Source organism: Carcharhinus amblyrhynchos, chromosome 6 (assembly GCF_965287045.1).
Source record: "Carcharhinus amblyrhynchos chromosome 6, sCarAmb.v2.hapA, whole genome shotgun sequence".
Classification (NCBI taxonomy): Eukaryota; Metazoa; Chordata; class Chondrichthyes; order Carcharhiniformes; family Carcharhinidae; genus Carcharhinus; species Carcharhinus amblyrhynchos.
The window spans coordinates 9,335,220-9,479,398 of record NC_137329.1 but is presented as its reverse complement, the minus strand read 5'-3'; the positions used below and the strand labels follow the sequence as shown (position 1 = coordinate 9,479,398).

Genomic DNA, 144,179 nt, shown 5'->3' with positions numbered 1-144,179 from the left:
GCTCTCCCTCAGGTGAGACATTAAAACAAGGTCTCATCTGCTCTTTTAGGTGAAGGTAAACGATCCTATTTGAAGAATTGTGCCTGGTGTCCGCAGTTTCGCTCAAAGGCATCTGCGTGTCTTGCTGAGGTGAGAGTGACTGCCATCAGGGCGATATTTGACCACGAGCATGAGCAAAAGTGGAGCCAATGATAATCAGGGGGTTGCTCTCCGTGCATTAGGATCATAGCTCATGTGAAGGAAAATGGTTGTGGTCGTTGTAGGTCAGTCTTCTCAGCTTCAGGAAATCACTGCAGGAGTTCCTCAGGGTAGGCCCAGCCTTCTTCAGAAACTTCATCAATCCATCTTGAGGTCCAAAATGGTGATGTTTGCTGATGATTGCACAATGCTCAGCACCATGTGCAACTCCTCAGGTACTGAAGAAGTTCATGTCTAAGTGTAGTAAGACCTGGGTAATACCCAGGTTTGGGCTGACAAATGGCAAGTAACATTCGCTCCACACAAGTACCAGGCAATGACCAACTCTAACAAGAGAGAACCTAACCATCACCCCTTGATATTCAATGGCGTTACCATTGCTGAATCCCCCACACCCTGAGGATCACCATTGGCCAGAAGTTGCACTGGGCCAGGCAGATATACACTGTGGTCATAACAGAAGGTCAGTGGCTACAAATTCACCTCCTGGCTCCGTAAACCTCTCTGCTGTTTAAAAGGCACAAATCAGACACTCAACACCATCCAGGACAAAGCGGCCAGTTTGATTGGCATCACCCACCACCTTCAATACTCATTCCCTCTACCACTGATGTACAGTAACAGCAATGTGTACCATCTGCCAGATACTCTGCAGCAACTCAATAGAAGCCCGCACACTAGCCCATCACTGCTGTACACTGATTTGTGGATAACCTGAATCGATTAGTAACAGTATCTTAACATATATTCAGATGAATTGGAACGTGGATTTAAACTTCATAAGATCCACTGAATGCATTCATAAAGGTGGCTGAAAGTTAAAAATATACTGTGCCTTAGGGACTAAGAAAACAAAATAGTATCAGGAAATGACACACCCCTGATGTCAAAGACGCACATCAGCAGCAGGTGGAATGTAACAATACTAGCTTCATTCACTGTGTGTGTACCCACACCACATGGAGTGTAATGGCTCATCACCACCTTCTCATGGGCAACCAGAGATGGACGTTAGGTGTTGGCCAACCAGACCTGCATCACATGGAAGAGGAATAGAAGAAAACCTAAAGTGTAATTCTGTCTTTACATTTTTCACCTACAATTTAAAATGGTGGTCAGTCTTTAACACCACAATCTAAGAAGTAAATGATGGTGGGTTTAGCTTGAAGAGCAAAGACTCTTCTCAAGCAAACGTTTTACAGAGTGTAGACCGAGTAGTCGTGTGGGAAAGTGATGTCGCAGCTACAAAAGGGGTCATGAACTTCTACAGATGCGCCATAGAGAGCATTCTTTCCGGTTGTATCACAGTGTGGCGTGGCTCCTGTTCTGCCCAAGACCTCAAGGAACTACAAAGGATCATCTACTTTTTCTTTCTCTGTCTGGAAAATAACAGACTCAAATTTTTGACAGCCGAGACACCTGTGAAGTTTAATATGGTATAAGCCTGTACCCTTTTCAACTTGGGAACAATACACACCTCCAAATGTGAAGCCCAGTCGATTATTCAAACCAGCCTGCCATCCATTGACACTGCCTACACTTCCCACTGCTTCAGAAAAACAGCCAGCATAATTAAGGACCCCATGCACCCTGGATATACTTTCTTGCACCTTTTTCCGTTGGGGAACAGATACAAAAATCTGAAACCACACACCAACCGACTCAAGAACAGTTTCTTTCCTGCTGCTGTCAGACTTTTGACTCAACCTACATTGCATCATTCTGCACTCTCTCTTTCCCAATGGATGGTATCCTTCATCTGTATAGTGCACAAGAAATAATACTTTTCACTGCATACTAATACATGTGACAATAATAAATCGAATCAAATCAGATGTGGTGGGAGCATGAGAGTTATTTCAGGGCCGAGCATAAGTGTTGTATATACCTGTTGAACTCAGGAATAAACGTTTTTGGGATTCCGTGTTGCTGGTGATTTAGTGAACCAACAACTTTCTACATGATGTCAGGAGTTGGCAGTATGGCAGAAGAAATTCATCGCATTGACCCACTCATCTTTGACGAAAATATTGAGTTCCAGATGGTGTGATGTATTTACTGAGGTGCTACACCCTGAGAAATTGAAAATGGCTGTAAGAAGTCTCACAACACCAGTTTAAAGTCCATTTATTTGGCAGCACAAGCTTTCAGACCTTCGCTCCTACTTCAGGCATGTGAGGAGTTGTATTTAAAAACAGAGCATATACAGACACAAACTCAATTTACAAAACTCAATTTAATGGTTGGAATGTGAGTCTTTACAGGTAATCAAGTCTTAAAGGTATAGACAATGTGAGTGGAGAGAGGGCCAAGCACAGGTTGAAGAGGTGTGTACTGTCTCCAAGATGAAAAGGGTACAGGTTTTTACCCTACCAAACCTCATGAGCCCCTAGGCTGTCAAAAAGTTGAGTCTATTGTTTCCCAGCCAGAGAAAGAAAAAGTAGACCACAAAATAATCCTGAAACAATTTGAGAACTTCTGCCTCCCAGTAACATTATTCTTGATAGACATCTGTTCAATTCGATGAATCAAAGAGGAGATGAGTCAATACAATCTTACATATCACCCTAAAAATATTGACAAATGCATGTTTGGAACTCTCACTGAGGACCTAATCAATGATCGAGTCATTTGTGGAATATATCATGATTTAGTTGCTAAGCAGGTACTGCGAGAGAAAGACTTAACGTTATAAACAATCATCAATACCTGTATGTTAAATGAACAGAGAAAAGAAGCGGAGATTTTAGATGGGAAACTGAGGTATTCGCACATAGAAAGTGGTGAGAGTCTGGAATGAGCTGCCAGAGGTAGCAGTAGAGGCGGGTATAGTTTTGTCTTTTAAAAAGCTTTCAGACAGTTACATGAGTAAGATGGGTATAGAGGGATATGGGCCAAACATGGACAATTGGGACTAGCTTAGTGGTTAGAAAAAAGGGGTCAGCATGGTCAAGTTAGCCGAAGAGCTTGTTTCCATGCTGTTAACCTCTATGACTCTATAATTAATAGTACAGGGGCTGCCACGCTAAAACTGCAGTGACCGGTACTCACCAAACAGAACAGTTCGTTTTGCTGATGGTAAAAGATGTAACAAATGTGGAACCATTTTGCTAAATGCTGCAGATCCAAACCACAGCAGCCCCCCTCTGCCACTAACAACACAGCAGCTGTTCGATCCTCGGGGGGTAGGAAGGTCAATAAGGTGAATGGAGTGGAGTTCAACTGGAGCACTGAAGCTAAAGAGCCTCCAGCAACACTCTACTGCAACAGTGTTGACAACGTCACAGTAAAGGGTGAGATCTTCACCACGTTTAACATAATTAATAGCAACACCAGACTTAAGGTCAAGATTGACACTATAATGAAGAATAATGTACTATCTAGCCAAAGGTTATGGGAAGCAGACTCATATTCCAGCACCTAGATGCATCTCGTGGCTTATGGTGGACAGACAGTCTACACCAAAGGTATAGCAAATGTCTACTGCACACAGGGAAATTTCAAGTTCCACTAGTTGACCAGAATGTAAAACCACTACCACTGCTTCAGGACAGCATTGCACTGGGCTCATTCAACTTGGTACAGAAGTGCATGGTCTACAATATCACACTTTGCAGCACTTCTTTGGTATGACAAATTACCTTTCTAAGTTTATCCCGTGTTATAGTGAAGACACTGGACCTTTTCATCAACCTGTCCACCAGGATGTCAAATGCTACAGGTAAGAGCACTGCACAGCAGTCTGAAACAGAATCGAACCGGCATTTTCAGCCCCGCCAGTATTACAATACTCTGATGTTCGGACACCAGTATTCATATCAGCAGATCCTCCCAGCACGAGCTTGCTACAGTCTACATCCAGAATGGTACCTTTGCTTAAAGAGCCCTCACTGATACCGAGACTCATTGCACACAGACCAAAAAGGAACTTCTTGCTTCAGTCTTTACCTGTCAGAAATTTCATGACTTCATATACAGTCACCCTGCAACTGTAGAAACAGATCACCAGCCACTTATGACTATCTTAAAGAATATTTTTCACAATGCATCTACAGAGCTGCAAAGCATGATGCTGAAATTACAATGCATTCTCAGCATTGTCTACAAATGTGGCAAGGAACTGGACTTGGTTGATGCCCTCTCCAGAACCTTCTTGCCTATGGCAGACCAGGCAGATTGTGACAATGACATAGACATCATGGCAGTAGCGGCACTGTCCTCTTGTAGAATTCAGGAGATCGAACAGATGTACCCAGGTGCATCTCATGGCTTATGGTGGACAAACAGTCCACTCAAAGTACAGCAAACATCGACTGCACACAGGGAAATTCCAAGTTCCACTCGTTGACCAGAATGTAAAGTCGCTACCATCGCTTCAGGGCAGCGTTGCATTGAGGCTCATTTAACTCAATCCAGAAGTGTATGCTCTACAATACCATGCTTTACAGAAATTTCTTGGGATGACAAATTTTCGTTCAAAGTTTATCCCGTGTTATGGTGAGGACATTGGACCTCTTCATCAACCTCTCCACCAGGATGTCAAATGCTGCGGGCAAGAGCACCACACCTTATAGATGGACGTCATGTACAGGCACGACACAACATCATCATGAGGGCTTGGCTTTTAATCCTCAAGGGAGCTTCCCCACAAGATTTACACATTCTTTGCCACCAGAGATGGACTAACTACAAGATAGACTAATACTGCATGGCCAGTGATTCAACATTAAAAGTGACCTCCAGATGTACTATACATAACAAATTCATCAGGAGCATCCCGGGGTTGGAAGCAACCAGATACAGGGCCAAGGAATCACTGGACTGGCCCCCCATGTATGCAAGAATGGAGAGGGAAATCTCCAGATGCACACTGTGCAATGCACTCAAGCTGCATCAAGCATGAGGTCCCGGACCCCCCATGATCATTCACAGCAGCTGACATCTTCAAATGGAATGATCAACAACGTTTAATCTTAATTGATTTGTATTCCAGGTGGTTTGAATTTGATTACCTGCCAAACATGATGAGTAACACATGCTCAAGAGACACTTTGCCACACACAGCACCACTTAGAGATTCATGACGAATAGCGCTCGCCAATTTTCACATCTTCCACACACACGGGACTTTGAGCATATCACGTGCAACCCCTTGTATCCACAGTCAAATGGTCTGGTGGAATGGGCATTTCGCTCAGCCAAGCATCTTTGAGAGAAATGTGATTGCACAGATTACTGTGCTGTACTCCACAGCCTGAGAAATCTCCCACGACAGGGGCTGCCCTCGTCAACGCGACTTTTGTCCCGACGCACAATTCCTCCTGCTAAGGCTGTGCGGCAACTCAAACTTGAATCCAACATAGAAACATAGAATCCCACAGTGTAGAAGGAGACCATTTGGCCTATTAAGTATGCATGGACAATTACCCCATCCTATTCTTGTAACTCCATATATTTATCTTGCTAATCCTTCGAACACCAAGGGGCAATTTAGCATGACCAATCAACCTAACCTGCACACCTTTGGATTGTAGGAGGAAACCGGAGTACCTGGAGGAAACCCATACAGACATGGGGAGAACGTGCAAACATCACACAGACAGTCATCTGAGGCCAGAATTGAACCTGGATCCCTGGCGCTGTGAGGGAGCAGTGCTAATCATTGTGTCAATGTGCCACCCTCCTGACAATGCAGATTGAGAGACCACTATGATCAAGATTCCCATAGGCCAGGTCAAACAGTTAGGATTCAGACTGCACATGGCCATGACCAGTTAGCAGTGATACAGAGTAACACCCCAAAACGAAAGTTATGTGGCAGCCTCAGAAGATGCCACTATGTACACAATCAGTGTCACCTTCTGCAAGTTGTAGAATCAGCACCAACAGATAAAACAGCCCTCAGTAATGAACAGTACAGAGTGAACCAGGCTTTGGACATTGTTGGGCATTGCTCGGACTTGTTGCCCCAGGTTCTCCCCTGCAGCCACTACCCTTGCAGTGTTGGCCTCTGTTGCCAGCACCATCTCCTGTGACAGATGCCCGGTGGAGTCCTCCAGATGGCCTTGCAGTTGGAGGAAGGTTTCAGACATCCCCTCCTGATAAGCAAGGCTTTGCTTCTGTATCTGCAGCGATGCTGGAATGAGCAACATTGGCCTTGAGGGCAGTTGGTTTGAATCCATTAAAATTAATTGCTGTAAGTTTGCCCTTCAGGGGGCTGTAACATCTTCACATTCTCTTTGCATCTCTTCATACGTCGTAGGTCTTGAAATAAAGGCTTAATACTATAGAAATTTTGCCATTTAGATAGAATTGGTTTGCTACGTGAATCCACCAGTTAATTGGAATTAGCGGTGCTGGAATGCTCAACATCTGTCTTCAGGTCCGCTCGTTCCTGGGAGCCAGCAGCCCTCCAGATATCAGCTCACCTGGAAGTTGCTTCCTCCCCCTGATGTGCAGCAGCAGCTGTGTGGTGCTCACCAGAACGTGTCCCAGAAGCCTGAGCACTAACATTTCCGACCGAGATGAGTGTATTTGCGAAGCCGGATAGTATTGGTCACAGCAGTGCCAAGCATTCAGTGTAACTCCCGGAGCTCTGGTCTGGGGCACTCTGAGGGGTTGCGCCATCAGGTGGCCCAGTTTCGTAAGATGGTGATCCTGGAAGAGAAAGGACATGGGTTAGCTTTTGGGAACCTCAATGATGTGGGGAATGTTAAACTTGATTAAGATATGGATGAATGTGCTTTGCACTCATTTCCTTGGGTCACCCTGACCTCGCAGTTGGACACTGACCGCTCCTGGCCCTTCCCTGTGATTTCCAGTGATCTTTCTTCAAAGGGGGTAAGGACCCTCAGCATGGATACACCCCCGGCCCATCTTTCCCACTCCTGTTCTCCGCAGTCTTATCCTTTGCACAGAGGAAAATAAGATTTTGAGAGGGTGGCCGGGTGGGTTTTCACATCAGTGCCGTGTGTGGGATTGGGGATATACTTGTGAGGAATCATGATGCATGTCGGGGGGGGGGGGGGGGGGGGGGGAGAGGGGGAGACTCATGGGGATCATTGGGGAAGTGGGGGAGGGGAAAATGGGGTTTCAGAGGGAGGTGCTGGTAGGCCGCCTGTTTGAAGGTCGGACGTGCTTATTGTAACATGGCTGCGTTAGGGTCAGGAATGATGCCGGGGAGGACAAGTGGGAATTTTACAGCTCTGAGGAGGTTGTTAATTTTCTTCCTGCACCAAATGGCTGTCCTCCGGGTCAAACTATTGACAGTCTCAGCCACCACATCAGCGGGTAGCCTCCTGCCTGCCCTGGGGAACAGGGTGACCCTCCTCACCTCGATGGCATCCAACATCTGGTCAATGCCCGCATCTAGAAAGCATGGGGCTCCTTCTGGCCACTTTCCCTGGTGATTGTGACTATGGGGTGTGTGTAGGAAGCACTTTTAAACTGTCCCTGATTGTTGCTCAGTCGGGTGATTCCCGACTCTAGTGAATCAACTGCCGACGGAGTTGGAGAATCCGTGCGTTTCACGTAAGGGCTGGACTAGCCCATTGGGATAGACAGGTGGCTTGTGAACACCACTGCCAGGAGAAGCTCAAATCATTCCCGCTTTCCCCACCGGTGAAAACACTTAGTCTGAAAACGGGAGAATTGCACCCCCCTCCCCATTTGCCAGTTAAATGTTAAGGCCACACAATTGTTGAAATAGTTTTTCTTGAATGTCTGTAAAATGTTTTTTGTAATTACCTTGTCTAATCATGTTCTGTGGCCCTATCCTCTCCATAGACATCTCAGTTGGAGAATGTGACACACCTACAATGCCCAGAGAGTGAAATCGTTGTGGGGGAACTATCTCACAGGAGATCAACTTGGCATGGATCAACTCGGGATGGAAGATTGTCTGAAAGAGAGGGATAGCTGTGATGAAAAGTATCGAAGTGAGAAATGGGAGTGAGGGTGAACAAACTTATCAAGGATGCCCTTTCTGTGGGCAGTACGGGTGTCAATTAAAATAAATGGGAGGCTGCAAAGGAGTTTCCTTCAGTATGTGTAATCTTAATTGTTCCAATAATCCACTGCTATTTCAGCACAAAGGGAAGTAATGGATAATGTTGCAAACCTACACGGCAGGATCAAAACAGTAGGAACTGGAATGACAACTATTACTCATACATACACACCTTTACGTCCATAATCAGCTTTCAGGATTGTCTCAGACTTTCCAAGGGTAAGATATTTTATTCAAGTAATTGATGACCGGCAGAATGAAACTGTGCTGCTGCCCACCAGATACAGGACAAAGTGTCTGTTCATTCAATGGATGTTTGTCTCTTTTCCCAAACAGGTTGCCTTCTGTTCTCAGCGGCCCGATGCTGTGGGCCCAGTCCTCACTCTCATCAAAGTTGGAGCTGTTTGACTGGTAAGCAGTCTAGAGCACGATTGACTATGAAGTTGGAGGACAGGAATATCTGCATGTTTCTTTAATTAGAATTGCCCGCCCACCCTGCTCAACCATGTTTTGGAATGTGCCATACATCGCCCGCTTAACAACAGCGTGGCTAACTGACTTGCGATCATGAACAGTTTGCAAGTCTTACACAACCTCTCGGCTAGAAAGCCAGACCTTCGAACAAACAACAGCTCACTCTCGGTGGGGGGTGGGAATACCTCACAACAAGGAAATTGCGAGGCACTTCGGAAATGGACATGTTAACGCAGGGCTGTCCCGCTATGGTATCAGCATCCACCAATATGTAACATCTAAAATTAGGAACTTGCCCTGACCACAAAGCCTCCCACAGGGGGTCAACAGTCAGAAGTTCCCACTGGGCTGATTCACCAAAATGAGAGCCCCGAGGACATACAGGTCTGTTGAATTTATTTCGTATCATTATGCTGATATACACTGTATGTTTTTTGGAGTCTACATTTACCTGTATCTCCCACCACCAGTCAAGTCAAAAGCCCGAATTGTGTCCCTATTGCCTGTGATAACTGTAGATGGTCCTGTGATAGGAGCTTCCCGGCACATTTTGAAATTGAGTGATATTTGTAGGTCTCACAAAGCCAAGTAACAACTGAGTGTGTTTTTGAGCTGAGTGTTCTGCAACTCGATACAGCAACAAAACTCTATTGAAATTGCACTGAAATCCAGTATTTGCATGCATTTCTTGTCAATGCCATATTTTTGTCATATTCCCGTAGTCATATTTCTAATGCAAGTTGCTCATGTGGAAGTTTCACACGTAATTATATCTTCCACTCCAGGAGCCCACATTGGACTGTGAGTACCCTTGGTCCCACCTGGCAGTCCACTCTCATCTATGAGCTCTCCCGGCACCGTGCAGCAGTCCTCCTTGGGCTGTGATTATTCCCAGCTTCTCAATTGTCTACTGCACAAAGTGCAGAGGCACCTTTCCGAGAAATTAGCTATATCCAGACACATTAAAGTCAGCTGCAGAGCATCTGGGTCAGGCGCCTGGGCTGGGAGACCCCTCTGCCTCAAGCTGCCTCTCATCCCTTCCATGCCCTCTCTCTTCTTGTCCTGTCTTTGTCAGTCCTCACTTACCCTCTCTTCTGACACCTCCTCTCCACTTGACTGACCTTACCTTGCTGGTGTCCTTGGCCGCAGCTACTTGATAAGAGATCACAGAATGCAGACAGACGCAGAATGTCAAACCTTTCCCTCCCTTTAAAGTTGTGATGGTGGAGCTCTTTATACAGTAAACAGTACAAGGCACAAATACAAGTCAGGGGAGACGAATATCTGCATGTTTGTATAATTATAATTGCATTCCTGCTGTGTGAAATGCATGTGTCATGTATCGTCTACAGGTCAATAACAACGTGCCTCACATTGCATAATTGCTTCTGGTACACGTTTTGCTTGTTGCCTGAGTCGTGCTAAGTAGCACCCTGACGAGCAAGCCAGGCGTTTTCACCAACAAGTCAGAACATTTTCCTGTGCTGCTGCTTTCCACACAGCACAGAACTGTGGAACTTCTGCCAGATTTGTCCTCTGCAGTGCCGCTATCAGCATTTTTACATTACTGCCAACCTGCCACAGCTCATTTGCTGCATTCTTAATTTTTTATATTTCACAATCATATTTCAGTAACGTTTGTGACAGATAAATAAGGTCCTTTGTTACAAGGATTACTTTCAACAGGTTAATTCAGAGACCTGGAATAATTACCTACTGACAAGAATTCAAATCCCACAATGGCAACATTAAATAAATTTGCAATAAAAACTTGTATTAGTAATGTTAATAGAATCTTCAAACCATAGACCTTTCCTTGTGAAAACAAGGAAATTATTGTATCTAACTATTGAAACTGTTGTATTGTAAGGGATATCTTATACGGGATTGGCTGTCTTTACTTATAACGGCTGAGATACAACTTCAGACCAATAGTAATCTGGGTGACTCTTAATTGCCCTCTGAAATAGCCCAGCAAGACACTTCTTTGTTTCAAATCAATATTGTTGACCCAGTGGTGATGTGTACATCAGGATAATATGAACAGAGGAAATGATATGAGAGGTGTGCAGCAGTTTTCCCCAGCATGGACAGACACACAGAATGTAAGAATAAACCCTTTTGTTTGATAGTCCTTCGTCATCAATCTATACAATCCAGCAACCTCAACACGGTGTCAGGAGTTGGTTGAGATGGCACAGGGACTTTCCTACATTGATGTACTTGTCTTGACATTCTGGAGAACTGGACCAAATCTGAAAAAGAATGGCACATCTACTGTGCCAGTCTCTCTGTTAATCAAAGTGGTACAAGCATACATACTGTTAAACTTAGTGAGCCCCGTGCAATGAAACAGACGATAGTCAATGAACTATATCAGATGACAACACTGGGTGTTATAGTCCCCATTGACAAGGTCACAGAGCGGGTTTCAGCGATGGCAGCTGCCGTAGAGAGAGGTAGCATGTCAAGATCTGCACTGACCCAGTTCACCTAAACAAGGCACCTCATCATCCTATGAAGATGGTTGTGAACAGATTATAGACAACATGCCCAGTGCTAAGGTTTTCAGTGTCTTGGATGCAAGAGTGCGGCTCTTGGAAAATTGTGCAGGATGAAGAATCCTTGAAGCTCACTATGTTCACATCTCTGGCAGGTATCATTTCCTCCACGAGCCTTATGGGATCACCACTGGCAGCGAGGTCTTCCAATGGTGCATGAAGCAACACTTTGCAGGACAACCTTGTGAAATCATCATCAATGACATTCTAAGGTCTTACAATGGAAAAACATGATGCGTGTTTGTGTTTGATCCTCAATAGAATCAGGATCACACAGTCAAAGCTCAGTGCCACTAAATACAGATTCAGGGTCAACCAGGTGCCCTACATAGGTCATCCGCTCACACCAATGATGTAAAGCCAGATCGAGACAATGGCTAAATGATAGATGTCCATTCCTGTGGACAAGCACACCTTGCAGTACTTCCTTGATATGACAAATTATTTATCCAAAGTTATTCCCTACCGCAGTGAGGTGACTGGACCCCTCCATCAGTTCCTCCACCAAGATGCTGAATATCTTTGTTAGGAACACCACACAGCTGTATTTAACAAACTCAAACAGGCACTCTCAATCTCTCCAGTCATTATGCCCAAGTTGTGAGGGCTTGTCAGAAATTCCATAATTTAATCTTTGGCTGTCTTGACAACCTTGAAACTGATCACCAGCTGCTCATAACTATTCTCAAAAAGCCTCCATACTATGTCAGCGTGACTGTAATATATGATATTCAATTTACAATGCCAGAACCTCAGTGTGCTGTACAAGTGCGTTGAAGAACTGTACCTCACTGATGCCATCTTCAGGGCTTACCCACCCACCACTGACCAGACATTTTATGAAGAAGACATTGACATCATGGCGATGCTGTACTGTGGGTGGATCTCACATGCAGGCAGCTCCATAACATCATTATGAAAGGCTCACTCAGGTCATCAAAAGAGCTCATGAGCTCCCCATGAGCTCCACACCTTCTTCACTGTGAGAGAGGAGTCAACCATTCAAGACAGGTTGATATTGCTTAGCCAGCAATTTGTTATCCCCACCTCTCTGCAGAGATACTATACCCAGCAACTCCACCAAGGGCACCCAGTGTTGGAAGCAGCAAGGCATAAGGCAAAGGAATCCTGTAGTGGCTTACAGTGTAAATCCCTCAATCAAGCCTGATCAAACCAAAGAACCTCTGTATCTCCATGGGGTCCCAGACCTTCCACGATTACTCACAGAGGCAGTCGTATTCGAATGGAATGGAAAACAGCACTTGGTCCTCATTACTCGTACTGTCAACTATTTGTCCGATTTGTAAAGCAACAGAGTTATCAGCAAACTGAAGAGACACTTTGCCACACATGGTACTTCCCCAGTGGATAATGCTGGGCATCGCTCAGTAGTTCGTCTCCAGGGAGTTCAAGGACTTTGCACAAATATGAGACTTTGAGTACATCACAAGTAAACCCCTCTTCCTGTAATTGAACAGGCTGATAGAACGGGCTAAGCATCTCATTGAGAAATGTGTCCAAGGTAACAGAGACTTTTGTCCTGCACTAGTCAATTTGTGAAACATGCGAAGACAGTGCTTGCTCTCATCAGCACAGAAAGCGTTCTCCAAGTGTACCAGAACCATAATCTCTGTTTCCAAGGCTCATCTGCAACCAAGACAAACGTGGATGCGATGCTCATGAAGTGGGAACAGAGAAGTAAAAAGTACTATAAACTACAATGCCTGCAGAATCTGGACTCCACTACCACAGCAAAGGGTCAGGACCCAGTCCATGGACAGGCATGACTGACTGGCAGTGGTATACAGCCATGCCTCATCACCAAACAGCTATGTGGTTGCTTCGGATGAGGCTCTTCATGTCAGGAGCCAGCCTCACCTGTTACAGGTCCCCAAACCAGTCCCACTAACCACTACAGAATCCAACACATCGAGTTTGAAGTCTGTGCCCAGTTAACAGAGACCCTTGCTCCAGTTAATTGATAGACACAAAAGCTTTATTTTTAAGTCAAAATGTGTCTTTATTAGGAAAATATAACAAAACTTTATATACTTATGACTGCAACAAGACTGACTCTCTTGCACTGTATCACAATTAAATACTTCTATGCTCCTATAAATCTGTTATAAGCATACAAACATAGATTTTAACTATTTATACACAGCTAATGGACCTGTAGAGATGTACTTATCCACTCGTGTTGATCAGGTATGGAGACAGATCAGACTGCATCAAGCTTACAGCTCCAAACTTCCTTCTTATGCCCTGTGGTTCTTCTCTTTTGATTTTGATCTTTAAAACATCAGTATTTATTCTTGAGACTAGTGGGTTTTAGCTTGTTGTTGTTTGACCTTTTGTAGATTCCTAGGAGAAATCTAATGTTGGTTTTATATTTTCAAAATATTTATCCAGGTCTTGTTTGAGTTCCTCAGTAACTTTCATGGTGATTTCTTCCCATTTGGTTTGTCTACCCAGCTCAGTCTTATCTTTTCTTTGGCTTTGGGACTTTAGTTGGGTGGTGGTAACATTAATAAATCTTCCTATCCTCACCTCTGTTTTCCAAACCTTAATCCAATTACTATAGCAACACAACATCTATTATTTTCTTTCAGAAATCAAACATTCCAGAGGATCATAGTCTTTAAAATACTGGGGTGAATTTTCCCATTCTGTCCGCCATGGGAATAGCAGGTGAGGGGCAGGCCATGGAAAAGTCCGTTGACCTCTGGCAGGATTTTCCAGTTTCAGGGCAAATGCAGCTGGAAAATCCTGCCCCATTTCATTTATTCATTTAATCCCTTTGTCACAGCTATCGCTGTGAATCTAAATTCCCAACGGTCACAGCTCAAGATCTTTATCTCCTGCTAGCATACACATGCTGAATTCCTTTAGGGCTCAGCTAACCCAATATACAAGTAAGAAGTAGTTCAAGTGATTTTTATTCTTTAACTTGGCCTTTCTTTCCTCGCTCATGAGTAGCGTAATTTGTACAAATAGTGTATTTTATCCCTGTTCTCAGTTTTTGACCTCCACAACCCCTGGTAACTAAATGATAGAACATAACGTAAGAACATAAGAACATAAGAACATAAGAAATAGGAGCAGGAGTAGGCCATCTAGCCCTTCGAGCCTGCCCCGCCATTCAATAAGATCATGGCTGATCTGTCGTGGCTCAGTTCCACATTCCCGTCCTCTCCCCATAACCCTTAATCCCCTCTCTTATCAAAAACCCATCAACCCGCGTCTTAAAAATATTTAGCGAGGTAGCCTCCACCACTTCAACGGGCAGAGAATTCCAGAGATTCACCACCCTTTGAGTGAAGAAGTTCCTCCTCAACTCCGTTCTAAACCGCCCCCCCTTTATCTTGAGGCTGTGCCCCCTAGTCCTACTATCCTTTCTGAGCGGGAAGAGCCTCTCCACCTCTATCCCATCCATCCCATTCATCATCTTATACGTCTCAATGAGATCTCCCCTCATTCTTCTAAACTCTAACGAGTACAAGCCTAATTTATTCAGCCTCTCCTCACAGCTCAACTCCGGCATCAGCCTAGTAAACCTCCTCTGCACTCCCTCCAAGGCCAAAATATCCTTGCGTAAGTATGGCGACCAAAACTGCACACAGTACGCCAGCTGCGGCCTCACCAATGCCCTATACAGCTGCAGCAAGACCTCCCTACTTTTATATTCAATCCCCCTCGCTATGAAGGCCAGCATCCCATTTGCCTTCCTGACCACCTGCTGCACCTGCAAGCTGGGTTTTTGCGACTCATGCACAAGGACCCCGAGGTCCCTCTGCACCGTCGCCTGCTGCAGTTTTTCGCCACGTAAGTAATAATCCTTCCTACCATTATTCCTACCAAAGTGGACCACCTCGCACTTGCCAACATTAAATTCCATTTGCCAGTTCCTGGCCCATTCGCCCAGCCTATCTAGATCCTTCTGTAGACTCTCCACACCCTCCGCACAATTTGCCGTTCCACCAATCTTGGTGTCATCAGCAAATTTCGACACCCTACACTCGGTTCCCTCCTCCAGATCATCTATATAAATGATAAATAGCTGAGGCCCCAGCACCGACCCCTGGGGCACTCCACTAGTCACCATCCGCCAATCCGAATAACACCCATTGACCCCCACTCTCTGCCTCCTATTTGACAACCAATCCTCTATCCACGCTAACACCCTACCCCCAACTCCATGTCCCCTGACCTTCTGCAATAACCTCTTGTGAGGTACCTTGTCAAACGCCTTCTGAAAATCAAGAAAGACCACATCCACCGGATCTCCTCTATCCACCGCCCTACACACATCCTCATAGAACTCCAGTAAATTTGTCAGACACGACTTCCCTTTAATGAAACCGTGCTGCGTCTGCTCTATCAAGCAATTCCTCTCAAGATGCCTCGCTATTTTCTCCTTGATGACGGATTCTAACATTTTACCTACAACAGACGTTAAACTAACCGGCCTATAATTCCCTGCCTTTTGCCTGGCACCCTTCTTAAACAACGGCGTAACATTAGCCATTTTCCAATCTTCTGGCACTTCCCCGGAATCCAGCGACATCTGGAAAATAACTACCAAGGCATCCACTATCACCTCCGCCATTTCTTTCAGAACCCTCGGATGCATTCCATCCGGTCCTGGCGACTTGTCCACAATCAGCCCCTCCAGTCTGTCGAGCATTGCCTCTCTAGTAACAGTAATGTCACTAAGACACTCCAGTCCTACCACCTTTTCATCTCTAACACCCGGCAAATTATTCACGTCCTCCTCCGTGAAGACAGAAACAAAAAAGTTATTCAGGACCTCAGCCATATCCCCATCCCCTACCACTAGGTCCCCTTTCTCATCCTCTAAAGGACCAACGTTCACCCTAGCCAGCCTCTTCCTTTCTATATATTTATAAAAACTCTTGCTATCCTTTTTTATATTAAGCGCTAGCCCAGCTTCATAGTTTCTCCTACCCTTTATCAACTTCTTTGTCAATCTTTGTTGACATTTAAACCTCTCCCAATCCTCTTCTCGCCCACTACTCTTAGCTACTCTAAACGCCTCCGCTTTTACTTTAACACTTTCCTTCTCCTCTTTCGTTATCCACGGCTTATTACCTCTCCTCCTACTGTCCTTTTTGACCATCGGAATAAATTTCTGCTGAGCACCAAGAAAGATCTCCTTAAAGATCCTCCACTACTCCTCAGCAGACCTTCCTTCCAACTCCCTTCTAACCACTCCCTCAGAATTCTTAAAGCGGTAAATACAAAAAGCCCGCAAAAACACTTTTAAATGATTTAAATAGTAAATCCTATCATCTATTGCAACTTCATTGACACTCCCCAGATTTAATACCATCTTTCCACTTTACTCATGAACACTTAAGCGCCATTATCCCTTCACACAAAATCATTAATTCCCAGTTTATTAGCATTTAGGTGCATAGAATTAAAATAACAGATTTTACATATTCACGTATGCATTTAAATACTTTTAAACAATAAAGGTAGCACAAAAAAACAAATATTACTTTCATAAAAAATTATCCCGTATTCAAATGGTGACATCAAACTGAGGATATGATTGATTTAACAATAAATGAAATCTTTTACTTTTTTCTTGAAACTCAAAAGCCCATACAGACTATCTTTTTATTACCCTTTATTTGTCAAAATTAAAATTTATTTATCTCCTTAAAATTTCGGTAATTTGCCATTTATATGAGTAGCAATTCAATGCACTCAATTTCTTCCATCAATTAAACATCAGAAACAGTAATGCCTTCAATTAAGGATAACTAATCAAAAGGTAACAAGGAAAATTTGAATGAGTTAAACTTTTCTACAAAGGCAAAGCCCTTAGTTCTCAGTCATCATCATCTTGTGATAAACAATCTTGAAGTCTTGAAGCTGTTAGACTTGTTTGTTAACTGTGATTCACAATCCACCTATTTAAGAAACAAAACACAAAAGATACATTCAGCTTGGAGCCAAATGAGTTAATTGGGTCTATAAATATCCATCAATTTAAAAACAAAATTTAAATTTAAAATAGAATTAAAATATACAAATTCTCAATCAACAAATTAGATGTACAGAATCCAACAGAAAATAGTAAAATCTCTGCCAGCTTGAAAACAAATAAGGTGAACACAAGTTTTCAAAGTGATGGCATCATCACCACATCTTGAAAAATACAAAGGATAAGGGAAGGAGCACATGGTCCACTGCCAAGCTTTAAATCCTTTGTGTCACAGTTTGAACCCAGGCGGATTCCAAACTTAAGCTGCTTATTTTCAAATTCCAATTAATACACTTCGGTTTTAAATTTTTGATTTACTTTCAGAGAATTGTGTGCAAAGTAATTTCCAAAATACCTTACGGCTGGACCTCTACCACCTTGCCTGTCCAGTATCCGTGCAGGTGAGGATCTGACAATGGAAATCTCTGTTAACATCGGGCAGGAATTTCTGATTTCACCCGAGTGAGGCTGTAAAATCTCACCCTGTGGCCCTGATTTTACTGGTACAGGTCACCCCGAAATCAGGTTTATCTGGCCTGTCCTAACTGCTGCTGGTTATTTGGCCAGGCCTGGCCTCTCTTCTTTCTTTGGCAGACTGCTCAACCTCCCTCCCTCCCTCGATAGTCATTTGCCAACATCATCCCCTCGGCCCTCACAAAGGGCCTCACTGGTGCTGGTAAAATCAGGGCCTAAATCTCTTGAGTAATTGTTGAGGGCAATTATACCCAAGATTAAGGATTCGAACATTTATTTGGTTTCAAATTACACTTTTAGTTTATCTCGCAGCTCCCATTTGATTTTAAACTCAGTATCAAAACTACTATAGTAAAATCACAATTAAATTGGAAAACATTAAATCATTAAAGCTAACAATACAACTAAGAAAATCCACATAAATTATTCCTTAGACATACACACATTCGCTCATGAAAGCTTCTCAATACTCAAATTCTCCACAGCATTTTGCTTTCATTCAGTCTTAATAATTTAAACTGGAATGAATGTAAAACATTCAAAGAAAACAAAGGTAATAGATTAAGACTGTAGTCTTCAATTTTCTTTCTTCAAAAACTGTAATTAAAACTCAAAGAAAAGGGTAAATTCTTAAGTTTTTTTTTAATACTTAAGTTTAACACTCTTCCACAGCTAGATAATCTTTGTTTGGGACCAGATCAGAAACTCCAAGTGTATGATGAAGTTTGTCTGGATCCCAACGTTTTTTGATTTGTGCGAACATAAGGTGTTTCACTTTTTCTGTGATTCTATTAACCCAGTAGGAAGTTATATTTAATAAATTTAGAACAATTTAGAATAAATGTTATTTAACAACACAGCTAAAATATAACAATTAGCATAACTTTTACCATTTGAAATACTGAACATGATAGCTATAATTCTTAACAGCTAGCGATCTCTATTGTTCCAATTTAAGCAATATCCCCACAGACATAAATCCCCTTCAGAATCAGTTAGGACAAATTAATATCAGCTCATGTGGATGCTAGGTTTCTAGCCTTTTATCCTCACTATACAGAGGTATAGAAGGGTGCTTGTCTTCTGACTGTCATACAGCAGCCTCAAGAGAAAAATCTATCTTTCTATCTATCTATCTATCTATCTATCTATCTTTAGCAGAACTTCAGAGAAAGAGACATATTTTCTGGCAGGCCTCAGTCTCAAATCCCTAGAGAGAGAAAGAGAGACATAGAGAGCTATTTCATCTCTCTAGAGACCTCAAGTATTGCTCTTGCTCTTCCCTCTACTTTCTCAGCAAATATGGCCTCCTTCTCAGCAAAAAGCACCTTGTTCTCAGCAAACCCTCCCCACCTTGTGAACATTGGATGACCCCTTTTCTCAATATCTTGTACAAATGGGATCTGATATATGACTGTGGCTGATACTGATACATATCAGGAAGATGGAGAGTTAAAAGTCTGGATAACAGGGGACACCTGAGGTGATGGTGGGGATGTGGAAAGAGAAATCAGTGATAGGGATGTTCTTGTTGCAAAGCAACTGCCAGAAGTGGAAACAAGAAAGAGAGTTTCACCAAGCTGGTTCATGATAGTGGAAGATAGGTAAGGATATGGAAATTTAATTTGTTTTTATTCTTTCATGGGATGTAGGTGTTGTTGCCAAAGCAGCATTTATTGCCCATACTCAATTGCCTTTCAGGAGGTAGCAGTGAGCTGTTTTGTTGAACCTCTGCAAACATGTGGTGTAGGTACATCCACAGTGTTGTGAGGAAGGGAATTTCAAAATTTTGACTCATTGAGTGAAGGAAGTCAACATAGTGACATTGACAAAATGGCAACATAGTTCCATGTATGACTTGGAGTTGAACTTTAGGTGATAGTGTTCCCACTTGTTTGCTTCCATTGTCCTTATAGGCAGTGAAGAACATGGGTTAGGTGTTGAAGAAACCTTGGTGAGTTTCTGCAATGCATTCTGTAGATGATACACATTGCTACCACCATGCGTCAGTGGTAGAATGAGTGAATATTCAAGGTGTTAGATTGGGGGCCAGTCTCGCAAGCTGTTTGATGGTGTTGAATTTCTTGAGCGTTGTAGGAGTCGCACTCATGCAGGTAGGTAGAGAGCATTCCATCACACCCATGACCATTGCCGTGTGAATGATGGACAGGCTTTGGGTAAGCACAGATGTGAATTATTCACCACAGAATTCCCGGCTTCTGACCTGTTATTGTAGCCACAATATTTATATGGCTGGTCTAGTTCAGTTTCTGGTCAATAGTAACCACCAAGATGTCGATAGTGGGGGATTCAGTGGTGGGAATGTCATTGAATATTATATGAAATTGTCTCTTATTGGACACAGTCATTGCCTGGCATTTGTGTGGTCTGAATGTTCCTTGCTCCATGTCTGAATGCTATCCTGGTTCTATGGAAATATTTGGCATTATACAGGGCATTATGAACAGAGCAAAACAAGACAAATGGTAACAATGATGGAAATTTAGCAGCAGTTGTGCCAGAATTCAAAATTGAATGTACCAAAGTATTAAACTTCCAACAAGTATGAAGATGTTAAAAAGCAGTATCAATTAAGACAATATCCCAGATATTCACATCCTGACATAATGCTGGCTGGTTAACGGGATTCCCAGTGCGTCCAATGTTGACTGCTGTTGGATGAAAAGGTAGCTCACATCCAACTGTCCTGTTATTAGCTCTATTGTGGAAGTGTGCCATTTAGATTCCACTGGAATTCTGATAGAATTGGACTGACTTCTGAAGGTATCCATGATGTGGAGCTGCCAGCGTTGGACTGGGGTTGGCACAGTAAGTAGTCTCACAACACCAGGTTAAAGTCCAACAGGTTTATTTGGTAGCACAAGCTTTCGGAGAGCTGCTCCTTCATCAGGTGAGTGGTATACAAATACGACTCACTTGATGAAGGAGCAGCGCTCTGAAAACTCGTGCTACCAAATAAACCTGTTGGACTTTAACCTGGTGTTGTGAGACTACTTACTGTTCTGAAGATATGGTTGACACCAGTTCAGTGGTATTGTGAACCACAGGAGGAACCATGATTTCAAATCAAGAACTGTATAAAAAGAAACTGCTAAGTCACCTTAATGAAATGTTGTGTGATATTCCATGTATGTTTTTGATTTAGTAACTGATGATAGTTTTTTTTGTTTTGAAGATGTAACTGACCATTGAATCGAATAGCATTGTGAAATATGGACAAGTCTTCAGATGTATTAGAGTAGTCTGTCCACTGCACAAAATATTATTCCGCATTGCACAGTAGTGAAATTTAAATTTGTCTGTGTCAGCTATTTTCTTGGCTGTTTCAAGCTAATACAGAGGATTGAACTTTCACCATGTTTTAATTTTAGCTTAGCTATCTGTTTGGTTGTTTCAAAGCTTTGGCAGAAGGCTGAACTACTGTTTGTCTTCAAAGGTTTTAATGTATTCACTCTAGAGGTTTTATTGACACAGTTGTTCAACTGAAACTTATTATGGATGCTTGACTGAAATCTGAGTGCCAAAGTTCCAGAGTATCAAACTAGTCAGTTCAAGCTCATTTATGGATGGACATTAATTGCTGGCCTAGCCTATGATGTCTACTTCCATGAAAGAATAAAAAAGTACACAATAGCTTTTACATTATCCACCCAAATGGAATCACCCTTATTTAGCTTGGTTGGCTATTGTTTCTTGTTGTGGCATTGTAATGTAGCAAAAATATCTGTAGCAATGGCTTCACTTCACATATCGGCATCTGGTTACTTCTACACTTGCTCAAAGTTCAATCCTAGGACACATCCTCATTATCCATACTGTCCTTTGCACCTGAGGCCATTTTCTACATACTTGCACTAATTCCCCACCACCACTCTCAACTCCTCCACTGTCTCTGTATTGTCTCTTTGCCCGACCTGACTTTCCTCTTATCTGAGGAGACATGGCGCTTCTCCATCTCTTCCTGGTCCAGCTGTTAACTCCACAACAGAACCAGGTTGTGCAGAGTGCAGCAGACCACTGTGGCACGGGACACCCTCTGATAGCTGTATTGAAGGGCTGCCCCAATTGGTCCAGGCACCAGATTTTGAGGAGGTCAAATGCCTGGTTGACCAGCTCATGTGTAGATGCATGAGCCCATTGTAGTGAATCTCAGCAGGTGTTTGTGGCCTCCTGTTATGGTGTCAGACCAGAATCCCAACAATTATTCTATTTTGGCATAAATATGAGGAAAGGATGCTTTATTCCAGGAATAACTTCACTGATGAATTAGGGACCATCTATTAAATTAAGCTTTATTCATGACACAGTTTAAGCATAAATCTAACAGATGAAGCAGTTTAACTCTTAACCATTGAACAATCCTTAAACATGAAAAGAAACAACTCAATTCCTAACTTGTCACTATTTCAATTCCAAGTAAGCAACAGACTCCCCATAGACTTAGAGATCACTTTGAATACTGTTAGCAAATTCAGGCATACTTGCTTTACATTGTAGTAGTAGCCTTGAAGGTTCCTGAAAGACTTTTCAGAGATAGAAAGTAGTATGAAGGTTTCTGTCTATAAACAGACCACTCCAGCAAGTGAACACAAGAAGTTGCATTCTCTGCTACAAACCTAGCTCCTCCTACTTCTAGTATCACGTGGCTACATGACTCTGTAAATGTAACTAATTTTCCACAGCTTTAATCAAAACCCACAGGGGTGTGTTCTCATTTATAAAGAAGAGTGCATTAATGCTTCTACTAAATAAGGCTAAAATAAGTAATTATCCTGCTTTCCAGCATCTGCTGTATTCTCTCCAGACACACCAACTGTTTTGAGAAAAGAAGCATGGAACTTTAAACAAGCTACAGAAACATAAAATATAGCAATAGCACAGTATCATCATACTCTGCACTGGCATCATCGCTCATCTCCTGAGTGGGTTCTGTCTTTTGACAATTTGTCCATGAGGAGCCATCCCTCCAGCTGCTGCTTTCCATCAAAAATAGCTGCGAGCATCCCAAAATATAACCATCATGGATGTTTCCTGTTAAATGGGCACACACCAGCGTAAAGTGCATCGTCTGGTCACAGATCATCTGGATTTTGAGAGAGTGATATTCCTTGTGGCTCACAAATGGTGTCCTATGCTGTCACGGGGAATGCAGAGCCTCATGCGTGCAGTTGATGACACCCTACACCTGTGGCCTTCCTGCTGTGCAGGGAAAACCCACAGCTCTGCAATTCTGGCATGCTTGACCCTGGTACAAGTTGATGTACATGTAGGCCATTGCAAATAGTGCATCTGTGACCTCCTTATGAACTTTGCACACAGACTGGGAGGTGCCACACAGGTACCCAGGAAGCCTTGAAAACAGCTACTGGAATAGAAGTTCAGAGCAGCAGTGACTTTCAGGGTCACAGGTAATGGGTAACCCTCCAGTCCATGTGCTGCTCACTCTTACGTCACTTGGCACAGGTGGTCCACCATCCCCCCCATGACAGATGCAGCCTTCCCCAGCACTAGATGGCAGGCAAATCATAGAATCCTTACAATGTAGAATGAGGGCATTCGGCCCATTGAGCCTGCATTGACAACAGTCCCAGATGTCTCTGGAGTGTGGGAGAAAATTGGAGCACCCGGACAAAATCCATGCAGGGAGAATGTGCAAACTCCACACAAACAGTGACCCAAGCCAGGAATCAAATCCAAATCCCTGGAGCTGTGAGACAGCAGTGCTAACCACTGTGTCACTGTGCCTCTCTATAAGCTGCTCTTCACCTTGAGAGGGAGAGCTGACCGGTGGTGATTTTAACCTGAGGATCACCACACCTCAAGCAAAATTGAGAAGGCAGTACCTCCATGAATAACTTCAGCCGGTACGAGAATTGAACCTGTGCTGTTGGCACCACTCTATATCACTAATCAGCTGTCCAGCCAACTCAACTAAAACCTACCCTGATAAAGGGCACGGGGATGTAGGAAGTGTAAAATTCCATGGTGGTATACACATGGCTGGTAGCGTCGCCTCCAAAGCTCCGCCGTCTGTGGCCCTGCTCCCAGAAGATCAATGGGCCCTGCTGTTCAGCGTGCTGGACCTCACCACATGCAGTGGCTCATCGATCTCACTTCTACTGCTCGATACTAGTCAAAAGGTTTGCCAACTCAACTGGCTCCATGATTCTCCCAAATCAAAATTGGGAAAGGAAGAGAACATCAAAGTGAGCAATGATGAGTCCTGGCCATGTCCTGACCCACATCTCTCTCAGGATCTGGGACATCCACCCATGCACATCCCCCTGTGTGAACACCTTTCCAATGAGCCTCATTCCCTCCGGTCACACAGTAGCCATTTAGAATCTGACAGTGCAGAAGGAGGCCATTCAGCCCATCATGTTTGCAGCCACCACAATCCCATCCTGGCCCTATCCCCATAACTCCTAGTCCCCTGACACTAAGGGGCAATGTAGCACGGCCAATCCGCCTAACCTGCACATCTTTTGAACACCCAGAGGAAACCCACACAGACATGGGGAGAACACGCAAACTCCACACAGACTGTGACCTAAGGCTGGAATTGAACCTGGGTCTCTGGCGCTGTGAGGCAGCAGTGTTAACCACTGTGCCACTGTGCCACCCTTTCCCAGCAGATAACCCTCTCAAATCCACCTGAATGAAATGCTTCGACACTTGAAAGCCTCGGCAGGCCATGTTACTCCCACAAGGGTGAGGGCTTAGGTCACTTGAGTGCGTGCATTCAATGGATCTACGTTCTAACGTCACAGGAGAGTGGGATGCTGCCAATCCTCTGGAATGGGGTGCCTGATGAGCAAGCATTCCACTTTCACCGAAAAGCCTTCCACTGGGGGCCACAGAGAATTTTGCCTCATGGTTGGGGAATTTTCCAAACCCTCACAAAAGTGAATGAAGGGTTGACTGGCCCACTGCATCCATCATGGCAGAAGTACGAACTAACAGATATTCCTAATGTTGCCATCTTGCTGTGTTTTTCTCACAAGAGAGAGACAATGATATGTACAGACCTGTACTCAAATAGTAGAGTTCCTAATTTCTCTATATTCCTTAACCAGGTTACATTCCCTGCCTCAGCCAATATTTTCTTTCCATTCCAAATACAGCTTGAAAAAGAAACAGCCAGTACTTGCCTACAGTTCCCATAGATGTGTTGCTACTTGGTACAGCTATTACTGAATCAGGTTCACAGCGGAGCAGCAGGAATTTGGCAAGTTTAACTATCTAGAGAATTGCAATTATAATCCTACTCATGAATAAAACAATGCATGAAATGGAACTCTTAAGTGTTATTACATTAAGTCATGTAACAATTAGAAGTAATGCAGCGTTCTTTTATGTTTAGTGAAGCGAAACTTCAAGTTTCATTTTTCTAAACAAAAAATCACCCGAATTCCAGTGGATGAGGTTAATATATTGATTCAGAATGTCCCGGTTTCCCAGTATCGCATTTAGAGCGTACCCCAATGATGCGCTGGGGAATCCCTCTTCGAAGTTCCCACGGAAATGTTTACCTGGCAGTTGCCCAGAAAGGCTAACTTCCTCTGGACAATTGCACTGGGCTGGGAACCATCTGACAAAGTGATTTAAATCACAAACTTTGGTTAGTTCTGCCAGTTCTACCCCGATAGCTACTCTGAAAGAGTTAGAAAGGGGGGGGAAGAAAAAACACTTCTGACTTCAGGGTAATCATCTAAACTCCCAGATTTATCCTGGCATGGGGCACCCCACGCTGCTTTCCCAAGGGACATCTCCATGGCACTTCAAACTACCCCTCCACTTTTTCCGACCCCTCCTCTACTCTGGCTACTCCAAGCGCCCCTCCCCCACCACCCCCAGTTTGGCTCTTACACCCCCTCTGGCTCCAACATAACCCCTGCACTCCCACCCACACCGCCTCCCCCCCCCCCCCCCCCCCCAACCACCCCCACGCCCCGACCTCGCTCAGTGGTTAACGCTCCTGCCTCACAGCACCAGGGACCCAGGTTCGATTCATTCTCCCCGTGTGTGCATGGGTTTCCGCTGGGTGCTCCACTTTCCTCCCACAGTCTGAAAGGTGTGCTGGTTAGGTGTATTGACCATGCTAAATTCTCCCTCAGTGTACGCGAACAGGCGCCAGGGTGTGGAGACTGGGAGATTTTCACATTTCATTGCAGTGTTAATGGAAGCCTTCTTGTGATACTAATAAATAAACTTCAAACTATGTGGCGAAGCCCCCTGGTTTCAACACTGCTCTTGGCCTCCCCATCCCAATCCTCTGGCTCCGACATCACCCCTCTAGCTCTGAGACCTCGTTTGCTCCCACACCCATCTCCAGCTCTGACCCCGCTCCCTCCTGCTTTGACACCCCCTCCTGCTCTGACCACCACCTCCCCTCCTCCTCCTCCAGCGCACCCCTTTGTCCTGACCCACACCCTCCTTCAGCTCTAACCTTCCTCCCCGCTTTCTGCTATGAAAACCCCCTCCATCCTCAACAACCCTCTCCCGGCTCCCACCCCCTTAACTCCAACACACCCCCCTCAGCTCTGCCCCCCTCCCCCACTCCAAACCCCCTCTGGCTCCGACATCTCCCTCCTCTGTGACCTCTTCCCCCCCACTCTGCTCTGGCACTCCCTCTTCCGGCTCCATCTCCAAACCGCCTCCCCCCCCAACCCACTTCACTCCAACTTGACCCCCAGTTCTGCTTGAACCCCCTCAACTGCTCTGAACTGCCCCCTCAGCTTCGATCCCCCTCTGGCTCCGGCCGCCCCCTTCTGCTCTGAATCGCCTCCAGCTTTGACCCACCCCTTGCTCCAACCCTACTCCTGCTCTGTTCCAACATCCCGCCTGGCTCTGAGCCTTCCCGTCACCTCCTGCCCCAACCCACCCTCTGCTCTGACATCCACCTCAGCCTTCCCTCCTCCAGGCTGGGACAGGCCCCCTCCCTCTTCCTAGTCTCTCCTTCCTGGTAAGTCCTTTACCAGTGAAACTTACCTTCTCTGTTGTCCCTTTAAACACCCCCTTTACAGCTGCTCCTGCACCCCAGTTATTCCACATCAATGCTGTCAGGAACACTGCATAGCTCCTGACTCACCCAGCCTGAGGGAGGAATCTTGGACAACACGAGAGCATCAGAATCCCAATGTGGGTAAGTCTGCTGAGAGTGGTAATCTGACGAAGATTGCCACTCTGTGAAAGTTATGGTTCATTACTTTGCACTCCAGACGGAGCACTTCATTTACAGAAAACAAGCCACATACTGCAATTATTACTTAAATCCACTGTAATTTAAGCGATTTGCAAGTGAAATGCTGTAACCTGTTCACAAACAAATCACTAATGCAGAAAAGTGTGAGGTGATTCACTTTGGAAACAGTAACAGGAGTACAGAATATAGGGCTAATGGAAGGACTCTTGGTAGTGTCGACGAGCAGAGAGATCTCGGTGTACATGTGCATAGATCCCTGAAAGTTGGCACCCAGGTTGATAAGGTTGTTAAGAAGGCGTACAGTGTGTTAGCTTTTATTGGTAGAGGGATTGAATTTCAGAGCCGTGAGATCATGTTGCAACTGTACAAAACTCTGGTGCGGCTGCACTTGGAGTATTGTGTACAGTTCTGGTCGCCGCATTATAAGAAAGATGTGGAAGCACTGGAAAGGGTGCAGAGGAGGTTTACCAGGATGTTGCCTGGTATGGTGGGAAGATCTTATGAGGAAAGGCTGAGGTAGTTGAGGTTGTTTTCATTAGAGAGAAGAAGGTTAAGAGGTGACCTAATTGAGGCATACAAGATAATCAGAGGATTAGATGGGGTGGACGGTGAGAGCCTTTTTCCTCGGATGGTGATGGCTAACATGAGGGGACATAGCTTTAAATTGAGGGGTGATAATTATAGGATGGATGTCAGAGGTAGGTTCTTTACTCAGAGGGTAGTAAGGTCGTGGAATGCCCTGCCTGCAGCAGTTGTGGACTCACCAACTTTAAGGGCGTTCAAATGGTCAGTGGATAGGCATACGGATAACATTGGAATAGTTTAAGTTAGAGGGCCATTAGATTGGTTCCACTGGTCGGCGCAACATTGAGGGCCGAAGGGCCTATACTGCGCTGTAGTGTTCTATGTTCTATAAGAACATAAGAACATAAGAAATAGGAGCAGGAGTAGGCCATCTAGCTCTTCGAGCCTGCCCCGCCATTCAATAAGATCATGGCTGATCTGTCGTGGCTCAGTTCCACTTTCCCGCCCTCTCCCCATAACCCTTAATCCCCTTGCCTATCAAAAACCTATCAACCCGCGTCTTAAATATATTTAGCGAGGCAGCCTCCACCACTTCAACGGGCAGAGAATTCCAGAGATTCACCACCCTTTGAGTGAAGAAGTTCCCCCTCAACTCTGTTCTAAACCGCACCCCCTTTATCTTGAGGCTGTGCCCTCTAGTCCTACTATCCTTTCTGAGCGGGAAGAGCCTCTCCACCTCTATCCTATCCATCCCATTCATCATCTTATATGTCTCAATGAGATCTCCCCCCATTCTTCTAAAGTCTAACGAGTACAAGCCTAGTTTATTCAGCCTCTCCTCATAGCTCAACCCCCTCAACTCCGGTATCAGCCTAGTAAACCTCCTCTGCTATGTTCTAATTGTTTTTGCTTTTGTACATCTGTTATATATGGATACATTAAGAAATGGGCTTGTATCAAGAATTAGTCTGCCTAATCTGGGGTAGCACGTTAGCACTGCTGCCTTATAGTGTTAGGGAGCCAGGTTCAATTCCAGTTTCAGGTCACTGTCTGTGTGCAGTTTGCATATTGTCCCTGTGTCTGCGTGGGTTTCCTCTGGGTGCTTCGGTATCTTCCAACAGTCCAAATGTGCGGATTAAGTTGATTGGTCATGCTAAATTGATCCTAGTCTCGGGAGTAGCAGGGTACACAGGTGGGGCTACGGGAATAGAGCCTGGTTGGGATTGTTGTTGGCGCAGAATCGATGGGCTGAATGGCCTCCTGCACTTTCAGGATTCTATGATTCTACTCACAATGTGCAGTAAGAAAGCACTGATATTTATGGAACACCTTTCACGTCCTTCAGATATCTCAAAGTGCTCTGCCATCAATTAATAATTTCTGATGTGCAGTTGATTTTGTTATGCCAGCGGATATCAACAAATCTGTAAACAACGCAGTGTCACATAAAGAAAATGATAAATGGTCAAATAATTGTCAAGAAACAATTATACAAACTGGCTTCCAATTATCAGCACTCCAATCACTAAATATGACATCAATTCTTGAGAGTCAATTCTGGTATTCGTCAAATTTCATCAATGACTTAACCATTAAAAACCCAGTTACAAAAAAAAACCTTTAATTTATATAGTGTAGTCAAGAAGGCACATGGCATGCTTGCCTTCGTTGGCCGGGGCATTAAGTTTAAAAATTGGCAAGTCACGTTGCAGCTTTATAGAACTTTAGTTCAGTCGCACTTGGAATATAGGGCCTGATTTTACTATTTTCATTCTAAATGCTGAATCTAGGTATAATTCAGATCCGACTTGGAAAACTGCTTTCAGGCACTCCCATTAGTACTTAACCTGAAAAAAAAATTGCGAGTCTGAAGCGTGCTGTGTAGGTGGGGTTTAGCGTGCCCGAAATGATCAGAGCTCTGAACTGCGCATGCGCAGTTAAAAAAAACTCATCATATCTTAGGTACAGAGGAGACGTCAGGGGTAAGTTTTTCACTCAGAGGGTGGTGAGTGAGTGGAATCGGCTGCTGTCGGTGGTGGTGGAGGCGAACTCACTGGGGTCTTTTAAGATCCTTCTGGATGAGCACATGGGGTTTAATGGGATTGAGGGTTATCGGTAGGCCTGGTAGGTATGGATATGATCAGCGCAACTTGTGGGCCGAAGGGTCTGTTTGTGCTGCAGTTTTTCTATGTTCTATGTTCTATCACTCTCAGGCCACTAAAAGTGGATAAAGCAGCCCGGGAGTGAAAGGTGGGAGTGATGGCCCGCACAGACATCGTCCCATCCCCACAACATAACTGTCCCCTTTATCACCCGCTCCCCCCACTACCCAGATCGATTGCAACCATCTGCCCCTTTCCCCGCCAACCGATCGCCCACAGAGTGGCAGCAGAGCCCCTGTGCCCCTGCCAACCACCCCCCCCCCACAAAAATCCATCTGGTCTCACCCCCTCCCCCTCCCCCTCCTCCAGAGAATGACCGGACCCCCCCCCACCCTCCCACCCACCTCCCCCAGAGAATGATCGGGCCTCCCCATCGGCACCCCTCCTCCCCCCCCACCCCCCTCAGAGAAAATTCAAGCCTCCCCCCCTCCTTCACCAGTCAATGATCGGGCCTCCCTCATTCCTCCACCTCCCCCTCCTCCTCCTCCTCCCCACCAGTGATACATCTGACCCGCCTTCCACCCCCATCCCACCAGATGACAATCTGGCCTCCCTCTGCCCTCCCCCCCACCAGAGAATGATCTGACCTCCCCTCCCCACTACCAATCTGAGTTAGAGAGCCTCCGGAAGCTCCGAACTCAACCCTTCAGAAGCTGGAGCGTCTGAAACAAATTTTTTGATGAGCATGTCTGTTTTGCGCCAAAACTGGAAGCGCGGATGCAATGGTAAAGGGGGAAATGCTGATGAAGTTGGGCAGACAGTTCACTAATTAAATCTAAATGCTTGCAAATACATTTAAATTACTGTTGCGCCCGTGTCGAGCATGAATCAGCTCGCGGCCATTCCTGGCCCCCAATAAGTGGGCATCTATGTGGATGTGGGCGTGGATTGAGTTAATGGTCTCACGCCCGACTTTACCATATTTTCACGCCATAGTGGTAAAATTGGGCCTGTTGTGTTCAATTCTGGTCGCCACACTACCAGAAGGATGTGGAGACTTTGGAGAGGGTACAGAAAAGATTTACCAGGATGTTGCCTGATATGAAGGACATTAGCTATGAGGAGAGATTGGAGAAACTTGGTTTGTTCTCACTGGAACAATGGTGGTTGAGGGGAGACCTAACAGAAGTCTATAAGATTATGACGGGCATGGAGAAAGAGGATAGTCAGAAGCTTTTTCCCAGGATGGAAGAGTCAATTACTAAGGGACATAGGTTTAGGATGCGAGGGACAAGGTTTAAAGCAGATGTGCAAGGCAAGTTTCTTACACAGAGGGTATTGGTTGCCTGGAACTCGCTGCTGGGGGAGATAGTGGAAGCAATACAATAGTGAGTTTTAAGGGGTGTCTGGACAAATATATGAATAGGATGGGAATAGAGGAGATGGTCCCCAGAAGGGTAGAGAGTTTTAGTTCAGTTGGGCAGCAGGCTTGGAGGGCCGAAGGGCCTGTTCCTGTGCTGTAATTTTCTTTGTTCTTTGTTGCCTTTAATGTAGTGGCTTCATGGGGACATTATTGGAGAGAGCATCATGAGTTGAAATAGAGCTTGAAATCACTGCAGATATGTGAAATTGTTCAGTGCAGAGGTCCAGTAAGAAATCTCACAACACCAGGTTAAAGACCACCAGGTTTATTTGGAATCATGAGCTTTCGGACCGCTGCTCCTTCATCAGGTGAGTCTCACCTGATGGACTTTAACCTGTACCCACCCCACTCTTAACGTTGGCAAGTCCATCTCAAGCCTACATTGACAACAATCCCACCCAGGCCCTGTTCCTGTAACCTCACATATTTATCCTGTTAATCCGCCTGACACTAAAGGGCAATTTATCGTTTCTCCTTTAAAAAGCAATGATAATAAAAGTTTTGTAGTTTTTACCATATGTAGCTACAACATTTCTATTGTAATTGTTTTAAAAACCTATGATTAGCATACCATGCCATTGTTTGTCTTCCGGATTCACAATATACTTCAGGCTACATCTTATCGTGGAATGATCAGTTCTTATATTTCAGACACTGATGCTAAACTATTCAAGATCACTCCTGTAATCTGATATTTTCAATGTGGGATACTTGGAAACCAATTTGCTTTATAGTAGCATTAACCGAAATTAAATGGGCAAGATAATAAAAACAGCAAAATGCCAGACTCATGCACAGTGCATTTGCGTTCATTCTTTTTATGCACTTTTCAGTCAATGGGAATTATGCAAACATGTTTGCAGGCATATGCTAAATGAAAACAAAAGATTGTTGTAAACCTGGGGAAGCTAGATGTAGATGGGAACGAAGGGTAGCTTATGTGGACACAAATGCATATGAGACCACAGAGATTGATACGAGTAGTTTGAAAAACAGCATCTTGAGAAAATATGTTATCTACATTTACATTTAGTAGCACAGAACTTGTGTGCTACTGAAAACAGACACACGTTGTCGAAGCTTTTCGCTTTGCACACACCAGGATAATTCACAAGAATACCCATTCGTAAGAGATACAATTTACACTGCATGACAAGAGAGCACTGACTGGTTAGCCAGCGCCCTCCAATGGGCAATATCTTTCGCAATCTCTATTGCTACGTCTCAACCCGCATCCACAGCTTCTGTACAGTTTGTTCCATGCTAACTATTCACAGCGCATGCTTTCAGCCACAAGGCTCTTTGAGGACCTGCAGCGTAGCACTAGCTGGGCGGCATGGTAGCACAGTGGTTAGCACTTCTCTTCACAGTGCCAGGGACCCAAGTTCGAATCCTGGCTTGGGTCACTGTCTGGGTGGAGTTTGTACATTCTCTCTGTGTCTGCATGGGTTTCCTCTGGATGTTTCAGTTTCCCCCCACAGTCTGAACGGCATGCTGGTTAGGTGCTTTGGCCATGCTAAATTCTCCCTCAGTGTACCTGAACAGGCACTGGAATGTGGTGACCAGGGAATTTTTACAGGTTTTTTTTTATTCGTTCGTGAGACATAGGCAATAAATGTTGGCTGGCCAGCATTTATTGCCCATCCCTAGCTGCGCTTGAGAAGGTGGTGGTGAGCTGCCTTCTTGAATCGCAGCAGTTCATGTTCTGTGGGTTGACCCACAATGTCGTTAGGCAGGGAATTTAAGGATTTTGACTCAGCAACTGTGAAGGAACGGTGGATATATTTCCAAGTCAGAATGGTAAGTGACTTGGAGGGAACTTCCAGATGGTAGTGTTGCCATTTATCTGCTGTTCTTATCCTTCTAAATGGAAGTGCTCGTGGATTTGGAAGGTGCTGTCTAAAGACCGTTGGTGAATTGTTGCAGTGTATCTTATAGATAGTAGACACAGCTGCTACTGAGCGTTGGTGGTGGAGGGATTGGATGTTTGTAGCTGTGGTGCCAATCAAGTGGGCTGCTTTGTCCTAGATGGTATCAAGTTTCTTGAGTATTGTTGGAGCTGCACCAATCCAGGCAAATGAGGAGTATTTCATCACATTCCTGACTTGTGCCTTGTGGATGGTGGATAGGCTCTGGGGAGTCAGGAGGTGAGTTACCTGCTGCAGTATTCCTGGTCTCTGACCTGCTCTTATGGCCACTGTGTTTATGTGGTGAGTCCAGTTGAGTTTCTGGTCATAGGTAACCCCAAGGATATTGACAGTAGGGGATTCAGTGATGGCTACACCACTGAATGTAAAGGGGCGTTGGTTAGAATTATTGATGATGGTCATTGCCTGGCATTTGTGTGGCTCGAATATTACTTGCCACTTGTCAGCCCAAGCCTGGATATTGTCCAGATCTTGTTGCATTTGAACATGGACTGGAGTCACAAATGGTGCTGAACATTGTGCAATCATCGGTGAACATCCCCACTTCAGACTTTATGATGGAGGGAAGGTCATTGATGAAGCGGTTGAAGATTGTTGAGCCTACGACACTATCCTGAGGGACTCGTGCAGAGATGTCCTGGATCTGAGATGACTGACCCACTACAACCACAACCACCTTCCTATGTGCCAGGTATGACTCCAACCAGGGAGAGTTTGCTCCCTGATACCCATTGATTCCAGTTTTGCTGGGGCTCGTTGATGCCACACTCGGTCAAATGTGGCCTTGATGTCAAGGGCTGTCAGTCTCACCTCACTTCTGGAATTCAGCTCTTCTGTCCATGTTTGAGCCAAGACTATAATGAGGTCAGGAACTGAGTGATCCTGGAAAAACCCAAACTGGATGTCAGTGTTATAACTGTATTGGAAGAGCTGGGCTAGGGGAGCGGCAAGTTCTGGAGCACATGTCTTCAGTACTATTGCCGGAATGTGATCAGGGCCCATTGTCTTTGCGGTATCCAATGCCTTCAATCATTTCTTGATATCACATGGAGTGAATCAAATTGACTGGAGGCTGGCATCTGAGATGCTGGGGATCACTGGAGGAAGCCGAGATGGATCATTCACTCAGCACTTCTGGCTGAAGGTTGCTGCAAATACTTCAGCCTTAATTTTTGCACTGATGTGCTGGGCTCCTGCATTATTGAGGATGGGGATATTAGCTGAGTCTCCTCCTCCAGTGAGTTGTTTAATTGTCCACCACCATTCTTGACTGGATGTGAAAGGACTGCAGAACATAGATCTGATCCATCGGTTGTGGGATAGTTTAGCTCTATCACTTGCTGTTTTTGCCATTTGACATGCAAGTAGTCCTGTTTGGTAGCTTCACCAGGCTGACACTATTTTTAGGTGTGCCTGGTGCTGCTCCTGGCATGCTCCTCCTGCACTTTCTATTGAACCAGGGTTGATCCCTGGCTTGATGGTGATGGTTGAGTGGGGGATATGCCAGACCATGAGATTGCAGATTGTGCTGGAGTCCAATTCCACTGCTGTTGATGGCCCACAGGGCCTCATGGATGCCCAGTCTTGAGCTGTTAGATCGGTTTGAAGTCTGTCCCATTTAGCACAGTGATTGTGCCACACAACATGATGGAGGTTATTCTCAATGTAATACAATACACTGGTTTCACTTTATTCCTGTGTAGCATTGTTACTTGTTGAGCTAAATGAGCATGAGAGCTACAGGAACTGTCACACCTCATGTTTGGCATGCATTCGCGGTGACAGGTGAGTTCGGGGCATGTTTTATGTGAAAGAAACAATAATGCATTTTCCATTCTCTGTTTAGTCAATGTCCCTGTTAGTATCCAGTGCTGTATTCACCACTCTGTGAATGTGGCTGAACCTGCAGGCTACCTGGCTCTTCCTTCTATGCAGTACAAGGAGCATTAGCCAAGATTATTATCAGCAGGGGAAGTTGAAATCATAGAATCCCTACAGTGCAGAAGGAGGCCATTCAGCCCACCGAGTCTGTACTGACCACAATCCCACCCAAGCCTTATCCCCATAATCTCATGCATTTACCTTAGCTATTCCCCTGGCACTAAGGGGCATGGCGAACTCATCTAACCCACCCAATGATAAACTGAACATTTTTGTATATTCTTTAAAAATAACTTTGTTAGAATTTGAAAATTAAATTGCATACCCAGGTAGGGAAGCTGTAGCACTTCATGAAAGGAATGCAGCTACTTTCCTTTTGCCCTCCTGAAATGCAGTTTTTAAAACATATATTTTTCAGAGGATGTGGGTGTCACCGGCAATGCCAGCATGACCATCTCTGATTGCCCTGAAGCTGAGGATAGTTGAGCGATAGCCACTTTGCTGTGGCTCTGGAGTCACATGTAAGCCAGACAAATAAGGGTGACAAATTTTCTTCCCTAAACGAGATCAATAAACCAGACATCCTTCTTTTTACAACAATTGATAGTTGTCTTGTTCCTGAACTAACACTGCAGATTTTTAAATTGAATTTAAGTCCTACCAGTTTAACCCATATCCCCAAATCATGAGGATGGGCCTCTGGGTTACCACTACAGTGACATTGCTGCTATGCTGCCTTCTGTCCCTGGTAATTTCATTATAAATGAAGCTATTATAAGGGCTTTGGAATAATAAATATTCTACTTTTATATGAAGGAGTTTAAAATTTTAGACTCAGGCAATTAATGGGCCAAATTTTCCTGGAAGAACATTGTTTTAATAAGTCATTTTAATAAAACACAAATTGTCTATCAATTTTAGGAGATATAGTGATCAAACATGTGTTCTAAATCTCCACAATTTGTTACCCGATTTATATTGGATCAACATTTGCTGCATACAAATAGCATCTTACATTTCGCCTCCTCTTCATTTTTAAGACATAGATGGATTTGCATGTTAAACTCACCACAGTAAAGTTTGGAGTTTAAAAGTAGCCTTTTAGCAACATCATAACGGTTAATGCAATGGCAGTTCATTTCTCCAACCCTAAAAAAGGAACAAATTAAACTGTACAATCTCATTCTTTCATGTAGTTGATTTTTGAAATGTCCAATTTTACATTTTTAATGTTTATTTTCCTTTCTACTGCTTCTTCTCAATCAAAGCTCTTCCACACTTTTATTTCTCTTTCTTTTCTTGATTTGACACTGACTTGCCGTTCATTCCTGTCATTCCTCCATTTCTATCTGAACTCTTAATTTTTCTTCTGCTTCATGAAAGAACACAAGAAGTACAAGCAGGAGAAGACCATTTGGTCCATCTAGTCTGCCCTGCCATTCAATACTCTTATGGCTTCAACTCCTCATATCCCTTAATTCCCAGAGAGACCAAACATCTGTCTGACACCAAAAAATATTAGTATTATAAAGTGCAGAAGAGGCACTTTGGCTCATTGAGTTTGCACAGGCACATGAGGAACACTTCAGATACTACCTAATCCCATTTACTAGCACTTGGCCCATACCCTTGAATGTAGTGGCACGCCAAGTGTTCATCCAGATATTTTCTAAAGAATGTGAGGCAACTTGCCTCTATCACTCTCCCTAGCAGTGCATTGGAGACCGTCACCACCCTCTGGGTAAAAACATTTTCCTCACATCCCCCCTAAACCTTTTATCCCTCATCTTGAACCAATGTCCTCCTGTGACTGACCCTGCAACTAAAGAGAACAGCTGCTCCTTAGTTAATTTGTCACGCCTTTCATAATCTTGAACACCTCAATCAGGTCGCCCCTTAGTCTTCTCTGCTCCAATGAAAACAACCCAAGCCTATTAAACCTCTCTTCATATCTTAAATGTTCCATCCTGGTGGATCTGCTTCGTATCCCCTCCAGTGCAATCACATCCTTCCTATAATGTGGCAATCAGAAGTCCTAGAGTACTCCAGCCGTGGCCTCAGCAAAGCTCTATAGAACTCCAACATGACTTCTCTGCTTTTGTAATCCATGTCTCGATTTGATAAAGGCAAGTGTCCCATTTGCCTTTTTCACCACCCTACTGACATACCTATCAATCTTCAGACAAAAACACCAAGATCTCTATGTTCCACAGAACTTCCTAATGTCAAGCTATTCATAGAATGCTTCTGTGACAAATTGTTCTTTCCAATGTGTATCATTTCACACTTCTGAGGGTTAAACTCTATCTGCTACTTATCTGCCCATTTGACCATTCCGTCTACATCATCTTGTAGTCCAAGACACTTAGCATCACTGTTAACCACCTAACCAATCTTTGTGTCATCCACAAACTTACCAACCTTACCCCCACATAATCATCTCTGTCACCTATATAAGTGATGAATAATAGGAGACCTAGCACAGACCTATGTGGACACTAGCTTCCAGTCACTAAAGCAGCTTTCTGTCACCACCTTCTGCCTCCTACAACTAAGCCAATTTTGAATCCACTTTATCAAATTACCCTGTATGCCATGTGCATTTGCCTTCTTAATATGTCTCCCATGTGGGATCTTGTCAAAGGCTTTGCTAAAATCTGTATAAATGGCATCATAGGCATTATCCTCATCTACACACCTGGTCTCGTCAAAAAATTCAATCAAGTTTGTTAGGCATGACCTCCCTCTGATGAAGCCATGCTGACTTTCCTGATCAAGCTTTCCCTGTCCAAATGGAGACAGATGCTGTCCTTCAGAATTTTTGCCAATAGTTTCCCAACCACTGACATGAGACTCACCAGTTCCCTTGTTTATCTCTACAACCCGTCTTAAATAGCAGAACTATATTAGCTATTCTCCAATCCTCTGGCATCTTCCCTGTGGTGAGAATGGAATTATCAATTTGGGTCAAAGTCCCTGCAATCTCCTCCCTGGCCTCCCACAGCAACCTAGGACACAGTTCATCTGGACCTGGAGAAATTTCCACTTTTAAGGCTGCTAACACCTCTTTTCCATTGTCAATTTGCTGAGGAACCTCACAGTCTCTCTCCCTGAATTCCATATCATTGTGGTCATTTTCTTGGGTGAATATGGATGTGAAGTATTCATTCAGCACTCTACCAATGTCCTCTGGTTCCATCCACAGATTCCCTCCTTGGTCCCTAATGGGCCTTACTCTTTCCCTGGTTAGCATCTTCCCATTGATATACTTACCTGAGGTCCCTATCTGCTTTAAGAAGACAACCATCATGTGGATAGGGCCTGGGTAGGATTGTTGTTGGTGCAGGCTCGATTGGGCAAATGGTCTCTTTCTGTATTGTTGAATGTATGATTCTATGGTCATCCCGGTACCAAAGAAAAGTCAAGCGGTGTGCCTTAATGACTATTGTCCAGTGGCTGTGACATCCATCATTATGAAGTGCTTCGGGAGGTTAATCATGGCACAAATCAAATCTTGCCTAACAGACTGCCTGGATCCACTACAGTTTGCCTATTGCTGCAGCAGGTCCAGAGTAGATGCCATCTCCCTGGCTCTGTACTTAATGCTGGAACACCTAGATAGCAAAGACCACTGTCAGTCTCCTATTCATAGACTACAGCTCAGCCTTCAACACCATCATTCCTATGAGACTCATCTCCAAACTCTGTGGCCTGTGGCTCCACTCCTCCCTCTGCAACTAGATCCTAGGCTTCCTAAACCACAGATCGCTGCCATTAAGGATAGGCAACAATACCTCCTTCATGGTCATCCTCAACACTGGTGCTCCACAAGGTTGTGTCCTCAACCACTTACTATACTCCTTATACATCTATGATTGTGGACAAATTCCCCTCCTCGATTTTTAAATTTGCTGATGACACCACCATTGTGGGTCAGATCTCAAACAATGACGAGACACAGTACAGGAAATCGATAGAGAATCTGATGAACTGGTGTGATGGCAATAATCTCTCCATCAATGTCAAAAAAATGAAGGAGAAAGTCATCAACTTCAGGAAGCATGGTGGAGGGCATGTCATTGTCTATATCAATGGGGATGAAGTAGAAATAGTCGAGAGCTTCACGTTTTTAGATGTCCGGATCACCAATAACCTGTCCTGGTCTCTCCATGCAGATACTACACTTAAGAAAGCCCACCAACACCTCTACTTTCTCAGGAGACTAAGGAAAATTGGTATGTCCACTACAGCTCTTATCAACTTCTACAGAAGCACCATAGAAAGCATTCTTTCTGGTTGTATCACAGCTTAGTATGCCCCCTGCTCCATCCAAGCCCAGAAGAAGCTCCAAAGGGTCGTAGATGAAGCCAAGTCCATCACTCAAACCAGCCTCCCATCCATTGACTCTGTCTACACTTTCCGCTGCATTAGAAAAGCATCCAGCATAATTAAGGACCCCACACACACTGGAAATACTCTTTCCCACCTTCTTCCATTGGGAAAAAGATACAAAAGTCTTAAGTCACGTACCAAATGACTCAAGAACAGCTTCTTCCCTGCTGGACCTACCTTGCATTAAGTTGGTCTTTTCTACATCATAGCTATGACTGTAACACAACGTTCTGTGGTTTCTCCTTTCTTTCCCTATGAATGGTATGCTTTGCCTATATAGCATGCAACAAGCAATACTTTTCTAATACATGTAATAATAAGTAAGTTTAAGTTAAATTTATTTATCAGTCGCAAGTAGGTTTACATTAACTCTGCAATGAACTTACCATGAAAATCCCCCAGTCGCCACACTCCGGCACCTGTTCGGGTACACTGAGAGAGAATTTAGCATGGCCAATGCACCTAACCAGCACGTCTTTGGACTGTGGGAGGAAACTGGAGAACCCAGGCAAAACCGACATAGACACAGGGCGCATGTGCAGACTCTGCTCAGACAGCGACCCAAGCTGGGAATCAAACCCGGGTCCCTGGCGCTGTGAGGCAGCAGTGCTAACCACTGTGCCATCCAAATCAAATCAAAATCTGTCAGTGAAATGCTCCCCTGTCACCATCTCAATGCCTGTCTGGCTTCATTCCCCAGAGTTAGTGCTGTCTAAGTATATTTGTGTTTAATATTCCAAATTGATACAAAATCACATGAGAAAAAAAATCCACTCTTTAAAACTAGTATTTTGACCAACCCACTCAATGGTTGCATGCTTTCTGACTCATTAACCCCTAGGTGAGAATCATTACATTTATTTCAGCTGAATAGGGTGAGTTATTGGTTTGATTTGATTTATTATTGTCACATGTATCATTGTACAGTGAAATATTCTTTTTTGTGCAATATACAAAGCATACCATTCATAGAGAAGGAGAGAGTGGAGAATATAGTGTTACTGTCATAGCTAGGGTGTAGAAAAAGATCAACTTAATGCAAGATGAGTCCATTCAAAAATCTGACAGCAGCGGGGAAGGAGATGTTCTTCAGTCAGTTGGTACATGACTTCAGATTTTTGTATCTTTTTCCCAATGGAAAAAAAAGTGGAAGAGAGAATGTCCGGAGTGCGCGTGAGGTCCTTAATTATGCTTTGCCCAGGCAGCGTGAAATGTGGACAGAGTCAATGAATGGGAGGCTGGTTTGCGTGATGGATTGGACTACCTTTTGTACTTCCTTGCGGTCTTGGGCAGAGCAGGAGCCATACCAGACTGAATGCTTTCTATGGTATATCTGATAAAACAAATGTGGAGAATATTAGAATTGGTGTTTTGGTTGTATTTTTTAAATTGCAGTTCACACCCTTGAACAATTAGAATCCCGTTTCCATTTTAACTCACTTGGCCATTGTGCTGTGGATTTTAAAACCTGTGGCTGTTACCTGGTCGGCGAAGTTTGCGCCAGCAGTGCACAGTTCTATCTGGCACTGAGGGAACGGAATCTGTATTTGTTACAGTTTGGGTTTCATCTTGGCACTACAAATAGACACATATTATTTGCGTCACGTTATGTAAGTACCGGGCTAATTTTAAAGTTACATTATCGAAATTTCCAGCTGCAATTTGTAACGCGGCCGCTAAGTGAGGCTGTAAGGCTGTTGTGTACGAGGTGAATCAGTTAAAAAGCACTTGGTTTTGCCCTTCACAATACACAGCACGATTGGAGTGGAAAGCAGTAACAGTGGAGGCTGATAGAAATGTAGCAATAACTAAAGCGTGAGACTGTATTAATAAATAGAGGTGTTTTGGCTCAGAGCGGACAAATCTAGAAAGGAAATACTGCGTGTAGAGGGGGGGAAAAGTCAATATGAAATTGGTTCCAGCAAGCTTCATCCGACTCATTTTATCATCAAACCTCGATTTGAGAGAAATTATCAAAAAAGAATCTGCCATCGTTTCAGTAACACACTAGACTAGAAATGCACGGATGATGCTGCCTGCTTTATTTGTCTCTCCCTCTCTCTCTCTCACGGTTGCTTGCACAGAAATACAACTCTCTGCTGAAATCATTGTCTTTTGAGATTTAACTGGAGATACAGCAACAACCGGTTGGTTTCGGATGCACTTGATCAAGTGGTCAGAGCGGGGCGGCTAGTTCTGATTCTGTTAATCGTGGCACAGTGCTTATAGCAGTCCCTGTCACCCACACCCCCTCCCCAGCCCAGCAGACGGGAGAGTGACTAACAGAATCCATAAACGCCATGGTTTGCAGACAGAACTTCAATCTCCCTTCTGTTTATCCAGAGCGAATGGTGGTAAGTGTATGGTCGGCCTTCTTACTCTGTGTGGTCCACTGTCCCTGTCTTGATCCACCTGTGCGAAAGGTGGTATATATATGTATATATATTCTTTTATTGGATTCAAACGCGTTGGCTGCAATAGGTTTGTCTATGTCGGTGAAGCAAACCTTTGGGAACATACTGTAACTGAGGTTGTGAGACAGTCTGCAATTGCCGCTCCGTTTGCTGTAGCCACAGACAGGCTAATCAATCTTGTTGGTGCCCTGAATTTCACACGCACACACACACACACCATTACATTTGCCTCGCTGGCTTTAGTTAGTTTCTAATCAGCAATTAAAGACTGCCTCTGTTATTTTGTTTGGCTGTCTGACCTTATGGGGCTGCCGGGTTAAGTTTTATGCATCTCCACATTGGCTGTAAGTACTGTGAGCAGTCTAAATATCGCAACCCACCCCCCTCCCCCCCCCCCCCCCCCACTTCTCACACACGTTACTTGCTTTGATGCTGTAGAGAGGGTTGAGGCCAGAATGCTGGGTGCAACATCATTGCAAAGGCCGGGGGTTTGTTTGGGGAGAGAGGGGGGAGTGAGGGGCACACCAGATTACCCCCCCATCAACACTCCTGCAGAAGTCTTAACCTCTTAACATTGAGCAATTCAATCTGTTCTTCCATTTCTTAGTAATCAGCTGGAGAAAGGGGCAGGCATCGGTTGGACTTAATATATAAATGTTTTGATATATAACATATCAATCAGATTACAAGGTAAATATAACTGATCAGATATATATCAATCATCAGATATATAAATCATCAGATATATAAATCATCAGATATGTATAATATATCAATGATAAGATAAATACAATACATAAATTATCAGATATATCGTATATAAATAAGATTATAAGGTAAATTATCAGAAATATATAAATGATCAGATATATATCAATCATCAGATATATAAATCATCAAATATGTATATCAATGATCAGACAGACGTAATATATAAATTATCTGATATATAATCAGATATATAATATAAATGATCAGAAATATATAAATGATCAGATATAATCAATTATCAGATAAATATAAATATTCAGATAGATATATAATTTATCACTGATGTGTATGTAACAGTGGGCTGGGTTGAGTTGGGGGATGTTCTGTTTCTCTCCTGCATCAATGTATGGCGTGAACACAAGACAGTGAGGATTTGGAGAGGGTGCCAATCAGAGTGGGCAGTGCCTGATGTTTGGGTGGGAAGATTGCTGTTTCTATTGATGTGACAATGCCATGGTTCTGGCGGCAACTTTTTTGATTGTATCTTTTTTGTTTGCAGAGCCTGTGAATGGGGGGTCCTGGAAATTACTGATCGGCTCCCAGAGAGAGAGGACTCAGGGAGTTGACTGGAGCAGAGGAGTGGGAGACACAGAGAGGGGGCTGTTTGGCTGCCCTAGCTGGAGGCTGGCTTCATTGGGAAAGGAAGATGGAGGCGGCGATGGTGAGCGTGGAGGGCGGCGGCTGCAACAGCCACCCGCCTTACGGCTACGCCCAGCGGCGGGAACGGCTGGCCAACTCCCGGGCCGCCGCCGCCGTGGCCGCCGCCGCTGCCGCCGCCGCCGCCGCCAGCAGCATCCAACACGCGGCGGGAGCGGGGGCGGGAGCGGGGGGTCGCGATTCCGCCCACAGCGGCGGGATGAGGAGCGGGCGGCGTCGCCCGGGCAACGGCGGCTCCCGCCTCCCGCCGGACGAGGAAGAGGCGGAGCGGGGGGAGGCGGCTGCGGCGGCGGGGCTGGAGAAGGAGGAGGAAGGGGAGGCGGAGCGGGAGGACGGTCAGGGCCGCCGGCGGTATCCCCGCTCCCACCACCATCAGCAGCAACACCGCGGCGGCGGCATGGACGGAGAGGAGACATCATCGGCGGGAGAGCCGCCGCGGGACGGAGAGAGCGGCGGCGAGTACGGAAGGAGCGGCGGCGGCTGCTGCGAGCGGGTGGTCATCAATGTGTCCGGCCTGCGGTTCGAGACTCAGGCCAGGACCTTGGGTCAGTTCCCGGACACCCTGCTGGGGGACCCGGGCCGGAGGATGTGCTACTTCGACCCGCTCAGGAACGAGTACTTCTTCGACCGCAACCGGCCCAGTTTCGACGCGATCTTGTACTACTACCAGAGCGGCGGGCGCCTCAAGCGGCCCGTCAACGTGCCCTTCGACATCTTCAGCGAGGAGATCAAGTTCTACCAGCTGGGGGACGAGGCCATGCTCAAGTTCCGCGAGGAGGAGGGCTTCGTCAAGGAGGCGGACAAGCCGCTGCCACAGGATGAGTTCAAGCGCCAGGTCTGGCTGCTCTTCGAGTACCCGGAGAGTTCCAGCCCCGCCCGCGGCATCGCCATCGTCTCCGTGCTGGTCATCCTCATCTCCATCGTCATCTTCTGCCTGGAGACCCTGCCCGAGTTCCGCGACGACCGCGACTTCGGCGCGCCCGCCGCCAACGCCAGCCGGCGAGGCGGCAGAGTCGGCGAGTCCGGCGGGCATCTCGCCGCCACCTTCAGCGACCCCTTCTTCATCGTGGAGACGGTGTGCATCGTCTGGTTCTCCTTCGAGCTGCTGGTGCGCTTCTTCGCCTGCCCCGGCAAGGCGGCCTTCTTCAGGGACATCATGAACATGATCGACATCGTCTCCATCCTGCCCTACTTCATCACCCTGGGCACCGAGCTGGCCCACCAGGAGGCCAACGGGCAGCAGGCCATGTCCTTCGCCATCCTCCGCACCATCCGCCTGGTGCGGGTCTTCCGCATCTTCAAGCTGTCCCGCCACTCCAAGGGGCTGCAGATCCTGGGACACACCCTGCGGGCCAGCATGCGGGAGCTGGGACTCCTCATCTTCTTCCTCTTCATCGGGGTCATCCTCTTCTCCAGCGCCGTCTACTTCGCCGAGGCCGACGACCCCAAGTCGCAGTTCACCAGCATCCCGGACGCCTTCTGGTGGGCGGTGGTCACCATGACCACGGTGGGCTACGGCGACATGAAGCCCATCACGGTGGGCGGCAAGATCGTGGGCTCCCTGTGCGCCATCGCCGGCGTGCTGACCATCGCCCTGCCCGTGCCCGTCATCGTCTCCAACTTCAACTACTTCTACCACCGGGAGACCGAGAGCGAGGAGCAGTCCCAGCTCACCCCGGCGGCCAGCTGCCCCTACCTGCCGGCCAACCTGCTCAAGAAGTTCCGAGCCTCCTCCTCCTCCTCCTCCTCCTCCCTGGGCAACAAGTCCGACTACCTGGAGGTGGAGGAAGGCTTGAAGGAATCCCTCTGCCTGAAATCCAGAGGCAACGGCACCGAGACACTCAAACACAACTCCCTGCCCCTCAAAGCAGTGGAGACCGACGTGTGATGGGGGCTGGGGGGGGAGAGAACCGGCTTTCTCGTGCTCCTCATTTTTATTTTTTTAAATAATTCCCTTCCTCCTCTCCCCCATATCCCTCTCCCCCCTTTTCCCCCCCAAGTGTGCTGGGCCAAGCACAGTGCTTTCAGAGACTTAACTATTGCGGTGACATGACAATAAGGGGGGGAGGATAAGTGAGTTTATCCCTTTAAATCAAAAAGGGGGAAAAAAAATGGGGTGGATGGGGGGGTGAATAACCCCATGAAGGATAATCGGGCTGATAGCAGGGGTTCGGAAGACGGTGGCGGTACCCTTGGTCTAGAAAAGTCTTGCACTGTTATCCACTTTCCAGACACAAGGACTGGACTGGACTACTTGTTTCTACACTTAACTGGCCAGCCAAAGGCGAAGCCAGTTCCTATGGACTCAGACGCAGTCCACAGACTTCCCAGTTTTGCACCGGGAACCTTATTCATTTTCTTTTAGTTGCACTGCACTTTCCCGAGTAACTCATCCACACAACAACAACAACAAATACATCGTCGATAATGCCCTTATTTTTAGATGGCCAAGTTGGTTTCGACATTGGGGTGATGTCCGGAATACTGTTCCAACTAATGTTTCTAATTGATTCTAATTTCTCTCTCTCTTTTGGGATATTTAGCCTCCCATGTTTTTTCTTTTCTCCCTGTGAGACTGTTGGCATTTCCTCCCAATTAACTTATCATAATACAGCGTTTATTTAAAGAGCCAAAATTAAAATGTAATTTTTTTTTATATGTGCAGTTCGATTTTAGGTATTTTGCCTTAATCTGGCAATCAGCAGCTATTAAATATTCCAAAATGACACATCTGGGTTTTTTTTTGAAAGAAGAAAGGTGTTTCTGAATTTATATTAAAAAAAACTTCAATCGATCAAGTATCAACCAACCAGGAACTACTGAGAAACAGGTGGAATCCGTTAGAGGTGTTCGTGATGATACCATGAAATTCAGTGGGACGCTTCCACAAAGGATGTGGACAACAAGGAAATATTCATTAATCTGAGGCCGTGCGACTGACTGTCAGGGGGGAGAGGAAGGAGCGAAGTTCAGTTTCTACACAGCACTGTTGACAAGCTAAGTCTGGATTTTGTCTCAAAACTTTCTCAAGAATCATATAGGTCGAACTTTGACACGAGTCACAGAGGCAGAGAGCTTCCGCGTTTGACTGCAGTCGAATTCAACTATTTTAACCTAAGGATAACATTTGCTGATTCCGCCTGCCGTTTAAACAACGCAGCCAGACAACTGAACTCTGTAAAGTGTTGCGACAAACAAACCCACCCCCCGTTACACGAACTTACTTTATTGTTATTTTTATTTTGGACATTTGTTCTGCCTCTTCGTGAAAACTGTGAATTTTTTTGGAAACTTAAATCCTTACCTCCTCCCACCCTCCCCCCACTTCCCCCCGGATTACAGCAGAAGATTGTCTCAGAGACAATAATCGCTCGACAATCATCGTTCGGGGGTTGACTTAATGCCACACTGGCAAAACAAAAGTCAGAAACTGGTCAGCCGGAGAATGGAGCGAACGGAGCAAAACACACAACGAGGTCAAAGCTAAAAACTTCAACTTGCACTTTCTGTTAAACTTCCCCTTTTGTTTTTTGCGGCTTCGAACATCAACCCAAAAATTCTGCCGGAAACACCGACCCCCACCCCCCCGTCCCCCCACCACCTCTTCTGTTAAAGGGAGATAAAAGTTTAGCGGGAGTATCTAGTGAATTATTGTTACGTTTCCGCGTTTAAGCGAACTGAAATTGATCCAGTTGCACTCTGCGAACAAAGATATTGGTCCAGGAAATGGGAATTCGTGTGTGTGTGCCTATAGACTGGAGGATGGCCAGAAGCGTTTTCTTCCTGGAGCCTCAGAATATTTAAAGAAATGTGAGCGCACATTGAGCAACGACCCCACCCCCCCCCCCCTTCCCCCTGAAAGGCATGTGTTGTAGGAAAAATGTATTCCCTCCCAGGGAGTTTGGAGGAAGATGTCCCAGGTGATGGAGCAACGCTCTCGCAGGTGAACCTAGAAGGTATGGAATGGGGTTTCACTGTTCATCTTTCGGGGGTCTTTGGGCTGACGAGTAGCGGGTAATTGTGGTTTCGTTTCACGCCGGTGGGGTGGGGTTGGGGGGTTCGGAACAAAAGGGACAGAGATTTTGTGTTGCCAGTGGAAAATTGACCCAGTCCGTGACACTTCCTGACTTGACGTTCCTTGGTGTACAGTGGGTTCAAGAATCAGCCAAGCCATTAGCTAGGCAGGACTGCATTGTGCTTGCCACATTAACAACTCAATAACTCCAAGGATATCCAACATCCCTCCCAACCAACCAGGTTGCAGCTTCCCACATTTGGCCATAGAATCCCTACAGTACAGAAGGAGGCCGTTTGGTCCATCAACTCCGTACCGACCACAATCCCACCCAGGCCCTATTCCCATAACCCTGCACGTAACCCTGCGAATCCTCCTGACACTTAGGGGCAATTTAGCATGGCTAATCAACCTAACCCACACATCTTTCGGGCTGTGGGAGAAAACCAGAGCATCCAGAGGAAACCCATGCAAACATGGGGAGAAAGTGCAAACGCCATGCAAACTCCATGCAAATAGTGACCCAAGGCTGGGTCCCTGGCGCTGTGAGGCTGCACTGCTAACCACTGTGCCACCGTGGTCAAATGATTTAATCAAATCTATCCACCTGTTTGAACTGAAACATTTTGAGAGACTCGGGGAGTACAGATGAAAATAAGAAATTAGCAAATGATATTTTGTGTATGTTGATTGAGCTACTGGCTAGTGGATTTATCCCACAATAGAATAAATAAGAATAGCAGAATCTATTGTTGCTGATCTAAATTGGACTTGCAGTTAATGTACAACCACAAACTTAACTCATCAAGCCATGAGATGTGAGAGCAAACTCATTTTCCTATTTTCTGTTACACTCCTTTCACATCTGGAACTCTGCTGAAGTGCTTTACTCTTCCATTGGTTGGATATAACATTGCAATTCATTTAGAAACAAATCCTGTTGGTCAGAAAGCTTGTGAAATGCATGACCTGCAAGCTATGGGAAAGCATAAAGCCATTCAATTTAAGATGCTGGTGTTTTTAGATGGTGTTGTTGGAACGCATGATGCTTTAATCTATTCCAGACTTCATGCAAAGTTTTAAACCATGGTAATTTGAAAGATTACGTAGAAAGGCTAGTAATTGCACACATTAGAACAGTGTTTCTGGAAATCTATGCATTGACTAATTTGGTAACTTACTTGCTTTCCATAGGGTATGGCAATTAAAGTTGTAAAAGTTTTTAAAAATTTAAATAAGTTTTTATTTATTAGTGCCACTAGTAGGCTTACATTAACATTGCAATGAAGTTACTGTGGAAATCCCCGAGTCGCCACACTCCAACGCTGGTTCAGATACACTGAGGGGGAGTTTGCACATTCTCCTCATGTCTGCGTGGATTTCCTCCAGGTACTCCAGTTTCCTCCCACAGTCCAAAGATGTGCAGGTTAGGTTGATTGGCCATGGTAACTTGACCCTAGTGGGTGATTAGCAGGTAAGTGTGTGGGGTAACAGGAATAGGGCCTGGGTGGGATTGTGGTCAGTGTGGACTCAATGGGCCAAATGGCCTCCTGCACTGTAGAGATTCTATGAATGCACGACTTTTGGACTATGAGAGGAAACTGGAGTACCCGGAGGAAACCCATGCAGACACGGGGAGAACGTGCAGACTCTGCACAAACAGTGACCTAAGCGGGGTATCTAACCCAGATCCTTGGCACTATGAGGCAGCAGCGCTGACCACTGTGTCACTGTGCTGAAAAAATGGCATGCTCCTAAGGACCTGCATATGGCTATTTCGCTTTCTCTCAAATTGTTGTATGTGTGCTGCTGTTATTGGCACACCTCTAACTTCCGTTCATCTAATGCAGGCAGGATTTCAGGATTTGAACCGGGACTCCAATATCAATGGGATCTCCTATGTGTTTATTTTCTCCCTAAATTGGCCAGTTTAATGATCAGAGGGCACGCTCACCATCTGATTAACAGTGGGTCGGCTGGCAGGCTGGAACAGACTGAATTGTATGTGAGGGAGAAAGAGGGTGCCTCCACTCTTAAAGTGCCCTCCTGACCGTTTAAAAATAAATGAATTAAAAATAGCCACAGCTACCAGGAAACTGTGTTACCACAGAGATGCAACCTGTACCATAGATGCGATCAGGTAGATTGGGAGGGAGTCTCAAAACCTACCAATAATGTTGCCAATCCACGCTGTGGGTTAACCTGCCTCAATTGGCATTTTAGCTTACCGAGTTGTTACTTGTCACTTGCGCGTGGCTAACCCTACCACCCGACCCCCGATCCTGCTTCAGGAAAGTTTGCTCGGAGATGAGATGGTGCTGGGAAATTGGTAGACCAGCTGGTCGTGTGAAGTGACATACCCACCGTCCCCTCCGTTCTCACCCCATATCAGGGTGAAAATTCTGCCCCAGGTTTCATGGGACTGCTATCTTCATGTCAAACGTGACTTTTCCCGACTGCTGTGTTTGTGAATCAGCTGCCCAAGGAGTCGGTGACAAATGCATTGCCGCCAGTACTGGCTGCCCCACAGTCAGTCGGGTAGAAATGGGACTTCCGCCCCACACCCAGGAAGATGTCCCACCAGAGTGCCGGCGACCCTCTGGTCCCACCTGTGTTCGAAGCTGCTGAATTGGAGAAGACTGGGACTGCAAACATTCACCAGTGTCTATAACTCCTTGGGGTCCAGGACCGGATAAGTTTGGGGGCCCCAAGACAAGAAGGGTGGTGAGGACCATGGAAAAGTGTTGGAGAGGTCAACAGGTGTGATGGGAGGGATGGAGGGAGAATCCACAGGGGGGCTGTGGTGAAGGGTGGTGATTGGGTGCCTAAAGTTGAAAGGCTGTTTATCGAGGCATCCCTTCCCCTTTCCATTCAAATCCTTCACAGGGTGACTTTCCAGACCCCCCTCCTGCCCCTGAACTTCTCCTACCAGCCTGAACATTGAGAATGGGGGGGGGTGGGAATGGCCCTCAAATGGTTATTAATTGGCCACTTAAAGGCTTTATTTGAGGAAAGGGAATGTGGGCTGACCTAGACCTGGCAGTAAAATTATCAGGGTAGGGCGGAGGACAGTTGGAAAGCAATGCAAAGAATTTCACAGACAGCCTTGCCTGCAAACCCACCGATGGGAGAGTATAAAATTTTTCCATAGATTCATCATTCAGTCCTGGCAACACAATCACTGATGATTACACTGAACAGTTATGAATTCCCTGAAGATCAAACACTCCTGATTATTAACTCTCGTCCTCTCTCAGAGCAGTGGTTGAATTCCTGCAACATACTTTACCTGTCCTTAATTCAGCAATGACAATATTCGAGCTTCAATCCTGGGGAATCTTTTTTTGAGGAGGTGGGATGGAAACTTTGCCTGCCCATGAATCAAAGACATTTTGCTCGTTGGGGTGTTTGTGACCGTCTTAAGCACAACTGGAATGCCTATGTTTTAGTAAAAGATTGCAATATTATAACTGGCCAACAGGAAGCAGCATTTCCGCAATGTTCCAGATGTGTTTACAGTCGAGTGGGGTAATTGATTTCATTGTTACACTTTCCTGCAGCCTAAAGGTAGGGGAGTCTAAAGGTGGGGGAGTCTAAAACTAGAGGGCATAGGTTTAAGGTGAGAGGGGAGAGATACAAAAGGGTCCAGAGGGGCAATTTTTTCACACAGAGGGTGGTGAGTGTCTGCTACAAGCTGCCAGAGGTAGTAGTAGAGGTGGGTACAATTTTGTCTTTTGAAAAGCATTTAGTTACATGGGTACAATGGGTATAGAGGGATACAGACCAAATGTGGGAAGTGGGGACTAGCTTAGTGGTTACATAAAAAGGCGGCATGGACAAGTTAGGGCAAAGGGACTGTTTCCATGCTGTAAACTTCTATGACTCTATGACCCACACAATTATGGCAGCAGAACTAAAAATAAATGGATTAAATTGAGCACTTACAGTTTTTGCCATTTTTGAAATGCAGTTGTAAGCTTTGTATTGCTGAAAGTGGCTCCCTAAATTTTATACTCCCTCTGGAGAGTGCTGGATGCAAGGAATCCTCCTGAACCCTTTGAACGCAGTGCACAAATGGAGGAAGGCATGTTGTGTGACTTATTTTGCTCACTCGCCCAGATCCTCAGTACTCCCATGAGGAGGTCATGGTCAAACTTTCTGAAAAGAAAGAGAAAGGGACAGCAATTCTATGCAACTTGGTTGACACCAAATCCCACTCAATCTCACCTCTGCTCCATTTATGGTGCGTGCATATAAAGTTTGGGGTCATTGTGCCAAAAAGTTTATTTACATGGACCACAAGTCAAACTAACTTTTGATATGTGTAATCTTGAGCTTCCATTTTTTCTTTGACCGAAAATCAAATAGCTAAATATGTTCCTTTGCTGATACTGCCTCCAATAAGCTTAATTTTAATATCCATAATATTTCCCATCAATAAGATTTAACTTCCAATAAAGACCAGATCTGTCGAAGACTTAGTCACTGCTCTTCTATCAGGGGAAACTACTTTTATTCCCTTTTATTCTCTCATGGGATGTGGGCATCACTGGCAAGGCCAGCATTCATTGCCCATCTTTAATTTCCCTTGAGCTCAATGGCTTGCTAAGCTATTTCAGAGGCCGGGTAAGAGTCACCCACATTTTAGTGGACCTGGAGTCACATATAACCGAGGATGGCAGGGGTTTTTGTGACAATCGATGGTGGTTTCATGGCTAGAGAGCCTAGCTTGAAATTCCAGAATTCATGAATTAAATTTAAACTCCATCAGCTGCTGTGTTGCTCTCTAATTCTTACTTTCTGACTAATGTTAGGGGTTATTTTGTGGGGTACTATCGCCAGCTTAAAGTTGCACTAAGACGTTGGAGGGTGATTTTGTCTGATCTCTGATCCACACCAACTCTTAACTCCACTTTAAGCATTCCTGTATTTACACTGTTCAATCAAATTTGCTCTTTACCATAGTTTCTCAGTTGAAGAATAAAGAAAATTAGAGCACAGGAGCATGCTGTTTGGCCCTCCAAGGCTGTACCGCCCATGGTGCCCAACTCAACTAAAGCCTTTTACTCTTCCGGGGGACCATATCCCTCTATTCCCATCCTATTCATGTATTTGTCAAGACACTCTTTAAAAGTCACTATCGTATCTGCTTCCACTACCTCCCCCGGCAGCAAGTTCCAGGTACCCACCACTGTCTGTGTAAAAAACTTGCCTTGTACATTTCCTTTAACATACATTGCCGCAAAAGTTAGAAATGACCAAGCTTGATAGGTTTTCTATGATGCAAGACACTGTGCACAAGATAAGAATCAAATCTTTTTAGTATTTAGCTCCAATGTCATTATCTTATCAATTTCAATTTTGTTGGCGACCGTGCACTATTACAGTATATTTTATACAGTAAATTATGAAACTGTAGAACTAGCTGTAATTGTTTTGAAGAATATTTATTTCATTGTGGTCTTTCACTTTGTTCACAGTGAACAAGACAGTAGGCATTGTGCGCACATACAATATTCAAACATGCCAATGTGACTCCAGAAGGTTCATAGCCATTCCTTGGACTTCAGATGTCAGACTTAGCTGCATCACTTTGAAAAAACAATTAACATTTAAAAACAAAATATGTGATGGATTCTAATCAATGTCTTAATAAGAAAACTGAAGGGATAGAAGACAAAATTGCAAGAACAAATGTCAACGAGCATCCAACTGGATAGTGCTACAAATGGATTCGATAGGAGCCAAGGTAAGGACTCTTGCTTTACACTTCTTACTGCCTTGTCGTGCTATTTTTATGTTTGAACTTGGAACTGGCAACGCCGTATCTGGCTACAAGCAGAGATTTGTAGATGCATATTTATTTATGCTTTTGTACTAAAACTTTTACTGTACCATTTAGTAAATGAATACATCAGAGAGATGAATTACAACTCAGAGCTACAGAGAGCAAGAGATTTTCATGTTGCGTGCTTTTATGTTACGTCTGTTTCAAACGACAAAAAGATTTTACTGGCAATTCGACTTAACAGATAATCTAGCAAATCAGAAAATTAGCAAAATAGACAGAATAATCTTGATGGACAAATGCGTACCGCAAAATGGGTTGATTTTCTGTAAATCCAGCACTGATATGCTTATATGGAAATTGTACTTGGTTACACGACTGAACAGTTTATGCCTCAGAACTGAATTTCACAAGTATGGAGTGATGAGAAAGAAAGTAATTTTATTGGAAGAACCTCTGCACTGTGATTGAGTTGATTTGTTTCTGTTATATTATGGCATGTTAATTTAGAATCATAGAAAGTTTACGGTACTGTAGGATGCTACTTGGCCGATCGTGTCTGCACCGGCTGATATGAATCGAACTACCCAGCCTAATCCCACTTTCAGGCTTTTGGTCCATGGCCCTGAAGCTAACCGCATTTCAGGTGCCCATCCAGGCACCTTTTCAATGGGATGAGGTTTTCTGTCTCTGCCTTTCTTTCAGGAGTTAGATGCGGAGTCCTATCACCCACCGGTGAAACGTATTTCTTCTTTACCCCCCCTAATCCTTCTACAAATCACTAAATCTAGCTCCCAGGTCACTGACCTCTCTGCTAAGGTAAATAGGCCCCTCCCATCCACTCTGTCCAGACTCCTCTCAATTTCCTACATCACAAAGAGCAAAGATTACAGCACAGGAACAGGCTCTTCAACCCTCCAAGCCTGCACCGACCATGCTCCCCAACTTAACTAAAACCTCCTCCCCTTCCGGGGAAACACCACCAAATGGCCACTGGGCCTCCTGTGTTCCAAGGAGGACAACCCCAGTCTATCCAATCTTTTATCATTGCTGCAATTTTACCGTTCTGGTGAAGGTAAAGTCACCAAAGTCTCAAATGACCATAGGCTGCTCTCCCCTTTTGAGGGGGAGAGATGACTGGTGGTGATTTAACCTGAGGGTCACCACATCTCAATCAGTAAGGGAATTGAACCCACGCAGTTGACCTTGCACTGCGTCATGAACCTGTTGCATTTGGGTTGATAAAAATGACCCCAATATCTTGTATCATCTAGAATCTGAGTTTGAGTCTAACTAGATTCTGAAATTAAAATCTCCATTTGTGGGATGCAAACTCCATTATTACGTTACCCCACAATTTCACAGTCTGACTGATGCTCCACTTAAACTATGAAAGTGCCTCCAATGGCATTCTTGCTGTCAAAGGCGTTTAGGATAAATTAAATGGCTTATTAGTCTCTGAAAACATAAAAACACTTATGAGCTAACTTAACTCATGTCTTCATAGACAAAATTAAACTAATAACAAATACCTGTTGGCTCCCAATGTTGGTACCAGTCTTCACTGCTGCTGTTTGTAATCCCGGAGGCTGATGTTACCACCCAGTTGTAAAGGTCACTGAGCAAGGACCATGGCCAGAGAATTAAACCTGTAAATGCAACTTGTAAAACAGCTGCATATGCACTAATATGTATCCTTAACTGTTTCTTAGTTGTTGCAAGTGTTCTAAACTTGTGTATTTTGTACATAACAAATCCATGGATCAGATTAGGACATTTATACCAGGATTGCATCTGGTGTTGACCTCCAGTCCTGACCCCACTGGAGTTTGAAGAGATTGGGTCTAATTACCATGCTACATTGAGTGCATTCCCTGCACTTTCATAGAATCCCTGCAGTGCAGAAGGAGGCCATTCGGCCCATTGAGTCTGCATCAACCACAATCCCACCCAGGCCCTGCCCTAAAATCCCAACATATTTACCCGCTAATCCCTCTAACCTATGCATCTCAGGACTCTAAGGGGCAACTTTTTTTCGCATGGCTAATCAACTTAACCCGCATATCTTTGGACTGTGGGAGGAAACCGGAGCACTTGGAGGAAACCCACGCAGACACAAGGAGAATGTGCAAACCCCACACACAGTGACCCAAGCCAGGAATCGAACCCAGGTCCCTGGAGCTGTGAAGCAGCAGTGCTATCCACTGTACTACTGTGCCGCCCATAAAAACAAACATGTCTGATTGTCTGCTATAGCTGTGAGTAGTGCTGGTGCATATCTAGGGAAGAAATTCAGCATCGGTAATGCAAAGGGGTGATGGATGAGTGAGACTTGGGTGTAGGAAAGGATGTTGGCAGCACAGGTTTGGATGAGCTGAGGTTCATGGAAAATAGTGGCTAGGGGGCTGACCACTACTGAAATTGTCAAGTCCTTGATTGCAAAGGCGTGGATGAGGATTTCAGCAATCAGTGGACAGGGACAGAGATAAGCAATGTAACAGAGTAGAAAAAGCCTTTGTGATGGCGAGGATATGGAATCAAGCATTCAGATCAGAGTCACATAGGATCACGGGATTGCAAACAGTCTGATTGAACCTGAGACAATGTCTGGCGAGGGGAACAAGAATCAGTGGTCAAGATTCAGGTGTGCTGAGGATCAAAGACATGGCTTCAGACTCCCGACTGCATAACTGGAGAAAACAATGGCTCCTGCAAGAGAAGCAATCTGAAAATGAGGAAACAGTGGATTGTAATTATATAACTGTGCACTGCACTGCAGAGATTCTATGATTCTATGAACAGAAAAGAGTAGTAGCAAAAAGTATTGGGTGGGATTTTCCAGCTCTTCCCACCAGCAGGATTTTCCAGTCCCACCAAAGTTGGCCCCCCCACCACCACTTCGAGTGTTCTCTGGAGGCAGGACAAGCACGCCATGCAAAATGCATTTGACTTTGGTGGGACCAGAAGATCCCGCTGGCAGCCAATGGTGAGCCAACTCTGCCTCCACTGTGGGAAGGCCCGGGGGGGGTCTGGAAAATTCTGGCCATTGTTTCTGCCTGACAGCAGCTGGGGATATTCATGGAATTTTAGAATGCCTATAGTGCGGAGGAGGCCATTCGGCCCAGCGAGTCTGCACCGTCTCTCTGACATCTTTTGAGTTTGGGAGGAAACTGGAGCAGCCGGAGGAAACCCATGCAGACATGGGAGAAAAGTCGGATAGACACTCAAGGCTGGAATTGAACCTGGGTCCTTAGAGCTATGAGGCAGCAGGGTTAACACTGTGCCACTGTGCTACCCGTATTAGTGGTATATCTCGCTGTGTATAGCCCATCATTGCACCAAGAAAGTGTTGGATGCCTTGTTTTTAAGAGCAGGGGAATATATAAAGTTGTGGACAGATTATGCTTATCAAAAATAAGAAAGTTACCTTTGCCACCATGGCAAGATTCTGTTGGGTCAATAATGAGATATACCGTACACGTGTAGCCATATTTTCTCAGTTCTTTTATACTTCTGATTTTTAAGAGCTGGTCTATTTGCACATATGTGCATCTGAAAACCATTTAAGGTAACTTGAGTTCATTAATTCTTGTAAAAAAAAATCTTTTGAAAATGATGTACTTTATCTTGCTAAAATTGAAAAATTCAAATCTACGTTTCCCTTTCCTTAGAAGACCGGCAGAAAAAGCTTGCAGTTATGTTGCACTTTAGATGGTTCCAGCAAATATTCCAAAGCCTCACAGTGGCTCAGCAGTTAGCACTACTGCCAGTGACCCAGGTTACGTTCCGGTGTTGGCTGACTGTCTGTGTGGAGTTTGCACGTTCTCCCCATGTCTGGATTTCCTTTGGGTGCTCTGATTTCCTCCCACAGTCCAAAAGATGTGTAGGTTTGGTAAATTAACCATGCGAAATGCATGGGGGCAGCGATGGAGAGGTGGAGGGGGGGGGAGGGTCGCGGTGTGGGAGGGTTTGGGGGTTGCAGGAGATTGGGCCTGGGTAAGATACTCTTTCGGAGAGTCAGTGCGGACGTGAAGGGCCAAATGACCTCCCTCTGCATTGTAGGGATTCTGTGAATTCTTTTTATCTCGCGCTGCAATATAAATTTTTCCACAAATGACGTTACGTTCTGGTTTCAAAAACAGTGAACCAAATTCTCAGTGCAATGCTACGTTTAAAAAAAAAATCCCTAGATAGACTCATAATTTGCATAATCATTCTTTGTTTATACACTTGGATCGACATATAATGTAAAAGAAATACGGGTGAAGAGCAAACTACTTTTCAGATATAAATGGCCCTGGGCATAATTTATCATTTTCAGTTCACATAAGCATTTTTCAAAGCTCTGATGTGTTTAAGATTTTGCCAAATGTTTTTCTTTTGGAAGAAGATGCTCTTGAACTTTGGTTAAACTTTAAATAGTTAAGATGACTGTAATCAGCCATTAGCTGGTGCTTTATATAAGCACAGGGAAGAAATCAGATCTTCTAGTAAACTTTTTAACATCCAGCTGCTGCCTTTTTATTTTGCATATTGCAGACTGATTATGGGTAAAACAAAGACAGATGTTAGTGACAAAATTAAATTCTTCCATCTGGGGCTAGATCATGTGGTGGGGTGTTTCCTGCTGCCGAGGGCAGTGGGAAACAAAGCCATACCTTCCATCCAACTCCCCTCCCCCCTCAGGTCCAGGGTCACTGGCGGTCTCCACCCTGAACTCTGGAGGCAGCCTCAGGCCTCCTTCAAGTAGATCCCGACTTCTGCACGCCATGTTGGCCCATACATGTTCTGGACCGATGTGTTTTCCTGTTGACGCAGTGGAGAATTGGGGGTGGATGAAGGTTCTGGTCGAACCTTCGTCTGCGTCCCATCAGTGGGCCTCCAACAGGATTGCTGATCTGCCATCACGTGCAGCTTCGGAAATTCCAGAGTGGAAACTGACCTTTGGGCCTCCCACCTTTTCCTTTCTACTCCCTGTCCCACCCACCCAGCACTGATCTGAGAGGAGGAGGCATGGGAGAATTCCACCCCAGTTACTTCACATTTGATTCACAGAAACTCGAAGCAGGAGTAGGTCACTCAGCCCTTCAAACCTACTCCACCATTCATTTTGATCATGGCTGATCATCGAATTCGATATTCTGATTCCACCCTCCCCCATATCCCTTGGTCCTTTAGCTACATCTAATTTCTTCTTGAAATTGGACGACATTTTGGCCTCAACTACTTTCTGCGGGATTCTATGCATTCACCACCCTCTGGGTGAAGAAATTTCTCCTCACCTCAGTTCTAAAAAGCTTACCCCTTATCCTCGAACTGTGGCCCACAGTTCTGGACTCCTCCACCATTGACAGCACTTTTTCCAATCTACCCCGTCTAACCCTGTTAGAATTTTATGTTACTATGAAATCCCCTCTCACTCTTTGAAACGCTTCATAGTAACTTCATTGGAGTATTAATGTAAGCCTTACTTGCAACGAATAAATTAACCTTAAAAATCTTTATTTTAAATTCCAGTAAATATAATCCTAACAGACTTAGTCTCTCCTCATATGACAGACCTGACATCCCAATAATCAGCCTGGTAAACCTTTGCTGTACTCCCTCAATAGCAAGGACATCCTTCCTCAGATAAGGACACCAAAACTGCACACAATATTCCATGTATGGTCTCACCAGTGCCTTATAAACCACAATAAAACATCCATATTTCTATTCTCAAATCCTCTTGTTACAAAGGCCAATGTACCATTTGCCTTCTTTACTGCCTACTGTGCTTGCGTGCTTACTATCTGTGATTGATGCACGAGGATACCAAGGTCTCACTGATATCCGCCTCTCTCAACTTACACCGATTCAAGTAATAATCTGTCTTCCTATTATTGCTACCAAAGTGGATAACCTCATATTTATCCACATTATACTGCATCTGCCATGCTTATATCCACACACTCAGCCTTTTCAAATCACATTGAAACATCTCTGCATCCTCCTCGCAGCTCACCCTCCCACCCAACTTTTATATAATCTGCAAATTTGGAAGTAATACATTCCTGCTTCCAAATCATTAATATATAATATGAACTGTTCTAGCATAGATCCCTGCTGTACCCGATTAGTCACTGCCTCCAATCAGAAAAAGACCCATTTACGCCAACTCATTGCTCCCTATCTGCTAACCAGCTTTTTGTCCATCTCAAGGCATTACCTGCAATCCCATGTGCTTTAAATTTACATAGTAGTTTCAGTAGTTGAAGAGATGTAACAAGAATGGAGAAGGTTCTACGTAGCAAGAAATATGGATAGAGTGTTGTTTTTTATGCTTGGGGTTGGCAGAAATAACAAGAATGTTGGGTCCAATTCTTTGACCTCCTCAGGTGGCTTGTGGAAATCCTGATACCCCAGTGAATGGGATGTCGGCCAAAAATCGGAATTCCCGATGGCCGCGAGGGTTCTTGGGACTCACCAGCCCTGCCGTCCCTGCCCAGAGTGGGTGTGACCCTATAACTATGCAAATATCTTCATTTGAATGTCACCAGCATAACTCATCCCAGATGCAGCATCTATATGATATTCACCCATACTCGTTACCGGAAGGTGCACAGTTTGGTGCTAATCTTGAAAAGTGGGGAGCTGGTGGCAAGGCATCCAAGTGGGAGCCAGGAGATAAGTGTTCATTTTTAAACATTTTTTGTCTTGTCTGGGGCAGGCATGTCCCACTGAACGGACTCAACAGGACAACTGGGGTTCGACTTGGAGGGAAGGGAGTGACTTCAGTAAGGGGGCTCCCCTGGGTCCGGGAGGTCTTGACAGACTGCTTCCGTTGACACTTTGAGGTGTTGCAGGTAACCCAATTCATATCAGTTTCAGGCACCTGTTTCTCAACAGAGTTGGTTCCCCTCCATGTCCGATCTCATCTCTAACCTTTTGGTTCCATGGGAACCACACGTTGAGGACATCTGAACCCCTGCATACCCGCTAAGCTCTCACAATCTGGCACATCCTGCCCTCATGTAGAAACGAGGGGTTCCCAATTGAGGGACAAGGGTTACCCATTGAGATTATGGCTAATGACGCTTGTGTGGAGACCACAGACTGAGGTGAAGGACTATTCCAATGATGCGACTCTGTCACTAGCAGTGTCATCAAGCGATGCATAGATCTTCTAAAGATGCAGTTTAAATATCTGGACTGGCCTGGCGGGGCTCTGCAATACAGCTTAGAGATGGTCACAGAGATTGTGGTTGAGGGTGAGGGATTCCTGCAGAGAGAGTGGTACAGCTGTGAACTGACATGCCTCACTCTGGCTCACACGACCTTCTAATGGAGCCTGTAGGATCTGTGAGTTGAGTGCTGTGCTGGGAACAGGAAAGTTGTTCAGCTCCATCTCACCATCCCCCACTGATAAGGCTGAAGCGCAAAGTGGAAGATACTCAGGCTTAAGATGAAGAATGTTTTAATAGTGAAAGTGTACATTCGGTGCCCTGTCTCTATAACTAACCCTTCTATATCTCACCTGTGTTAACTCAGTAAGCAACATCTTAACTTTTTGAAGTTTCCAGCTTCTAGGTGCTCTCCAGACTGCACATCAGAAGTGGAGGCAGCTTGCTGCCTTTCACACCCTGCAGCCTGTGGATGCACTTGGGGGGTGGCCTTTGATGGGCCTCAACTGGGAGGGGCCTGGCCCAACTTCGGGTGTCACAGGTGATGCCGTGTCACCATGTTCCTTCTGAATCCCACGCTCGGGTGTCAGGATGGGAGGACTCAGAAGGGCCAGAGATTGCCAAGAGCTCCCTAGTGGAAAGCCTCAGGATGTTCTCCAGTTCTTCCTCCTTCCTCAAGGTGCCCGGTGGCCAGCTGGGGTGGAGGGGCAGCTGGAGTGAAAACCACTTGCCTGACTGTCATCTGGTGATGCCAGTCCTGAAGGCCCTCTATGGTCTGGTGTGGCCTTTGCCCTCAGCAGTTGTCCAGTGCGACTGGGCGAAGCTTTGGAGTGCTGCTGCAATGTCCCCCTGGACCTTTGCCAGTAAGAATACTGGACATGCTGTTTTGGCCCTCAGCAGTGGACAGCACAGAGTTGAGCCAGCCTTGGACATTGTTGGACATTGCTCAGATATATTTGCCCCAGGCTCTCCACTGAGGTCACCACCCTTGCAGTGATGGCCTTGGTTACATGCATTGTTGGCACCATCTCCTGTGACAGAAGCCTGGTGGACTCCTCCGGATGGCCTTCCAGTCACAGGAAGATTCCGGACACCCCCTCCTGATAAGCAAAGCCTTCTTCTGCATCTTGTAGCGGTGTTGGGATGAATGTTCCCAGAGAATCAACATCTGCCTTCAGGGCAGCTGGTCCCTGGGATCTGGCAGTGCTCCAGGTATCACAGTGGTGTAACCAGTTTAAGCTAAAAAGCACAAAGCCGTAGGGACAATTCCAACATGGCCGAGATATTGGCTGGAATTCTCCGATGTTGTCCACCCCACCACCGCTGCTACCAGCGAGAACAGAGAATTTGGCGCTGCCAGAACTCCATTCACAGTAGCGGGATTGGGGAATTCCAGCTGCGGGCAAGGTCAGTGAATTTTGGCCATTATGTATTAACTTAAATGTACATCGTTGGTGGAATTTTTCGGCCACGTGCCCCAAGACTGGAAACTCCTTCCCAAGGTTAGTCCACCAAATTGTCTGTCCTTCCTGCTACCATTCCCGTGGCGGGCGGGACGGGAGAAAATCCCACCCAATATAAATGTACAAGATTACAAGATAATGTCAGTTTTGCATCGAATTCCATTTTTACATTAAATTATCTTGTACTGCCATATTTATTTGGCTATTTAGGGAAAAAGGTGTAGTTTTTTTTCACGAATGAGCAGTGTTTTTAAGTTGTTGCTGAGTAACATTTGAACACTGATACTAATGTATTTGAATACAGCCGATGTCATGGAGATTTTTATAGGCCATTTTCTGCGCATGCTTTTGAAGCCAAAGGGACCTGTTCCTCCATCAAAATATATCAGGAATAACGTGTATCAAAGTGATTCTGCTTTTTCTGGCCATTCATGTTGGTCCCACTGGCAGCGCGTCCCCTGCCCCTGGTTTCTCATGGTGCGGAGGGCCTTCAATGGGAATTTCCATCAATGGCAGTGGGACCAGAGGATCCCGCCACCAGAGAATGGCAAGCCACTTCCAATTCCACGGAAATTGCTGAGGGGAGACCGGAGGACATGTCAGTGATCAAAAGTCCTCGTCCAAAACTTCTTCCTTCAAAGAAAATGTACAACAAAGGTCGGAGCAGGTTTGAGTTTCCGTGAAAATGTTGTGCTACGTAGAAATGTTTTCAAACCATTAGAACCTAATATTTTCTCCAGTTTTTTTGCCAACTAAGGCAGGAAAAGGAAAGTACTTGGCAACAAAGCTTCTCAAATATTTGTCAGAGTGTAAAAATAGAACCCTTTTTGTGGATGTTTTTGCTGTTGGTAACAGCAAGACAAGTTCATGCAGAAGTCACACAAGGTCAATATACACCTCTCGTTGGCAAAGAGGAACAAATAACTGCAAAACAAGCTTGCAAAATTGGTGTCAGAAACACAATGCATGTATATCAAATGCATTGGGTAATTTTGGAAAGAACAGGTGATTGAAGAATGTATATTATGCATTGTATGATGCACTTTATTTGTAGTGCCTTATGTCTTAAGGCAATCTCATGTTGTCAGGAATGGCGTGTTTTCATAGAATCATAGAATCCATACAGTGCAGAAGGAGGCCATTCAGCCCAGTGAGACTGCACCGACCACAATCCTACCCAGGGCCTATTCCTGTAATTCACCCTGCTAACCCCCCTGACACTAGGGTCAATTTAGCACGGCCAGTCAACCTAACTCGCACATCTTTGTACTGTGGGAGGAAATCAGAGCACCCAGAGGAAATCTACGTGGACACGGGCGAATGTGCAAACTCCACTCAGACAGTGACCTGAGACCGGAATTTAAACTGGGTCCCTAGTGCTGCGAGGCAGCGGTGCTAACCACTGCGCCACTATGCTGCCATTATGTTAGCCATAATCAATGTCAAAAAGATTGCTGATGCCACAATCGTTGTTAAGACCCATGAAGACACTTGTTTGGGTCATGTGGGTGGAAATTTTTGATTATTGCCTTATGAAGGGATTCTGTATTGTCGAAAGATACTGCGTAGATCTGACTCCTCCCCAGTGATCCTATTTGAGTAATAGTAATTACTTGAGAAATCAGTATTATTAAGTCATTGACACCTTTAATTAGGAAGAGGAATTATGTATGTGCATTTTAAAAAATGGTTTTATAGTTAAGAAACTACTGATGGAATCTAATCATGATTATGGTTCCACACAGGGCTACGTAGAGTGGGCTCAATGGTGCAATTAATTTTGGATTGCTCTAGCAAAAAGCTGGCAGAATCACAATGGTCTCCTTCTGTGCTGTAATCTTGGGATTTGTCCTGTATTGTTTTGATTTGTTTCTGCAATTTTATTGGAAGCTACTTCAGTATACTGTTAAATTCTTTTTGGAAATTGTCCAATCACTCCTTTCAAAATGCTATCCCGTTTTATGTCGTGTGTTCTGTATGCCCAACTGTGCAGTTGGACGTTTGGCCATTTCCCTATACAAAGAACAAAGAACAGCACAGGAGCAGGCCATTCGGCCCTCCAAGCCTGTGCCGATCACATTGTCCTATCTAGACCAACCGCCTGTATTCCTCTATCCCTCGTCTGTTCATGTGTCCATCTAGATAAATCTTAAATGTCGCTAATGTATCTGCCTCAACCACCTTACCTGACAATGTATTCCAGGCCGCCCCACCCTCTGTAAAAAAAACTTCCCCTGCACAACTCCACTGAATGTTCCCCCCTTAGCTTGAACTTGTGCCCCCTTGTAATTGTCACTTCTGCCCTGGGAAAAAGCTTCCAACTATCTCTGCCCCTTATAATTTTATAATTATAGTAATGCAGTGAGGTTGCTGGATCTCCAATGTCCTGCCTTCTCGCCTCTGCAAGGTGGCAGCAGGCCCTATCTTGGCTTTGACCAACCTTTGATGATTGCGATCTGCAGGCAGCTCCCACCTCCAGGCGGAGATTGGCATCACTAATTGGGTGCCACTGATTGGGCAGAAAGCCTGCTGCTGATCCAATTTAAACATCTACATTTGAAGATGACATCAGATGAGCGACACAACTGAGACATGGGGCGGGACTTCCAGGCTGCGCTCGCCCCAAGGCCAGAAATTCCCACCCGAGGCCAACAGCCCTTCGCAAGGTCCAAGCCCGCTTGTTACAGTTCCCGTGGTGAGTGGGACAGGTAAATTCTGCCCAGGACATCAGCATTCGGAAATTACTGGGAGTTGGATTCAGGGCTTGGGATTGAAAATCAAACCCTTTGATGATTATATCATTTTTACTTTTTTTTAAATGTTTTCCCTTGTTTATTTACCATCCCTTTTAGTCAACCAAATTAACTTGCTTTTCCCTTAATCTGTGCCATTGACTTTTTGTTTAAAATTCTCGTTTTGGACTCAAAAGTGTTTCCTTCAAACTTAATGTGGTATTCAATTGTATTATGATCACATATTCCCCAGAGGATATTTTGCAATGAGACGCTAATTAACCTTGCTTTATTACAAAAATAGCTTTGTACCCCTGGTTGGATCTGTAATGATTGTCCTAGCAAGCTATCGCGAAAGCAATCCAACAAAATTTATTTTTCACATCACTTGTGTTCATTTGGGGGCGATTTTTTTTCGATTTTGCCGGGCTTGGCGCAGATCACCCTGATCCTGGAAAATACCACGCAAGCCTTAAACCAGCCCCCTGCTTGGTGCCAAATGGTTTGCAGATGTAGCCGTCCCTTGCTACTGGTGTAAACTGGATCACCCCCAGAAAGGGCACGAGGTGGATTAGCATGAGGTAGACTGGATTTCAATCTCATTGCCAAGTTTGGCATGCAAATGTTGCCCCCTTTCGCCCCCCTCCCCCACCATCCTGCCAGTCCCCATCTCCAATCCTTGCTTGCGGGTCACCAGCACGAATCAGTACTGGTCTTCACTCGTGGAGAGCAGGCACGATGGTCATACCAAGGGGATTTGAGGCTATTGAAGCCCTCGAGTGGTTGGAGGCAATGTCCATTGGGTGGTGCTAACCTGGCAGTGCCCACCAGACAACATGGCAGTGCTCACTGAACACCCTGGCAGGGCCAGTTGGGCTATGCCAGTGTGCCAGGGGCAGTGCCAAGGGGGTGGGGTCTGAGTGGAGGTGGCGTCCGAGTGGGGGCTATGACAGGGGAGCCTGGGTTGGGGGGGTTATGACAGACAGCAGGCTATGCAGGAGTGTCATGCAGGAAGCTCTACAAGGGGGGCATGTAGGAATGGAGCTCAAAGGGGTCACAATGGGGTGGCATGTTGGGGGACATAAAGGGGATGGGTGGGGGGAACGTGGGGGGTGAGAGCCTGCTGGGGGACCCATCGGGAGGGCCCTGATGACTTGGGAGAGGCTGCAAAACATACCACCAGTGGTGGGATGGAGAGTCCTGATGTCCATGGTGAGGGGTGTGAGTCTCCCAGTGCACTTCGCTATTCTCGCCATTGCGACACAGCGGTGGGGGGGAAGGTCTGCCCTTGGTTTTTCCAGCATATATAACAAAAACAAAGATCCACATGATTGTGATATTGCCTTTTTTTTCAAGCACCAGCTATTTGTTTACTGTTCTACCCACTGGTATAACTACTAATAGGATGCATACAAGTTACTTTCACCTGTGTTTGATATTCTTAACCTCCACCCACATTCATTAAACTCCTTGCTCTGAACCACAATCTTTCTTACGACCAGGAGTCTTAGCAGTGTTGAAGAGCAGAAGGATCTTGGGGTCCGGGTCCACAGGACTCTTAAATCGGCCTCGCAGGTGGAGGATGTGGTCAAGAAGGCGTATGGTGTACTGGCCTTCATTAATCGAGGGATTGAGTTTAGGAGTCGGGAGGTAATGCTGCAACTTTATAAGACCCTTGTCAGGCCTCATTTGGAATACTGTGTGCAGTTCTGGTCGCCTCACTATAGGAGGGACGTAGAAGCTATTGAAAGGGTACAGAGGAGATTTACAAGGATGTTGCCTGGACTGGGAGGCATGCCTTATGAAGTTAGGTTGAGGGAGCTGGGACTCTTTTCCCTGGAGAGACGAAGGTTGAGAGGCGACCTGATAGAAGTTTATAAAATGTTGAGAGGAATAGATAGGGTGGATTCTCAGAGGCTATTTCCCCGGGTTGAAATGGTCGCTACGAGAGGACACAGATTTAAGGAGCGGGGAGGAAAGTACAGAAGTGATGTTAGGGGTAAGTTTTTCACTCAGAGGGTGGTGAGTGAATGGAATCGGCTGCCGTCAGTGGTGGTGGAGGCGAACTCGCTGGGGTCTTTTAAAAGACTTCTGGATGAGTATATGGGGTTTAATGGGACTGGGGGTTATAGATAGGTCTATAGATTGGTAGGTGTTGATGTGATCGGCGCAACTCGTGGGCCGCAGGGCCTGTTTGTGCTGTAGTGTTCTATGTTCACCCTTCGATACGATAGTGACTTTTCAGGGAAGTCCTGACAAATGTATGAATAGGATGGGAATAGAGGGGCATGGTTCCCGGAAGAGTCAGGGGCTTTAGTTCAGTCGGGCAGCATGGTCGGTGCAGGCTTAGAGGGCCAAAGGACCTGTTCCTGTGCTATAACTTCCCTTGTTTTTTTGTTATGTCATCCCTTATTGTCAGGGCTACTCATCCTTTTCCATTCTCCCTGTCTTGGGAATGTTGTGTACGTTGGAATATTTCTTTCCCAGCTTCGGTCATCTTATAACCAGGGCCGAATCTTATGGAAAACCAACCAGTCAAATTGAAATGAGGCTAGAAACTTAAAATATCCTGGAGTCCAGGCCAGTGAGAACATTGTGCACTGGCCCACATGCTCTGCGTTAAAATCAACACCGGTTAAATGTTTTTCCTATTTTCATTTGCTTGCCTAGTAATCTTTGATGAACTTTGATGTTGATGATGAATTTAAGCTATTTTGTGCTGTCGGTAATGACGATAGCAGGAATTTTACTGCCCTGCCCGCCATGGGAATTGGAGCGGGCGAGGGACGGACAATGGAAAGATGTGTTAATCTCGGGTGGGGTCTTACGGTTTCAGGACGAGCGAGGCTGCAAAATCACCACCACCCCCAGTATGTCGAGACAGGGACATTTACTGAACTCTGCTGTTTTTCTAATGTAAAATTACATATCCTACGAGAGTTGGAATGAATTTCTGCAAGAGCCCATGGTAGAAAATACTTTGCTTGCAAGGTGCTCAAACAATGCAGAAACCAGATAACACTACTGGGTCAAATTCAAGTGGAAACAGGCAGTTAGGAAATGTGTTGAATATCAATATTTACAAAAGCTTCCATTGCTACAAGTATACAAGCTCAGCAGGGAAGTTAAGAAAGCTGGTGCAGGGTTATGACGCAGAGATATGGAAGGGTTATCCACTATCTAACCAATGAGTTGCGTTGATCTTAAAAGCAAGGGGCCTGCCATTGTGAACATACTCCTGCAAACGCAAGACACCATGACTCATCTCATATAGCTCAGCTTTGCTCGTCAGTCTCTGCCAGTGACCTATATTGTGCCACTGGGAGGCCTTTTGCAAGAAAATTGAATTAAGGCCACATACAGATCAGCCATGATCTTATTCTTGATTAATAAGAGGATCAGGGAAAAGGCAGGAGAATGGGGATGAGAAAAATATCAGCCACGATTGAATGATGGAACAGACTCGATGGGCCGACTGGCCTAATTTTGCTCCCATGTCTGATGGTCTTATTGAATGGCAGAACAGGTGTGATGGACAGAATAGCTTGCTTTTTCTCCTGTTTTTTATGATTTTTACAACTCTTTAAATGGCCTTTCACTGCAGTGTCGGGGGATTAGGGCCTAGATGGGATTGTTGTCTGGGCAAGCTTGATAGGTCAAATGGCCTCCTTCTGCACTGTAGGAATTCTAGGGATTGCACATGGGGCACAGTGGATAGCACTGCTGTCTCACAGCGCCAGGGACCCGGGTTCAATTCCCGGCTCGGGTCACTGTCTGTGCGGAGTTTGCACATTCTCCCCATGTCTGCATGGGTTTCCTCTGGGTGCTCCGGTTTCCTCCCACAGTCCAAAGATATGCAGGTTAGGTGGATTGGCCATGCTAAATTGCCCCTTAGTGTCAGGGGGATCAGCTAGGGTAAATGAATGGCGTTTTGGAGATAGGGCCTGGATGGAATTGTAGTCGGTGCAGATTTGATGGGCCGAATGGCCTCCTTCTGAACTGTATGATTCTATGAGTTAAAAAGGCAAGTGGTATGTTGGCTTTCATTTCAAGAGAACCGAAGGCTGTGGAGGCAAAGTCCCTGAATATATTTAAGAAGGAAATACATAGATATTGAGACTGAAAGGGTACGGGAAGAGCACGGGAGTATGGCTTTATGTTAAAGGATCAGCCATATTGTATTGAATGGTGGAACAGACTCAAAGGACTGAATGACTTATTGCTGCTCCTATTTTCTCTGTTTCTTTGTGTACCAGGGTATGTCCACATGCTGGTTGGTGGGCCTGCATACTGTATGTCTGGGGGACAATCCTCCTCCGAGCTTTAGCGTGGGGTCGAAAGGGACTCAGTTTCCATGTGTTATCATGAGGGGGTTCAACTGAGGACTTGCCAATGGGCACACTGTACACTGACAGGAAGAGGCTCTCACATTTGGCCCTCTTTCTCGCATTGCTATTAGCCGGTAGGCTGAAAGTGAGTAACAAGTTAGCAGACAAAAACTGAAAGCAGACTAACTTGCTTCACCCAAACACTCGGTGTGGCACATCGAGTACTGGATACATCTTTACAGGCTCCCTTGTTTAGCCTTTCCTCCAGTTGCCTCTGCATGGGTTATCATTGCTACCTTCTCTTAAAATATGGTGCCTGTGTTTCAGATGTTGATACTTATGCCTGCCAACGGCTGGCTCCTACCCCTGCTGGCCATTAATAGAATGATCAGCAATTATCGTAGCATCCCTGCTATGCAGAAGGCAGCCATTCAGCCCATTGAGTCTGCACCGACCCTCTAAAAGAACATCTTACCCAGGCCCTTCCCCCACTCTATACCCATAACCCCACACATTTCCCATGGTTAACTCACCTAACCTACTCATCTTGGGACACTAAGGTGCAGGTTTCCATGGCCAATCCACCTAACTTGCACATCTTTGCAGTGTGGGAGGAAACCTCAGCACCCAGAGGAAATCCACGCAGAGAGGGTGAGAACGTGCAAACACCACGAAGACAGTCACCCAAAATCGAACCCAGGTTCCTGGTGCTATGAGGCAGCAGTGTCTAGTAAGGGCCGAATGGCCTTCTTCTGCACCGTAGAAATTCTACTGTAGGGCCTGGGTGAGATTGTGGGCCGAATTGCTTCCTTCTGCACTGTTGGATTCTATAGGATTGTGGTTGGTGCAGACCTGATGGACTGAATGGCCTTCTTCACTCTATGATCTGTGAAATCCAGCTTATGAACTGAGCTACGAACAAGGTATGGGTTTCACATTAGTCCCTCCTTTTTACTGTTTTCTGAATCGTGCAGTATGGAGGATTGCTGATCATCTTGCAGCTAAGTTAAGGAAAAGGCATGAATGGTCACAAATTGTACCATGGACTGGGATTAAACGATTTGACTGACCCGACGACTGAGCTTGGGACTGTGATGTGATCCAATCATCATCCCCATGGTGTAGTTGAATTTAGGGAATAAATTGTTGCTCGCTGTAATATTATTGCAACATTCCAATGGAAATCTGCATTTGCCTTGGATATAGGTTTCATTCTGTGGTGTGTATTTTAAGGAAAAACCAATTTGAAGGGCTATTTTTGGAAAGCAGCAATGGATAAGATCCTCTGCAAGACAAAATTCTCTCCGTTACGGACAGTTTTATTTATAGTTTGCTCATTCCCACAATGCTTGGCAATCCAAAGATCTGAACTATACAAATACAACAGCTTTATCCCCTGCGCCCAGTTCAGTCACTCTCCCCCGCAGTGAGCTGTCAAACAGGTACTCTCCCGTGCCATTGTCAGGGGCTCCCAGTCTCTTCAGGTTGGTGATGTGATCTCCAAGCTTCTTGATCATCTTCACTTGTTCATTCAGTTGACTTCACTGAAAATGCTCACTTTGTTAGGCATTTAGTGTGGCAGTGAGTGCTGTGATTCATGAGCTGGATTTTTTAATTGGCTTCTGGACCGTGGCACCCGGATGCATTCCAGATTCTGAGCCAGAATCCGAGCCGTATCGTTAGCACCGCTGCCTCACAGTGTCAGGGACCTGGGTTCAAATCCCAGCTTGGGCCACTGCATGTGCAGAGTCTACACATCCTCCCTGTGTCTGCACAGTGGTTAGCACTGCTGCCTCACGGCGCCAGGAACCCAGGTTCAATTCCTGGCTTGGGTCACTATCAGTGTGGAATCTGCGTGTTCTCCCCATATCTGCATTTGGTTCCTCCGGGCGCTCCCACAGTCCAAAAGACGTGCTGGTTAGGTGCATTGTGCTAAATTCTCTCTCGGTGTACCTGAACAGGCACCAGAGTGTGGCGACTAGGGGGATTTTTCACAGTAACTTCATTGCAGTATTAACATGAGCCTACTTGTGGCACCAGTAAATAAATGTTATTATCGAGGCGCTATTTTTAAATGTAAACAGCCTAAGGGAGTTCAAGATCCATTTGGAGACACTCAGCACCTCCAGGAAACAGTAGCTGTCTTCCTGCTGCCAGCAATAAGGATGGACAGCAGTCAGATTTTTAGGGATATTGCTGCCTTGCCAATTAGAGCAAGCAGCCGCTCCCCCCAACCCCCCCCACCCCCACCCCCACCCCCCACCAGATAACCAGATTGAAAGTGATGGAAAGTGGCTGTGAACAGCAAAGGATTTGTATAGAAGCCCCTCGGGCTGTGTGGCTCACATTCAGTGTGTACAGTGAGCGTTACATGCATCACAACTGTGTGGAAGCGCCTCAGAGTGCAGCTTGCTCCAGGTGGACAACTTAATTACCCTTGCACCATTTGTCACGATCATCTTGAAACGTCTGCAGCATTTCTTTATATTGAAGCACCTGAAGAGTGAACCTGTCACAGCCATTTTGAAATCTCCTTTCCGATATTTTATGAATATAGTATAATTTTTGCAAAAATGAAACAGAGACAGAACTTTTTGCCGATGGGAGTTGGCCCCACATATTTGAATAAAATATCACCAATTAAGTATTTCGATTTGTGGGGGGTGGAGGGGGATGGGGGACGACAGATATGTGTGGGCGGCACAGTGGCACAGCTGCCTCACAGTGCCAGGGACCCGGGTTCGATTCCCGGCTTGCGTCCCTGTCCGTGTGGAGTTTGCACATTCTCCCTGCGTCTGCGTGAGTTTCCTCCCCCAATCGAAAGATGTGCAGGTTTGGTGGATTGGCCATGCTAAGTTGCCCCTTAGTGTCAGGGGGACTAGCTAGGATAAATGCACGGGGTTGTGGGGATAGGACCTGGGTGGGATTGTGGTGGGTGCAGACTCGATGGGCTAAGTGGCCTCCTTCTGCTCTGTAGAGATTTTATGATTCTGTGAAATAGGAACAGATGGCTGCTTGGGCTGACATGAAAAACATTGAGAATTGCAGCACTGAATGGACAGACCCTGTTGTAGTGACACTCCTACTCCCCTCTTCCCACCCGTCCAACCCCCGGAGACCCCTGAAAAATTCAGAACGATAGCAGAGACTTTGGGTTTTCAACGTGGGACAGAATTTTGAATTTGTTGCACACTAGGTCCTGCCCCTCAACTCTTTGCAATTACTGCCTAGAGACTCTGATGGGGAGGGGCGGGGTGGGGGGGGGTGGGGGACAGTAATTTCCACTAGTTTTATTGTCAGATTCCAATGCAAGCTATGAAACTAGTGCAGGACATCCACAAATTTAAAATACATAGATGTGAGTTATGCCCAGAATTAGTTCTGATCATACTTTCTGCGATCTTTTAGGTTGACTTAAAATTCAGTTTGCCTGAATCCAGTGCCTCCCAAAAACTCTCCTCATGTCAAAATATATTTAATTTGGTAAAAAAAATGACTAGTGTACTCAACCAACTGAATGAGTAAATGGTGCAGTATAGATTTTTTTTTTCCCAGTAGTTCTCTGATTTTAAACCGAGAGGCAGAGAACTAGCCAGTTTGATTTAAATTTTGGTTGTGAACTCATTTTTAGTTTAAGTTTATTTATTTGTGTCACAAGTAGGCTTACATTAGTACTGCAATGAAGTTACTGTGAAAATCCCCCAACCGCCACACTCCGGCGCCTATTCGGGTACACTGAGGGAGAATTTGACACGGCCAGTTTTCCTAACCAGCACATCTTTTGGAACGCAGGAGAAAACCGGAGCACCCAGAGGAAACCCCCGCAGACACAGGAGAATGTGCTGACTCGGTGGAGACAGCCTCTCTCCTTTATTGTGCAGCAGTCCACAGTGCCGAAATTATTTGAAAAGGAAGAAACACAAAGTGGATTCCTGTTAAGAGAAAACTGATATTCTGTGTATCCATGGAAGTTGAACAGGGTGAGTACCCCCGCACAGCAGAGAAATACTTTAGCATATCTTTGTTTTTTCTGTAAAATTGTGCCGTACAATTAGGTATGATGCAAGAGTAAGCGCAAGACAGAAATGGTTTTGCTCAGTGTTTAAAATGGTATTTGAGATACAAATTTCCAGTGTAGGGTGTGTTCCGGTTGATGGCCCCAAAACAAAAATGGAAATTGCGGAGGACGTGTCCATCACGGTACAAGCGAATGACTTCCTCATTTGCAGTTGGGCAACTGGATTGCCTTTGTTTTCATGCAGCTAGCACTCGAGCTTTTTATTGAGTGTGGGGCGACACGGTGATTAGCACTGCTGCTTTATAGTGCCAGGGATCGGGGTTCGATTCCTGACTTGGGTAACTGTCCATTTGGAGTTTGCACATTCTCCCCATGTTCTCTCCTAGCAAGTGCCATTTACTACCAAATAAACCTGTTGGACTTTAACCTGGTGTTGTGAGACTTCTTAGTAGGTTTCCTCCCACAGTCCAAAGATGTGCAAGTTAAGTGGATTGGCCATGCTAAATTGCCCCTTATTGTCAGGGGGGTTACCTAAGGTACACTTCTGCACTGTAGTGATTCAATGATTCAGAATACTCATTTTCATAAAAATATCAATTCTTGTCTTAAAGTTTCTGTCTCCAATCCAGTTATAGAAACAAAAATTCCCTACAGTGCAGAAGGAGGCCATTTAGGCCATCGAGTCAGCACCAGCCACAATCCCATTCAGGCCCTATTACCAGAACCCCATAGTTACCCTGCTAATCCCACTGATATTAGGGTCAATTTAGCATGGCCAATCAACATAACCTGCACATCGTTGGACTGTGGGAGGAAACACACGCAGACAAGTACAAACTCCACACGGACAATGACCGGAGGCCGGAATTGAACTTGGGTCCTTGGCGCTGTGAGGCAGCAGTGTTAACCACTGCGCCGCCATGTCACCCAGTCATCAGGTGCAAAGTATAACCTTTGAAAAACATTTCCAGCTTCTTTTCGGAAGGAATTTTTCCTGCAAAACTTTACAGTTGCAAATTTTGTGGCAGTTCCATCATCTAATTGGTTCTGTTTGCCAACATGGTCCAGTTGCTGTTTCAATATCTGCAACACTGGTTCCTCAGTTTGAAATTTACAGTTCTAATGGACAAAATGTGGTGCTCATCACTGAACTTGCTAACAAACCATTTATGACATCCATTTCACTTCACATCATCTTCATAATTTCTGTTGAGGGGGTTGAGCTATGAGGAGAGGCTGAATAAACTAGGCTTGTACTCGTTAGAGTTTAGAAGAATGTGGGGAGATCTCATTGAGACATATAAGATGATGAATGGGATGGATAGGATAGAGGTGGAGAGACTCTTCCCGCTCAGAAAGGACAGTAGGACTAGGGGGCACAGCCTCAAGATAAAGGGGGGGCGGTTTAGAATGGAGTTGAGGAGGAACTTCTTCACTCAAAGGGTGGTGAATCTCTGGAATTCTCTGCCCGTTGAAGTGGTGGAGACGCGGGTTGATAGGTTTTTGATAAGCAAGGGGATTAAGGGTTATGGGGAGAGGGCGGGAATGTGGAACTGAGCCACGACAGATCAGCCATGATCTTGTTGAATGGCGGGGCAGGCTCGAAGGGCCAGATGGCCTAGTCCTGCTCCTATTTCTTATGTTCTTATAATTTCTCTTATCCCCATATATGTTATATATGTTATATTTCATAGCTAGACCACATGTATCAGTGAATAAACAATAAAACAGAGACGCTCAACGACAGTGGTCCACACAACACAAGGAATGTGCATGCACTGATAATAATGATAAAGATTGGTTGTTACTCATTTTCTCTTACCAGAGAACAGATGTTTCTCCTGAGTTAATACAGCCAATCAAATTTTGCTTCTGGTAAATCCAGGCACAATGTACATTGTAGGTTTTCGCATGAAAAACATAATTATTACATGATCTCAAAGGAAAGTCACTTTGAGCGTATTAGATTAGTATGAAAATGATAAATATATCCTATTGTTTAAGTTCTAGCTGAAAGACAGTGCATAAGAGAACGAAGCAGGAGTGGGCCACATGGCTCTTCAAGCCTGCCCCGCTATTCAATACAGTCCTGGCTAATCTATGCCACCCTCAACTCCTTTTCTGTGCTATTTTCCCATAGCCCTCTGTTCCTCGATCTATTAAATATTTATCCACCTCCACTTTAAATACTTTTAATGATCCAGCCTCCACCACCCTTTGGGGCAGAGAATTCCAGAGATTCACCACCCTCTGCGAGAAGAAATTTCAGTTTTAGATGACCGGCCCTTTATCTTGTAGCGATGTCCCCTTGTTCGAGATTCTCCCACTGGTGAAAACATCTCACCATCTACTCTGTCAAGCCCCCTCAGGATCTTGTATGTTTGTATAAGATCAGCCTTCACTCTAAACTCCAAGGAATACAGACCCAGACTATTTAGTCTGTCTTGATAGGATTCACCCTAGGAATTAGGTGATCCTACTTTGGACTGTCTCCAATGTTACTATATCTTTTTTTTTGGTAAAGGACCAAAACCGTTTGCAGTATTCCAAATGAGGCTTCATCTGTACAATTGCAGCAAAACCTTCCTTTTTTTTAAGCTGCAACTCCTTTACAATAAAGGCCAAAATGTTGTTTGCCTTCTTAACTACTTGTTGGATCTGCTTCCAGCCAATTCTGATTCATCTACTAGAACAGCTAGATCCCTCTATACTTAACTCACCTGGATTCTCTCTCCATTTAAATAATAATCTATCTTTTAATTCCTCTGATCAAAGTGCATGACCTCACACTTCCCCACATTAAACTCCATTTTCGCCCAGTCACCCAATCTATCTATATCTAGAATGCTCCCATTTTGACACCAAGTGTCGAGGCACCTTTCTCGGTTCGGCAGCCAGCAGGAAAACACGCCAATCCTTTAGCCCCGACCTCGTTAATTTTGCACCCACGTGCTTTACGCTGCATTCAGTATTGGGGCAGGCCCAGGTAGTGCGGAGTCCACCTTTGTGTCCAGGTGCCAGATTGAAAAAGCGCCCAACATCACTGAAGGTAGAAGGTGAACTTCCTGAAAATGAAGACAGATCCCCTGGAACATTCCGAGGCTGGAAGGTAGACCCTCTCCAGGGCGGGCTGGAGTTGGGCCTTCATCTGCATCACAAGACCTCTGGCGGCCTGTGGTGGAAGTTTCCTTTGTAAATTCACACAGGGACAATACCAATTTCTGGACCTGTTGCCATTTTCTCCTACCATGCCTGTTATTGAACATGCTGGCAGGAGTTTATGAAAATTCTGCCCAAGATCACTGTTTTGCACCAATCTTTTGTTTTATTCTTTCTCGGGGTATGTGTGTTGCTGGCTGGGCACGATGGTTATCCTTGATCACTTCCTTTCATCTCTCATCACCTATACTGTCTATCCGCCACCCGTTTCTTTTGCACCATCTCAAGACAAGCCCTTCCCCATGTAATTTCAAGTATATAAAAGCAAATTAAAATTTATTCATTAGTGTCACAAATAGTCTTACATTAACACTGCGATGAGGTTACTGTGAAAATCCCCCAGTTGACACACTCTGTGGATGCTGGAACCTGAAACAAAAGCAGAAAATGCTGTAAAAATCTCAGCAATTCCGACAGCATGTGTGGAGAGAGAGTAGAACCAATGTTTTGAGTCTGGATGACACTTTGTCAACTTAAATTACCAGTTGGTCGCTGTTCTCTGCCCTGGGTGGCATGGTGGTGCACTGGTTGGCACTGCTGCTTCACAATGCCAGGGACTGAGATTTGATTCCAGCCTGGGGTCTATCTGTGTGGAGTTTGCATGTTCTCCCCGTGTCTGTGTGGGTTTTTGCCAGGTGCTCCAGTTTTCTCCCACTGTCCAAAAGCTGCACATTAAGTGGATTGGCTATGCTAAATTGCGCCATAGTATGTTTGTCTGTGAGTGTGGCCATGTGTGATTTGATATAATGCCCCTCAAACCATAACTCCCTGGTGACAGACTAGTAGGCTGTTCCAGGAATAATTAGCCACAGAAACAGACAAAACTCTGACCTATGCACCGCCATACGTGAAAGGGTTGTGAGAGAGACACTCTCTGCCCGATCTATAAACCCATTTCTCTCTTCATTTTCTCCATACTCTCTGAAGCTCATTTTATCATAAAACTCACTTCCTACTGCCTTTATTGCGTTCCCTTCACATTACCCATCATCTTTTTCAAAAATGCTGTCATGAACCATGTGGTGATGCCTTTGGATAAAACAGCTGCCATTCACTCTCTCCATATCATTTCATCTCAAACCTCACACTACACCGCCAAAATCTTGCTGCTGTTCACGTCGGTGGGATCTTACAGTCCCGCCCATGGCGCACCCCTGCCACACATTTCCTAGTGGTGAGGGATACATTCAGTGAGAAGCCCCATTGACACCCCTTGATAACCACCTCCATCACTTACACACATCCCTCCTCTGCCAATCCCCAAATTATTTTGCACTGACTTCGGATGCTGATGCATTATTCACTGCCACTGGTGCTTGTGCTTTTACTCACCTCAGCTCCATAGTCTGGAATTCCTTTTGTAAACTCTTCCAACTTAGTCTTACATCCTTTAACATCCTCTTAAAACATAACAAAGCCCAAGCTTTTGGTTATCCTTTTTGAACTAGATGCTGTAATGACTTCAGTCAGCCCATTGAGGTTGGCCTGTTGGAGTATGAACTCCCTGATTATGGAGTCAATTGATGGGCCAATCAGGGAGTCTTTTCCTTGTATTTAACCAGGAGTGTCAGTTCCTCTGGCACTCCTGAAGATAGACTGCTGATTGATAGCACTCTGTGTACTGCTGTTGGAACTGTAAATAAAGGAATTTTGGTGAAGGAACTTTTGCTTCCAAAGGCCAGTTACAGATGCTCAGCACGCACTTTAAATTGCAGTTCTATGAAGCACCTTGAGATGTTTGTCTTAACACTTTATCGCTGTCAGCATCTTTGTCGCAAAATTCTTTCCAAACCTCAGAATCTGCTTGCCATCTCTTTTTTGCCGTACTTCCAAGTATAACATTCATTGAATTTTGGAATTCAACCCATGAGAAACACAGAAAAGAGTGAGCTATTTGGCACATTCCTGTCTTGTGCAAATAATTCATACGCACAAAAAATGTTAAATTAAAAATGCTGTGTCTGTGAGGGACATAAAGTGTGAGAGATTAGTTTTGTAAATGCTGAGGCCAAATGGAAATCTTCCTGTACAAATAGGACATAGCTAAAGTATTAAATGAGTACATGGCATCAACATTCAGAAAGGAAACAAAATACCACAAAAGGGGAGAGGGTATTCGACAGAGCAGATGAGCTGAAAGCATTAGTCCAGGGGGACTAATATCTTGGTGGGAAGACTGGCTAAGGCTACCGGGGGAACTTTAAACTAGAAAGGATGGGGGGAGGGAATTGTGATGGGGAGGCTGGGACGGAGGAGGTTAGCTCCCAGGTAGGGGAGGACTGCAGGCAGTATGAGAGGGAGGTTAGACAGGGGGTGGAGAAGGGAAATGTCCAGACTGAGGGGCTGAAGTGTATATATTTTAACGCCAGGAGTGTAGTGAATAAGGTAGATGAGCTTAGGGCGTGGATTGCTGCTTGGGAATGTGATGTGGTGGCCATTACGGAGACTTGGATGTCTCAGGGACAGGACTGGGTACTTCAGGTGCCAGGATTCAGATGCTTCAGGAAGGACAGGGAGGGAGGCAAAAGAGGTGGTGGAGTGGCACTGTTGATCAGGGACAGTGTCATGGCTGCAGAGAAGGAGGATGCCGTGGAGGGACTATCTACAGAGTCTCTGTGGGTGGAAGTTAGGAACAGCAAAGGGTCGAAAACTTTGCTGGGTGTATTCTATAGGCCGCCCAATAGTGACAGGGAAGTTGAGGTGCAGATAGGGAAACAGATTCTAGAGAGATGTAGTAATAACAGAGTTGTCGTGATGGGAGACTTCAATTTCCCAAACATCAACTGGAATATCCCTAGGGTAAGGGGTTTGGATGGGGAGGAGTTTGTTAGGTGTGTTCAGGAAGGTTTCCTGACACAGTACGTGGATAAGCCTACGAGGGGAGAGGCTGTACTTGACCTGGTACTGGCGAATGAACCAGGACAGGTGATGGATCTCTCGGTAGGAGAGCGTCTTGGGAATGGTGATCATAATTCTATCTCCTTCACAATTGCATTGGAACGAGATAGGATCAGGCAGGCTAGGAAGGTGTTTGTCTGGAGTAAGGGGAAATATGAAGAAGTCAGGAAGTTACTTGGACAAATAAACTGGAAGGAGGCGTTCTTAGGGAAAAGTACCGAAGGAAGGTGGCGGATATTCAAGGAATGTTTGTCTGGAGCTATGCATGACAACGTTCCGATGAGACAAGGGGGTTTTGGTAGGTCGCGGGAACCGTGGTGCACGAAGGCTGTAGTGAACCTAGTCAGGAGGAAAAGGAAGGTGTACAAAAGGTTCAGGGAACCAGGAGATGTTAAGGATCTTGAGGAGTATAAGGACTGTAGAAAGGAGGTTAAAAGAGAAATTAGGAGAGCCAGAAGGGGCCATGAGAAGACCTTGGCGGGTAAGATTAAGGAGAATCCCAAGGCCTTCTATAAATATGTGAAAAGTAAAAGGATGAGAAGAGAGGGGATAGGACCTATAAAAGGTGAAGGGGGAAAGGTCTGTGTGGAACCAGAAGAAATGGCAGAGGTGCTTAATGAGTGGATTCTCAGAGGCTATTTCCCCGGGTTGAAATGGTTGCTACGAGAGGACACAGATTTAAGGTGCGGGGAGGAAAGTACAGAAGTGATGTTAGGGGTAAGTTTTTCACTCAGAGGGTGGTGAGTGAATGGAATCGGCTGCCGTCAGTGGTGGTGGAGGTGAACTCGCTGGGGTCTTTTAAAAGACTTCTGGATGAGTATATGGGGTTTTATGGGATTGGGGGTTATAGATAGGTCTATAGATTGGTAGGTGTTGATGTGATCGGCGCAACTCGTGGGCCGAAGGGCCTGTTTGTGCTGTAGTGTTCTATGTTCTATGTTCATTAGCATGACTGAAAGTTGGTCGGTCAAGTGCTTTGACTGCAGTGCATCCTAAGTTGCTGAAAATAACAGAGGTAGGGATAGCAGAGACGTTGGTCTGAACCATTCAATCCTCACTGAATACTGGAATTATACCAGAGAGCCGGAGGACTGTTAATGTAAGACCACTATTCTAGAAATGCAAGAATGACAAAGCAAGGTACTGCAAGCCTGCCAAGCTAACATTAGTGCTGAGTGTCAATATTATTAAATTCTAAGGATAACGATATTTACAGAAATTCATGAACTGTCTCTTGTTCAGTATTATGTATTCTGCTGATGTATCATATTTACTTTCTACTTTTCCTTCAACTCAAAATCACAGCTCTTGCTTCTGAGGGTTGTCATAGATTGTAGAATTCTCACAGTGCAGAATGAGGCCATTTGGCCAATCGAGTCTGCACCGACCACAGTCCCATCCATGCCCTATTCCCATAATCCTATCTTTACCCTACTAATCCCCTGACACTAAGGGGTAATTTAGCATGGCCAATCAACCTAACCTGCACATCTTTTGGACTTTGGGAGGAAACCAGACCACCCGGAGAAACCCACGCAGATACAGGGAGAATGTGCAAACTCCACATAGACAGTGGCCCGAGGCTGGAATTGAACCTGGGTCCCTGGCGCTGTGAGGCAGCAATGCTAACCACTTATCCTCCTTTTTCACATTTCTAAACTTTTAGCTGCATCAGCCAATTTGTATCCACTCCGTGTCTGCCGCTCAGGATCTGACAATATCTCAATGTCTCAAATGGGTCTATTTGCCCAAAAGCAGGTGAGTATTTCTTTTCTTGTACTTCGGTTAAACCAGGATGCTCAGAGGAGTCAGCCCAGAGGCTGCGTCATCATGACAGGGAAGAAAATGGACTAGTGGTGTTATTGCTGGACTATGAAACTAATATTCCAGGGACCCAGGTTCAAATCCTGCCCTAGCAGATGATAACATTTGAATTAAGTAAAAAATACCACGGAGTTCTGAGTTTACTGATGTCCATGAAACCATTGTCAATTGTTGGAAAACCTATCTGGTTCACTCATGTCCTTAGGGAATGAAATCTGCTGATATGTGACTCCAGCAATGTGGTTGACTCTCAACTGCCCTCCAAGGGCAACAAGGGATCGGCAACAGATGCTGATAGCCAGCGATGCTCAAGTCCCACGAATAAATAAAACAAATAATCCATTTTATCCTCGTCGCTAAATGTAATGATGTACATTCATAAACTTTGTTAGAATTACGAGAGGTATTTATTAAAAAGAAAATCTGTACAGAGGCCAGCGCCCCCCCCGCCCCCCCGTTGCCCTGGAGTGTCCTCCCAGGCTATCTCTTCCCTACATGTCATCTACATGTCATCTCCCTAGGAGAGGACTCCACCCCCTGGTGTGATTACCCACTCTCTGTACCAGTCAGTCCCCCAAGCCAGGTAACTCTTCTGTGTGTTGCCCTTCAAGGGACAATCGCCACAAATCACCACAGTGCACATTCCGGCAACAGTACTAAATTCGCTTGCTCAATGTACAGTTAGTTGGCAACAACTTGCATCATGTGGGTTTGCACTCAATATCCCAGGCCGCAGTTTTTCTTCCATTCAACTCTTTCATTCTGTGCCAGTCCTTTGTGTCCCCTTTATTCTAAACAAGACCATCAAGTTACGAACTGTCTACTGGGTGAAAAAAAAGTGGGCACAAATGTCAGCTCCCTAGTTTTGCTCCTGCTGGTGCTACTGATGGCGAACCCTTCATAGATGTTGCGTAGAAGACTTCCAGCATGCCCTGGATGGTCCTGGGGGGTGGTGCATGCCGTGCTTGCACTGGGAACACAGAGTGTGGGAAGATAGTAACATAAGACAGTGCTGACCTGGTTCACAAACTGCCATTTTGGACTTTACAGCTCCTATTAAAGCCCTTTCTGAATCACTCCCAGCTGAACATGTGTTCAGTTGCACAAATACCCCCATCTGCGCTATTTAACGTGGTCACCAAAGGACTTTTGGATTCATGAGGAGTGATGTTGGACTTTGAGAGGAGGTCAGGTGAGTTGGAAGGCTGGTCAAGAAAATGCCTGCTTTTGGTAGTGGGGGATATGGTTCCACACCGCCTGACCTGGATATAGAGCACAGAATGTAGGAAAGAGAGCCTGTGTATGGTGAGGTGTCTCAATACACAATGTATCCACCAAGGGTCGACAGAAAGCAATTTGTTGACCTCCAGCTCAGCTTGGAGCAATGTCTATGGCAGGTGCCTGTGAGCATGTAGCAAGGCAATGTCAACACTGCCAGTGGCTAATAATCACCTGGCCCTCCATTTCCATGCCAGAGCATCCTTCGAGGTGGAAGCAGGTGACATTGCCAACATGTCACAGTTCACCACGCATCGCGATATCAGGAAGGTGACAGAGACCCAAATCTTTTAACCAGAGAGAAGGAGGAGGACCCATCATGGGGCTTTGCCAGGCTTATGGGATTCCGAATGATGCTTGATGCAATCAACTACAAATACGTAGCTCTGTGAGCCCCTTATATTAACAAGAGAGAGATGTATTGCGACTGGAAGGGCCACCACTCCGTGAACATGTAGTTGGTATACAACTATGCACAGAGCACGGTTGCTAGTTTAATCTTTCTATCCTGGCATCAGCGTGGAGGACATGCCCCTGTCTCCATCAACAGGGACAAAGTAGAAATGGTCAAAAGCTTCACGTTTTTAGGCATCCAGAGCATCATCAACCTGTCCTGGTTCCTCCATGCCAACACTATTGTTAAGAAAGCCCACCAATGCCTTTACTTTCTCAGAAGACTAAGGAAATTTGGCATATCCGCTACGACTCTAACTAACTTTTATAGATGCAGCATAGAAAGCATTCTTTCTGGTTGTATTACAGCTTGGTGTGGCTTCTGCTCTGCCCAGGACCACAATAAACTACAACGAGTCATGAAGAAACCCAGTCTGACACTCCCACCCATTGACGCTGCCTTGAAAAAACAGCCAGCATAATTAAGGATCCCACATACCCCAGACCTCCTCTCTTCCACCTTCTTCCGTCGGGAAAAAGATATAAAGTCTGAGGATACGTACCAACTGACTCAAGAACAGCTTCTTTCCTACTGCCATCAGACTTTTGAATGGACTTATTTCAGTTGATTTTTCTCTTCATCCTAGCTATGACTGTCACACTACATTCCGCACCCTCCTTTCCTTAGAGCGTGCAAGAAACAACACTTTTCGCTCTATACTAATACATGTGACAATAACAAATCAAATCAGCAACAACACATTTATCCTATGGCACTCAGTCACACCCTTTGGGGCATCACAACAAACCAGAGGCTGGCTGCTTGGCAATCTATTCCCTCCTCTGGGACACCATCTCACATCAACAGTGTGTAAACACAGGTAAATAATGAGATCTACGGATATATGCCCCTCCACTTTCAAATACATGTGGTGTACCAAGCTTAAGGTGGGCACCTCTGGTCTCCAGAGGAAAATTGGAGCAGTGTTTTTGGGGCCTGAAGAGTCAATCCCTTGAATTTGGGTGTGTTTTCAACAGCCTAATCGCGGCTAACATGTCTGTCAGCAACAGTTGAACTTTTGCATTTCAGAAATTGATTGCGAGCATGTTTAATCAATTATGGAATGCATTAGTAACTTGAAAAAAGAATGAGGTGGAGATGCCGACATTGGACTGGGGTGAGCAGAGTAAGAAATCTCCTAACACCAGTTAAAGTCCAACAGGTTTATTTGGCATCACGAGCTTCATCACTCGAGGAAGGGGCAGCGCTCTGAAAGCTCGTGATTCCAAATAAATCTGTTGGACTTTACTCTGGGGTTGTGAGGCTAGTTACTGAAAAAAGAATGGCTATTATTACCAGCGGAAAGGAAAGTTCATGTGAAGGGCTGCAGTGAGATGTTAAGCGATGGGATCTCAGATACTCACTAATCTGCCATCAATACCATTATAAATAAGGCATTAGTTGTAAATTTGATCCAAATCCACTGTAATTTAAGTGTGAAGGTAGTTTAACTTACAACAAGAGCCTGAAATGTACAACAACGTAATTTTAGCAAAGGGCAGGTGACACTGCAAGCACTTAATCATGGTTAGTGTTAAGCCTTTAGAATCACATTACAAGGCTACAGATGTTGTCCTTAATCTAATTATACCAATGAAGTTCCATTCAATCCCCTTCAAAAATGTATAAAACTTTGTAAGCATTGTGTGGGTTGGATTAAAAATTAAGTTAATTGGTGGCCTTTGACATAACTGCATGCAGAATGACAGGGAAAATGGTGAGAGTTTAATTATTAGCCATTTAATGTGAATTATATTTTGATAGATGAAGTTTAGAGTTTATTTATTTGTGTCACAAGTAGGTTTACATTAACAATGAAGCCACTGTGAAAATCCCCCAATTGCGACAGCCCAGCATCTGTTTGGATGCACTGAGAATTTAAGACCAATTTAGGCCAGTGGACCTAACCATCACATTTTTCGGACAGTGGGAAGAAACCAGAGCACCCAGAAGAAACGCACAGACACGGGGATAATACGCAGACTACAAACAGACAGTGACCCAATCCGGGAATCGAACCCAGGTCCTTGGTGCTGTGAGGCAACATAGATTTGCACATACAGTGGCACAGCAGTGCAGTGATTAGCAATGCTACTTCACAGCACCAGGGACCCGGTTTGATTCCCGGCTTGGGTCACTGTCTGTGTGGAGTTTGTACGTTCTCCCCATGTCTGCATGGGTTTCTTCTGGGTGCTCTGGTTTCCTCCCACATTCTGAAAGACGTGCTGGTTAGGCTCATTGACCCGAACAGGTGCCGGACTGTGGCAACTAGGGGAGTTTCACAATAACTTCATTAGTGTGGAGGAGGATGAGAGGCGACTTAGTAGAGGCTTATAAGATGATGAGGGGGATAGATAAGAGTGGACGTGCAGAGACTGTTTCCTCGGGTGGTTGTAGATGTTACTAGGGGGGCATAACTATAAGGTTCATAGTGGGCGATACAGGAGGGATGTCCGCAGTAGATTTTTTTACTCAGAGAGTGGCTGGGGTGTGGAATGCACTGCCTGTTATGATAGTGGAGTCTGACACATTAGGAACTTTCAAGTGGTTATTGGATAGACACATGGAACACACCAGAATGATAGGGAGTGGGATAGCTTGATCTTGGGTTCAGACATAGCTCGGCACAACATCGAGGGCTACAGGGCCTGTACTGTGCTGTACTGTTCTATGCTTCTAAAATGTATTATTTAGTCACAAATAAGGCTTATATTAACACTGCAATGAAGTTATGTGGAATTCCCCTAATCCCACACTCCGGCGCGTGGTCATGTCAATGCACCTAACCAGCATGTCTTTCAGAATGTGGGAGGAAACCGGAGCACTGGGATGAAACCCATGCAGACACAGGGAGAACATGCAGACTCCACACAGACAATGACCCAAGCCGGGAATTGAACCCAGGTCCCTGATGCTGTGAGGCAGCAGTACTAACCACTGTGCCACCGTGCCACCCCATCTCCTGACTCCATAAATTAATTGCACACCACTTCAGGCTCATCTTTGCCCCCCTCTCAATCACCTGCCATCACCACATCCTGCGAATTACTTGTGAGTCTTGGTGCCTTGAAGACAGCTACATCAGTGTGCATAATCGACATTACGGCTCACCCAATTTATGATGTTGAACCACGAGCCGCAATCCTTGTGCCTATCCACTCGGGCGCAAGTCACTGTTTAACATTGCAATCACGTTTGTTTTGAAGCCCTGTCCAATTTCTACCGCCGTAGAATTTTTACTTAAAATGCAAACTGTATTAAAAAGAAAAATCACCTGGGGCGGTTTTCAAGTTCAATTCTGTTCAATTCATGTGAAGTCTGGCTTAAAAGGTGAACTGGCAATGACATGGATAAAAATAAACCAACGTACAGATGCCAAAGATAGTTTGTCCTGAGGGTCCTAAAGTAAGAAAACCTGGAAATGTGTCTACCTATACCCCAGACAGCCATGGGGGAAAATCTATTGTTTTGTATACTCTATATTTGTGCACACAAACAAATTGCTGTATATAGAACTGCAGTGAGATTGCCTGAAGTATTGAACATAATAGCAATCACCTCTTGCCAATTATTTCACTGACTCCTTTCATTCAGGAGGAACATTGAGTTTTGAGTGAAATCTGGCTAAATTTCCACCAGTTCATATTATCCACCCGTTTCAGCTGAATGGGAACGTTAGCATCGGCTTGAGTAGTAAATCCATGAATGAATTACGAGGAGGTCAGATCTTTGGAATGGGTCCACAGGCTGAATCATTCAGCAAAGTGATGGGTTTGAAACAACGATTACAACTTCCTTTGTAGAGGGCCTGTAATGTATTAAAACTTCCCAGGATTACTGCACAGTAAAGCTGTCAAACAAAATTCAAATACACGGCCAGACGAAGGGATTTTAGAACAGATGGCCAAGTGTCTTAAATCTCAAACGTTGGCCAGAATTTTACTGCCCCGATTGCCATGGGAGCCGGAGTGAGCGAGGGGCAGCGGAACATGGAAATGTCTGTTGACCTCAGGTGGGATTTTTACAGTTTCGGGATGAGCAAATCCTGCCCATTGTCTACTTATAACAACACATTATCAGTCCCTATCCTGATCTTACCATAATCTTGGGAGTCTAGTCTGGGATCATAACAGCTGTAGAAGCTAAAGAAGGTGATCTGACGAAGGGGCATCCAGACTCGACACGTTACCTCTGTTCTGTCTCTCTCTCGGCAGATGCAGTCAGACCTACTGAGATTTTCCAGCATTTTCTGGTTTTGTTACAGATTGCATTGTTGGATATAACAACAATGCTGTGGAAGCGAAGGAATGCTTTTATGAAATTGTATATGCCTGTTATATTCTTAATGTGTACACTGTCATGCAGCCTTACACCACTTCTTAATGGTTGAATTCTTATTTAAGAAATGTGGTCTTGAAGAACCATAAACACAAGAGTACCAGTAAAGAAAAGAACAAAGAAAATTACAGCACAGGAACAGGCCCTTTGGCCCTCCAAGCCTGTACTGACCATGCTGCTTGACTAAACTAAAACCCCCTACTCTTCCAGGGACCATATCCCTCTATTCCCGTCCTATTCATGTATTTGCCCTGGCGCCTCTTAACACTCACTATCGTATCTGCTTCCACTACTTCCCCCAACAGTGAGTTCCAGTCAACCAACACCTTCTGTGTAAGGAACTTGCCTCGCACATCTTCTTTAAACCTTGTCCCTCGCACCTTAAACCTGTGCCCCCTAGTAATTGACTCTTCCACCCTGGGAAAAAGCTTCTGACTATCCACTCTGTCCATGCCCCTCATAAGCTTGTAGATTTCTATGAGATTGCCCCTCCAATTATTTTCTATTTCTGAATAAATTTTGCAATTCCACACAGCAGTAAACCATTTTCGAAAGGACTGTGCGTTAGTGAACTAGTGTTACAAAGTTGTACCTCTTTCTCTAGTTTGCCGACTGCTTTGACTGTGGTTCCCTAATGAAACAACATGATAAGTGAATGAATGCTGAAATCCTTTCGTTCACATAATGTTTGATCTATTAGCAGCCAAAGACAAATCAGTGAACTGAGTCCTATCATTTGTAATTAGATACTTTAAAATTCCTTGGCCTGTGGTTTGCATGTGGTCATTGTGCCGGAATGACCATCTGAAAACTGTCTTTAATTTTGAATTAATAATTGTCTAAAAGACCCTCTTAAACAATTGGAGTTGTTACATAAGTCAGCAACTCTTTCCTTCTGAAATAACTTTTTAAGCCTCGTTGCTATTCATTACTAATTCTTCTGTCAGGTGATGAAAAACTGGAGTTGGAGTACTCCTGGGGATCCACAGAGACTTTACAGGAGGCCCATTGCTGTCTCCAACACAAAGAACAAAGAAAAGTTGCCTCACAAGAACTGGCCCTTCTGCCCTCCAAGCCTGTGCCGATCATGATGCCCTAACTAAACTACAAAAAAAAATTTTCTGCCCTTACTTGGTCCGTTTCCCTCTATTCCCTCCTATTCAAATACCCATCTGGATGCCTCTTAAATGTTACTAATGTGCCTGTTTCCATCACCTCCTCTGGCAGCGCGTTCCAAGCACCACCACTCTGCATGAAAAACTTCCCTCCACACATCTCCCTTAAACTTCCCTCCTCTCACCGTGACCCTGTACCCCCTTGTAATTGACAGTTCCACCCTTGGAAAAAGCCCCTGTCTATGCCTCTCATAATGCTGTAGACCTCTATCAGATCTTCCCCTCCGCCTCCATGTTTCTAGTGAAAACAGTCCCAGTTTATTCAACCTCTCTTCACAGTCAGCACCCTCAAGACAGGCAACATCCTGGTGAACTTCGTTTGCACTCGTTCCAAAGCTTCCGCATCCTTCTGGTAGTGTGGTGACCAGAACTGCATCTAATACTCCAAATGCAGCCTAACCAAGGTTTTATGTAGTTGCAATGTAATTTCCCAACTCTTGTACTAAGTGCCCTGGCTGATGAAGGCTTGCATACCATATGCTTTCTTAATCACCTTGGCCACCTGCATTGTCACTTTTAGGGAACTGTGGACCTGCATTCCCAGATCCCTCTGTGTGTTAATGTTCCTAAGGGTTCTGTCATTTACACTATAATTCACACCTAAATTTGATCATCCAAAATGCTTCACCTCACATTTGTCTGGATTAAGCTCCATCTGCCAAATCTCCAATCTATCTATACTCCATGGTATCCTCTGACAATCCCCATACTATTAGCAACTCCACCAATCTTCATACCACCCACAAGCATACTAATCAGACCATTTTCCTCCAGATCATTTATATGTACTACAAACAACAGAGGTCCCAGCAATGATCCCTGCAGAACACCACTAACTACAGATTTCCATTCTGAAAAAAAATCACTACTTTCTATCTTTTTTAACCAAGCCAGTTCTGTATTCATCTAGCTAGCCCACCCTGAATCCCATGTGATTTTAGTTTTTGTGCCAGTCTGCCATGTGGGACCTTGTCAAATGCCTTACTGAAGTCCATATAAACTACATCCACAGCCCATTCCTCATCAATTATCTTTGTCACCTCTTCAAAAAACTCAATAAGGTTGGTGAGACATGGCTTTCCTGTACAAAACCATGCTGCCTGTCCATCTTCTTCCAGATGTGCATATATCCTGTCCCTCGGTATCTTCTCCAAAAGCTTTCTCACCACTGGCATCAGGCTCACCAGCCTATAATTTCCTGGATTATCCCTGCTTCCTTTCTTAAACAAGGAAATAACATTAGCTATGCTCCAGTCCTCTGCAACCTTGCCTGTGGTCAAAGAGGATGTGAAGATATCTGTTAAGGCCCCAGCTATGTCTTCCCTTGCCTCCTGCAGTAACCTGGGACAAATCCCATCCAGCCCCAGGGACTTGTCTACTTTAATACAATTTAGGATAGACAACATTTCCTCCTTTGATATATTGACGTTCTCTACAGTATTCACATACCTATCCCTGACCACAACATCTGTCATGTCCTTCTCCTTGTTGAATACAGAGACAGAGTACTCAGTAAGGATTTCACCTACTTCCTGTAGCTCCATGGATAATTTCCCACCATTCTCCTTCAGTGGGCCTACTCTTTCTCCTGCTACCCTCTTGCTCCAAATATATGCATAAAAAGCATTGGGATTCTCTTTGACCCTGTTTGCTAAGGATGTTTCCTGGCCCCTTTTAGCCCTCCTAATGCCACGTCTATGTTCCTTCCGACTTTCACTGTAATTCTCAGGGGCTTTGTCAGTTTCTAGATGCCTAGACCTATCGTATGCTTTGTTTTTTACTTTTAACTAAGCTTACAATTTCCCTCGTCATCCATAGTTTCCGAATCCTGCCATTTCTATCCTCCATTTTTGCAGGGACATGCCTGCCCTGCACTTCACAACATTTTCTAATTGGAAACCACTTCATTAGCTGAATAGGAAATCAAACATTTTATAGTTGTAATAATAATGGTTGATGGAATATTTTGCGTGCAACAGTGTTGTCAACTGAATCCCTTACCTGAACAGGGGTGGCAGTGCCCAAGTAGTCTGTATTTCTGAGAACCTGTGAGGGGAATTTTAATCAGCTGGGTCGTCTGGGTTTGGGTTTGAGAGAGGGGAGTTAAGATCAGTAAAAGTCTTAGTGCATCGGAAATTTGACTTCAGGATTAAACTTAATACTTTCTTACAACTCTCTTGGGAGAGCTGCATGCCTTTTACCGTGCATTAATTTCTCAATTTGAGTCATATTCCGACTCACCCTCAAACTTAATTTCACATTCACGACTTCTAGGCTTCATCATGATCTTCAGTGAAGAAGACAAGGTGAAAGCACAATAACAATTGAGGGGCCTGAATGAAATTCAAGGAGATCTTGCAATAAATATCCAGAATTCACAGCTGCTTTCTTACCTGCCCCTGGGAAAGGGTTTGTTCCCAGTTGCACGTCTGCTTTTGCCATTCCCCCGTCAAGTGTCCCAGTTACATTTCACTGATACCACTGCGTCGGTAAGCACTTGGTGCAGGTCAAGGTGCTATTGTAAGGTCAAGGTTAACCCATCTGTCACTCTGTTGGGTGGTTGACGTGATTGGCCGGACTTTCTGGCCAGGCTTGCCCCAAAAATCCTGCCCGAGGTCAACGGACCTTTCCATAGTCTGCCCCTCGCTCTCTCCGATTCCTGTGGCGGGCGGGACGGTAAGATTCACCTCAATGTCATCCAGAGTCTATACATCCGCGTGGTCCTGTTCTGCACGGATTCAGTCACTCTTGATGTTCCAGGTGTTGGCTACTCTATTCGCGCCTCACAACATCATTGCAATGCCCTGCGCTATTAACCTACACATGCTTGTGGAGGACTCCTCCATTCTGTCAGCAATTGTGGTTAGTTTGCTTTGAAAGCCTGTCAGTGCATCACACACTGTTGCCACACAACTTAACTTCATCAATGGTTCGTGGGTTACAGAATCTGTGTCCAGCTGACCAAAGGCTATGTCTCTGATGACTACATTCCAGTACTGTCCTTGTCGTCATGAGGTGAAGATGCCAGTGTTGGACTGGGGCGGGCACAGTAAGAAGTCTCACAACACCAGGTTAAAGTCCAACAGATTTATTCGAAACCATGAGCTTTCAGAGCAGAGTGCTGCTCCTTCATCAGGTGAGTAATCATGAGCTTTCGGAGCACTGCTCCTTCATCAGATGAGTGACTCAATAGATGAAGGAGCAGTGCTCTGAAAGTTCGTGATTCCAAATAAACCTGTTGGACTTTAATCTGGTGGTGTGAGACTAATAAAGTGAAGTATACCAGATGCCTTCTTAACCGCTTTACCCACTTATCCTGCTACCTTAAGGGGCCAGAGTGTACGCACACCAAGGTCCTCTGATCCTTGGCGCTTCCCAGGGTCCTGCCGTTCATCATGTATTCCCTTGCCTTGTCCTGTCCAAGTGCGTCACCACGCACTCATCCAGATTGAATTCTATTTGCCACTGAAATGTGAGTGACCAGGTGAAAATCTCAATTATTTGCCTGCAGGGCCCCATTGAAATGTGAGCTTTTGAGTTGCTGCGTAGGCTGCATGAGATGCATGATGGTGCACCCTCAGAATGGCTCAGCTCCTCAGAGGAATCAGCATAAAAGCGTACAATCATACCATAAAATACAATTGTTACAATGCAGAAAGAGGCCATTCAGCCCATTGAGCCTGCACTGATAACAATCCCACCCAGGCCCTACCCCCATAACTCCACATATTTACCCTGCTAATCCCCCTGACACTAAAGGGCAATTTGCCATGGCCAATCAACCTAAGCCGCACATTTTTGGACTGTGGGAGGAAACTGGAGCACCCGCAGGAAATCCATGCAGAGATGGAGAGAATGTGCAAACTCCACACAGTCACCCGAGGCCAGAATTGAAGCCGAGTCACTGGAGCTGTGAGGCAGCAGTGCTAACCACTGTGCCACCCACAACTTCCATAACATTCTCTGACAGTTATTGCATTTTTTCAATTAATTCAAGGAAGGTGGGCCTCACTGCCTAGCCTGCATTTGGTGATCTGCCTTTTTGAACTGGTGTATTCTACCGGGTGTAGGTACACTCACGGTGCTGTTAGGGAGGGAGTCCCAACATCTTGATCCAGTGAAAGTGAAGGTATAGGGATAAATTTCCAAGTCAGGATGGTGAGTGCTTGGAGGGGAACTTCCAAGTGATGATGTTCCCATATATCTGCTGCTCTTGTCCTTCTAGATGGAAATGGACTGGATTTGGAAGGTGCTGCTTAAAGAGCCTCCGTGAGTTCCTAACACAGTAGATGCTGTTACTGTGTGTTGAAAAAGGGGGCATGAATGTTTGTGGATGAGATGCTAGTGATTTGGACTGCTTTTTCCTGGACAGTGTCAGCACTTATTCCCCATCTCTGAGGACATTTAAGAGTAAACCATATTGCATTTGGGTCTGCAGTCACATGTAGCCCAGACCAGATGGGCATTCGTGACAAATGGATTTTTGAGACAATTGATAATTGCTTTTAGTTCCAGATTTTTATTGCATTCAAATTTTACCATTCGCCATGGTAAAGTATATGAATATTAAATATAAAATGTTAATATAAAATAAATATATTAATAAATATAAAATATATGAACCCAGGCCTCCCAAACTTTACCCTGCGTCTCTGGATTACTAGTCCAATGACAGTATCACCATGTCACCGCCTTATCTTTTGAATCCTCAGACTTAATGACCAATGAATATTACAATTCATCTCCGTCAGCAGTTCCATGACTGGACGATGATGTGAGGGTTGTGCGTTTCTGCTATGGGTCGTTATGTGACTAAGCAGATCTTTGCAGGTCTTTAGGAACATGTTCCATGAACCGCTGGTATCCCGAGTACATGATTTGTTTCCTTTCCTTTGCTTCTCTGCTGCTGCTCTGTCTCATCATTAAGGTGCTTTCACTCAAAATGCGATGCAGCTTGTTGGAGAACACATCAGAATCCCAGTTGACAGGGTAATACAGGCTCAGGGGGCACTGGGTCTGGTGCCTGGAGCAGTTAGGTGGTGCCCTACAATACCATTAGGCACAAGTAGGTGATGCTGAGTGGAAGGACGCTCTGTTGTATGATAAGGTGGCCTCCCACCACCACCATCCATGGAGGGGACCTCCCTCCTCTCCCTCATGAGTGCCAGTCCTCTAGCTCCACTGTCCCATCAGGAACAGGTTTTGGTACAAACTCTCTCCCTGAGGACAACAGTGTTGGCTGCTGTGAGTGTCTGGAACCTGCCTCCACTCCTGTCCCCGCTAGCTTTAATTGGAGAGGAAACCCGTCTCTATCCCAGTTAAGGGCTCACCCCTGGGAAAAGTCAAAACTCGGCTGGTCTCAACAGAGCAGCGTGTCTGACGTAAACACAGACGAGACTCCTGTTTCCTGTCTCCAATGGGAAGGTCCTGCCCTTGGAATCAAGTCAACTTGAGTGACATATGACACAAGTCGCTTAATACTTAATCATTTCACCAAATTGCTGGGAACTCCCCACCTCTGACAGCCAGGGACGCCAAAAGTTCACCGACCCCCCCAATAGTTCCTGTTCTCTATATATCGACTGTGAAGTGTTTGGAGAGCCACTTCTGGCCTTCTCCCTCCCCGTCTTATTTTGTGCTCGCTTTTGCAATGAGGGAAAGATCAGACTTATGCATTAACACCTAACCCCCTCCTATCTGGATCAAGTCATTGTCTGCGTGGAGTTTGCACATTCTGTGTCTGTGTGGGTTTCCTCCCGGTGCTCTGTTTTCCTCCCACTCCAAAGATGTGCGGGTTAAGTGGATTGGCCATGCTAAATTGACTCTAGTGTTCGGAGGATTAGCAGGATAAATGTGGGTTACAGGAATAAGGCCTAGGTGGGAATGTGGTCTGTGGGCCTCCTTCAGTATTGTAGGGATTCTATGATTCTAAGTGTCACTATTTTTAAGGCCCAGCTAGCAGGAAAGACTGTCAGTATTTTAACATTTGAATCAACGTAATTTCAAAGGGTTAAAGCAGGAAAATGTTATTTCATTTTGTCTGAGTCCCGTCCAGGGAGAAGGAAAGTTGATTCTTTGTTGTTTTCATAACCCAAGGGCATTGGAGAATATGCGTTCCCATTCTGTCAGACTGTGTACTGTCCGATTATGTCTTTTATGTAAATAAACCAGCTATTTATTCAAAGCCTTGCCCAGTCTTAGTAAAGTGCTTATTCAGCCTGCTTTCCGTAAAGAGAGAAGAATTTACATGGCAGCCTGTATTATATTTCAACAGCTGGTGTATGGAGTAAGGGTTCTCTGTTACATTTCCTTGGATCAAGCTCTTTTGTCACCAGATATCGGGCAGGAAAACCTGTACAACAGATCATGGCAAAAATTACGCTTTCTCAGATTGGATGCTGGCATAGAGCTGTGGCAGCTGCCAGTCACTCATCTTGTTTGCTCTCCTCTTCATCATGTTTCTCCACTTGTTCCTCCAGAGGGGTTTGGAAGGGTTGCGGAATAGAGTTGGAGAGTGCAGCAGACAAGGGCACTTTTGGCATGTGGCTTGTACCAAAGTGCCTTTTCGTATCTATTCAGCAGTGCAGTCTCCATTGAGGAGCACCGGTGGTTTGACCCAGGAGAATACTGAGTGACTGCAGTGCTGTCCAGCATCTGCGCTCTGCCTCCTTTTCATAAGCCGCATAGTCTCAAAATAGCCCTTTCCCCAAGCAGGGGACGGACAACTAGTTCAGGGGGAACTGACATGACCTGCGTGGGGAAACTGAGCACAAATCTGTAGGCTCATAGTTATACATCAGGTGCACATTCAGAGACCAGCTGCCATGGGCAACACGGTAGCACAGTGGTCAGTACTGCTGCCTCACAGCGCCAGGGACCTGGGTTCGATTTTCAGCTTGGGTCACTGTCTGTGTGGAGTCTGCGCGTTCTTCCTGTGTCTGCGTGGGTTTCTTCCGAGTGGTCCAGCTTCCTCCCACAGTCCAAAAGACGTGTTGGTTAGGTACATTGGCCATGCTAAATTCTCCCTCAGTATACTCAAACAGGCACAGGAGTGTGGCGACTTGGGGATTTTCACAGTAATTTCATTGCAGTGTTAATGTAAGCCTACTTGTGACACTAAAAAAAAAATTTGTTGTTTGCAAACACTCTGAGCTATTATTAGTGCACTCCATCTTGACAATAGAGGGTGGAAGCCTTTATGCTTATGAAAGGTTCAGAGTGTTGTGCTCATTACCACATCCTGACCCCTACTTGGTTTGGCAATGTGCCAGCGAAGGAGATCTCCCATCAGTAGCCAATTAGCAGGCCCCTCCTGTGTTTGCCATCTAAATTAAGCACCGTGGGTGGAAGAGGGAGGCGGAAGTACCTGCAGGAATATCTCATTGACAGCCTAGCCAGGAGAAGTCAGCACCTCTGAAGAAGAGGGGGTATCTTGTGGTTGCTTCAATGTGGAGGCACTCAGGAATCTCCAATTACAGAAGCAAGAGCCAGAACTAGGCGGGGGTGGAGGGGGGGGGGGGGGGGGGGGTTGGTGGTAGGGGTGCTCAGGGTGGAGGAGGAGGTACTCACCAAGAATGTCCATGGCCTGGTGGAGCCCTGACAACACCGATCAGCCTCCAGTGGGCCCCCAAACTCCTGCCAAGAGGACCCCTCCGAAGCCCAAAACAGTGGTGTGCCTGTGCAGAAATTCAGATAAATCAGGAAATGGCCCATGTTTGAGGCCTCAGTTACATTGACTGCCTGCCTTCCTGTCCCCAGAAAATTAGGGTCACCAATTCCAACGGCAACCCACCCGGGAAATGCGCCCACAAGCAGGGCCATGTCAGGGATCCTTCTTGTCAAAGTTATACACAACTTTCCTGGCACCCGCCCTGCTACCACAGGGCTGGGAAGATTCTGTCCAGGGGAATGTCTCCAATGCTTTCTGTGATTGAGAATTTCACAGGTTCGCCACCCTCTTGGTGAAGAGATTTTGCCTCATCTCACCAACTCAAGAACAGCTTCTCCCCTGCTGTGGCCATCAGACTTTTGAATGGAGTTACCATATATTAAGCTGATCTTTCTCTGCACCCTAGCCATGTAACACTACATTCTGCATCCTCTCCTCTCCTTCTCCCCAACGTACTCTATGAACGGCATGTTACGCACTTATGTAGAGTACACAAGGAAGAATACTTTTCACTGTATCCCAATACATGTGACAATAATAAATCAAATCAAATCAAAATGCCACATCCAGTCATATTTATTGCCCCTCTGTCATCGCAGCATGGGATATAATTCTATAAATACTTCAGTGCAGTTTTCACAGCTGTGAATTCCAAAATGAGGCAAAGTATTAACGCGCAAGAAGACTAGAATGAAGTTTATTTTATTTTTGTTTGCATAAAACATGGAGTTGGATTAACGGGACGCTGGAGTTTCTCCTGTCCCCCGTCCCCCACCTCCTTTCCTGACAGGTGAAAAAGTGGAGGTGGGGAAAGGCCCTCCCACTCAAGGCTGGGCTTCTCCTCAGAAACAGGAGAGCCGTTGACAAATCCAAGGCGTGGAGATACCGGTGTTGGACTGGGATAAACACAGTAAAAAGTCGCACAACACCAGGTTAAAGTCCAACAGGTTTATTTTGGTAGCAAAAACCACTAGCTTTCGGAGCGCTGCTCCTTCGTCAGGTAATTGGGGGTTCTGTTCACAAACAGGGCATATAAAGACACAAACTCGATTTACAAAATAATGGTTGGAATGCAAGTCTTTACAGGTAATCAAGTCTTAAAGGTACAGACGATGTGAGTGGAGAGAGGGTCAAGCACAGGTTAAAGAGATGTGTATTGCCTCCAGTCAGGACAGTTAGTGAGATTTTGCAAGCCCAGGTAAGTCATGGGGGTTACAGGTAATGTGACATGAACCCAAGATCCCAGTTGAGGCCATCCTCATCTTGGAGCCTAATTCCACACACATGAGGATGGCCTCAACCGGGATCTTGGGTTCATGTCACATTACCTGTAACCCCCATGATGGCCTGTGCTTAACCCTCTCTCCACTCACATTGTCTGTACCTTTAAGATTTGATTACCTGTAAAGACTCGCATTCCAATCATTATTTTGTAAATTGAGTTTGTGTCTTTATACGCCCTGTTTGTGAACAGAACTCCCACTTACCTGACGAAGGAGCAGCGCTCTGGAAGTTAGTGGCTTTTGGTACTAAATAAATCTATTGGACTTTAAACTGATGCTGTGAGACATTTATCAGACAAATCCATGGCCAGAGGCTCTCCAGTTCTCTGGCAGTGGCACTGGGGGCAGTGGCCACTGTTGGTATTGCACCCAGGCAATGAGGAGGTTGCACCGAGACCTTTCAAGGTGAGTGTTGGGAGTCTCGCAGCAGACTCAACTGAGAGTGGAGGCAGAGGTGAAAGAACGTAGAGGTGAGAGGGGAACCTGGGAGTGGGGTGTTTACACACCTTGGGAGGTACTAGAGTCCCATTAAGGTGGGACCCTGTCCTCCACCCCAGCTCCAGCCTGTGCGAGGAAATTTGCCAGGCTGGGATTTTGGTGTAGGCTTCTCCCTCCGCTGCTTAAATCCTGCAGCTGGGTGAGGCCATAGAGTGGGAATTAATTGCTAACCCAACGGCTGGCAATACTCTCAGCTGGTCTACCAATTTGACCCCTGCGAGAGACACCCCCCAGCCCAGTTGCACCATAGAAAGCATTCTTTCTAGATGTATTGCAGCTTGGTATGGCTCCTGCTCTGCCCAAGACTGCAAAAAATTACGAAGAGCCATGAATGAAGCCCAGCCCATCACGCAAATCAGCCTCCCATCCATTGTCCCTGTCTACACTTCCCGCTGCCTCAGCAAAGCAGCCAGCATCGTCAAAGACCCCACGCACCCCAGACGTTCTCTCTTTCACCTCCCTCTGTCGGGAAAAATATATAAATGTCTGAAGAAACGTACCAACCGTCTGAAGAACAACTTCTTCCCTGCTGCCATTCAGACTTTTGAATAGACCAACTCACATTAAGTTAATCTTTCTCTACACCCCAGCTATGTCTATAGCATTACATTCTGTACTTTCTCCTTTCCTTTTCTATGAACAGCATGCTTTGTCTGTATAGCGTGCAAGAAATAATACCTTTCACTGCATTAATAATGTGACAATAATAAATCAAATCAAATTTGATATGCCCCCCTTTTGCCTTGAAACCCACCAGTGGATGAATGTTAAATTCAGCTAATGATTCAGATCATTGATCTTTCTGAATGTATGAATGCTAACATTTCCAAACATCATCAATTGGATTAAATCCTTAGGATAAAGACATCTGCAGAAATATGTGAACTGAATAACAACACTAATTGAAGTTAGAAATTTCTTACAGTGCGTTATCTCAGTGTAACATGATCCTCGGGAGACAATTTATGTATAACACTGTTGTAGAATAGAGAAAAACACCTTGTGTTAACATAGATATGTATTAAAATTCAAATTCCATTGGGTTTATACCAGAAGCATCATTTTATCCGTGATTGTTTGTATTTCCAAACAAATATCCAAAAAATACATTGGACAAAATGACCTCTCTTTGTGTCAAGATTCTGAATTGAACCTTTTCTTTGTAATTAAGCTTGCTGAGATTGTTGAATTTGACTGGGCACGTACTCCATGCATGAAATATGACTTCTAATTTTGGTTTTATGATATCAGACGTGATATTGTAAGAATAGAAAGTAAACTCCAATTAATTAATGCACCTCCTGGGTTCTCATGGCTCATCTTGCATCTGCTTAATCTTATTCCTCAGACGTAACTTTATGAATTACACATTTCATTGCCAGAAACATCTTCCTGACAGATAATCTGAAAACGGAATCAGAAATTGACAAGTTTTCAGTTCTATTTTTGAATGTTCAAGTAAATAATTCAAGCAGTTTTTTTTAAAAATGTATTTCTTCCTGCTTCAGATTCTCTCCATCTCCTGAAGTGTTGTAGATTGCTAAATCTCCATATGTTTAATGGACAGGGACATCCACCTGTCGTGTTTCATGTATTTTGTATTTACTGTAGATGTCATGGAACAATCATTAGCTAAAATTGGGGGCTGCTCGGTGGCACAGTGGTTAGCGCTGCTGCCTCACAACATCAGAGAACCCGGATTCGATTCCCAGCTTGGGTCACTAAATGTGTGGAGTTAGCATGTTCTTCCTGTGTTTGCGTGGGTTTTCATACAGCTGCTTGGATTTCCTCCCACAAGCTGAAAAATGTGCAGGTTAGGTGGATTGGCCATGCTAAATTGCCCCTTAGTGTCCCAGGATCTGAAGGTTAGGTAGATTGGCCATGCTACATTCTCCCTCACTGTACCCTAACAGGTACTGGAATGTGGCGACTAGGGGATTTTCACAGTAAATTCATTGTAGCGTTAATGTAAGCCGACTTGTGACTAATAAATAAGCTTTTATTTTACAACCCAAGCAAGTGTAAAATAGCACAAGGAGACATCAAATATACACCCTGACATCATTGTGTCCTGGAGCAATATTTCATTCAGCAGGCAAGTCAGAAGAACACCCGCCAACAATCAAAAAGCCAATTGAAATGAATTAAGCAGCATCTAGCTGGGCTCTTACTTTGCCTGTATGCTTTTACGGCTGGTAGTCCTTCCAACTGCAACCTCAATCCAGGAAGGGATGAAATTCAGGGCTCAAATAAAATTGACAAATGTAGGGGGGGACTGAAGTCTGTGAATGATTATATTGCCCAGACACTCATGGCGCAGGTTACCCGCTGATATTATTCTCAGGTCAGCAGCTCGTACCACACACCTCTGCAGCAGTTGAGGGAGCTGGTTGGAAGTGCCAGCTCGCACATTCCCCTTTCCTCAGTGCCCACCCTTCGCAGTGACACTCAGTCTTTAACAGAGCATGTTTCAGGCTGGATGGATCTTAATTAGTCAGCGTAGTATCACGTGAACAACACACTACCAGAGAGGAGCGGGTTTCACAGCCATGAATGCGTTAAATATGAAGCAATAAAACATTGCGGGTGATCTTGAGCCCACGTTCTCTGTCAGCCGGAATGCTGGCGGGGACACAAAATCCGGCAAAATCTGGAAATCCCGAATCTCGCCAGCCAGATAGCAATTTCCGATTTTCACCGCTGGTTGCCAGTGATGTAATTAGGTTCTCACTCGCAAAGAACCTCGTTTAAACGTATGATAATAAATACTAATTCACTTAACAGCCCCTTTCCTGCCATGTATTGAGCCCCCTGGCCATACTTGCCAACGTGACATCGCAGCACCGTGCCAACTTGGCAGTGCCAAGCTTTGCCACGGGCAGCTCCTAGTCGGAGCCTTGGGGAGTATGAGCGGGCAAAGTGGGTGAGGGCAAATGCCCAAGAGGCACCTTAACACTGTCCACCGGACATAGCCCAGTGCCAAGGGGATGGGGCCTCTTGGTTGGGGTCTGATGAGGAGGGTAAGCGGGAATCCCCACCCCCACCAACTACCCCTTGGCCCTGTCCCCTATAGGCCCCACCCCCATATGCCCTGCCCCCTTGACACTGCCCTATGCCTGGTGGCCAATGCAAGGATGTCCTGGGCATGGGTACTTTGCCCTTTGGGCAGTGCTAGGAGTGCAGGCTAGCACTGCCAGTGTGCCCATGCCTGGGGACACAATCTCACCCGCCACTGCCCAGCCCCCTCGGGGGCCCAATTGCCTCCCTCCCACTTCACTCCAGCAGGGTTGTCCCAATAGTTTCCAGAAAGTGGGAGCCTACTGTAAACCCCCGCAAGAGTGAAACACTCTGGCAGGGTGGGAGAGGCTAGTGGGACCGAGAATTCAAATCCGGGCCCGCTAATTACATTTAAATTATATTGAAATCAGATTAAAATTATTGACCTGGTCGTCCCACCGGTTTCCAGCATGAATCAGATTGAGCTGGAAGATGTTCTCACGGCGGGAACACATGTGCAAATCCCATGCATGCCCAGCCGCAAGATTTTCCCACCCTGCTGCACTATAAAACTAGTGTGGCAGGGTGGGAGAATCGCCCCCAGTATTCACACCTCCGGTCTGTGCAGTGCACAGAGTGTGGGAGATTCTAGTCTGAACTCCCACTGAAAAAAGCAGCGTGAACTACTCCAGTTTTCCCGTGAATTCAACACTTCGAATATTTTTGGGAGAACTCCGTCCTCAAGGGGAAATTCAGAATGACCAATCCCCACCTAACCTGCACGTCTTTGGACTGTGGGAGGAAACAGGAGGAAACCTACACACCTGAAAGATCGGAGAATAGACTGAGGAAATTATTGTTTCAGATGAATAATAATTGACAAATTGAATTGAAACCTCTGATCTGGAAATGAACACAACACATTTGTAAATTAATGTCCTTGTTTCTCAGCTAACTGATTGACATCTCTGGCAGTTGGTTTAATTTTCTTGGCAAAGAGCTGAGTGCCAAGGGATTAAACTTATCAGTGTGGGGAATTAAAAACACAACTTTCTGGAAAAAGAAATACTTCCAGAGGGAGTTTTGTGAATGTTTGAAACGTCAGTTTGATTGGGTTGCAGGCAGGAAGTTTATGCTTCCTTTGTGAAAATAATCAAAAGAATAACAACTTGCATTGTGCAGAATCAAAATATTGCAGATGCTGCAAATCTGAAATAAAAACTGAACGATGCTGGAAATACTCCGCATTTTAGGCACCATCCAAGGGGAGAACGCTAACGTTCTGTTATCATTTTGTTAAATGTGTTTCTCCGCGGATGCGACCTGTTTCCGGTATTATCTGTTTTTACTTAAATTTATATCCGCTTAAACAAAGAAAAATGTCCCAAAATGCAGAGGCGTAATATAAAAAAGTGAACACCTAGCTAGAGAGGAGCGAATAGGAAAGTGACCTAACTTTGATCAAAGAGAGGGAGTATTGTAAAGGAGGAGAATGTGGTAGAGAAGTTTTGGGAGGGAAATTCCAGAGAGTGAAGCATGTATCGTAGAATCCCTACAGTGCAGAAGGAGGCCACTTGGCTCATCGAGTCTGCACGACAACAATCCCACAAGTCCTATCCCTGTAACCCATCATATTTACAGTCCTAATCCCCTGACACTAAGGGGCAATTTAGCATGGTCAATCAGTCTAACCCGCACATCTTTGAACTGTGGAAGGAAGCCAGAGCACCTGGGAGAAACCCATGCAGACATGGGGAGAACGTGCAGACTCCACACAGGCAGTGACCCGAGGCCAGAATCAAACCCGGGTCTCTGGTGCTGTGAGGCAGCAGTGCTAACCACTGTACTACTGTGCCTGAAGATCAGCTGTCAATGGTAGGACAGTTGGAAAGGAGGATCCGCAAAATTTCCTCCAAAAGATGGAGAATTAAAGGAACAATTATTCCAGGGTAGTGAATGAGTGAGGTCTTACATGATTTTAACACAATAATTGGAATTTTAAATATGATGTGTTGAGGCATTGGGGGTCAAAAGATCGAAGAGTACAGGGGTTGGTAAGCATGACTGTGCAGTACAGGGAGTGAGCACAGAAATAAAAAACGAAAATGCTGGGAAATCTCAGCAGGCCTGATGGCATGTGTGGAGAGAGAATAGAGCCAACGTTTCAAGTCTAGATGACCCTTCGTCAGTGCTGAGTGGGCCCAGAACTTTGGATGATCTGAAGTTAACAGGATGGGGAGAACACCCAGAAAAGTGTTGGAATGTTTCAGATTACAAAAGCACCATTAGGAAGGGGAATGGTCAGAGGCAATGTAATGGAGACAGCAGCCTGTGTGAGGGTGAAGATGCAGGGACCGAAGTAGAAAGGGTCGAGAGTTTCAAGTTTTTAGGTGTCCAGATCACCAACAACCTGACCTGGTACCCCCCATGCCGACACTATAGTTAAGAAAGCCCACCAACGCCTCTACTTTCTCAGAAGACTAAGGAAATTTGGCATGTCAGCTACTACTCTCACCAACGTTTACAGATGTGCCATAGAAAGCATTCTTTCTGGTTATATCATAGCTCCTGCTCTGCCCAAGACCGCAGGGAACTACAATAGGTCATGAGTGTAGCCCAATCCATCATGCAAACCAGCCTCCCATCCATTGACTCTTTCTACACTTCCAGCTGCCTTGACAAAGCAGCCAGCATAATTAAGGACCCCTGGCACCCCGGACATTCTCTCTTCCACTTCCTTCCTTTGGGAAAAAGATACAAAAGTCTGAGGTCATGTACCAGTTGACTCAAGAATAGCTTCTTCCCTGCTACTGTCAGACTTTTGAATGGACTTGCCTTGCATTAAGTTGATCTTTCTCTACACCCTAGCTTTGACTGGAACACTGCATTCTACACTGTCTCATTTCCTTCTCTATGAACGGTATGCTTTGTCTGTATAGCACACAAGAAACGATACATCTCACTGTATGTTAATACATGTGACAGTAATAAATCAAATCAAATCAAAAGCAGTGTTGGAACTTCAGATTGATAGTCTCTTAGGATGTTGTGATTGTGAACAGTCTTCTTCAGCTGTACAGTGGCTAAGGAGAGAAGTGGAATTGATGGCAAGTGTACAGAGCTTATAGCAGGAGCTGAAGGTGATGACTTTGTCTTGACAGCACAGTAGCAGGCAATTCATAGACTGGAGCATTGGGTGATTAGCCAAAGCTGTCAGTAAGACCAAGAAGAAACATAATGGCAAGAAAAATTAATTTCAATAGCCCCAAAAAATATTGCACTACCATTTCAAAATTCTAATGTTGACTCTGTCACAATTCCAGGCACCGAGGGTGGAATTTTCCCGTCCCACCTGCTCCAGGAATTGGAGCGGGCGGGGGAGGGAACATGCAAAAGTCCATTGATCTCGGGCAGGATCTTATGGTCTTGGGGCGGGTGTGGCCAGAAAATCCTGCCCCAGTTGTACAGAAACAACAGCAGCAAGTTTTAATGAAGAGCTGAAGGAAATCAGTATGAGTAGAGAAATGTGTTTTTTGGAAATCAGTGGTATCAAAGCTGGATAAATCTCCAGGCACTGATAATCTTCATCCCAGAGTACTTCAGGATGTGCCCCTAGAAATAGTGGATCCATTGGTGGGCATGTTCCAAAATTCTTTGAGCCCTGGAATAGTTCCTACAGACTGGAGGGTAGTTAATGTAAGTCCACTATTCAAAGGGAGAGAAAACAGGAAACTACAGACCAGTGAACCTAACATCGGTACTGGGGAAGTTACTAGAGTCCATTAGCAAGGATTTCATAGCAGAGTGTTCGGAAAGCAGTGGTATAATCAGACAAAGTCAGCACGGATTTACAAAAGGAAAACTATGCTTAACATATCTGCTGGAATTCTTTGAGGAGGTAACTAATAGAGTTGACCAAAGTGAACTGGTGGATGTGTTTATTTAGACTTTCAGAAGGGTTTCAGCAATGGATTATTAATGAGATTTGGTGTGAGCTAGGTTGCTGGCAATAGAGTTTTGAATGACTTCAAGTTTGTGAAGGGTAGAGCTAATGAGACTGGCCAGGATTGCATTGAAATAGTCAAGTCTACAGGTAGCAAAGCTGTGGAGGAGGGTTTCAGTTTGGCAAGCAATATAGCTTCAATATAAACATATAACAAGTAACTAACTGTAGCCCTGACAACTAAATGCACAGATATGACTCAGTCACCTCCTTTGTAAATTGATCCTTTGGATCATTCACAGTGGCACAGTGGTTAGCACTGCTGCCTCACAGCGCTAGGGATCCCGGGTTCGATTCCCAGCTTGGATCATTGTCTGTGTGGAGTTTACACATTCTCCGTTGTCTGTACGGGTTTCCTCCGGATGCTTCGGTTTCCCCCCACACTCCAAAGATGTGGAGTTCAGATGGCTTGGCTATGCTAAATTGTCCCCTAGTATCAGGGGGACTAGCTAGGGTAAATATGTGAGATTATGGGGATAGGGCCAAAGTGGGATTGTAGTCGGTGCAGACCCGATGGGCCGAATGGCCTCTTTCTGCATTGTAGCATCCCATGAATCTTTAGAATCACAACTTTAACGGTGCCACTCCATACTTGAAGAGATGAATGGAGCTTTTACAAATTTCAGATCTATGGTGGAACCATCTTAAGTGCAGAGATATTGGTTGTTTCCATAAGAATTCTGAACATCTGACTTTTACATCTTCTTCCGACCTAAGCCCATATATATATAAACAAAAGGAAGATGTGCATTTACGTAGCACCTCTCATGTCCTGGAGGAAACTGCAGGATGTTTTGCAACCAGTTGAGTACTTTCAAAGTAAAAATCACATTTGTAATGAAGGAAGCATCTCTTACTTCTGTAGTCCTTTTCTCTCTTCAAAGCTGGACTGAACAAAATTGTGTCAAACTTTGGTATAATATTAAATAGAAAGTGAATGTACGGAACAACACTGATGATTCAATTGGTACAACTAAACGTCAGGTAATAATACAGAAATAATGACTATCCAATGCCTTCTGGCAGGTTGTTCTGCTTTGACTTTTAAAGTTGCTCTTACTGCATTTCAACCTTCTTGCAACCTTTTAATTTTTTTGACTACCTGGGCAGCATTGTGTTTTAAAACCTGACTTCCTCCCTCTGTCTTTCTTTATCTTCTAATCCTCAATATTCACAGCCAGAAAGAGAAGCCCTGCCAGACGTTCACCAAGTGCCTGGGACCAGTGACTTCCCAACTCAGTGAGTGTGACACGTTTATCGATTACTGAGACAAAGCAATGTCTTGAATTTTGTCATAGAATGTATGCAAACAATGTCAAAATCAGTAGAATCTCCTAATTTGCAGATGATACAAAGCTGGATGGAAGGTGAGCTGCGAGGAGGATGCAGAGATGCTTCAGTGTGATTTGGATTAGTTGAGTGAATGGGTACACGCATGGCAGATGCTGTATAATGTGGATAGATGTGAGGTTATTCACTTTGGTAGCGAAAACAAGAAGGCAGATTATTATCTGAAAGCCAATAAATTGAGAGAGGGAATGTGCAACGAGATCTGGGTATCTTCGCGCACCAGTCATTGAAGGTAAGTATGCAGGTGCAGCAAGTGGTAAAGTTGGCATGTTTGCCTTCATGATGAGGGGATTTGAAGACAGGAGCAGGGATGTCTTGCTGCAATTATACAGGGTCTTGTTAAGACCACACCTGGAATATTATGTGCAGTTCTGTTCTCCTTACCTGAGAAAGAATGTTCTTAACATAGAGGGGATGCAACAAAGTTTTACCTGACTGATTCCTAGGATAGCAGGACTGACATATGAGGAGAGATTGAGTCGGTTAGGATTATATTCTCTGGAGTTGAGAAGAATGAGGACGGATTTCATAAAAATCTAAAACATTCTAACAGGACTAGACTGGAAAGATGCAGAATGGGTATCCCTGATGGCGAGAGAGTCCAAAACCAGGAGTCATTGTCTAAGGAATTCGGATAAACCATTTAAGACTGAGGTGAAGAGAGTTTTTTTTTACCTAGAGAGTGGTAAGCCTGTGGAATTGGTTACCACAGAAAACGGTTGAGGCCGAAACATTGTTTTCAAGAAGGAGTTCGATATAACTGCTGGAGCTAAATGGATCAAAGAAGATGGACGAAAAGCATGGATAGGTTACTGAGTTGGATGATTAACCATGACCTCAAAGGGTCGAATGGCTTACTGATATTCTTTGTTTTAATGGACCACTCATATGATCAGACAGCGATATACAACCCCAAACATGAAAAGCACCATACCTTTCAATTTCTGTGTTTTTGCATTTCCAGGAAATCACTGGTGACATATTCAGTGTAGCCATGGTGTGGAGATGCCAGCATTGGACTGGGGTGGGCACAGTAAGAAGTCTCACAGCACAGGTTAAAGTCCAACAGGTTTATTTGGAATCAAGAGCTTTCGGAGAGCTGCCCTTTTCTCAGGTGTTGTGAGACTTCTTACTGTTCAGTGTAAGCCAGTTTTTTGTATTACCTTCATTACTTTTCTCACTGTCCAATATAACAGTAAAACAGAGTTGCAGAGTTATGAGTGCGTATTTGCCAATTGTACCCATTTACCATGAAGTCACCTTTATGAACTGGAGGGCTGTGCCCCGACAATGTGCAGCTGGTATCGAACACCAATGCAGACTGTCTGCTTCCATGAGAACCTCATGTTAGTTTCATGTTAAACCAGCCATTTGCTGGTTTAACATCTTATCTTAAGGTGGAGCGAGTGTGAAAGGTATGGAGTATAATGTTAGCAAAGGTGTGGAGTATAATGTTAGCAAATGTGAGGTTATCCACTTTGGTAGAAATAATAGTAGGAGGGATTATTATTTAAAAGGCAAAAAGCTGCAGCATGCTACGGTGCAGTGGGACCTGGGGGTCCTTCTGCACGAATCGCAAAAACCCAGTCTGCAGGTGCAGCAGGTGATCAAGAAGGCGAATGAAATGTTGGCCTTTATAGCGAGGGGGATAGAATATAAAAACAGGGAGGTCTTGCTGCAACTGTACAGGGTACTGGTGAGGCCTCAGCTGGAGTACTGTGTGCAGTTTTGGTCGCCGCACTTGCGGAAGGATATATTGGCCTTGGAGGGAGTGCAGAGAAGGTTCACTAGACTGATACCGGAGGGTGCGAGGGTGGGTGACGTTACGATGTCTAAAGTTAAGGATAGGGTACAGGTAAGGGAAGAGGCCGAGGATGTCCCAATAATAGAGGGAGTAGGGGGCATGAGTATGGTTGGTGGCGTTACGGCAAATAGGGTCCATGTGAAGGCTGGGATGAAAGCGCTTTATCTGAATGCACGAAGCATTCGGAATAAAGTGGATGAGCTGGTGGCGCAGATCAGCACAAATGGATATGATCTGGTGGCCATTACAGAGACGTGGCTGCAAGGTGACAGGGACTGGGAGCTGAATGTACAGGGCTATCAAGTGTTTAGGAAGGATAGGCAGGAGGGAAAAGGGGGGGGCGTAGCTCTGCTGATTAAGGATAGCATCAAGGTGGTAGCAAGGGATGATATTGGAGCCAAGGAGCAGAACGTGGAATCGTTGTGGGTGGAGATTAGGAACAGCAAAGGGAGGAAGACGCTGGTGGGTGTCGTCTATAGGCCCCCGAATAATGATCTGGAGGTGGGGCGGGCTGTTAACGTGCAAATAAGTGCGGCGTGCAGGAATGGGACGGCCGTAGTTATGGGGGATTTCAATCTGCGTATTGATTGGTCGACCCATGTTGGACGCGGTGGGCTCGAGGAGGAATTCTTGGAATGCTGCCGGGATAGTTTCCTGGAACAGTGTGTGTTGGAGCCGACGAGGGAGAGAGCTATCTTGGATCTCGTGCTATGTAATGAGGCGGGTAGAATTAGGGACCTTGCGGTGAAGGATCCTCTTGGGGAGAGTGATCGTTGTATGGTGGAGTTTCTGGTGCAGATGGAGGAGGAGAAAGTGGGTTCCCAGACACGCGTACTTTGTTTGAATAGAGGGGAGTACGGTAGGATGAGAGAAGAATTGGCGAATGTTGACTGGGGGAGCGCGTTGGAGGGAGGGTCTGCTGAGGAGCAGTGGAGGATCTTTAAGGAGATCTTTCTTGGTGCTCAGCGGAAATTTATTCCAATGGTCAAAAAGGACAGTAGGAGGAGAGGTAATGAGCCGTGGATAACGAAGGAGGTGAAGGAAAGTGTTAAATTAAAAGCGGAGGAATTTAGAGTAGCTAAGAGTAGTGGGCGAGAAGAGGATTGGGAGAGGTTTAAATGTCAACAAAGATTGACAAAGAAGTTGATAAAGAAGGGTAGGAGAAACTATGAAGCTGGGCTAGCGCTTAATATAAAAAAGGATAGCAAGAGTTTTTATAAATATATAAAAAGGAAGAGGCTGGCTAGGGTGAACGTTGGTCCTTTAGAGGATGAGAAAGGGGACCTAGTGGTAGGGGATGGGGATATGGCTAAGGTATTGAATAACTTTTTTGTTTCTGTCTTCACGGAGGAGGACGTGAATAATTTGCCGGGTGTTAGTGATGGAAAGGAGGTAGGACTGGAGGGTCTTAATGACATTACTGTTACTAGAGAGGCGGTGCTCGACAGACTGGAGGGGCTGATTGTGGACAAGTCCCCAGGACCGGATGGAATGCATCCGAGGGTTCTGAAAGAAATGGCGGAGGTGATAGTGGATGCCTTGGTGGTTATTTTCCAGACGTCGCTGGATTCCGGGGAAGTGCCGGAGGATTGGAAAACGGCTAATGTTACGTCGTTGTTTAAGAAGGGTGCCAGGCAAAAGGCGGGGAATTATAGGCCTGTTAGTTTAACGTCTGTGGTAGGTAAAATGTTAGAATCCGTCATTAAGGAGGAAATTGCAAGGCATCTTGAAGGGAATTGCTTGATAGAGCAGACGCAGCACGGTTTCATTAAAGGGAAGTCGTGTCTGACAAATTTACTGGAGTTCTATGAGGATGTGTCTAGGGCGGTGGATAGAGGAGAGCCGGTGGATGTGGTCTTTCTGGATTTTCAGAAGGCGTTTGACAAAGTACCTCACAAGAGGTTATTGCAGAAGGTCGAGGGACATGGAGTTGGGGGTAGGGTGTTAACGTGGATAGAGGATTGGTTGTCAAATAGGAGGCAGAGAGTGGGGGTCAACGGGTGCTATTCGGATTTGCGGATGGTGACTAGTGGAGTGCCCCAGGGGTCGGTGCTGGGGCCTCAGCTTTTTACCATTTATATAGATGATCTGGAGGAGGGAACCGAGTGTAGGGTGTCGAAATTTGCTGATGACACCAAGATTGGGGGAACGGCAAATTGTGCGGAGGGTGTGGAGAGTCTGCAGAAGGATCTAGACAGGCTGGGCGAATGGGCCAGGAAATGGCAAATGGAATTTAATGTTGGCAAGTGTGAGGTGGTCCACTTTGGTAGGAATAATGGTAGGAAGGACTATTACTTACGTGGCGAAAAACTGCAGCAGGCGACGGTGCAGAGGGACCTCGGGGTCCTTGTGCATGAGTCGCAAAAACCCAGCTTGCAGGTGCAGCAGGTGGTCAGGAAGGCGAATGGGATGCTGGCCTTCATAGCGAGGGGGATTGAATATAAAAGTAGGGAGGTCTTGCTGCAGCTGTATAGGGCATTGGTGAGGCCGCAGCTGGAGTACTGTGTGCAGTTTTGGGCGCCGCACCTGCGCAAAGATATTTTGGCCTTGGAGGGAGTGCAGAGGAGGTTTACCAGGCTGATACCGGAGTTGAGGGGGTTGAGCTATGAGGAGAGGCTGAATAAACTAGGCTTGTACTCGTTAGAGTTTAGAAGAATGAGGGGAGATCTCATTGAGATGTATAAGATGATGAATGGGATGGATAGGATAGAGGTGGAGAGACTCTTCCCGCTCAAAAAAGACAGTAGGACTAGGGGGCACAGCCTCAAGATAAAGGGGGAGCGGTTTAGAACGGAGTTGAGGAGGAACTTCTTCACTCAAAGGGTGGTGAATCTCTGGAATTCTCTGCCCGTTGAAGTGGTGGAGGCTGCCTCGCTAAATATTTTTAAGACGCGGGTTGATGGGTTTTTGATAAGAGAGGGGATTAAGGGTTATGGGGAGAGGGCGGGAAAGTGGAACTGAGCCACGACAGATCAGCCATGATCTTATTGAATGGCGGGGCAGGCTCGAAGGGCTAGATGGCCTACTCCTGCTCCTATTTCTTATGTTCTTATGAGAGGGTTAGCCTATGAAGAGAGATTGAATAGACTGGGTCTGTACTCGTTGGAGTTTAAAAGGCTGAGGAAGGATCTTATAGAGACATATAAGATAATGAAGGGAATAGATAGGGTAGAGGTAGAGAGATTCTTCCCGCTTAGAAAGGATAGCAGGACTAGACGGCACAGCCTCAAAATAAGTGGGGGGGGCAGTTTGGATCAGAGCTGAGGAGGAACTTGTTCACTCAAAGGGTGGTGAATCTCTGGAATTCTCTGTCCGTTGAAGTGGTGGAGGCTACCTCGCTGAATATATTTAAGTCACGGGTAGATAGGTTTCTGATAGACAGGGGAATTAAGGGTTATGGGGAGAAAGCGGGAAAGTGGAACTGATCCACTTCAGATCAGCCATGATCTTATTGAATGGCGGGGCAGGCTCGAAGGGCTAGGTGGCCTCTTCCTGCTCCTATTTCTTATGTTCTTATGTATAACCCTGGCAGACTATGGGTACCCTTTCCAGCTATGCCACGTGACAAAAAAATTGGAATCTTAGATTGGTACTTTATTTGTCAATCCTGTTTTTACAGCTGAAATCCCCCCCACCCACCCACCCCCCTGCCTCTCTCCATTGGTGCCTTGCAAATAATTGTCACGTTTTTCATAATTACATTTCTAATTGTTACGAAGCAGCTGTTTGGGGAAAGTGTAACGAAGGTGAGAAATCAACCATCAAAGTATCGTTGCAGCAAGCAGGAAGGTTATTTAGGACGACAACAACATGCATCATCCCAAGATACCTTTCAATAAGTACCAGAGCAGTACCATTTGTTGAACCCGTAATTCCTATGTGACAAGTGACCATTTTCAAAATTACCTCCTCCCACATTTCACTCAGCAGCTTAAATGACTGTTCCCACAATTTTTTCTGTTCTACTTTAGCCAAACACAATGATGCATAAGTACTCTTCGTAATATCCCAATGAAGTACCGTAGGTAATAATTGCATCCATTGTGTTTGAGTGGGGGCAGCGACAGTTATCAAGTTGCTCATCTCTTCAGCATCTGCACTGTTTGCCATATTTGACACCCTGCCGAGTACTTCATAGTGACTCGGCATTGGAAGGAGTAACTGTGCTGATTGCCTGCGTGGTCACCATGCCAACGGGAAGGATTGCTTAGTCAGGAATAGGAGCTTAAACTTATCAGTGCTTCCTAACCCTCAGAATTCTGAGGCAAATTAAATCAATCTTTCCAAAAGGAGCGGTTAAGTCAACACAGGATGGGAATTGAATGTGGGATATTTTTGACTGTTCAACTCAGTCACTGACTACGTAAGTTCTTTGGGATCATTTTCCAACTTCAAGATTCTGACGTGCAGGCTGATCTTTTGAGAGCATGCATTTTAATACCAGGCACACACATCCAATTATAAGTTTCCATGCTTGCTATATGAAATTCCTTATTAGGAGCACTCTGGTTGAAAGTTACCTCCACCAAGCAGCATAACCTTGAATAGTATGGGGGAAGGCGGTGACCTGGTGGTATTATCACTAGACTATTAATCCAGAAACTCAGCAAATGTTCTGGGGACCTGGGTTCAAATCCTGCCACAGCAGATGGTGGAATTTGAATTTAATAAAAAATATCCGGAATTGAGAATCTACCGATGACTGAAACCATTGTTGGAAAAACCCATCTGGTTCACTAACGTCCTTTTGGGAAGGAAACCTGCCGTCCCTTACCTGGTCTGGCCTACATGTGACTCCAGAGCCACAGCAATGTGGTTGGCTCTCAACTGCTCTCGGGTAACTAGGGATGGGAAATGAATGCTGGCCAGCCAGTGACGCCCATGTCCCACGAATGAATAAAAAAATTTACGTTTTCAAGCCAATGCAGTATAAGGAAGGTTTTTGAATATGTCACCGTTATTTTTGTAGGCCTGATGTCTCACAAAAATAAAAAATTGGAAAGTCCTATCTACGTAATCCACTCTCCTTTTTGATGTGTGAGCTACTGTTATTATTGTTCAATAAATGGTCAGGTCCCTATATATATAAAATGTGTTGAAATTACTGATGCGAGTGGAAAATATTATGGGTTAGTGTTATTTGATTCATGTCAGTAATCATTGTTGTGATTGTTGTACCTCGTTGTTGACAGCAGTTACTTTGTCTCTTCAGTTCAGTCCAAAGCGTCATGCTATTTAGGACATTCAGTCTAACCTAGGTGTAACACTCATCACTGACCAAATTCTGATTTTGCTGCGGTTCAAAACCAGAATTCATGGTATCTTTGGTTATCTAGAAAAAAAAACAGACTGAAACTAGGTGTCAGCCCATTTTCCCTGGGCTTAAAAAGAAGAAAAATGAACTGTTCTGTACAGATGTTGTTGAGAAAAGTAATATGAGGTGAAACCCCTGAGAGAAGAGGATAGTGAGCAGAGTAAACATAGAAATTGGCAGGATCCAAGCATTTATGGAAGGGGCAGCAGGGTGACACAGTGGTTTACACTGCTGCCTCACGATGCCAAGGATCTGCTCAGTTTCAGCCTTGGTTGGACCTGGGTGAGACGTTCTTTCAATGGGCCAAATAGTCACTTTCTGCACTGCAGGGGCTCTATGATTGGAAGGTGGTAACTCCTGAGTAGTTGAGAATTTCAATGAGAGATATTAGAATCCACACTGGAGAAGCTAATGCAATAATGAAGAATCCGATGCCAAGATCCGAGGCCTTCAAGGATCCTCAAGAAAGTGAAGCAAGAAGTGAGTGAGAAATTATGGAGTACATATTTATTTTCGCCATCTGACTGGTTGATAATCTGGTTGCTTTGATTCCAGAACTTTTACAGAATTTGTCTGATTTTCATTCATTCAACAGCAAAAACCACACCCTAAATATTCGTTCTATAGCAATGATATTCACAAGTTTAAGGAAGGACTTGGTCTACACCTGTGACTGACTGTGGACTTGCTAGACTGTAAGTCTCTGAGCTCCTGCTCACAGCGTACTCACTTCTGGGATAAAAGTGGATGACTCATTGCTGTTCACTCTTCTTTCAATGTGTTACAGTAACAGAAAGCAAAGGGGCATTGTTTGGAGATGGGACGAGATATATTTGCACTGTGTATGTGAAGTGACCTCTGCGTGCAGGACCTCACCATGAGACCTGGATGCAGATCCACATCCCATTCCTTCAGAATGTGTTGTACTAGAGCATTGTAACGTTTGACCCTCCTTGCACTAACTCTGACTTTAGACAGCGAATCAATGCTCAATACTTTTAGTGACATTGGGCACCACCCTGCATGTTATAGACAAAAAAAAATGAATTGAGTTAATTGTTAATTAATCAGGGATGCTTAGTGTTATGATGGCCACAGGGGAACTGTCAGTTTCCCCATGGGCCTGGTAAAATACAAGCACTCTGATTAGATGAGTGCAGAGTTGCCGCTATGCAGTAAATGGTAGAACCTTTAGGAGTATTAACAGGCAGAGAGATCCGGGCGTACATGCCCACCGATCACTGAAAGTGGCAACGCAGGTGGATAAGGTAGTCAAGAAAGTAAACAGCATGCTTGCCTTCATCGGCTGGGGCATTGAGTATAAAAATTGACAGGTCATGCTGCAGCTGTAACAGGACCTTAGTTAGGCCTCCTTTAGAATATTGTGTACAATTCTGGTTGCCACGCTACCAGAAGATGGGGATGCTTTGGAGAAGTTACAGAAGAAGTTTACCAGGATGTTGCCTGGTCTGGAGGGTATTAGCTATGAGGAGAGGTTGCATAAACTTGGTTTGTTCTCACTGGAATGACGGAGGTTGAGGGGTGACCTGATAGATGTTTGCAAGATTATGAGTGGCATGGACAGAGTGGATAGTCAGATGTTATTTCCTAGGGTAGAACAGTGAAGTACTGGGGCATACAGGTTTATGGTGCATGGGGAAAAGTTTAGAGGAAATGTGCGAGACAAGTTTTTTACACAGAGAGTGGTGAATGGCTGGAACGCGCTGCCTGGGGAGGTGGTGGGAGCAGGTACAATAGCAGCATTTAAAGGGCAACTAGATGAATACACGAATAGAACGGGAGTGGAAGAACACATGCTCCGCAAGTGCATACTTCTTTAGTTTAGGCAGGCATCATGATCAGCGCAGGCTTGGAGAAGCAAAGGGCCTGTTCTTGTGCTGTACTTTTATTTGTTCTAACCAGCTGGATCCACGCAGACCGGCAGTCGAAAGACTTAGGGCTGACCTGCCGCATTGTAGCCACTGAACGACATTCAGAACTCACTCTAAATAAAGGGTGATTGGTGATGGAAAGACCAGTTTTTGTCGGATTATTACACTTAGCATGGGATTTTCCAGCCGTACGTGCCCAAAGACTGTAAATTTCCATCCGAGATTAGCAGTTGTTTACGTGGTTCACCAAGTTTTCTGCCCCAAGCACAATGATTCCCACAGTGGGTGGAAGGGGAGATTTCTAGTCTGAGTGTTTTGTTTTGCAACCTTTTTAAAAATCTTGGATGCCCTGCGGCAGATTGGCTTTAAAATTGGATTGTACCAATCTATTTTTGCTCTCCATTGTAATTTAAACGTGACCAGTACTTAGTGAATGCAGTAACTTCATAAATGTGTTTTGTTTTTGAACTGCCAGAGAGATTCATTTCCCCAGGCAGAGAAAACTGACTCTGTCCAGAGAAAACTAACCTGATTCATCTGGGAAGAACAGCTTGAGAGAATAAACTATTCCTGAGACTCTCACATCGACAAGAGGCTTTCCATTTTAACTTTTTTAAAAAATTTATTATTATGGGATATTGGCATCATTGTCTACACCACCATTTAGTCCCCATCCTAGTTGGCCTTGAGAAGGTGATGATGAGTTGCCTTCTTGAATCGCTGCTGTCCATGTGCTGTGGGTTGACCTGCAATGCCATTAGGGAGGGAATTCCAGGATTTTGACCCAGCAGCAGTGAAGGAATGGCGATATTTTTCCAAGTCAGGGTGGTGAATGACTTGGAGGGAAGCCTCCAGGTGGTGATGTTCCCCAGTATCTGTTGCTTTTGTCCTTCGAGATGGTAATGGTCATGAGTTTGGAAGGTACTGTCCAAAAAACTTTGTTGAGTTCCTGCAGACCATCTTGTCGATGGTACACACATCACGGTTCATCAGTGGTGGATGGATTGAATCATAGAATCATAGAAACCCTACAGTGCAGAAAGAGGCCATTCAGCCCATCGAGACTGCACTGACCACAAACCCACCCATGTCCTACTCCCATATACCTACATGTTTTCCCCACTATTCCCTCTAACCTACACATCTCAGGACACTAAGGGGCAATTTTAGCATGGCCAATCAACCTAACCCGTACATCTTTGGACTGTGGGAGGAAACCGGATCACCCGGAGGAAACCCACGCAGACACAAAGAGAATGTGCAAACTCCACACAGACAGTGACCCAAACCGGGAATTGAACCCAGGTCCCTGGAGCTGTGAAGCAGCAGAGCTAACCACTGTGCTACCGTGCCGCCCAATAGTGCCACTATTTCACCCTGTCATAGCATAGCAATGAATCATGTTGCACCACACTGGGGAAGCCAATGAGTCTCCCAGCAAATCAAAGTCAACAAGTCCGAATCCAGGTACAGTCTGGAGATTCCAACTCTGCTAGGTACAAAATATGTGAATCTTCTGATATGTGGTGGGTCAGCTCAATGCACAATAATCCACTTTATGCACGATGCCAAGTTTTGCCCAATTTTCCACACAGTCAGCACCAATCAACTCTGATCCACATTGGACTTGACTTAACCAATCGTCACTAACTTAATGGGGAAGTGGTAGAACCTGAGGAAAGACAATTGGGAGGAATATAGCGAGATACTGGAACAAAGTATTATAATGAAAATATCACAAAATATCACCATAGACTAGAATATAGTCATTTCAGAACAGCTATCTATAAAGCAGCGACCAAACCATTCTAAGGGGATACTGTCCTGTGTATATACCTTGCCTGGAAGGGAAGACTGTTTCCCTAAGCTTTCCAGTGATCCAGACATGGCAAACCATCTAAAGATGATAATCTCTCCACAGATGATGTCAGATCTGTTGGGTTCCGACAAATCCTCACCTAAAGGCAGCACCTCAATAAGCTCCTCAGTAAACTGGCCAGTGCCTCATAGGGATCACAGGCCAGGATCCTATGCAACTTTTAACTGCCCTTTGAAATGGTCTAGCAAGTCACTCAGTGCAAGGGTAATTAGGGCTGCATAACAAATGCTGCTTTTGCCAGCAATGTCCTTGTCCCATGAAAGAATTAACAGCCCCCCCCCTCCATTTAGGGATCCATAATGTTAATGATTTAGTTACAAAAGATTTCAGAGTTGAATGCTATTTATCCATCCTTTGCTACATTAGGGATTTAGAATCATAGAATCCGACAGTGCAGAAGGAGGCCATTTGGACCATTGAGTCTGCGCTGACCACAAACCCACCAAGGCCCTACACCTGTAACCCCATTCATTTACCCTAGCTAGTCCCCTTGACACCAAGGGGCAATTTAGCATGGCCAGTCCACCTAACTCACACATCTTTGGAAACTGGAGCACCCGGAGGAAACCCATGCAGGCACACGGAGAATGTGCAAACTCCTGACAGAGTGTGAGCCGAGGCCCTAATCGAACCTGCGCTGTGAGGCAGCAGTGCCAACCACTGTGCTGGTGCTGATTCCAAATGAACACCAAAAAGACGCAGTGTTACGACAACTTGGAGAGTAAGTCTACAATGACTTCTGTATTCAGCCCAATTAATGTGCATGTTAGTGCAAGAGCTTGCATTTATACAGCACCTTTAGCGAAGATAAACATGCTAAAGAGGTTAATGTTTGTGGAAGAGGTAGCAATTAAACAGGCTGCTTTGCCCTGGATAGTGTTGAGCTTCTTCAGTGTTGTGGGAGTTTCACCTAGCCAGGCAAGTGGAAATTAACCCATTACATTTGACTTGTCCTTGTAGATGGTGGACAGGCATTTGGGGAATCAGGAGGTGAGTTACTCATTGCAGGATTCCAAGACTTTGACTTGCACTGGTAGCTACATTATTTATATATATTTATATGTTAATTTTCTGGTCGATGGTAACTCTCAGGATGTTAAGAGTGGGGGATTCAGTAACGGCAGTGGCAATGCCATTGAATGTCAAAGGGTGATAATTAGATCCTCCTTCGTTGGAGATGGTCATCGCCCGGTGTGAATGTTACTTGCCACTTATCAGACCAAACCTGGATATTGTCCAGGACTTCCTGTATTTGGACTGTTTCAGTTTCTGAAGAGTCGTGAATGATACTGAACATTGTGCAGCTATCAGCAAACATCCCCCTTTCTGACCTTATAATGGAAGAAAGATCATCAGTGAAGCAACTGAAGATGGTTGTACCTAGGACTTTTGGCCTTGGAGGGAGTGCAGAGGAGGTTTACTAGGCTGATTCCGGAGTTGAGGGGGTTGAACTATGAGGAGAGGCTGAATAAACTAGGCTTGTACTCGTTAGAGTTTAGAAGAATGAGGGGAGATCTCATTGAGACATATAAGATGTTGAATGGGATGGATAGGATAGAGGTGGAGAGGCTCTTCCCGCTCAGAAAGGACAGTAGGACAGTAGAGAGCACAACCTCAAGATTAAGGGGGGCGCGGTTTAGAACGGAGTTGAGGAGGAACTTCTTCACTCAAAGGGTGGTGAATCTCTGGAATTCTCTGCCTGTTGAAGTGGTGGAGGCTGCATCGCTCAATATTTTTAAGACGCGGGTTGATGGGTTTTTGATAAGCGAGGGGTTTAAGGGTTATGGGGAGAGGGCGGGAATGTGGAACTGAGCCACGACAGATCAGCCATGATCTTATTGAATGGCGGGGCAGGCTCGAGGGGCTAGATGGCCTACTCCTGCTCCTATTTCTTATGTTCTTATGTTCTTATGACACTACTGTGAGTAACTCCTGCAGAGATGTCCTGGAGCTGAAGGTGGCAAGCAGTCCTGCCTCATAGTGTCAGGGCCCCGGATTCAATTCCGGTTTTTGGTGACTGTCGGTGTGGAGTCTGCACGTTCTCCCCGAGTCTGTGTGGGTTCCCTCCGGGTGCTCCGGTTTCTTCCCACAGTCCAAGGATGTACAGGTTTGGTGGATTGGCCATGCTAAATTGCCCCTTAGCGTCCCAAGATGTGCAGGTTAGTGGTATTAGTGGGATAAATATGTAAGGTTACGGGGATAGGGCAAGAATGGGCCTGTGTGAGATGCTCTATCAGAGAGTTGGTGCAGACTTGATGGGCCGAATAACCTCCTTCTGCCCAGTAGGGATCCCATGAGATGATTGACTTCCAATCACCACAACCATCTTCTTTTTGTGCCAGCTATGACTTCAAGCAGCTGAGGGTTTTCCCCTAATTACAATTAACTCCAGTTTTGCTCAGGCTCTCTGATGCTGTGCTCAGTCAAGTGCAGCCTTGATGTCAAGGGCAGTCAGTCTCACCTCACCTCTGGTATTTAGCTCTTTTGTCCATGTCTGAAGCGCGGCTGTACTAAGGTCAGGCACTGGCGGAACCCAAACTAAGCACCGTGAACACTTAGTTTGCTGAGTAAGTGCCGCTTGAAAGTGCCCTCAATTAAACCTTCCATCACACCTTTACTGAAAGTGATAGCCAGGGTTAAAAGTACACAAGCATTTAGTTTAGTCAAAGGATTAACAGTGAAAGTTGTTCAACAAAGTCAGCACATGACTATTTCCAATGTGACAAAAAATTATAATTAGTTTGATCGTTCTCTTTTTTATTCATTCATGGGATGTGGGCCTCACTGGCAGGGTCAGCATTCATTGGCCATCCCTGAGGACATTTAAGAGTCAACCACATTGCTATGGGTCTGGAGTCATGCGTAGAATCATAGACCCCTTACAGTACAGAAGGAGGCCATTTGGCCCACCAAGTCTACACCGACAACAATCCCACTTAGACACTATCCCATAACCCCACATATTTATGCTGCTAATCCCACTAACCTACACATCCTGGGACACTAAGGGACAATTTAGCATGGCCAATGCACCTAACCTGCAAATCCTTGGACTGTGGGAGGAAACCAGAGCCCCCGGAGGAAACCTACGCTGACACGGGGAGAATGTGCAAATTCTACACAGGGACCCAGGCTGGGAATCGAACCCAGTCCCCTGGAGGCAGCAGTGCCACCATGCCACCCTGTAGATCAGACCAGGTAAAGACAACAGATTTCCTCCCCTAAAGGACACTAGTGAATAGATGCGTTTTTTGTGTGCTACCATATGTGGCTTATTAATGTGCACCTGAAATGACATAATCTGCAGGGTTACTTTACGTAGCTTTTGTGCTAGCACAGATATGGTGGGCCGAGTGGCCTCTTTTTATGCTGTAAACTTTCTATAACTCTGATTCCTTGATTAATGTTGGATCTGATCCCAATGTGTAGTGCAATTGCAGTGTTATTTTTAGCTGGTGAATTGCCAAGCTGTGACTTCACATTTTAAAAACTGAGGTCCCACTTTATCAGATGCTACTTGACCAATGCAATTTCAATCAGTGAATTCTGTTTGTGTATGTTAATAGCTGGATTCACGTTATAGTACTTAAACAATGAGGTCAAATCCAAACTACTTTGACCTTAAAACCATAAGACATTATTGCAGAAATAGGCCATTTGGCCCATTGAGTCCGCAATAAAGAATTCCAGATTCACTACCCTCTAAGAAAAGAAATTTCTCCTCATCTCTCTCTTCAAGGATGGCCACCTGAGTCTGAGATTCTGCCCTCTGGTCCTAGACTCTCCCACAAGGGAAAACAACTTCTCAAGCCCCCTGAGTTTCCTATGTCTCAATAAGGTCATCTCTTCTTCTAAATTCCAATGAGCACAGGCCCAACCTACTCAACCTCCTTATAAAAAAAATCCCTTCACACCTGGGATCATCTCAGTGAACCTTTTCTGGACTGCCTCCAATGCCAGTATATCTTTCCTTAGATAAGAGTCCAGAACAGTCCACAGTATTCCAGGTGTGGCCTCACTAGTGCCTTGTCTAGTTTTCACAAGACTTCTCTATTTTTATGGAATAGAACCATTGACCCTCCCCCCAATAGTGCAGAAGGAGGCCACCTATCCCATCAAATCTGCACTGATCCTCTGAAAGAGCATCTTACTCAGGCCCACGTTACTGCCCTCTCCTATCCCTATTACCCCGCACATTTGGAGTGGCAAATCCATCTAACCTGTGCAGTCCTTGGAAACTAAGGGATAGTTTAGCTTGGGCAAACCACATAATCTGCACACCTTTGGGGCTCCATTCCCTTTGAAATGAAGGCCAACATTCCATTGGCTTTCCTTTCCCTTTAACCTGCTGAACTTGTACGCTAACTTTTTGTGATTTATGCTCGAGAATCCCCAAATAGGCTTCCAAAAGACATTATGCCTCTGGTCCTACACTTTCCCACAAGGGAAAATTTATCCTGTCAGGCCCTCTAAGATTCCTATATCTCAATAAGGTCTTCTTCTAAACTCCAATGAGCACAAGCCCAACCTACTCAACCTCTCCTCATAAGAAAATCCCTCTCTCCCCAGAATCATCTTAGTGAACCCTCTCTGGACTGCCTCCAATGCCAGTATATCTTTCCTTAGATAATAGCCCAAAACAGTCCACAGTATTCCAGGTGTGGCCTCACTAGTGCTATGTCTAGTTTTAGCAAGACTTCTCTATTTTTATGGAATAGAACCATAGACTCCCACAGATTATGCTTTGACAAAGGCTCATCTGGACTCAAAACATCAGCTCTTTTCTCTCCTTACAGATGCTGCCAGACCTGCTGAGATTTTCCAGCATTTTCTCTTTTGGTTTCAGACTCCAGCATCCTCAGTAATTTGCTTTTACCTTTGGATCCCTTGACTTGATGGTAAAGGTAGAGTGGGGGATGTGTCAGGCAATGAGGTTACAGATTGTGACCCACACCAGCACCTCATGGATATAACAACCCATTGAATATTAATCCTAAATTAATACCGAGCTAATCATATACTGATGAAAGGTTGCGTAAGTTTCATTTTTGAAATCCTGAAAATAATTGGCTTTCATCACAGTTTAAACAAGCCCATTTTTGGAAATTGTAATGTTTTTGTTCTATCCTAATCAGTAAATATTTGTGTCAATAACTTTTATGTTTAAATAACAATTAAGTTGAAGTTTGGAAATGGTTGTAAGATCTGGGCTGAACCTTTCTGACTGTTCATGATGTCAGGCGCACTTCCCAGCGGCATGGGGTGGAGTCAGTGCACTGAGCTTGTGCTCATTGGAGTTTAGAAGAAGACCTTATTGAGATATAGGAATCTTAGAGGGCTTGACGGGATAAATTTTCCCTTGTGGGAAAGTGTAGGACCAGAGGCATAATCTCTTTTGGAAGCCTATTTGGGAATCCTCGAGCATAAATCACAAAAAGTTAGCATACAAGTTCAGCAGGTTAAAGGGAAAGGAAAGCCAATGGAATGTTGGCCTTCATTTCAAAGGGAATGGAGCCCCAAAGGTGTGCAGATTATGTGGTTTGCCCAAGCTGGAAAATCCCACCACTGGCCAATGGCGCGTCACCTGCCACCGCCTGGAACACGCCACGGGGAAGCCAGAGAACCCCACTCCTTGTAGTTCCGTATTGCAGCCAAGTTTAAAAAGACCAAGAACCCCTACTTATATGATGTTTGTTCAAAAGAATTTGAAATAACAATCGCGTTCATTTAGGACTGAGGTCAAGTTCATACTTATTTTGCTACTTTTAGTTTGGCAATTCAGCAAGTGATGAGATCCAAATCATTGCTAACTATCAAAATAGATTGCAGAATGTCATAAAACATAGTACCAGTACAAATTACTGTTCTGGCAATGTCAGTGGAGAGAAGGTTACAGGTTAAAGAATGTGTATTGTCTGCAGCCAGGATAGTTAGTGAGACTTTGCAAGCCCAGGCAAGTTGTGGGGGGTCTCCACTCACATTGTCTGTACCTTTAAGACTTGATTATCTGTAAAGACTGCACTCCAACCATTATTTTGTAAATTGAGTTTGTGTCTCTATATGCCCTGTTTGTGAACAGAACTCCCACTTCCCTGACGAAGGAGCAGCACTCCGAAAGCTTGTGGCTTTTGCTACCAAATAAACCTGTTGGACTTTAACCTGGTGTTGTGAGACTTCTCACTCAATTATCCAAAACATAGCTTGAAGTTGGTAATCCAACCTTGCTGGCAATAAATGATGCTTGCAGATGCCAATTCAATTAATTAGATATATTTGCGAGTGCATATTATTCCCTGTTCTGAATGGGTAAGGACAATTTTCCCGCTCACCTCCCCCAATCCTCTCTCCTATGACAAGTCCAGGCCTGATGTGGTGGAATTTCCTTTGCAGATCATTATTCATATGTTCCCAAAGCACCCTGAGCTCAGATCTGGCGCTGGACACAGCATACACCAGAAAGTAAAACCAAGTTAGGAGTAAACTAGAAGTTGCAGGCACTGATCTAATTTTGGCACCCAAAGCCCTTTTGACGACCAAGGTTCCCCAAAACTCCCAGAACAATGGAAACTGGTGGAGATGTGGCAAAATAGACCTCCTTTGTTTGATCTTTGCTCGGCAGAATGGGACCAGGCAAAAGTTGCTCAATCCCCAGACCAAACTTCAACAGAAATGTTGCACACAATCACAGACCTTAAATCCAATTTTAAATTATGGCATGGGAAGGATAAACTCCGCAACAAAAATTCTGTTGATTTTTCCAGTACTGTACATACAGTACTGGAAAAATCAACAGAATTTTTGTTTCAGAGTTTGTCACACGTGATGTGCTGCTCAAGCAACTTTATTTTTGGTGGTAAAGACAAAAAACGCTGGTACTACTCTGCAGGTCAGGCAATATCCCTTGATAAGGAGAGTCGCAGTTAGCAATACAGTTCGATAATTAATCTGCAGAACTGGAAAATGTGAGGTTGATAGGCTTCAAGTTTGTGTAACCGAGAGAATGGGAAAAAAAACAAGATAGAAGATCTGTGATTGGGTGGGAGACAGGAAAGATTAAATGATGAAATGATTTATTATTATCTCATGTATTGAGATGCAGTGAAAAATATTGTTTCTTGTGCACTATTCAGACAAAACATAGCGTTCATAGAGTACATAAGAAGGGAGGATTGGAGAGGGTGCAGAATGTAGTGTTACAGCATTTGATTTGCTTTGATTTATTATTGTTACATGTATTAGTATACAGTGAAAAGTATTGTTTCTTGCATGCTATACAAAGCATACCATTCCACAGAGAAGGAAAGGAGAGGGTGCAGGATGTTGTAGTCATAGCTAGAGTGTAGGATCAGCTTAATACGAAGTAGGTCCGTTCAAAAGTCAGTTGGCAGCATGGAAGAAGCTGTTCTTGAGTTGGTTGGTACATGTCCTTAGACTTTTGTATCTTTTTCCTAGCAGAAGAAAATGGAAGAGAGTATTCCAGGATACATGGGGTCCTTAATTACGCTGGCTACTTTTCCGAGGCAGCAGGAATTTTAGACAGAGTCAATGGGTGGGAGGCTGGTTTGCGTGACGGATTGGGCTACATTCACAACCCTTTGTCGTTTCTTGTGGTCTTGGACAGAGCAGGAGTCATATCAAGTTGTGATACAACCAGAAAGATTGCTTTCTGTGATGCACCTGTAAAAGTCATAGCTAGGATATAGAGAAAGATCAACTTAATATATGGTAGATCCATTTAAAAGTCTGATGGCAGCAGGAAAGAAGCTGTTCTTAAGTCAGTTGGTATATGTCCTCAGACTTTTGTGTCTTTTTTCCATCAGAAGAAGGTGGAAGAGAGTATGTCCGGAGTGTGTTGAGGTCCTTGATTATGCTGGCTGTTTTTTCGAGGCAGCGAGAAGTGTCAGTGGAGTCAACAGACATGAGTCTGGTTTGCCTGATGGACTGGGCTATGTCCACGACACTCTGTAATTTCTTGCAGACTTGGTCAGAGCAGGAGCTATACATCAGGAAAGGATGCTTTTAATGGTTCATTTGTAAAAATTGGTGAGAGTCATAGTGGACATTGCGAATTTCCTTAGCCTTCTAAGGAAAGTAGAGACACTGGTGGGCTTTCTTAACTCTAGTTTCAGCATGGAGGGACCAGGACAGGTTGTTGGTAATCTGGACATCTAGAAACTTGAAGTTCTCTGCCATTTCCATTTCATCACCATTGATGTAGGCAGGGACATATCCTCCACTAAGCTTCCTAAAGTTATGACTTCCAACTCGATTTTCAAGTTTGCTGATGACACCATCATAGTGGGTCAGATCTCAAACAGTGACGAGACAGAGTACAGGAAAGAGACAGGGAATCTGGTGAATTGATGTGACAACAATAATCTTTACCTCAATATCAACAAAATTAAGGAGGTAGTCATCAAATTCCAGAAGCATAATAGAGGACATGCCCCAATCAATGGCAATGAAGTAGAAATGGTTGAGAGCTTCAAGTTTTTAGGTGCCCAGATCACGAACAACCTGCCTGGTCCATCTATACCGAGTTAAGAAAGCCCACCAATGTGTCTACTTTTTCAAAAGACTAAGGAAATTTAGCATGTTTGCTATGCCTGTCACCAACTTTTACAGATGCACCATAGAAAGCATTCTTTCTGGTTGTATCACAGCTTGGTGTGGCTCCTGCTTTGTCCAAGACCGCAAGAAACTACAAAGAACATAAGAACATAAGAAATAGGAGCAGGAGTAGGCCATCTAGCCCTTCGAGCCTGCCCCGCCATTCAATAAGATCATGGCTGATCTGTCGTGGCTCAGTTCCACATTCCCGCCCTCTCCCCATAACCCTTAATCCCCTCTCTCATCAAAAACCCATCAACCCGCGTCTTAAAAATATTTAGCGAGGCAGCCTCCACCACTTCAACGGGCAGAGAATTCCAGAGATTCACCACCCTTTGAGTGAAGAAGTTCCTCCTCAACCCTGTTCTAAACCACCCCCCCTTTATCTTGAGGCTATGCCCCCTAGTCCTACTATCCTTTCTGACCGGGAAGAGTCTCTCCACCTCTATCCTATCCATCCCATTCATCATCTTATACGTCTCAATGAGATCTCCCCTCATTCTTCTAAACTCTAACGAGTACAAGCCTAATCTATTCATCATGAACGAAGCCCAGCCCATCACTCAAACCAGCCTCCCACCTGTTGACACTGTCTACACTTTCAGCTGCCTCAGGAAAGCAACTAGCATATTTAAGAACCCCAAGCACCTGGACATTCTCTTTTCCATCTTCTTCCTTCGAGAAAAAGATACAAAAGTCTGAGGACACGTACCAACAGACTCAAGAACTTCTCTCCTGCTGCCACTAGACTTTTGAATAAACCTACCTCGCATTAAGTTGATCTTTCTCAACACCGAGCTATGACTGTAACACTACATTCTGCACTCTTCTTCCTTTTCTATGTATGATATACTTTGTCTGTATAGCGCGAAAGAAACAATAGTTTCAGTTTATTTATTAGTGTTACAAGTAGGCTTACTGCAACACTACAATGAAGTTACTTTTAATTGTATGCTAATACATGTGACAATAATAAAACAAATCAAATCAAGGTGAAGAATTAAAATGACAAGTGAATCACACTTGCAGACTGGACGGAAGTGTCCAGTAAAGTGAATATTCTATCCATGTTTGGTCCCATATGTATAGAGCAGATTGCGGTATAGGCAACAAATACACTCCACCAAATTGAAAGAAGCACACCTGGAAGAAATGTTTGGGGCCTTGAACCGTGAAGAGGGAGGGGTTGCTTATTTCTGTGTTGGGTTCCAGAACAATATTCAAACATCGTGCAACCAAGAAATAGAAATAACGCTGCAAATTAAGATAGGCTTGTTAATATTACCAACGGGCACAAGTTGTGTGCAGTATCCACCAGTATTCGTGTTCATACATTATTTCACCCGTTAAAACCAAAGGTGTTAATTAGTATTTACTGACTGGTGTCCCAGATGCACAGTCGTTCTGCCTCTGTGACAATACGTTGGTGTTCGAACTTGCCTCTGAAACAGGAGAGAATTCACTGTGATTCTGTTCTGTCGATGTACTTCTTATTGAGACTGATAGTGTTTTATAAGTGGAGATAAATGCATGCCAAAATAACATATTAGCAAATTCCTTTTACTTTAAGATACCAGTGAAGTGTTGCATTTTGGTTCAAAATTACTGGTGTATAGTTATTTCAGTGCATTCAATTCATGTCATGATATATCACGATGATTATGTGTGAGTCTCACTGTTAGACTTCTTGAAATTGAAAGGAAACATCCTGGCCAAGAAGTGTGAAATTGGAACTTTATTCCAGATGCATAGCTGATAATCATTTAATCAGAGTCTGGACTGAATTATAGTAATTGATAATCATTTGGATATGATAATACATGGATGTGATAGCAAAGATTTTACTCAGCTCACTAAACGTTAAGCTGGCAATAGCCCAGATTAAAATTGCCGGTTTGGAGGGAAAGCCCTCCCACAAACAGCTGTGGCCAGGCAGACTGTGAGGGCCCCACAGCCTGCCTGGATTGTGGATCCCAGCGTACCTCCAAACTCTCACCTCTGGTCCCTGCCTACTCCCGAGAGTTGAAGGCTCCAGCGTCCACCTCCTTGAACCCCAATAATGGCCCCCTTTGTAAGTTAAAAGTTAAAGTTTATTTATTAGTCACAGGTAAGGCTTACGTTAACACTGCAATGAAATTACTGGGAAATTCCCCTAGTCGCCCCAGTCCGGCCCCTGTTCGGGTCACTGTACCTAACCAGTACGTCTTTCAGAATGTGGGAAGGAACCGGTGCACTCGGAGAAAACTCATGCTGACATGGGGAGAATGTGCAAACTCCACACAGACAGTGACCCAAGTTGGGAATCATACCCAGGTTCCTGGTGCTGTGAAGCAGCAATGCTAACCATTGTGCTTCGGTGCCAGTTCTCTTGTGCCTCATAGTAACCTGAGGCAGACTTTTGTCCACATTCATGGCTACTTATTCCTGGAAGAGGTCGCGAGTCTGATGCCACCCATTTGTATATAGAAGGGGCTAGAAGAATGCACTGTGTTTTTGGGAGTTCAAGCCTATGAACTAACCTGAAATACAAGCTTTCAGTTAAGGGCTGAATCCCACTTGACCCAGGCTGATAAGCTGTCCAGCGTCTGAGACTGACCCCTAGTAATGCTCCCTAATACATCTGTTCTGCAAAAGGTAAATGGACTGTTTTCACCTCCTTATACAGTATGTCAGAAAGCCCAGGAAAGGTGGGGCCAACAGAAAAAATGCTGGAAAATCTCAGCAGGTCTGTAAGGATAGAAAAGAGCTGACGTTTTGAATCCAGATGATCCTTTCCCAAAGCTGACAGCTCTTTTGGTTTCAGATTCCAGCATCCACAGTAATTTACTTATATCCAGGAAAGGTGAGGAGTAGATTCCTCTCCTGTTCGAGCCTCCCACTCAAATTAATAACAAGGAGACTAAACCCTGAGGATTTTCTGCCTGTACATTGAAGACTGTCAGAAGAATGAGAGGAAAATTAGAACCTTTAATTGTAGAGGGAGCTAATATGCAAAATGCCATTCTGAAAACAGTCATCAAAAAACATATGATAGATTTTCAAAGAAAAAGCTGATTACTTGTTAACAAAACAATGTAGAAGATTTGCAAATAGGGGAGTGAAATACGACTTGGTGTCTATTTCAGAAATGTTTTGGAGGTCAGTGACATAGTGTTTAGCACTGCTGCTTCATAGCACCAAGGACCTGGGGTCAATACCTGGCTTGGATCACTGTGCAGAGTTTGCATGTTCTCCCCGTGTCAGCGTAGGTTTCCTCCGGGTGCTCTGGTTTCCTGCCACAAACTGAAAGACGTGCTGGTTAGATGCATTAGCCATGCTAAATTCTCCTTCAGTGTACCCAAAGAAGTGCCAGAGTGTGGCGACGAGGGGACTTTCACAGTAACTTCAGTGCAGTGTTAATGTAAGCCTACTTTGTGACTAATAAATAAATAAATCAACTTTAAAATTCTAAGATTTCTTTAAATTCTATGGGCTCCAATTCATAGCTGCATCTTTTCCATTTTTGGTAGCTTGTTAGAAGTTGTTTGAGTCAGACACAATGTCATTATAGCACCAAATTGATGCATATCTGACCAATACCAAAGTTTTTGGGTTTATTTCTGCTGGCATTGTAGGCTTTGAAAAATGTCACTCAATTTTGAAGCTTAGGGAACTACTAGCTGAAAGGCTGGTGTCAGTTTGGCCTGGTGAATTGTTTCAATATCCAAAGTGGTCGATCTTTGTTTCTCATGAAGTAGAATTGAATTTAAAATGTGTCTCACTATATTAAGAACCTTTAACCATTATGTTTCTACAAAAGGATTAGAAAATGAGGCAAGAATATTGAGAAATTGACTAGGTTAGGATTGTTTTCGCTGGAGTTTAGACGAATGAGGAGGAATCTCATAGAGACTGATAACATTCTAACAGGGACTAGACAGAGTGGATGGAGGGAAGATGTTCCCGATGGTGGGGGAGTCCAGAACCAGGGTTCACAGTTTGAGGATTCACGGTAGACCATTTAGGACGGAGGTGAGGAGCCATTTCTTCACCGAAAGAGTGGTGAGCCTGTGGAATTCATTCCCAAAAACGTAGTTGATGCCAAAACATTGAATGTATTCAGGAGACGGTTAGATGTAGCACTTGCGCTGAATGGGATCAAAGGTTATAGGGAGAAAGCAGAATTAGGCATTGAGTTGGATGATCAGCCATGATCATAATGGCGGTGCGGGCTTGTTGGGCCGAAGGGCCTGTTTCCCGTTCTGGGTTGTTCTTTGTTCTTTGTTCTTGAATGGAAGAGCAAGCTCAGAGGGGTATATCGGCTTCCTCCTGTTCCAATCTTCTTTGTTTCTATGTTTCTATCTCTCATTCCAGTTCCAAGCATTTAAAATATGCATTCCCATTGGATCACCGAATAAAATGCAGATGACTGCAGTAGGCAACTGAATCAAAAAAAAATACACTGACAGCAATAAAATAATTAATGAACATATTTTTGGATAATAATGTTATTAACAGAGCATAGCTGCAATTACTGATTTCATAAGGAGGTCTTGTGGCACAGTAGTCACATCCCTTCCTTCAGACCAGAAGTTTCAGGTTCAAGTCCAACACCAAAATTTGTTGGAACATCCTTTTTTTTAATTCATTCGTGGGACATGCTGGCTGGCCAGCATTTATTGCCCATCCCTAGTTGCCCAAGGACAGTTAAGGGTCAACCACATTGCCGTGGCTCTGGAGCCACACGTAGGCCAGACCAGGTAAGGATGGCAGATTTCCTTCCCTAAAGGACGTCACTGAACTAATCTGCAATTTTAAAAGTGTGTGTGGCTCCCTTGGTGCTCAGTCCAAAGATGAGTTGGATAGGTTAATTGGCCATGCTAAATTGACCCTCGTGCCAGGGGGATTAGCAGGGTAAGTGTGTGGGGTTGCGGGAACAGGGCCTGGGTGGGATTGTGGTTGATGCAGACTCGATGGGCTGAATGGCCTCCTTCTGTACTGTAGGGATTCTGTGATTCTAATTACTTTTAAGTAATGAGAAGCTGAGGTATGGCATGATCAGTCTTTCGTGATTTGGTGATCTATAAAATACACCTTCTATTCATGTTATCCTGCATTGCTAAGACATTGTATTTAAATCTCTTTTAGGAATTCTGTGAACTTCAAAGCAGTGGCACAAATCAACTTGGACTGGGAAAATATACCTTCAATACCGGACACCACAGACAAATGAAACTCTTACCAAATTAATCATCATCAGAAGAAGGACAGAGGAGGAATTTGCACATTACAAAACCTAATTTAATAGGCTAGTGACTGATCAACGTGGCATAAGTTGTTTTTATAAGAAATTACTTCTTGACTTGGCGGTGTAACAAAATAAAAATGTTACCAAAACTAGAAGGGTAGATTTGAAGTTTGGCGAGCTGGTATAAGCAAGGTGGTTATGCCCAAAGCTGGCTTACTACCCCACTTAGATCAGTACTCGAGCCACTGCCATTCTTCGCTGGGCAGCTGGCCTGCCCACTTGCTTCAGATTGTAGGCCCTGTTTATATGCAAATCACAATTATGTGATGTACATAGTCCACTTGCAATTTCGATGGTCATTTGCATGCCTCCCAGTTGCATCAGAAGGTATAGCAGAAAAGGTGCACACAAAGGGTAAGTTCTGAATAATGTTGATGGAGCCAGGATGAGCGGGGATGCCCCTCTGCAAGAACGATATGGGGCACTGCCCACCCAGGCTCCTTTCACCCCACAAGCTGCACCACCCAGACATAACTTCCAGCAGGCTGGATTTAGTGTCCATTTCCCATTGGCACCATGTTAACAAGGTCCATCCTTCAAAATGGGACAGACCTCCTATCACAGTATCAGCTCTCTGGCATATTTCCACTGCTTAGCCATTGAATAGTTAAAATCTGCCGCAGAGTTGATTAAGTCGCTCCACTTTGTATTACTTTTATGCATGCATTCCATGCCTGAAACAGAAATACGTTAATGCAATTCTGTACACATGCTCAATGTGAGATAAAAATCATACTTATGTATAATTATTTCAGGAAGTGGCAGGTGTTAGCTGTAGATATTGTATTATAGTTGTACCATATCACAATGACAATTTCTTTTGTACTTTTTTAATACAATTCTTACCAATGTTTCTGTAGTCTTATAGATGGTTTTTCCCAATTTTAGTAGGGAGCTGAACATTATTGGTAAGGCCAACATTTATTGCTTACCCTTGATTGCCCTTGAGCAGGTTGTGGAAAGCTACCTCTTGCCATCCATGTGGCAAAGGCCTGCCCATAAATGTGTTGGCGAGGGAGTTTCAAAATTCTGAGCCATCAACAGTGAAGGAGCTGCGATGCAGTTGCAAGTCAGCGTATTGAATAGGTTGGAGGAGAATTTTCAGGTGATGGTGTTCCCAGTGTATGTTGCACCCATTTAAGGGCCAGGCTCATCATTTGATCTGGTTCTTCATTACCTGTTGGTTTATTTGGACAAGATTAAGAGGTTTGAAGTCGATGATAGCTTTTGTCATTGATGCCGTGATTGATGTGGCTGATTGATACCTTTAAGTTGTGGGAGATTTTCAAAGTGTATTTGTGTATTGTGCCAGTTTAAGAAGCATTTCAGAGACTTGCCATGATTGCCAATGGTTCAGTGGTTCTATATGTAGTAAAAACTAGAAGGAAGATGCATAGAAGGATCATGGAAAGGGCATGGGGGTAGGAAGGGGCTTAGAGGGAGCAGGGAATAAGAGGAGTGGTGACAGGAGCGTACCCAGAAGAGGGTATTGGCAAGACCTTTTAAACCTAGCTATCAAAAGGTTCCCGACTCAGCAGGCTTCCCCCAAGTTTTATGAATTGCCTTACCTGGGGCGGGGGCAAAGAAGTTCCCAAATCTATCCAGGGGATAGTAGAATGGGGGACAAAATTCATATTTCCCCACAGGTTTTAAAATGGTGAGCTCAACTTGACAGGCCATGCCTGTGGGATCATTACCTGATTGAGAGAAGATGACAGGGGTCAGGAGTGTAGGGTCATTAAACATTAATTTACCCATTCCTGACTCAATCTGAGGCAGTTTTGGGAGGGAAAAATGCAACCCAATTGAAACTGTGACAGTGGGATGGAATCTTTCCATTTTAGTAGGGGTGAGCTCGAAGGCAGGACCGTGGACTGACATACAGACCATTGGGGATGGGACTCCCCTTCATGCCAGTGGAAGAGTATTTTCTAAGATTCTGTCCCATATCTCCTACACTAAAATCTGTTTAAAGACTATCTTTTTTTCCATGGAGACCCAGCATTTCACAACCCCACTTGTCACACCTGACACATTTAAATAATAGGGATAGCCTCCAAGAACTATGGGGCTATATTTACATAGACAAAAAGAGTTGTTTTGGAACATGCGGGTTTTTAGTAATCCAGAAGCATGCTAAACCTTCTTCCTTTTATAATGCATGGTTAACAATATTTTTTTCCCACTATATGTAATTTACAGCTCACCTCAGTAAGTTAAATTTAAATTCGAACCTGCTAATCACAGTGGATTTCGCAACTTCCCTGTTCACATTTTCACTGACCTGTGCTTTCTTATGCCGCAGCACCCATTGCTCGAGCTTATCCACATTTGAAATGTCCAAATCTCTGTTCTATTATTTGACAAGTACACCCTCTGAGCACAGCTTGAGTGTGGCATCGGTTCATTTACTCTAAGATACCACTTTCATCCTAAATTAATTTTGTGAAAGATCTTTTATTCTACAATCGCAGTTTGCAAATGCCCAAATCAGATTTGTCTAAGTAGTGAGGCTGTGGAATACAATACATGCAGGTGTGGTAGGTGCTGTCTCTTCGAATACTTTCAGAACAATCTCGATTAGTTCTTGCTGAGGATTGAAATCACACAATACAGAATGTAAGTGTCTTTCTAAACCTTTGAAATCCTTGGCTTGTTGGCTGGTTGCAGTGACCTGAGGGATGGGGGATCAAAGAGGAAGTTTCCAGTGTATATTTTATGGCTTGCTGGCCCTGGGTTTTTCTTTTTCCCACTTACTGCGATTTTTAAGCAGCCAGTGCTGGAAATTGGAAACAAAAAGCAAAGATGTGGAGTATGCTTAACAGATTTAACAACATCAGTGAAGAGAAACACAGGTGATTATAGCGGGTGGGCACAGTGGTTAGCACTGCGGCCTCACAGCGCCAAGGACCTGGGTTCAGTTTCAACCATGGGTGACTATCCGTGTGGAGTTTGCAAGTTCTCCCCCTGTGCCTGCGTGGGTTTCCTCCGGGTGCTCCGGTTTCCGCCCACAGTCCAAAGATGTGTGGGTTAGGTGGATTGGCCATGCTCAATTGTCCCTCTGTGTCCAAAGATGTGTCGGCTAGGGGGATTAGCCATGGTAATGTGCAGAGAAAGGACTGAGGGGAGGACCTGGGTGGAATACTCTTTCTGAGAGCTGGATGGCCTCCTTCTGTACCGTAAGAATTCTATGATTCTATGATCCTGTAACTGCCCAAATCAATGCTGCCCTCGCTTGGGAACCGATGTAACTGAATCCCATTCAAAAGCATGTTTCTCCTTCGCAATTTTGCCATTTGCGAGGTTTTGAGAGAACATTTCTATTCCTATTCCTGTGTAACCCTGGTGAACGGTGGAACTTTATTATTCACTTATGTCTTATCATCTACCCGATACAAAATTTATAATCTAAACTATTTAATTCTAATTTTACTGCAGTTATAGCAGTGTTGTTCTTCACTGCAGCATACTCCATTAAAACATGTTATGGTCTGTCAATTGCATATTTATTAAAAGAGCTGTAGAGTATAGGAAACAAGAGCAGGAGAAGGCCATTCAGCCCTTCGAGCCTGTTTATACTGTTCCATACTGAATGTTCCAGCGCTCACAATTTTCAAACTGAGTGCATAAACTGCTCTTCTTTGCTTTCACCTTTTTAGTCAGGTATCTGCAATTTCCGAAAATGTTTTGAACCGGGACTAGATTATAACTTTTTTAAAATTACCCCCTGCTCTTGCTGATATTGTGGGGTTATGGGGATAGGACCTGGGTGGGATTGTGGTCAGTGCAGACTCAGTGGGCCGAATGGGCTCCTTCTGCATTCTATGAAAGTGCACCAAAGGTTTAGAACAAGTTGGATTCATAAAATATCATAGGAAGGCCTACATTAATCTGCTGGGGTTTGACATGCCATGAACAGAGTTTAAAGGAAAGAAGCTCTTAGCTCCAAAGACAAAGCAGTGGCACAAATTTGCAGTTAGACTCATGGACCTACTTAAGCGGTGATGGGCACGCACGAGAACATGTAGGCCACTCTTCAATCGGGTAAAGTTGAACTCACTTAGTATAGTTAAATTCACATTAACAGTTTTGTTGCCAGGTTTCCAACACCATTTTGAAATTGTCCCGTTGAATCTTTATGCAAGAATTCAAAAATGTTTCTTTACACGTGTTGTGGGTACACTGCAACTGCTGCAAAGGCGTAGCAACATGAGGCTATCTAATTCTGCTGGTCCCACACTCGTAGCTAATATGCAAGCTCACACTGACTTGACTGAAGTCAAGATTTCTCCGCAGATTGGACTTAACCCTACCTTACTGGCAAGTTTGAATGCAGGGAGGGCATCTTAAATCCAGCAGGCGAACTTCATTGAATCATAGAATCCCTACAGTGCAGAAGGAGGCCATTCGGTCCATTGAGTCAGCACTGACCACAATCCCACCCAGACCCTATTCCTGTTACCCCACATATTTACCCCACTAATCCCTCTAACCTACACATCCCGGGGACACTAAGGGGAATTTATAGAACATAGAACATAGAACATAGAACATTACAGCGCAGAACAGGCCCTTCGGCCCACGATGTTGCGCCGACCAGTTACAAAAACAATGACCCACTAGCCTATACCAATCCCTTTTCGTCCATAAACCTATCCAGAGATCTCTTAAACGCCCCCAAACTAGACGCATCTACAACTGCAGCAGGCAGGGCATTCCAATCCCTCACCACCCGCTGGGTAAAGAACCTACCCCTGATATCCGTCCTGTAGCTACCCCCCCTTAATTTAAAGTCATGCCCCCTCGTGCTAGCTTTCTCCATCCGAGGAAAAAGGCTATCACTATCCACCCTATCTAAACCCCTAATCATCTTATATGTTTCAATAAGATCCCCTCTTAGCCGCCTTCTTCCCAACGAAAACAACCCTAGATCCCTCAGTCTCTCCTCATAGGACCTCCCCACCATACCAGGCAACATCCTAGTAAACCTCCTCTGCACCCTCTCCAACGCCTCCACATCCTTCTTGTAATGCGGGGACCAGAACTGCACACAGTACTCCAAGTGCGGCCGCACTAGAGTAGTGTACAGTTGCAACATTACACTGCGACTCCTAAATTCAATCCCCCTACCAATAAACGCCAAGACACCGTACGCCTTCTTGACAATCTTATCTACTTGATTCCCAACTTTCAGGGATCTATGTACACACACACCTAGATCCCTCTGTTCATCCACACTATTCAAAGTCCTCCCGTTAGCCCTATACTCGACACATCTGTTGCTCCTACCAAAGTGAATTACCTCACACTTCTCCGCATTAAATTCCATCCGCCACCTCTCGGCCCAGCTCTGCAACCTATCTAAGTCTCCCTGCAGACTATGACACCCTTCCTCACAATCTACCACACCTCCAACTTTGGTGTCATCAGCAAATTTACTAATCCACCCAACTATACCCTCATCCAGATCATTAATAAAAATTACAAACAACAGTGGCCCCAAAACAGATCCCTGAGGCACACCACTCGTAACTGCACTCCATGATGAATATTTACCATCCACCACCACCCTCTGTCTCCTATCTGATAGCCAATTCCTGATCCAACTTCCTAGATTACCCACAATCCCATACATCTAGCATGGCCAATGCACCTAACCCACACATCTTTGGACTGTGGGAGGAAACCGGAGCACCCAGAGGAAACCCACGCAGACACGGGGAGAATGTGCAAACTCCACACAGATGGTGCTCCGAGCCGGGAAGCGAATCTGGGTGCATGGTGCTGTGAGGCAGCAGTGCTAACCACTGTGCCAACGTGCCGCCCTTACTTGCTGACCTCTTTCCCCTCCGCAATTGTACCAGTGGCAGGGTGTGTCAGGCAGCCCGCCCCGAAAGGGGATCTCTAAGCAGGCGATTAATTCCTGCCTCCAGGAGTTACCAATGGCAGGAGAGGCCCGTGTCACGCGTTGAGCCTGACAGGTTTCCCTGCGTGAGCTGCTGAGGGGTCACCCTTCCTGCGTGGGCCTCTGGGATCGTTGGAGGGTTCCCCAGCCCATCCACCCTCATTCCATCCCACCCTAAGGTCACTCCTGCCAGCAGAATCTTCCAGTCCCGCTGAAGTTGATGGAGTTTTGAATAGCTCACCGTATTTTCTAGACCCGTTCCTGCCTTGACAGGGCTGTAAGATCCCGCCCAAAGGGTGGAAATTGCATCTTCATTGAGCGGCTGCAGGACAGTTAGTTCTTCACCTGGGGCAGGTCTCCCCACTTCCTCCCACCTCCCCCCAGCCCCCGCCCCCCAAATCCCAGCTTTTTTTATTCAGGGCAAATTGGGGAATCTGGTGCCTTGTTAAATCCAGCCCCATATCTTGTAAAGGGGGCCTGGGAATTATTTTGCAGTTATATAAAATGTGTATAGTAATTAATACCATTTATTACATTGACCAATGTCAGAACCGCAACAAAATTAGCATGGTATTCACAACCAGTTTAGTGGAGGTTTTATCTACGTGTACACATAGAACCAGAAAGGCAGGGGGCCTTAACAGTGGATGGATGGCAAGTACTGAGTGAAGAAACAGCCTTCTGCAGTAAATTATTCAAGCAGTTGTTAAAAAGCTTACACAGGATAATTTAAACCTTGAATGTTAAATACTAGCAACTTATCAGAATGCATGCATTAATGTAATACACAAAGCAGGCACTAATTGTTCCATTTGGGTTTGATTCTTAGTGTCGATATCTTTGTTTCAGCAGATTTGATTTGTTGTATGTGGTATCTTCTCCAGTTTAATCTTACTGCTTATAAGTAACCTTTCAAGAAATCAGAACGACGCGTCACTTTACATAGCACTTTCTTAATTGGAGTACGTGAGTAAGCAGTTTTAAAGAAAGCAATTTTCTATCAAGGTTTTACCATTTAAAGAGGCAAATACCAAAGTCACTTTTTTTTAAAACGAAATGTATTATAAAAGCTTTACTTATAAAATTTGCAATGTGCAAAATCACGTGATATATATGTAAAAAATTAATTCAAGAGAAGTAGTGTAGTGAAAAAAGTAATATATTTTTTCACAAATGTAGATAAACAGATATTACATGGTTTACATGGCGAGTGTAACATTACGTTCAGGGGTTGCCCCAGTTGTATAAAGTCAGAGGTAATTGCAGTGTACATAAAGTGAAATAATGATTTGAACTTAAGTGCAGGAAATAAAGCTAGCAAGCTGAGGCTGAAAACAATAGCAAATGCTATAGTAATTAATAATTCTGTATATTCATAATCATGTAAAAATTCTGTAATGTACAATTGTAAGGAACATGTTGAATGTGTTTGAGGATGGCTTGGACAGTGTTTGATTTGCTGCAAAATTACTTTAGTTACTGGATCACCAGTGCTCTTTCTAAATTCCAAATGTTCACCTTTCTATCTGTGTTTGACAAAATATTTTTCCCTTGGCATCTGTGTTTCACATGATTCCTGAGAGATAGTTTTTACAATGCATGATGCAGTTTGTTTTCCTCCTTCATTGCCTGCAGAGACGTGTAAATACATCAAATGTTTTATTTATTTGGGTGCTACTGTAAGTGGGCATTTGGAACCCTCTTATTTTGTAAAGTAAAATAAATCTCCATGTTTATAAGCATTGAAATCAGCAATATCAGAGATGTTGTATAAAAGGGATATGTGCAATGCAAAATAAAATAATTAAAAATGAACTGCCAAGGACTGCATATGGTAAACCTTTTGTCTGAAAAAAAATGGGAATGCGTCAAGAATTGTGCCTCAGCTGTTTGAGTAGCAAGAAAAATTTACATTTATATCATGTATTTAACATATGTAACGACCAGGTGTGGGGAGGGAATCAGCTCGTCTCTATTCAACTGTCTTGGTAGGTCACAAATGTTTTTAAATTTGTTTTTGCTCTGGATGCCTTTTTCCAATTCAAAATGTATTTTTTATTATCTGTGCAGGGAATAATAAGGAGCCAATCAAAGGAGCCAAAGAAACAGCAAGTCTACTAGACACTGAACCCAAGGAAAAATAATAAAGTCTGCCATATCACACACACATACACGTATCAGAAGCAAGGAAAGTTAGAGTCCAAATAAAGATTAAAAAGTTATACAGTTCAAAGTCCCTCATGGGTGTTTGAGGCATAGATTATTAAACATTGTGGCCGATTGAAGTTATCTGGATCGCGGGACCAGTTGTATGTCAATCCTTAAAAGATCTCAGTTTGTTGGTAGGTCTTGGGTACGCTGATTTCTTGAACTGGGGGTTGAGTTTATTCCTAGGGGAAGAGAGAGAAAGTGAGAGATCTGTTCAGCCTATTTCTCTTCTGGCCTTGTCCCAAAATCTCTCAGATGGTATCTCACTCTCTTATGCTGGATCTTTAGGCTATTGAAATACATTTCTACTTGAGAGCCAGAGATCCCTCGCCAGTCAGCAACTTCTTCAGATTTCTCTGTCTCTGCTTGACAAACCCAATTCTTGAAGCCCTGCTCAGTGTGCATTCCGAAGGAATTTGATTGATCTGAGTGCTTTGAAAACAAGGATGAGGATTTGAGACATCAAACAATAAACCATTGATTGATAGGTGAATGAGATTTTGGAACATGTTAATCTGCAAAATGCATAATTAAGATGTCATGGTTACAGTGCTTTTAACTTGAACCTATGGAATGTAGTGAATAATGTTGGTGAGCTGGAGATGCAGATAACCAGAGTGGAATGGGATGTTATGGGAAAAAATGACTCAATGAAAGTCAAGATTAGGTACAGTATAGTATAGTACACAGTGTTCCAGAAAGATGGGGGAGAAAAGAGAAGAGAAGGCAAGGCGTTATTGATTAGGAAGAATATTACTGTTGGAGAAAGAAGATGTCCGGGAAGCATCAAGGACAGGATTTATTTGTTTTGAGCTAAGTTAGAGAAACCCTTACATTAGCAGATGTATTCTGTAGGCTGCCAGTTAATGGGAGAGATATGGAGGAACCAATTTACAAGGAAATTACAGAGAGGAGATGGTGCTAGTACAGTTGAGGTATATTTTCATGAAGGGGAAAGGCAGGACAAACAAAGTTACAGCTCCCTTGACGGAAGTGGCAGAGAGCAAGATGAAACAGAAGATGTGACTGCGTATGACACATTTTGGCATGGCAATTTAAGTGAAAATCAGGGTGAATATAGAATGTTCAGAGGGCAGGTATGAAACAAAATAGGAAGCAAAGCAAGTATGAGAAAAAACTGCCAGTTACATAAAAGCAAATCCAAAAGCCGTCTACACTATAGATACATGAAAAGTAAGAAGATAATAAAAGGAAAAATGGGATTGAGTAGGGTCCATCAAGGGGATTTACACACAGACATAGAGGGCAATGGCTGTGATACTAAAGCAATACTTTGCGTCTGTCTTTATCAAGGAAGAAATTGCAGTCAGAGACATGGAGAAAGAGGAGGTAGGTGAAACACTGGATGGCCTACAATTGATGAAGAGGAAATATTAGAAAGACTAGTCAGATGTCTCCAGAAACAGATGGGATGCATCCAAGGATACTGAGGCAAGAAAGGGTAGAAATTGCAGTGGCATTGGCCATAACTTTACAGTTCTCACTAGATAGCCCAGTGGACTGGAAAATAGATAATACCTTGTTCAAAAATAGGTGAAAGTGTATGCCCAGCAACTGCAGGCCAATTATTTTAACCTTGATGGTGGGAAAACTTTTAGAAATGATAATCTAGGACAAAATTTGCAATCACTTGGATGATTTTTTAAAAATGATTAGTGTCACAAGTAGGCTTAGATTAACACCGCAATGAAGTTACTATGAAAATTTCCTAGTCGCCATATATCGGGTACACTGTTCAGAGAATTTAGCATGGCCAATGCACCTAACCAGCACATCTTTCAGACTGTGGGAAGAAACCGGAGCACCCAGAAAAATCCCAAGTAGATATGGGGACATTGTGAAGACTCCGCACAATTCAGATGATTAGAGAAAGCCAGCGTGGATTTGCTCAATGGGTTAGATTCAGAACAGATCCAGCAGCAGAATTGAATTCCACCATAACCTATAACCTCACAGCCCAGAATATCCCTCATTGACCATTGCCACTCAGCTGGGTGCCCAACACTAGTGAGGAGTGTTGGAGAGCATGCCAGGAGCAGCATCAGGTATACCTAAAAATGAGGCACTAACCTGGTGAAGTTACACCACAAGACCGCTACATACAAGCTAAACAGCAGAGGCACATGTTGCAGAGCTAAGCAATCCCACACCAACAGATCAGAACAAAGTTCTGCATCCTGCTATCATGCGCAATTGTGAATGATGATGGATACCTACACAACCAGTGAGAGGAGGAGGATTCATGAATACCTCCATCTTCAGTGACGGTTGAGCCCAGCATGTCAGTGCAATCCTATCCAGCCAGACAGGCTATGTGAACGATGCATCTCAGCTTCCTCCTGCTGCCTGATGCACTGCCCTTCCTGCAGAGAGTCCTGCCTCATTGCTAGCTGATGCCTTCCTGTGTTCAGTTACTCCATCCACACCCAAACCCTCAGTTTTTGAAGTTTATTTATTAGTCACCAGTAAGGCTTACATTAACACTGCAATGAAGCCACTGTGAAACTCCCCTGGTCGCCACGCTCTGGTGCCTGCTCAGGTCAGTGCACCTGACCAGCACGTCTTTCAGACTGTGGGAGGAAGCCGGAGCACCCAGAGGAAACCCACGCAGACACAGGGAGAATGTACAGACAGCGACCCAAGCCAGGAATCAAACCCGGGTGCCTGGCGCTGTGAGGCAGCAGTGCTAACCACTGTGCCACCATGCCACCCAGTTTTCTTGGTAACCTTGCCCCTGCTCTCCCCACACTGTGATGTGGAGATGCTGGCGTTGGACTGGGGTAAACACAGTAAGAAGTCTCACAACAGGTTAAAGTCCAACAGGTTTATTTAGCAGCACAAGCTTTTGGAGCACTGCCCTTCATCAGGTGAGTGGGAGTTGTGTTCACAAACAGGGCATATATGGATACAAACTCAATTTACAAGATAATGGGTGGAATGCAAGTCTTTACAGGTAATCAAGTCTGAAAGATACAGACATTGTGAGTGGAGAGAGGTTAAGCACAGGTTAAAGAGATGTGCATTGTCTTCTGCCAGAACAGTTAATGAGATTTTGCAAGCCCAAGGGGTTACAGGTAGTACGACATGAACCCAAGATCCCAGTTGAGGCCATCCTCATGTGTGTGGATCTTGGCTATCAGTTTCTGCTCAGTGATTCTGCATTACCCTCCCTGGATAAGACGTTCTGTCGGAAAGTCGGTGCAGACTCAATGGGCCGAATGGTCTCCTCCTGCACGGTAGGGATTCTGCAATAACAGCAGAAAGAATTTACTTTCTAGAGCCTTCTAAACAGAATAATGCCTGTTTCATAGGAGTGTTAGAAAACAACATTTAACACTGAGACTGAAGGAGATATTAGCACAAGTCACCAAATGTTAGGTCAAAAAAGTCAATTTTTTTAAAAAAGTGTTAAAAGGGGGCATGGCCTCAAAATAAGGGGGAGCAGATTTAGGACTGAGTTGAGGAGGAACTTCTTCACACAGAGGGTTGGGAATCTGTGGAATGTCGCAAAAACCCAGCTTGCAGGTGCAGCAGGTGGTCAGGAAGGCGAATGGGATGCTGGCCTTCATAGCGAGGGGGATTGAATATAAAAGTAGGGAGGTCTTGCTGCGGCTGTATAGGGCATTGGTGAGGCCGCAGCTGGAGTACTGTGTGCAGTTTTGGGTGCCGTACTTACGCAAGGATATTTTGGCCTTGGAGGGAGTGCAGAGGAGGTTTACTAGGCTGATGCCGGAGTTGAGGGGGTTGAGCTATGAGGAGAGGCTGAATAAACTAGGCTTGTACTCGTTAGAGTTTAGAAGAATGAGGGGAGATCTCATTGAGACGTATAAGATGATGAATGGGATGGATAGGATAGAGGTGGAGAGACTCTTCCCGCTCAGAAAGGATAGTAGGACTAGGGGGCACAGCCTCAAGATAAAGGGGGGGCGGTTTAGAACGGAGTTGAGGAGGAACTTCTTCACTCAAAGGGAGGTGAATCTCTGGAATTCTCTGCCCGTTGAAGTGGTGGAGGCTACCTCGCTAAATATTTTTAAGACGCGGGTTGATGGGTTTTTGATAAGAGAGGGGATTAAGGGTTATGGGGAGAGGGCGGGAATGTGGAACTGAGCCACGACAGATCAGCCATGATCTTATTGAATGGCGGGGCAGGCTCGAAGGGCTAGATGGCCTACTCCTGCTCCTATTTCTTATGTTCTTATGTTCTCTGCCCAGTGAAGCAGTTGAAGTTACCTCATGTATTTCAGGCAAAGACAGATAGATTTTTGAACAGTAAATATATTAAGAGTTATGCTGAGCAGGCAGGAAGTGGAACTGAGCCCATGAAAAGATCAGCCATGATCTTACTGAATGGCGGAGCAGGCTCGAGGGACCAGGTGGCCTACTCCTGCTCCTAGTTCTTATGTTCTTATGAAAATGTCAACAGCGCTCCTTAAAAACCTGATGCGATTATTAATGAGCTCCTAAACAACCTTAATATTGATTTTAATTGAGGAGTAGACAGGATCAGACACCACTGCTCCACTGCCTACTCCCCCCCCCCCCACCCACCCCTCCATCCTAACAGTAGTGCCAGTGTCAGGCACAGCACGTTTGGAGGACGCACCAGCCTGCTCCAGTATTTTTAGGCTTGCCTGCCTCTGTTCCTGTATCCTTAGTGTCATTTACTGACTCGGGTATACAACTCTCTATCCCTTCATCCGTGTCATTCACAGCTATGGGCCAGGATTCTCCGGCCTCGCCCACAGGTGGGATTCTCTGGTCACGCTGATGTGAATGGAGATTTGGCTGAGCGCCGAATTCTCCCTTCTCGCTGGCAGCGATGGTTGAAGTGAACGACATCAGAGAATTCCAGCCATGGTAAAAACTGAGCCTCCAGTATTCATCTTAGAGGACACCATTTGTCACATTCTGCCAGTGTGCCTTTTACCTTCACACCCTGTGGCACTCTGGGGTGGCACGGTGGCACAGTGGTCAGCACTGCTGCCTCACAGCGCCAGGGACTCAGGTTCAATACCCAGCTTCAATCACTGTCTGTGCAGAGGCTGCACGTTGTCCCCGTCTCTGTGTGGGTTTCCTCCAGGTGCTCCAGTTTCCTCCCACAGTCCAAAGATGTGCTGATTGGGTGGATTGGCCGTGCTAAGTTCTCCCTCAATGTATCCGAATAGTTGCTAGAGTGTTGTGACTTGGGTATTTTTGCAGTAAGACTTCATTGCAGCCTGGATGTGAGTGTACTTGGGACTAATAAATAAAACTTAAATTTTAAACTGTCTCCTATTACAGAATAGATTCTTAACCCAAGACCTGAAGTTACTGCCATTTGTGTACTTTCACCTTTGCTAATTATTCCTTATTGAAAGCCATTTGGGAGTTCATTTAGATGCCATCCTGGGCATTTTCCTGCTTACTTTATTAGTAAGGCGCCTGTTGAAAATATCCAACTACATTAGTCAGAGAAGTCTTACTCTTAACAAAGCCATGCTGTCTCTCTCAGTTCATATCTGTTCAACTTTACAGTCGCTCTCTCAACGACAGTCTCGAGTGAGTTCCCCACAGCTGGCGTTACTCATTTTCCAAAGAAACTATTTACAACTGACATATTATTTGGATTAAAATATTTAGGCATCTGCACTTCAAAAGTTGGAATTGTATATTTAATTCGAATTAATATTTCATAACCCCAGTTATTCAAGACCGAGTACAATAATGCTCTATGGTG

At 44.8% G+C, this 144,179-nt stretch overlaps 1 protein-coding gene and 1 long non-coding RNA gene across 3 annotated transcripts; both read left to right on the top strand.

The window, feature by feature from the left end:
* The first annotated feature begins 43,435 nt into the window (after positions 1-43,435).
* On the top strand, positions 43,436-44,938 carry LOC145344403 (potassium voltage-gated channel subfamily A member 4-like). Its single transcript, XM_080191533.1, has one exon. It carries the CDS (start codon positions 43,448-43,450, stop codon positions 44,936-44,938), a length of 1,491 nt encoding a protein of 496 aa, XP_080047659.1. The 5' UTR covers positions 43,436-43,447.
* A 158-nt stretch (positions 44,939-45,096) lies between these two features.
* Positions 45,097-134,829, top strand: LOC145343694 (uncharacterized). 2 transcript variants are annotated; one of them, XR_013886772.1, is made up of 4 exons: positions 45,097-47,006; positions 52,546-52,814; positions 105,371-105,432; positions 130,170-134,829. It is a non-coding gene; the product is annotated as an uncharacterized LOC145343694 (long non-coding RNA). The 2 variants fall into 2 exon arrangements; XR_013886773.1 differs by lacking the exon at positions 105,371-105,432.
* Positions 134,830-144,179: the final 9,350 nt, after the last annotated feature.

What these genes read in the sequence shown, in the direction of transcription:
- LOC145344403 (XM_080191533.1), top strand. Translation starts at nt 43,448, where the DNA reads ATGGACGGAGAGGAGACATCATCGGCGGGAGAGCCGCCGCGGGACGGA.